Source organism: Anomaloglossus baeobatrachus, chromosome 4 (assembly GCF_048569485.1).
Source record: "Anomaloglossus baeobatrachus isolate aAnoBae1 chromosome 4, aAnoBae1.hap1, whole genome shotgun sequence".
In the NCBI taxonomy this organism is placed as follows: domain Eukaryota; kingdom Metazoa; phylum Chordata; class Amphibia; order Anura; family Aromobatidae; genus Anomaloglossus; species Anomaloglossus baeobatrachus.
The window spans coordinates 160,359,980-160,504,158 of NC_134356.1; the positions used below are offsets into that span (position 1 = coordinate 160,359,980).

Sequence of the window (144,179 nt, forward strand, 5' to 3'; positions counted from 1 at the left end):
TTCTTTTCTCCGCAGCATAAACTGACCGGTGGCGTGGCTTCCCGAGCCTCAGCATGTCAATTTATGCTGCGGAGACGAGAGTGTTCTCTGCAGGTAGCATAGAGCTCCACAGCAGCCTGAACCCAAATCGTGGGCATGTGCAGCTGCAGGAAGGCTGACACTGTGTACTAGACGCCGTGTCGCTGGATCATGGCCACATAGCCTTAGGCCCCTTTCACACGTCAGTGATTCTGGTACCTTTGTGCTTTTTTTTTTAAACGTACCAGAATCACTGACATACGCAGACCCATTATAATGAATGGGTCTGCTCACACGTCAGTGATTTTTCACTGCACGTGTCTCCGTGCGGCGTACCCGCGTGTGCGTGATTGCCGCACGGAGAGATGTCCATTTTTTTCTGGCATCACTGATGTTCCACGGACCAAGCAGTGGTGTGGTCCGTGAAACACGTGCCAGAAAAAAAAACGTGCTTTTAAAATAAAAATCATTTTAACTCACCCGGTGTCCAGCGATGTCCTCTGCAGCCCGTGCAGCTTGCTGCTTCTGAGCTGGCTCATTATTGTCGCGCATATTCATGATGCGCGACACAGCCGACCCGGAAGCAGCTGCTGCGGGGGGTCAGCGCCAGCCGGATGCTGCACCGCGGGAGCGATCAGCACCATGGAGAGCGGGAGCAGGCGAGTTGATTACTGAGTGCAATCATGGGCCACGGAGAACGGAGCCCGGATTGCACTTCGACAACCCACGTGTGCCGTGATTCACGGCACACGGAGGGACATGTGCGTGTTTTACACGCAAGTGAAAAACGTCAGTGTTTTTCACTGACGTGTGAAACGGGCCTAAAAGTGAGAATATTGTTGCTACAGCAACATTTTGGGGGAAGTAGCTGTGGATTCAAAATGCTTAATATACTCCTGAATAAAATCCTTGAGGGGTGCAGATTCCAAAATGGGGTCACTTGTTCGGGTTTTCTGACGTATAGGTACCCAAGGGGCCCTGCTAATGTGACATGGTGCGCGAAGTTTATTTCAACTTTTCCAAAATTCAAATGGTGCTCCTTCCATTCCAAGCCCTCCAATTTATCCAAAAAGAATGTGGAGAAGGAAATGACATCACAGGTTTTTTTTTTCCAAAGGTCTGTGTTCAACCAACTTCATTAACATTGACAAGTCTTAAAAAAACGCACCATGAAAAACGCATGAAAAACGCATGCGTTTGATGCGTTTTTCTCAAAAAGCATTGTTTACAATTTTCCCCTCTGCCAGAGGGTGCGTTTTTTTCCGCGCTGAAAAAAAAGCAACGTGTGCACATAGCCTAAAGGTAGAAAAACCACCTCCTGCAGCAAGGAAGGTAGCCCCGAAGACAACCTGAAGCCAAAACCTGAAGTGCGTGGTGGAGGCCCCGGGGGACTGCGAGAGTGGGATTTCACCCCACACGTATCACCACCGAATGTGGCTTTCTCAAGTGCTTCGGCTCTGAAAGCCGCACCGCAGGTAGGTTTTCGCTGTAGGCTGTATACGCACAGTGGGCATGGGGTTTCTAGAAAGCTCGTCCAATTTGCTTGTACTGTACATTGCAGCGTTTTGGATATAGCAAAAACACACCGCATACAAACCGCTGCAAACACTGATCGTGGCCACGCATCCTTAGGCCACATTATTTTAAGCGTACAAAACCATACATGAAGTATGGGATTTTAGTGGTCTAGTTGCCCTCATTTACATACATTTTTTTCTTCTAGCCTCAGTGCATCCTTGGCATGGTGAAGGGCTCTGTCATTGTGACACCCCTGGATTTAGGCTATGTGCGCACGTTGCGTACTAGCCCTGCAGAAATTTCTGCAGCGATCTGAAGAGCACACGTGCGCTTCAAATCGCTGCAGAAAATGTCAGTAGAGAAAAAAAAAGCCGATTCCATGCGCTCTGCCTGCAGCTCCTGCCATAGACAGAGCAGGAGCTGCCGGCAAAGCGCACGAAAGAAGTGACATGTCACTTCTTAGAACGCAGCGCTTCGGGCAGCAGCCGACGCGCTGCGCTCTAAGGCTACTTTCACACATCAGTTTTTTCCCCATCAGGTACAATCCGGAAAAAACGGGTAAAACGGATCCAGTACCGCATCAGTTTTATCCCCATAGATTTGCATTGTTACCGGATTGTACCTGACGGCTTTGCGTTCGCATCCAGAAAAAAACGGATGCGGCAAAATTTATCAAAGCGGCGGCCGGAGGCAACGTGTCTTGCAACTTTTTTTGTCCGGCAAAAAAACCCGCATCGCGCCGCATTTTCAATGCATGCCTATGGATGCCGGATGCGTCGCAGAAAAAAACGCATCCGGCCGCCGCATGCGGTTTCTTCCACTGCGCATGCTCAGTGGCGTGCCGCAACCGGAAAAACCCGGACCGGCCGCATGTAAAAACTTATGCAAAAGATGCGGTGTTTTCGCCGCATCCGTTGCATAGGTTTCACAGCCGGATTGAGCCGCACTGCCCAAACCGGATGTGTGAAAGTAGCCTAAGACGCCACGTGCGCACGGCCCCTGCACAATCTCCATAGACTGTACAGGGGACGCAGGACGCATGCAGTTACGCTGCGCTACAAAGCGCAGCATAACTGCATGTATTTACGCAACGTGCGCACATAGCCTTACTTACTGAGCACTGTCATAGCCTAACAGTGGCAGCTGCAGGCAGGAGCCAGCCATGAGGGACAATGATAATGCCAGCTTTCATACATTCTAGAACATGGAAAGATCAGGGATTGCCACGCCTGTGATCCTGGTGCCTGCTGATCCTGCAAGCGCCTGCTCTCAGGATATGGAATGTTGTGGAAAGTTGCAGACCATCATCATATACAATTGGGAAGTGCAGCACCATCATTCATTCTCATTTGTAGAGCGCCAACATACTGCATAGCACTTTACAATTCAGAGGGGACATACACAGACAATATCAGACACTAGAGTGACATAATAGCAGATCCCAAGAGTAAGGGCCCAGACATTAGACCGGAGGCAGCGCAGAAACTCCACAATTAACACTGTGCAAGGGCTGTTAGGATATGCGAAATGAGGAGCACGTGGTGCTGTGAGCTGCGGACCACAAAGGGTGCACCGAAGCCAATCTTTGTCTTCAGCTCTATATACAGATATACCTGTAGAAGTAGCTCAGTGGACTCCTGTGGCCACCACACTGCAGTCAGAACTGACTCGTCACCGGCCAGCAGGCGACTGCTCCACGAGCGTCTCGCCCCAGACAATAAGCGCTTCCCACAGCTCAGCCACTTAATCTCGCGATAAGCTGCATCACAACGCCCCGCCTTTAATCCTCTGCGATGAAAGAGCCAATAGCGTCGCTCGATAATACGTTAGCGGTCTCCCAGGGACCTATGGCGAGCGGCGGTGTTCAGCAGTCCCCGTTCCGGCTTTATAAAGGTAGCCACGAGTTGGCATTCTCACGAGAAACCATTTTGGAGGAGGCGAGTAGTCGTGGGGTTTCGGGAGTTGTCAGGAAACGAGGCGGCTCAGGCTTACATTGACATTGCCACACCTTCCGTGACTGTTTTACGGTACGTTTGCTCGGTGCTGCGCGCTCTGTGTAGAGTTACGCGAGCGCCCTCGGTTCCGGGCCGCATTCAGCTTTCTCTTTCTCCTCAGACGTGATCCCCTTGCTCGATTGCACCGAAATGTCAGAGGCCGAGCAGCAGTACATGGAGACTTCCGAAAACGGCCATGAAGCTGCAGAGGGTGACGCCGATACTAAACAGTCCGCGGCGGTAGGCCAAAACGGCTCGGAGGGTGAGCAGATCAATGCAAGCAAAGCCGAGGAGGACGCAGGGTGCGTACCTGATCTTTCTCCCAGTATAAATCAAGCCGCGTAAGTTGTGGAGCTTTCTCTCGTAACTGTATCTAACGGTGCATCCTTTGTTCCACTGCTTTTGTTGGCGCCATCTGCTGTAGGCGGAGGGGAGGGGCTTGCCGTGTGTCGGCTCTCAGCTGCAGCTTTCTGACCTGCTCTATATACTGCGGCCTTGTGGCCGGCTTCTGTCCTGCTCTATATACTGCGGCCTTGTGGCCGGCTTCTGTCCTGCTCTATATACTGCGGCCTTGTGGCCGGCTTCTGTCCTGCTCTATATACTGCGGCCTTGTGGCCGGCTTCTGTCCTGCTCTATATACTGCGGCCTTGTGGCCGGCTTCTGTCCTGCTCTATATACTGCGGCCTTGTGGCCGGCTTCTGTCCTTCTCTATATACTGCGGCCTTGTGGCCGGCTTCTGTCCTTCTCTATATACTGCGGCCTTGTGGCCGGCTTCTGTCCTGCTCTATATACTGCGGCCTTGTGGCCGGCTTCTGTCCTTCTCTATATACTGCGGCCTTGTGGCCGGCTTCTGTCCTTCTCTATATACTGCGGCCTTGTGGCCGGCTTCTGTCCTGCTCTATATTCTGCGGCCTTGTGGCCGGCTCCCCCTCTGCCCTGCTCTATATACTGCGGCCTTGTGGCCGGCTCCCCCTCTGCCCTGCTCTATATATTGCGGCCTTGTGGCCGGCTCCCCCTCTGCCCTGCTCTATATACCGCGGCCTTGTGGCCGGCTCCCCCCTCTGCCCTGCTCTATATACCGCGGCCTTGTGGCCGGCTCCCCCTCTGCCCTGCTCTATATACCGCGGCCTTGTGGCCGGCTCCCCCTCTGCCCTGCTCTATATACCGCGGCCTTGTGGCCGGCTCCCCCTCTGCCCTGCTCTATATACCGCGGCCTTGTGGCCGGCTCCCCCTCTGCTCTGCTCTATATACCGCGGCCTTGTGGCCGGCTCCCCCTCTGCTCTGCTCTATATACCGCGGCCTTGTGGCCGGCTCCCCCTCTGCTCTGCTCTAAATACCGCGGCCTTGTGGCCGGCTCCCCCTCTGCCCTGCTCTATATACCGCGGCCTTGTGGCCGGCTCCCCCTCTGCCCTGCTCTATATACCGCGGCCTTGTGGCCGGCTCCCCCTCTGCCCTGCTCTATATACCGCGGCCTTGTGGCCGGCTCCCCCTCTGCCCTGCTCTATATACCGCGGCCCTGTGGCCGGCTCCCCCTCTGCCCTGCTCTATATACCGCGGCCCTGTGGCCGGCTCCCCCTCTGCCCTGCTCTATATACCGCGGCCCTGTGGCCGGCTCCCCCTCTGCCCTGCTCTATATACCGCGGCCTTGTGGCCGGCTCCCCCTCTGCCCTGCTCTATATACCGCAGCCATTATACGTTCTAGAGCTACAGCGCTGGCATTGACCGGGCAACTACCATATGTGCGCCCTGCACTGCCTCCTGGAGCCTGTGTGTGCAGGCCAGTCTTTGTATTTGTATTGTGTGCCCTAATGCAAGATTCTTGCTCTGCAGCTACTTCATTGAAAAATAAGGCCTTCAGTCCTTGTATTGTGCAGATGACAACCAGCAATGTCAGTCATGGTGATCTATGGTTTTCTCCATGATTGTGCGATCGTTAGGCCTCATATTTGGTTTGATTGGCTTCTTTTTATTTGGCTCTTGAGGTACAGAAAAAGGTGTCTGGCACAAAACAGCCTCTACTTACCTGCTCAGTTCTCCCTGCATGCCGGATCTTTTGCGCATATGACTACATGAAGCCGATTGCTGTTCTTGGATTACCACCGATGTAAAAATGCCGCTGACTGGCTGCAGTGGTTAGATGGCTCATGTAATAAAATCTACAAAACCCATCAGCCTTCACCCTTTCATGACGGTGCGATTTCTCTCCCCCCCCCCCACTGCACTGTATGGTCGCTATTCTGGGCTATATTCCCCTAGATGGCTAGTCTACAGCAGCAGAAAAGCAGGCTTTCTATGCTGCTTGTATTGCATGTGCTGCAGTGTGCATTTGTACTTTATGCTTGTATGATATACATTGCACTGTACGGTCGCCATTCTTGGCTCTATAAGTCGGCAGCAGCATATAAGCAACACAGGCTTTCGATGCTGTTTTTACTGCATGTGATACTGTTACACGGCACTGAACCCCATTGTGTGCAATGCTCCCCTGTAGCACTTGGTCGGCCGGGGTCTCTACTTGACGTGGCCAAAGAACCACCTCTCAACCCTGTCCAAGGACAGGGACGGAGTTGCAATGGGATAGAGACTTGCAGTCCGGACAGGCCATGGGCAATCTGGATCATTGCTCCCTGGCCACCCTCATTTGGAATAAAATCGGTGCTCCGGGGGGGGTCCCAGGAAGACTCTCTGTATGATGAGGCAGACGTAGCTCATCAGGACTTTGATCCTGACACCGCTCTCACTCCGGATACACCGGATGGTGACGCCATAAGGAATGATCCTTTAGCGTCCATCAATGGAATGTTGGATCTTTTCTCCCTCAGCTCCCCCAGCGGAGGAGTCAGCTTCACAGCAGGAGAAGTCCCATTTCAGTAGCTCAAACGTATATTGAGTATTGTTCTGGCCACGCTGACTTCAGAGAAGCAGTCCAGGAACACCACGCTTCCCAGATAAGCGTTTTCTCCAAACGTATTAAGGATACACGTTATCACTTTCCCCCTGACGTGGTCAAGCGTTGGACCCAGGGTCCAAAGGTGGATTCTCCAATCTCCAGGCTTGCGGCTCGAGCCATAGTTGCAGTGGAGATGGGACTTCACTTACAGATGCCATTGACAGACAGATGGACTCTGGTTGAAATCTGTCTATGAGGCTATCGGCGTGTCGGTTGCTCCGGCATTCACAGCCGTATGGGCACCCTAAGCTTTTCAGCTGTTCTTGCGCAGCTGGTCTTGGGCACATGTACATCTGTGCCGCAGGGGCGTCCGTAACCTCGCAATGTCTGCATTGCGACTTACCCTATTAATGCTGTCCTGGAAGGACAGTCGAGGTTTCGGTCCTTCCCAGGCTCGGGCAGGTCCCAATTGTCCTCGTCCAAAAGGGCTGAAAAGCCTCAGAGGGGCTCAGCTTCCGGCCGGGCTCAATCACGCCCAAGGAAGGCAGCCGGAGGAACCGCTACCAAGGCGGTCTCCTCATGACTCTCAGCTCTCTCATCTCTCCGCATCCGCGGTTGATGGCACTCGCTCGCCTTTGGCGACATTTAGCTGCCACAGGTCACAGACCGGTGGGTGAGGGACAGTGTGCCCACGTGCACAGGACAGAGTTCTGTTCTCGTCCTCCGACTCGATTCTTCAGAACGTCCCCACCTCCCCACCGAGCAGATGCTCTTCTGCAGGCAGAAGGAGTGGTAATCCCGGTTCCTCTTCAGGAACAAGACACGGTTTTCCTCCAATCTGGTTGTGGTGCCAAACAAGGATGGCTCTTTCCGTTCCGTTCTGGACCTAAAACTGCTCAACAAGCACGTGGAGGCCAGGCGGTTCCGGATGATACCCTCCGCTCCGTCATTGCCTCAATGTCTCAAGGAAATTTCCTAGCATCAATAGACATCAAAGATGCTTATCTCCACGTGCCGATTGCTACAGAGCACCAATGTTTTTCTACGTTTCGTGATAGGAAACGACCATCTTCAGTTCGTAGCTCTGCCATTCGGGCTGGCGACAGCCCCACGGGTGTTCGCCAAGGTCATGACGGCAGTGGTAGCAGTCTTGCACTCACAGGGACACTCTGTGATCCCTTACTTGGACGATCTACTTGTCAAGGCACCCTCTCAAGAGGCATGCCAACTCAGCCTGAATGTTGCGCTGGAGACTCTCCAGACGTTCGGGTGGATCATCAACTTCTCAAAGTCAAACCTGTCACGACCCAATCACTAACGTATCTTGGCATGGAGTTTCATACCCTCTCAGCGGTAGTGAAGCTTCCGCTGGACAAGCAGCGGTCACTACAGACTGGGGTGCAGACTCTCCTTCAAGGTCAGTCGCACTCCTTAAGACGCCTCATGCACTTCCTCGGGAAGATGGTGGCGGCAATGGAGGCGGTTCCGTTTGCGCAGTTTCATCTGCGTCCACTTCAATGGGACATTCTCCGCCAATGGGACGGGAAGTCAACATCCCTGAACAGGAAAGTATCCCTTTCACAGACGGCAAGGACTCTCTGCAATGGTGGCTTCTTCCCACCTCATTATCACAGGGAAGATCCTTCCTACCACCGTCTTGGGCGGTGGTCACGACAGACGCGAGTCTTGTCAGGGTGGGGAGCGGTTTTTCTCCACCACAGGGCTCAGGGTACGTGGACTCAGCAGGAGTCCACCCTTCAGATCAATGTTCTGGTAATCAGAGCAGTGTATCTTGCCCTACTAGCCTTCCAGCAGTGGCTGGAAAGAAAGCAGATCCGAATTCAGTCGGACAACTCCACAGCGGTGGCATACATCAATCACCAAGGAGGGACACGCAGTCGGCAAGCCTTCCAGGAAGTCCGGCGGATTCTGATGTGGGTGGAAGCCACGGCCTCCACCATATCCGCAGTTCACATCCCCGGCGTAGAAAACTGGGAGGCAGACTTCCTCAGTCGCCAGGGCATGGACGCAGGGGAATGGTCCCTTCTCCCGGACGTGTTTCAGGAAATCTGTCGCCGCTGGGGAAGGCCGGACGTCGACCTAATGGCGTCCCGGCACAACAACAAGGTCCCAACCTTCATGGCACGGTCTCGCGATCAAAGAGCGCTGGCGGCAGACGCCCTAGTGCAAGATTGGTCGCAGTTCCGGCTCCCTTATGTGTTTCCACCTCTGGCACTCTTGCCCAGAGTGCTACGCAAGATCAGATCCGATTGCAGCCGCGTCATACTCGTCGTCCCAGACTGGCCGAGGAGGGCGTGGTATCCGGATCTGTGGCAGCTCACGGTCGGCCAACCGTGGGCACTACCAGACCGACCAGACTTACTGTCCCAAGGGCCGTTTTTCCATCGGAATTCTGCGGCCCTGAACCTGACACTGTGGCCATTGAGTCCTGGATCCTAGCGTCTTCAGGATTATTCCACGGGGTCGTTGCCACCATGAGACAGGCTAGGAAGCCCACGTCCGCTAAGAACCACAGAACGTGGAGGATATTCTTATCCTGGTGCTCTGCTCAGGGAGTGTCTCCCTGGCCATTTGCATTGCCTACCTTTCTTTCTTTCCTGCAATCTGGGTTAGAAAAAGGTTTGGCGCTCGGCTCCCTTAAAGGTCAGGTATCGGCGCTATCCGTCTTTTTTCAGAGGCGTTTAGCACGCCTTCCTATGGTGCGCACGTTCCTACAGGGGGTTTGCCATATCGTTCCCCCGTGCAAGCGGCCGTTAGATCCATGGGATCTGAACAGGGTACTAGTTGCCCTCCAGAAGCCGCCCTTCGAGCCTCTGAGGGAGGTTTCACTTTCTAGACTATCCCAGAACGTGGCTTTTCTGGTAGCGATCACATCTCTTCGGAGAGTGTCTGAGCTGGCAGCGCTGTCATCCAAGACTCCCTTCCTGGTCTTCCACCAGGACAAGGTAGTGCTGCGCCCCATTCAGGAGTTTCTCCCGAAGGTGGTATCCTCTTTTCATCTTAATCAGGATATCTCCTTGCCTTCGTTTTGTCCTCATGCAGTTCATCGGTATGAGAAGGATTTACATTTGTTAGATCTGGTGAGAGCACTCAGAATCTACATTTCCCGCACGGCGCCCTTGCGCCGTTCGGATGCACTCTTTGTCCTTGTCGCTGGTCAGCGCAAAGGGTCGCAGGCTTCTAAGGCCGCCCTGGCTCGATGGATCAAGGAACCAATTCTTGAAGCCTACCGTTCTGCTGGGCTTCCGGTTCCATCAGGGCTGAAGGCCCATTCAACCAGAGCCGTGGGTGCTTCCTGGGCATTACGACACCAGGCTACGGCTCAACAGGTGTGCCAGGCAGCTACCTGGTCGAGTCTGCACACTTTCACCAAACATTATCAGGTGCATACCTATGCTTCGGCGGACGCCAGCCTAGGTAGAAGAGTCCTGCAGGCGGCAGTTGCCTCCCCGTAGGGGAGGGCTGTCTTCGCAGCTCTAACATGAGGTATTTCTTTACCCACCCAGGGACAGCTTTGGGACGTCCCAATCGTCTGGGTCTCCCAATGGAGCGACGAAGAAGGGAATTTTGTTACTTACCGTAAATTCCTTTTCTTCTAGCTCCTATTGGGAGACCCAGCACCCGCCCTGTTGTCCTTCGGGATTTTTGGGTTGTTTCGGGTACACATGTTGTTCATGTTGAACGGTTTTTCAGTTCTCCGATGTTACTCGGAGTGAATTTGTTTAAACCAGTTATTGGCTTTCCTCCTTCTTGCTTTTGCACTAAAACTGGTGAGCCAGTGATCCCACTGGGGGTGTATAGCCAGAAGGGGAGGGGCCTTACACTTTTTAGTGTAATGCTTTGTGTGGCCTCCGGAGGCAGTAGCTATACACCCAATCGTCTGGGTCTCCCAATAGGAGCTAGAAGAAAAGGAATTTACGGTAAGTAACAAAATTCCCTTCTTTCCAACTCTTGGAAATTCAAATTCACACAGCGTTTTTTGTTGCATTTTTTGAGGATACGTTTTTCAGCTGCAAAAGCAGATCAGATTTTTAAAACACTGCATCGCCTGAAAGATTTTTGAGCCCAAAGATAATGTTTTCAATAGCAAAAGCAGATTAGAAAAATAACGACCAATGCTTCAAACATCAGTATAATTAAACTGATGAATGAGTAATGAACAACAGCTATAAGAAAATTTAGGATTCAGTATGTTTGAGATGGAAGGCCACAGTGCTGTTCATGTAACTGGGGAACAAACAGATATTACAACAGAACAGCAGACTGATACTTTAGAATTGGATGATCTTGTTGAAGCTGCTTCAAAATACTTTCATATTCATCACATGCGCTGTGTTGTGCACATGCTGTAGCTGGAAATAAGAGTCTGCAAGAGGGACATGCTGGAAATCTGTTTGGGAAAAGTGAGGAAATTGGGTATTGCCACCAGAACCCCTAAAATTGATTCCATCTTGAGGAGACATGCTGGGAAAGGGGCAATTGTCGATCAAGCCACTCGGTGGGGCATCACTTATTTAATGATTGAGCGATTGCTTGAACTAAAACAATTTCTTATAGATATGGCGAACCCTCGGGTAACCTTAAATGAAGGTCAATGGACACAGGTGGCTGAATTGAAGGAATTGCTAAATCACCCATTTACTGTTACTAAAAATGACAATCTGAGGATTTAACTCCTGGCATTTTCATAAGGGAGTGGAAGAACTTGCTATTTTGCCTGTCCCAAAGAGGAGATTTAATCGCAGATGGCATTTCTGCTTCAATGAAACGGAGAGAAACGCCGCTATTGGAAAATAAAATTCTTCTGGCAGCTGTTTATGTGGACCCAAGTCATCATGTACTGCTTGATGATCAACGGCTTACTAACGGAAAAGCTCTGACTGAGGTAGCAGTTGGGATGAGTGGCCTACAGGACTGCCAAGCACAAGAGTACTTGGGTCCTGACAGTGTTACTGCTGCCATAAACTCATCCTGATCAGATGAGTTTAACTTTGACAAGTATTTGGATGATATGGAGCAGGCAACAAAACATACTAAATAACATTTGTGCAGTCTGAATTTTTTTTTCTAAGAAATTGCCTCCATCAGATCCTCCTTCATAGGTGACCTCAAATCTGACCTAATTATTTTAAGGCTAGAGAACATTCTCTCTACACTAACTTGGGTTGGAGGCAAAGCCGTAACCACATTGGGCAACATCTAACAATTTCCGGGTATAAAAGAATTGCCTCTTGCAGTTAGTTTTGATGAACGGTCTAATTTTTCTTTGAGAGCAAGTGAAAAATTTTGCTGAAATATGGTCAATCTACTTGCTTTAGGAGACGGAGTGATATCTTTTTCCTTGCAGCAATGCTTTGCCTTCTCCATGTCATCCAAATACTTGTCAAAGTTACTCATCTGATGGGGATGAAGACAGCAGTAGCAGTGTCAGGATCCGGATGCAAGTCCCCTTGCGCCTGGCAGTCCTGTAGGCCACTCAACCTAACTGTTACCTTAGAGCTTCTTTTCCTTTAGTAAGCTGTTGATTGTCAAGCAGTATATGATGACTTGGCTCCACATAAACAGCTGCCAGAAGAATTTTATTTTCCAATAGCTGTCTCTCGCCGTTTCATTGAAGCAGGAAATGCCTGTCCCAAACCTCTTTGGGACAGGCAAAATAGCAAGTTCTTCCACTCCCTTATAAAAATGCCTGGAGTTAAATACTCAGCTTGTCATTTTTTTTTTTTTCTTTTTGTCGCGGTATATGGGCGATTAAGACATTCCTTCAATTCAGCCTTCTGTGTCCATTGACCTTCATTTAGGGTTACCTCAGGGTTCACCATATCTATAAGAAACTGTTTTAGTTCAAGCAATCGCTCAGTCATTAAATGAGTGCTGCCTTACCGAGTGGCTTGATCGACAATTGCCTCTTTCCCAGCACATTTCTTCAAGGTGGAATCAATTGTAAGGGTTCTGTTGGCAATAACGAATTTCCTCACTTTTCCAAACAAATTTCCAGCATGTCCCTCTTGCAGACTCTTATTTCCAGCTGCAGCGTGTGCACAACACAGCGCGTGTGATGAATATGAAAGTGTTTTGAAGCCGCTTCAACAAGATCATCCAATTCTAAAGTATCATTTTGCTGTTCTTCTGTTGTAATATCTGTTTGTTCCTCAGTTACATGAACAGCACTGTGGCCTTCCCATCTCACATGCTGAATCCTAAATTTTCTTCTAGCTGTTGTTCATTACTCTTTCATCAGTTTAGTTACTTATGTTTGAAGCATTGTCTGCTACAATAGCAAGAACCTATACATAGAGACCATAACGAATACCCACATAAGTAGTAACCATATATTATTTTATGATAAGTCCCATATCCAATGGGATACTATATAATATATTATATTATGTGGGTTATCTGAACCATCAGGGACAATCGCAGTATCAAGGGGAAAAAACAAGGAAAAGGCGATCAAACAGTCCATTAATTGTGCAAAATTTTATTGATCAAGTGAATGTAAAAACACCATAAAACATCATAAGCATCCGGACACATTACTGACCATAATAGATCAAACTTGTGGTATATATAAAGGGAGGAAGCCCTGCCATATACAGCGACCATATTGAAAAAATAACATATCTCAAATATTTGCCGTATGATATAATAGGTCAAGGGTGGAGACACAGATCACCACTCAAAATTATGTATATATGTAGTCAGCAGGATCTATGGAAATATTCAGAAATTTGGGTGATAAATTATCATTTATTACATCCGATATTTCCACAAACCCAAGCAATTGACCATTAGGATCAATGGTGATGATGAGGCTCCAAACCCATAACTGTCACAACCTGCCAGTATTAGTTAATGACAATAAAATCACCGCCGAGGAAGCCAAAACTGTCCAATCAAAGTTGGGCTGCAAGACCAGATAGGGTTATATATACATAGATTATATTATTTACCATTATTGTATGCAGTCACCATTAGATTGGACAACCAGCCAATAACGCAGCGGCATGATACTATCATTAAGCAGTCAAAAAGCAATCTACTATAATTCTTACAAAAGCAGGCCAGACAATATAAGGTTAATACAGAATTGATATGCATTAACTAGGGATGGTAGTTATCATTAGATCGACCAAACCACCAGCAATTGGTGTATTACTCACACTACAATTGTGACAATAAGGTGCCTAAATTCAGCTTAACACACGAGCATGGACCAGACTAGTGGGTCGCCGTGCGGAGGCAGGATACCAAGTTACCTGAATAAACTTTGCAGATATACAAGACTCAGAGTGTGTCCGGATGCACAGGACGCCCTACACGTGTTTCGGCCTTTATATATACCACAAGTTTGATCTATTATGGTCAGTAATGTGTCCGGATGCTTATGATGTTTTATGGTGTTTTTACATTCACTTGATCAATAAAATTTTGCACAATAGCAAGAACCTGTAATGTTTTCGGGTTTTTTTTTTTTTTTTTGTTCGTAATCTTCCACGAAGGCCTGGAGAAACTGGCTGGTGTGATGAGCTTTAGTATCTTTTACTGCCAGTGTGTTGGTAACAATTTCTTAGTCACAAACATCGAACATTGATGGCAAAATACTTCACTATGTGACGTGTGCGGGCATTCATTTTAAGAAACATGAAGCGTCTTGAGTCTTAAGATCATTATATATTTTTTTTTTTTCTAGGGCTTCGTATATCACTAATTTTTAATACTTTCTTTTTTTCCAGAGAAACAAAGTTTGCGGGCCGTTTCTCCATTAACAGCTGGTCGTGCAAATAATAATTGTACACCGTTCTTCACAAGCTTTATGAGCGGTCTTAAACAAATCTGCTGTCGTTACAGTAACTGTCACTTACAAAATATCTTAATTAGGATTGAGATGCTGTTTCCTCCACCTTTGTCTGGCAGGAAGTGCTGGGCACTGGTTTCTTGGTGTTGCTGTTATCTTTCTCAGTCACAGCTTTGAAAACTTCTGGGTGGAAGCGTAGTAAATGTCTTTTTAGATTGAAAGCTCTTGTAGGAGCATTTTTATCACTGCCTGAGTATGCACTGATTTTAGCATCACGGCATTTGTTTTCATCTGGGTCACTTGTCATACATTGACACATAAAATATTTTTATCTTGAGTCACTGAAATGCTCAAATACAGCTGACTTCATAGGGAGCTTTTAAGACCTTTTATAATCCTATAAATTCACTCTCAAAATTTTGTCCTGTACAAAAAAACGTACAGTTTTTTCCGCTTTATAAGATGCACCTGATTAGAAGACTCACCCCCACATTTGGTGAAGGAAAAGTTGTTTTTTTTTTTTTTTTCTAAAGTTAAATGGGGTCCGTGTTATAATGCCAGTGTCCGTCTAACAAGTCATATAGGGTATATGTCCCTCATAGCCTCCCCATCTTTCAGTTTCCAACATGGGGTCACATGTGGGGGAGCTCCACTGTTTGGGCACATCAGGGGGATCTCCAAACACAACATGGTGCGGCTAACGATTCCAGCTAATTTTCCATTTAAAAAGTGAAATGACGCTCCTCCTTTTTTGTTTTTATGCCTCAATGTATGAAGCACGTGAGGGTTCAAAGTGCTCATTACCCATCTAGATTTATGCCATGGGGGGTCTAGTTTCCAAAATGAAGTCACTTGTGGGGGAGCTCCATTGTTTAGGCAGGGGGTCTCCAAACGCAACATGGCGTACGCTAATAATTCCAACCAATTTTGCTGTGAAATGGCACTCCTCTTCTGAGCCCCATCGTGTGCTCAAACAATTACTTTCCACCACATATGAGGTATGTGTGTACTCAGGAGAAATTGCACAATACATTTTATGGTGCATTTTTTCCTGATACCCTTGTGGAAAAAAAGCTACCTGGTTGAAATAACAATTGCATGGTAAAAAAAGTGTTCAGTAAACATCTAGATAAATTCCATGAGGGGTCTAGTTTCCAAAATGGGGTCACTTGTGGGGGAGCTCCATTGTTTAGGCACCTCAGGGGGTCTCCAAACACAACATGGCATCCACTAACTATTCCAGACAATTTTGCGTTTGAAAAGTCAAATGTCGTTCCTTGCCCTGCTGTGGCCCAAACATTTGATTTCCACCACATATGAGGTATCTGTGTACTCAGGAGAAAATGCACAATACATTTTATGTTGCAATTTTTCCTGATACCCTTGTGGAAAAAAAGCTACCTGGTTGAAGTAACAATTTCGTGGTAGTTTTTTTACGATAATTTTTACGGCTCAGTTATTCACTTTTGTGAAGCCCCCAGAGGTTCAAAGTGCTCAATAAACATCTAGATAAATTCCATGAGGGGTCTAGTTTCCAAAATGGGGTCACTTGTGGAGGAGCTCCATTGTTTAGGCACCTCAGGGGGTCTCCAAACGCAACATCGCACCTGCTAATTTTTCCAGACAATTTTGCTTTCAAAAATTCAAATGATGCTCCTTCTCTTCCGAGCCTTGCCGTGCGCCCAAACAATTGATTTCCCCCACATATGAGATCTGTGTACTCAGGAGAAATGGCACAATTAATTTTATGGTGCATTTTTCCTGATACCCTTGTGAAAATGCAAAATTTTATGGCTATGTGCGCACTGGAAAATGGAATTTTCTCAAGAAAATTCCGCAGGTATTCAAAGATTACCGCACCCGCGGTAAAAAACCGCGGCAAACCGCACCCGAAAACCGCATGCGGTTTGCTGCGATTTTACCGCAGTATTGCTGCGGTTTTGCCGCGTGCGGGTTGAGATGTGCTTTATTGCATTCAATGCAATAAAGCACATTGGAAAAAAAAGTCATTTCATTCTGAGATAAAGAGATGGAGGGATAGATAGATGGATAGAGGACAGATCGCTGCATTTCCCACGGTCGGCAGTGAGTTCACATTACCGGCCGTGGGAAATGACCGGTAATTACCTCTGTCTGCTGCATTCATTCAGCGCTGTGTCTGTGACAGTCGCGGCTGGATGTAAGCAGCGCAGGACCTGTGGATTACGCCGGAGCTTTGTTTCGGGAGGGGTTAATAAAAGGGTTAACGAGGCTTGTTTGTTTTTATTTAAAATAAAGGATTTTTCTGTGTTTTATTCACTTTACTTACGGGTTGATCATGTCAGCTGTCACATAGACGCTGCCATGATCAAGCCTGGAGTTAATGGCGGTGATCCACCACCATTAACCCCTTGTATTACCCTGACTGCCACAGCATCACGGCAGCAGGAAGAGCCGGGGACACGCCGGTGCTGCCGCATGCGACAGTCCCGGGGCAGCTGCGGCTGATATTCTCGGCTGTGGGAGTGAGGCGGGGGACGTTAACCTTGCCCCTCTCCCTCCCCAGCCTGAGAATACCGGGCCGCCGCTGTGTGCTTACCTCGGCTGGACGGTAAATATACAGCGGAGCCCACGTTCTTTGTTTTCTATATTTCCGTTTGATTTCTACTGTGTGTGTGTGTCTGTGATGTGCGTGTGTTTACTCTCTGCTTTGCTTCCTCTTCCTGTAATGACATCACTTCCCTGCCAAACCGCAGGCAAGCGATGTACATTACCGGAGGTAAACTGCGAAATACCGCAGGGAATAACGCAGGAAAACGCAGTGAACCGCACAGAATTTGCTGTCTGCGTTATTCCCTGCGGGATTTCACGATTAACATTGGAGTCAATGTAGTGAAATCCCGCAGCGACGTGCGGAAAAGAATTGACATGCAATTGTTTTTGCTGCGGGAATCCCGCAGGTAAACATGCAGCTGTCAAATTCCGCCTAGTGCGCACAGGATTTTTTTTGCCCATAGGTTTTGCTGGTGATTCACTACAGAGATGTTATGAACATTTTCTGCAGCAAAACATACAGCAAAACCGCAAAAAATCTGCGGCAAAATCCGGTAAGTGCACACATAGCCTAAAGTATTAAAATTTTCTCTCCAGGAAAGGAGACAAACTCTAGCGCAGCGCCACCTATTGGAAGTAGCGATCCTAAAAGTTAAATATGGATTTTTAGCAATCCTTTCAATATAACTAAGGATATATATGCCAGATTCAGAATGGCTAAAGTAACATTTTTGTGTAAAAAAAAAAGTAAAATTTTCATTTTTTCCTTCCACATTGCTTTGGTTGCTGTAAAGCTCCTAAAGGGTTAATAAACTTCTTGGATGTAGTTTTGAGCAGTGTGAGGTGTGCAGATTTTAGAATGGGGTCACTTTTGGGTATTTTCTATCACCTAGGCCTCTCAAAGTCACTCCAAATGTGATGTGGTACCTAAAAATTTTTTTGTACATTTTGTTGGAAACATTGCTGATTAACTTCGAACCCTTCTATCTTCCCCACGGAAAAAAAAATTTGTTTCGAAAATTGCGCTGCTATAAAGTAGACAAGTGGGAAATGTAATATAGTAACTATTTTGTGTGACATATCTCACAGATTTATGGGCATCAGAGAGCAATAGAGAAGGGTGTTCAATTGCCGCGCCAACAGATCACTCATTCAGATGATGAAGACCAATGTCACTTTATTTTCATACAGGTCTACGCGTTTCTGGAGCACCTGCTCCCTTCCTCAGGACCATCAGGTTAAAAATAACATCAAATCTGTTCCACAGAGATCAGACACATCATAAGTAGTGAAAATGACATCATAGGGACCACCCCCTTCAGAAAAAAACGGCGGGAAAAGGCTGCCACGTTGTCAGCTATGACGTTTACATAGAAACAATAAAAAAAAAAAAAACATCAAACACATGAATGTCAAAAAACACCTCTGTAAATTGTGAATCACACCCATTACATGTTGCATGAAAAAACGGGATGTGTGTAAAAAATAAAATACATAATGATAATAATTAAACCGTGTATATGCATGACATGTCCATATAATATGAAAAAATGAACATGAAACAGTGTAGAACCCGGAGAAGTACAGGTGCATGAAACATCAAGTGCATACTGTGCTTAAGCAGAGATGGAAGAGCGTCAGCATCAGTCTCTGCCGCCACCAAAGGGGAATGAAAATCAAGTGAAAACCGATGTGGATTGAACCTCAGGTAAGAGCAAGTGTAGTTGAGTGTGCAAAACATGGGAACATAGGTTTTCTATGTTCCCATGTTTTGCACACTCAACTACACTTGCTCTTACCTGAGGTTCAATCCACATCGGTTTTCACTTGATTTTCATTCCCCTTTGGTGGCGGCAGAGACTGATGCTGACGCTCTTCCATCTCTGCTTAAGCACAGTATGCACTTGATGTTTCATGCACCTGTACTTCTCCGGGTTCTACACTGTTTCATGTTCATTTTTTCATATTATATGGACATGTCATGCATATACACGGTTTAATTATTATCATTATGTATTTTATTTTTTACACAAATCCCGTTTTTTCATGCAACATGTAATGGGTGTGATTCACAATTTACAGAGGTGTTTTTTGACATTCATGTGTTTGATGTTTTTTTTACTTCGGCGCTCCATTGGGAGACCCAGACGATTGGGTGTATAGCACTGCCTCCGGAGGCCACACAAAGCAATTACACTAAAAAGTGTAAGGCCCCTCCCCTTCTGGCTATACACCCCCAGTGGGATCACTGGCTCACCAGTTTTCTGCTTTGTGCGAAGGAGGTCAGACATCCACACATAGCTCCACTGTTTAGTCAGCAGCAGCTGCTGACTATATCGGATGGAAGAAAAGAGGGCCCATATAGGGCCCCCAGCATACTCCCTTCTCACCCACGGTGGTGCTTGTAAGGTTGAGGTACCTATTGCTGGTACAGAGGCTGGAGCCCACATGCTGTTTTCCTTCCACATCCCCTGGAGGGCTCTGTGGAAGTGGGATCTTGCCGGCCCCCAAGCCCTGAGGCCGGGCTCCATCCACAGACCCAGAGAACCTGATGGATTCGGAGCATGAGTACAGTCAGGGACATGGCCCTGCATCATTCAGGTACTCGGTGTCCCCGGCAGGCACGGACACTCTCAAGGCTTGCTGAGCGTTATGGTGCGCCGGGGACAGTAGCGCTGTGCGCTGGGGTTAGGTCACTGCAGCTTTGCTGAGTGACGTTACATGTTGGGAACTACTGCGCCGACCGCTCCTGGAGCGGCGGCGCAGCTGCGACTTGTAGTGCGCCGGGTACTTTGCGCCGACCGCGCTTTTACGGCGGCGGCGTTTCTAACTTTAGTACCCGGCTTCTGCGGCCTAGCGCCGCTTCGTTCCCGCCCCCACCCTGTCACTCAGGGTAGGGGAGAGACGCTGCTCAATTGGCAGCGCCGAGGGCTGGAGCTTTATTTACATGCTCCAGCCCTCTCACTAGGCACAGTGGGAAGCAGGCTTCCCGCTCTTCGTCTGTATACGCCCAGGGCCCGCCCCCCCTCTCCACAAGGACGCCGGCAGCCATTACACATGCAGTCTGGCTGGGGAAAGGCAGCAGGCTCTGGGAGACCCAGACTAAAGGGATTTCGGCGACCACACACCCGCTCTTAAGCGGGCGGTAAGCAGCATTTTAGTGCTGGCCCCACTAGTGCCTCAGTGTTATATTAGTGTACTTTTTTCTTGGTACTATATATATATATATATATATTTGCACTGTAAGGTCGCTTCTTGGCTGGACACCCTGTACTGCTCTGAGGAGACAGCAACATGTCATCCGCAAAACGCAAGGGTGCCAAGGCACGGGCTGTGTACACTGTTTGTACTGCATGTGGGGCTGATCTACCGGCAGGCTCCAATGACTCACATTGTGTGCAATGTTCAGTCCCAGTGGCACTTCGTCAGCCAGAGCCTATTGTGGTGGTAGCCCAGGCAGAGCCGCCTGTGAACCCTGCCCCGGTGACGGGGACAGACTTTGCAGTTTTTGCTGATAAAATGTCTGTGACTATGACACAAATCCTTGAGGCCTTGCAGTCCAGGCCAGTTACTCAGACCATGGACACTGCTGTGTCTATGCTCCCTGGTCCCCCTCAGTTGGAACTAATCCGTACTTCAAGGGGGTCTCAAGCATCACAGGCTGAAGTCTCTGACTCAGATGACAGTCCCAGTCCGCCTAAGCGAGCTCGCTGGGAAAGACCCTCGACGTCATCACACTGCTCAGGGTCTCAGCGACAAGAGTCTCTCTGTGATGAGACTGAGGACGGGGATCAGGATTCTGATCCTGAAGCCCCTCTCAATCTGGATGCCCCTGATGGTGACGCCATGGTTAATGACCTTATATCGGCAATTAATAGACTGTTGGATATTTCTCCCCCAGCTCATTCAGCAGAGGAGGCAGCTGCACAGCAGGAGAAGTTCCATTTCCTGTATCCCAAGCGTAAATTAAGTGCTTTTTTGGACCACTCTGACTTCAGAGAATCAATCCAGAAACACGACGCTCATCCAGACAAGCGTTTCTCTAAACGTTCTAAGGATACCCGTTATCCTTTTCCCCCTGAAGTGGCCAAACGCTGGACCCAGTGTCCAAAGGTGGATCCCCCAATTTCCAAGCTTGCGGCTAGATCCATAGTCGCAGTAGAGGATGGCGCTTCACTTAAAGATGCCAACGACAGACAGATGGACCTTTGGTTGAAATCTGTCTATGAAGCTATCGGCGCGTCGTTTGCTCCAGCATTCGCGGCCGTGTGGGCACTCCAAGCTATTTCAGCTGGTTTAGCACAGGTGGATGCTATCATGCATCCAGCAGTACCGCAGGCGGCGTCCCTAACTTCGCAAATGTCTGCGTTTGCGACCTATGCTATCAATGCGGTCCTAGAATCTACGAGCCGTACCTCTATGGCGTCCGCCAATTCGGTGGTTTTGCGCAGAGCCTTGTGGTTAAAGGACTGGAAAGCAGATGCTGGTTCCAAAAAATGCTTAACCAGCTTGCCATTATCTAGAGACAGACTGTTTGGTGAGCCATTGGCGGAAATCATAAAACAGTCCAAGGGTAAGGACTCTTCCTTACCACAGCCCAGAGCAAGTAAACCTCAACAGAAAAAGTGGCAGTCGAGGTTTCGGTCCTTTCGAGGCTCGGGCAAGGCCCAGTTCTCCTCGGCCAAAAGGACTCAGAAGGAACAAGGGAGCTCAGATTCCTGGCGGGCTCACTCACGCCCCAGGAAAGCAAATGGAGGAACCGCTTCCAAAGCGGCTACCTCATGACTTTCGGCCTCCTCCCTCCGCATCCTCGGTCGGTGGCAGGCTCTCCCGCTTTTGCGACATTTGGCTGTCACAGGTCAAAGACCGGTGGGTAACAGACATTTTGTCTCGCGGGTACAGAATCGAGTTCAGTTCTCGCCCTCCACTTCGGTTCTTCAGAACCTCCCCACACCCCGACCGAGCAGATGCCCTGCTGCAGGCGGTGGACTCTCTAAGAGCAGAAGGAGTCGTGATCCCTGTCCCCCCGCAGGAACGAGGGCGAGGATTTTACTCCAATCTCTTTGTGGTTCCAAAAAAGGACTGCTCCTTCCGTCCTGTTCTGGACCTAAAACTGCTCAACAAGCATGTGAACGCCAGGCGGTTTCGGATGGAGTCCCTCCGATCCGTCATTGCCTCAATGTCTCGAGGGGACTTCCTTGCCTCAATAGACATCAAAGATGCCTATCTTCACGTGCCAATTGCTACGGAGCACCAACGTTTTCTACGTTTTGTGATAGGAGACGACCATCTTCAGTTCGTAGCTCTGCCATTCGGTCTGGCGACAGCTCCACGAGTTTTCACCAAGGTCATGGCGGCAGTGGTGGCAGTCTTGCACTCTCAGGGACACTCGGTGATCCCTTACTTGGACGATCTACTTGTCAAAGCACCCTCTCAAGAGGCATGCCAACTCAGCCTGAATGTTGCGCTGGAGACTCTCCAGACGTTCGGGTGGATCATCAACTTCTCAAAGTCAAATCTGTCACCGACCCAATCACTAACGTATCTTGGCATGGAGTTTCATACTCTCTCAGCGATAGTGAAGCTTCCACTGGTCAAGCAGCGGTCACTACAGACTGGGGTGCAGGCTCTCCTTCAAAGTCAGTCGCACTCCTTAAGACGCCTCATGCACTTCCTAGGGAAGATGGTGGCGGCAATGGAAGCAGTTCCGTTTGCGCAGTTTCATCTGCGTCCACTTCAATGGGACATTCTCCGCCAATGGGACGGGAGGTCAACATCCCTAGACAGGAAAGTCTCCCTTTCTCAGCCAGCCAAGGACTCTCTGCAGTGGTGGCTTCTTCCCACTTCATTGTCTCAGGGAAGATCCTTCCTGCCCCCTTCCTGGGCAGTGGTCATGACAGACGCGAGTCTGTCAGGGTGGGGAGCAGTTTTTCTCCACCACAGGGCTCAGGGGACGTGGACTCGGCAAGAGTCCACCCTTCAGATCAATGTTCTAGAAATCAGAGCAGTGTATCTTGCCCTACTAGCCTTCCAGCAGTGGCTGGAAGGAAAGCAGATCCGAATTCAGTCGGACAACTCCACAGCGGTGGCATACATCAACCACCAAGGAGGGACACGCAGTCTGCAAGCCTTCCAGGAAGTCCGGCGGATTCTGACGTGGGTGGAGGACAGAGCATCCACCATATCCGCAGTTCACATCCCGGGCGTAGAAAACTGGGAAGCAGACTTCCTCAGTCGCCAGGGCATGGACGCAGGGGAATGGTCCCTTCACCCGCACGTGTTTCAGGAAATCTGTCGCCGTTGGGGGGTGCCGGACGTCGATCTAATGGCGTCTCGGCACAACAACAAAGTTCCAACCTTCATGGCACGGTCTCGCGATCAGAGCTCTGGCGGCAGACGCCTTAGTGCAAGATTGGTCGCAGTTCCGGCTCCCTTATGTGTTTCCACCTCTGGCACTCTTGCCCAGAGTGTTACGCAAGATCAGATCCGACTGCAGCCGCGTCATACTCGTCGCCCCAGACTGGCCAAGGAGGGCGTGGTATCCGGATCTGTGGCATCTCACGGTCGGCCAGCCGTGGGCACTACCAGACCGACCAGACTTACTGTCCCAAGGGCCGTTTTTCCATCGGAATTCTGCGGCCCTGAACCTGACTGTGTGGCCATTGAGTCCTGGATCCTAGCGTCTTCAGGATTATCCCAAGGGGTCGTTGCCACCATGAGACAGGCTAGGAAGCCCACGTCCGCTAAAATCTACCACAGAACGTGGAGGATATTCTTATCCTGGTGCTCTGCTCAGGGAGTGTCTCCCTGGCCATTTGCATTGCCTACCTTTCTTTCTTTCCTGCAATCTGGGTTAGAAAAAGGTTTGTCGCTCGGCTCCCTTAAAGGACAGGTCTCGGCGCTATCCATCTTTTTTCAGAAGCGTCTGGCACGACTTACTAAGGTGCGTACGTTCCTACAGGGGGTTTGCCATATCGTACCCCCGTACAAGCGGCCGTTAGATCCATGGGATCTGAACAGGGTACTAGTTGCCCTCCAGAAGCCGCCCTTCGAGCCTCTGAGGGAGGTTTCACTTTCTAGACTATCACAGAAAGTGGCTTTTCTGGTAGCGATCACATCTCTTCGGAGAGTGTCTGAGCTAGCAGCGCTGTCATCCAAGGCTCCTTTCCTGGTCTTCCACCAGGACAAGGTAGTGCTGCGCCCCATTCAGGAGTTTCTCCCGAAGGTGGTATCCTCTTTTCATCTTAATCAGGATATCTCTTTGCCTTCGTTTTGTCCTCATGCAGTTCATCGGTATGAGAAGAATTTACATTTGTTAGATCTGGTGAGAGCACTCAGAATCTACATTTCCCGCACGGCGCCCTTGCGCCGTTCGGATGCACTCTTTGTCCTTGTCGCTGGTAAGCGCAAAGGGTCGCAGGCTTCTAAGGCCACCCTGGCTCGATGGATCAAAGAACCAATTCTTGAAGCCTACCGTTCTGCTGGGCTTCCGGTTCCATCAGGGCTGAAGGCCCATTCTACCAGAGCCGTGGGTGCGTCCTGGGCATTGCGACACCAGGCTACGGCTCAACAGGTGTGCTAGGCAGCTACCTGGTCGAGTCTGCACACTTTCACCAAACATTATCAGGTGCATACCTATGCTTCGGCGGACGCCAGCCTAGGTAGAAGAGTCCTGCAGGCGGCAGTTGCCTCCCTATAGGGGAGGGCTGTCTTTGCAGCTCTAACATGAGGTATTTCTTTACCCACCCAGGGACAGCTTTTGGACGTCCCAATCGTCTGGGTCTCCCAATGGAGCGCCGAAGAAGAAGGGAATTTTGTTACTTACCGTAAATTCCTTTTCTTCTAGCTCCTATTGGGAGACCCAGCACCCGCCCTGTTGTCCTTCGGGATTTTTGGTTGTTTTTCGGGTACACATGTTGTTCATGTTGAACGGTTTTCAGTTCTCCGACGTTACTTCGGAGTGAATTTGTTAAAACCAGTTATTGGCTTTCCTCCTTCTTGCTTTTGCACTAAAACTGGTGAGCCAGTGATCCCACTGGGGGTGTATAGCCAGAAGGGGAGGGGCCTTACACTTTTTAGTGTAATTGCTTTGTGTGGCCTCCGGAGGCAGTGCTATACACCCAATCGTCTGGGTCTCCCAATAGGAGCTAGAAGAAAAGGAATTTACGGTAAGTAACAAAATTCCCTTCTTTTTTTTTATTGTTTCTATGTAAACGTCATAGCTGACAACGTGGCAGCCTTTTCCCGCCGTTTTTTTCTGAAGGGGGTGGTCCCTATGATGTCATTTTCACTACTTATGATGTGTCTGATCTCTGTGGAACAGATTTGATGTTATTTTTAACCTGATGGTCCTGAGGAAGGGAGCAGGTGCTCCAGAAACGCGTAGACCTGTATGAAAATAAAGTGACATTGGTCTTCATCATCTGAATGAGTGATCTGTTGGCGCGGCAATTGAACACCCTTCTCTATTGCTCTCTGATGTCTGCCACTGGGTGGCTGCAGCCGTGGATCTTGTTTTACATGCACTTATAGTAGTTGTGACTGTCACAACTACATCAGGTGAGTGAGTTTACTCCCCCTTCCCCACCCCACATATATCGGGGTAAGACCCTATTTGCGCTTTTTTGTCCACAGCCTCCTTCTATAGATTTATGGGCATAAAATTTCAAATTTTGATAATTGCGAAATTTTCTAAATTTTCAGAAATAAAGTAAAAAAAAAATAAAATATCGGCCTAAATTTACCACTGACATGAAGTACAATTATGTCACGGAAAAAACAATGTTAGAATCGCCAGGATCCGTTGAAGCGTTCCAGAGTTATAACCTGTCAAAGTGACACTGGTCAGAAATGTAAAAAATGGCCCGGTCTTTAAGGTGAAAACAGGCTGGGGGCTGAAGGGGTTAATCTGGATATGGACCCCCTTATATTGAATATAGCCCCCTTGTGCTGGCACACATCCCCCAGTGATGCCACATGTCCCCCATTGATGGCACACGTCCCCTGTGTTTATGGGCCCCATGCAACTGCCCATAGTAAAATAAAAAACTCTTTACTTGCCTTCTCCAGCGCTGTCCTCCCTCATGTCTCCCTCCGTGCTGCTGAGCTCCTGAACTTCCTGGTTCTATCTGCCGGTCATGTGATCGGCACAGCAGAGTTACATAATCTCTGCTTGCGTGATCACAGCGGCACCAGGGAGACACACTGGAGGAGGTAAGTAAAGTGTTTTTATTTTGCTATGGGCAGCAGCATGGGGGCCATATCTAACACGGGGGAGGTGGTGGGGGGGGCACATATACCATGCGCCGCTCCCCCAGCCCATCACTGCTGTGCAGTTTCAGCACCACGGTGATGGACAGCAGCAGTGCATATTATATGAGCGGGAGCAGGAGATCTCCCGCTGCCTCCTGCAGCCTTCACCAGCCTCCAGCAGCCTGCCTTAGCCTCCAGCACCGCTCCAGAGCTGCCCCCACCTCCCCTGGACCCTGCAGTATATAATCCGTATATTCGGATTATAAAACTCACCCGCTACTTTCCCCCAAAATTTGGGGTAATAAATGTGCGTCTTATAAAGCGAAAAATACGGTATATTATCATTCCAGCAAGAACAGGGAACAATGTGCAGGGGGGAAAATACTTATTTGATACACTGACAATTTTGCAAGTTTTCCCACCTACAAAGAATGGAGAAGTCTGTAATTGTACACTTCACCTGTGAGAGACAGAATCTAAAAAAATCCGGAAAATCACATTGCATGATTTTAAATAATTAGCGTTTTATTGCATGAAAAAATACGTATTTGATACAATAGAAAAACAGAACTTAACCCCTTCAGCCCCCAGCCTATTTTGACCTTACGGATCTCGCCATTTTGCGCAATTCTGACAAGTGTCCCTTTATGAGGTTATAATTCGAACGCTTCAATGGATCCCGGCAATTCTGAGATTGTTTTTTCGTGACATATTGTACTTCATGAAAGCGGTAAACTTAGACCAATTTTTTTTTATTGCATTTTATTTTTGAAAATTTCGGAAATTTGGCGAAAACTTTGCAATTTTCAAAATTTGAAAATTTTATGCCCATAAATCGGAGATCTAACAGAAAATAGTTACTAAATAACATTTTCCACATGTCTACTTTACACCAGCGCAATTTATGAAACCTTTTTTTTTTTTTTTTGAAGGGGTTAAAGTTCATCAGCAATTTCTAATTTTTCCAACAAAATTTACAAAAAAAAAAATTTTTAGGGACCACATTTGGAAAGACTTTGAGGGGCCTAGATGACAGAAAATACCCAAAAGTGACACCATTCTAAAAACTGCACCCCTCACACTACTCAAAACCATATCCAAGAAGTTTATATCCTTATCCTTTATCCTTTAGATGCTTCACAGGAACCAAAGCAATGTGGAAAAAAATTAAAATTTTACTTTTTTACACAAAAATGTTACTTTACCCTTGTGAAAATGCTAAATTTTATGGCTATCAGGAAATAATGCACTATAAAATTTATTGTGCAATTTCTCCTCTGAGTACACAGATACCTCATTTGTGGGGGAAATCAAATGTTTGGGCGCACAGCAGGACTTGGAAGCTAAGGAGCGCCATTAAAATTTTCAAACTCAAAATTGTCAGGAATCGTTAGCGGATGCCATGTTGAGTTTGGAGACCCCCCCTGATGTGCATAAACAATGGAGCTCCCCCACAAGTGACCCTATTTTGGAAACTAGACCCGTCATGAAATTTATCTGATGTTTAGTGAGCACTTTGAACCCCTGGGGGCTTCACAGAAGTTTAGAACGTTGAGCAGTGAAAATTAAAAAAAACAATTTTTTTTTTTTTTTTTTTTTTTTTTTTTTTACGAGGGTATCAGGAAAAATTGCACCATAAACTTTATTGTGCAATTTCTCCTGAGTACACAGATACCTCATGTGGGGGAAATCAAATATTTGGGCGCACAGCAGGGCTCGAAAGGCAAGAAGCGCCATTTGACTTTAAATGGTAAATTATCTCCAAAAGTCAAATGGCGCTCTGACCGGCTGAATTTTGAACAGTAACAAAATTCGGGTCATTGTAGGGAAAGTTGTCTGCATTGTCCCTAAAATGGAGAAATTTATGAATGGCCTCAAACCGTTTGTGGCTCATGACCATGCCAAATATTGGAATTTGATATAAAATATCAGTACTCCAGTATTGGCGAATTTCTGGTTTCTTCACAATGCCCATGTGAAGGTCCATTTCCCAATATTTCATCATTTCTACAGAGTCAATGGGACTCCAAATAGAATATGATGAATTGGGGTTTCTTTGTCGCTCCATTGGGAGACCCAGACAATTGGGTGTATAGCTTCTGCCTCCGGAGGCCACACAAAGTATTACACTTAAAAAAGTGTAACCCCTCCCCTCTGCCTATACACCCTCCCGTGGATCACGGGCTCCTCAGTTTTATGCTTTGTGTGGAAGGAGGCACACATCCACTCATGCATTCCCATTTTAGTCATATCGGTTGGAAGAAAAGAGGGCCCCCACGGGGCCCCCGGCATGCTCCCTTCTCACCCCACTACGTCGGCGGTGCTGTTAAGGTTGAGGTACCCATTGCGGGTACAAAGGCCGGAGCCTCATGCCGTTTTCCTTCACCATCCCTTAGCGGCTCTGGGAGAAGTGGGATCCTGACCGGTCATCCATTTACTGGGACCGGGCTCCCTCCGCAGCCCCTGTGGGAATCTGTCGGACAGGAGTCTATGCATCCTCAGGGACCGGGCCCTGCATCTATAAGGTACTCTGTGTCCCCATGGGGACGGTGCATGGAGCGCTTGTTTCCCGGACGCTGCAGCAGCTGCTGATTTGTGAAGACCGGGACTTCCGCGCCGACCAAGCCTGCTTGTCGGCCGCGGTCTTAAATTTAGTCCCCGACTTCATTGCGGCCTAGTAGCATAACTCCCGCCCCCAGGCCTGCCAGTCAGGGGTAAGGGCGGGACGGCCGACCTGACGTCGGTGGTGAGGGCTGGAGCATCCTGTATGTTTCCTCCCCCCTCACTGATCACTGTGGGGCCCCTGATTCCTGCACTTTCATAGCGCCGCCCACGGCTCCCTCCTCCCCTGAGCTCCAGCAGCCATTTTTACTGCACATTCTGCCGGTGGAGGATTTTTCAGACGTGTTTCGAGAGATCTGTCGCCGCTGGGGAACGCCGGACGTCGATCTCATGGCGTCACGGCACAACAACAAGGTCCCGGCCTTCATGGCACGGTCTCAAGATCACAGAGCTCTGGCGGCGAACGCGTTAGTTCAGGACTGGTCGCAGTTTCGACTTCCTTATGTATTTCCTCCTCTGGCGATGCTGCCCAGAGTGTTACGCAAGATCAGATCCGACTGTCGTCGCGCCATTCTCGTCGCTCCAGATTGGCCGAGGCGGTCGTGGTACCCGGATCTGTGGCATCTCACGGTGGGTCAGCCGTGGGCGCTTCCAGACCGCCCAGACTTGCTGTCACAAGGGCCGTTTTTCCATCTGAATTCTGCGGCCCTCAACCTGACTGTGTGGCCATTGAGTCCTGGCTCCTAGCGTCTTCAGGGTTATCTCAGGATGTCATTGCCACTATGAGACAGGCCAGGAAACCAACGTCCGCCAAGATCTATTACATGTCTTGGCGGATCTTCTTGTCCTGGTGCTCTGATAATGGTTTTACTCCCTGGCCTTTTTGCCTTACCCATTTTTCTTTCATTCCTTCAATCCGGAATGGACAAGGGTTTGTCACTGGGCTCTCTCAAGGGACAAGTATCGGCGCTCTCAGTATTTTTTCAAAAGCGCCTGGCAAGGCTTCCGCAGGTCGGCACGTTCCTGCAGGGAGTTTGCCACATAGTTCCACCCTACAAGCGTCCGCTGGAACCCTGGGACCTTAACAGGGTGCTAACTGCTCTTCAGAAACCACCTTTCGAGCCGCTGCGGGATGTCTCTTTATCACGTCTTTCGCAGAAGGTGGCATTTCTAGTGGCAGTTACCTCACTCCGAAGAGTGTCGGAGCTTGCAGCGCTGTCATGCAAAGCCCCCTTCCTGGTTTTTCACCAGGATAAGGTGGTTCTGCGTCCTGTACCGGAATTTCTCCCTAAGGTGGTATCTGCTTTTCATCTCAATCAGGATATCTCCTTACCTTAATTTTGCCCTCATCCAGTTCACCAATGTGAAAAGGATTTGCATTCATTAGATCTAGTGAGAGCACTCTGGCTCTACGTGTCTCGCACGGCGCCCCTGCGCCGTTCAGATGTGCTCTTTGTCCTTGTCGCTGGCCAGCGTAAGGGTTCGCAGGCTTCCAAGTCAACCTTGGCTCGGTGGATCAAGGAACCGATTCTCGAAGCCTACCGTTCTTCTGGGCTTCCGCTTCCTTCAGGGCTGAAAGCCCATTCTACCAGAGCCGTGGGTGCGTCCTGGGCATTGCGGCACCGGGCTACGGCTCAGCAGGTGTCAGGCAGCTACGTGGTCTAGTCTGCACACTTTCACGAAGCACTATCAAGTGCATACCTATGCTTCGGCAGACGCCAGTCTAGGTAGGCGAGTCCTTCAGGCGGCGGTGGCCCACCTGTAAGAGGGGGACGTTTCGGCTCTTTTTATTGAGGTATTCTTTTACCCACCCAATTGTCTGGGTCTCCCAATGGAGCGACAAAGAAGGGAATTTTGTTTACTTACCGTAAATTCCTTTTCTTCGTCGCTCCATTGGGAGACCCAGACGATTGGGTGTATAGCTACTGCCTCCGGAGGCCACACAAAGCAATTACACTAAAAAGTGTAAGGCCCCTCCCCTTCTGGCTATACACCCCCAGTGGGATCACTGGCTCACCAGTTTTCGGCTTTGTGCGAAGGAGGTCAGACATCCACGCATAGCTCCACTGTTTAGTCAGCAGTAGCTGCTGACTATATCGGATGGAAGAAAAGAGGGCCCATATGGGGCCCCCAGCATGCTCCCTTCTCACCCCACTGGTGGTTTGTAAGGTTGAGGTACCTATTGCTGGTACGGCGGCTGGAGCCCACATGCTGTTTTCCTTCCCCATCCCCCTGAGGGGCTCTGAGGAAGTGGGATCTTACCGGCCCCAAAGCCCTGAGGCCGGGCTCCATCCACAGACCCATTGAACCTGCTGGATGTGGAGCGGGAGTGCCGTTCAGGGACATGGCCCTGCACAATTCAGGTACTCTGTGTCCCCGTACACACAGGCACAGCACACTCCAGACTTGCTGGGTGTGCTAGTGCGCCGGGGACAGTAAAGGGTTACAGTCACTGCAGCCTAGCTGAGTGACTTTATTTATTGGGAACTACCGCGCCGGACGCTCCGGGAGCGGCGGCGCGGCTGCGACTTGTAGTGCGCCGGGGACTTAGCGCCGACCGCGCTTTTACGGCGGCGGCGCTTATAAATCCAGTCCCCGGCTTTTGCGGCCTAGCTCAGCTTCGTTCCCGCCCCCACCCTGTCAATCAGCAGCGCCGAGGGCTGGAGCCTTATTTACATGCTCCAGCCCTCTCACTAGACACTGTGGGACGCCGGTTTCCCGCTCTGACTTGGGGCACGCCCACGGCCCGCCCCTACTCACACGAGCTGGAGAAGGACGCCGGCAGCCATTCCTGCAGCCCGAGCTGAGAGAACGGACTCTGGGCAACCAACAGGACTAGGGCGACCACACACCCGCTTATAGGCGGGCGGTAAGCGGCACCTGGGGTGCTGACACTAAATACCGCAGTTTGTCTATTTGTATTTTAAGTACACTGCATAGGTCGCTATTTTGGGCTATATGCCCTCTTAGATGGCGACACATCAGCAGCAGGAAAGCATGGGTGCTAAGGCACAGGCTTTCTATGCTGCTTGTATGGCACGTACTGAAGTGTTCATGTGTATTTATGCTTGTATGCTATACACTGCACTGTACGGTCGCTAGTCTTGGCTATATTCGCCATAGAATGGCTAGACTACAGCAGCAGAAAAGCAAGGGTGCTGAGGCACAGGTTTTTTTCTATGCTGCTTGTATTGCAGGTGTTGCAGTGTTCATTTGTACTTATGCTTGTATGCTATACATTGCACTGTATGGTCGCTATTCTGGGCTATATTCCCCTAGATGGCTAGTCTACAGCAGCAGAAAAGCAGGCTTTCTATGCTGCTTGTATTGCATGTGCTGCAGTGTTCATTTGTACTTTATGCTTGTATGATATACATTGCACTGTACGGTCGCCATTCTTGGCTCTATAAGTCGGCAGCAGCATATAAGCAACACAGGCTTTCGATGCTGTTTTTGCTGCATGTGATACTGTTCCACGGCACTGCTCCCCATTGGGTGCAATGCTCCCCTGTAGCACTTGGTCAGCCGGGGTCTCTACTTGACGTGGCCAAAAGAACCACCTCTCAACCCTGTCCAAGGACAGGGACAGAGTTGCAATGGGATAGAGACTTGCAGTCCGGACAGGCCATGGGCAATCTGGATCATTGCTCCCTGGCCACCCTCACTTGGAATAAAATCGGTGCTCCGGGGGGGTCCCAGGAGGCTCTCTGTATGATGAGGCAGACGTAGCTCATCAGGACTTTGATCCTGACACCGCTCTCACTCCGGATACACCGGATGGTGACGCCATAAGGAATGATCCTATAGCGTCCATCAATGGAATGTTGGATCTTTTCTCCCTCAGCTCCCCCAGCGGAGGAGTCAGCTTCACAGCAGGAGAAGTCCCATTTCAGTAGCTCAAACGTATATTGAGTATTGTTCTGGCCACGCTGACTTCAGAGAAGCAGTCCAGGAACACCACGCTTCCCAGATAAGCGTTTTCTCCAAACGTATTAAGGATACATGTTATCACTTTCCCCCTGACGTGGTCAGGCGTTGGACCCAGGGTCCAAAGGTGGATTCTACAATCTCCAGGCTTGCGGCTAGAGCCATAGTTGCAGTGGAGATGGGACTTCACTTACAGATGCCATTGACAGACAGATGGACTCTGGTTGAAATCTGTCTATGAGGCTATCGGCGTGTCGGTTGCTCCGGCATTCACAGCCGTATGGGCACCCTAAGCTTTTCAGCTGTTCTTGCGCAGCTGGTCTTGAGCACAGGTACATCTGTGCCGCAGGGGCGTCCGTATCCTCGCAATGTCTGCATTGCGACTTACCCTATTAATGCTGTCCTGGAAGGACAGTCGAGGTTTCGGTCCTTCCCAGGCTCGGGCAGGTCCCAATTGTCCTCGTCCAAAAGGGCTGAAAAGCCTCAGAGGGGCTCAGCTGCCGGCCGGGCTCAATCACGCCCAAGGAAGGCAGCCGGAGGAACCGCTACCAAGGCGGTCTCCTCATGACTCTCAGCTCTCTCATCTTTCCGCATCCGCGGTTGATGGCAGACTCGCGCGCCTTTGGCGACATTTAGCTGCCACAGGTCACAGACCGGTGGGTGAGGGACAGTGTGCCCACGTGCACAGGACAGAGTTCTGTTCTCGTCCTCCGACTCGATTCTTCAGAACGTCCCCACCTCCCCACCGAGCAGATGCTCTTCTGCAGGCAGAAGGAGTGGTAATCCCGGTTCCTCTTCAGGAACAAGACACGGTTTTCCTCCAATCTGGTTGTGGTGCCAAACAAGGATGGCTCTTTCCGTTCCGTTCTGGACCTAAAACTGCTCAACAAGCACGTGGAGGCCAGGCGGTTCCGGATGATACCCTCCGCTCCGTCATTGCCTCAATGTCTCAAGGAAATTTCCTAGCATCAATAGACATCAAAGATGCTTATCTCCACGTGCCGATTGCTACAGAGCACCAATGTTTTTCTACATTTCGTGATAGGAAACGACCATCTTCAGTTCGTAGCTCTGCCATTCGGGCTGGCGACAGCCCCACGGGTGTTCGCCAAGGTCATGACGGCAGTGGTAGCAGTCTTGCACTCACAGGGACACTCTGTGATCCCTTACTTGGACGATCTACTTGTCAAGGCACCCTCTCAAGAGGCATGCCAACTCAGTCTGAATGTTGCGCTGGAGACTCTCCAGACGTTCGGGTGGATCATCAACTTCTCAAAGTCAAACCTGTCACGACCCAATCACTAACGTATCTTGGCATGGAGTTTCATACCCTCTCAGCGGTAGTGAAGCTTCCGCTGGACAAGCAGCGGTCACTACAGACTGGGGTGCAGACTCTCCTTCAAGGTCAGTCGCACTTCTTAAGACGCCTCATGCACTTCCTCGGGAAGATAGTGGCGGCAATGGAGGCGGTTCCGTTTGCGCAGTTTCATCTGCGTCCACTTCAATGGGACATTCTCCGCCAATGAGACGGGAAGTCAACATCCTTGTACAGGAAAGTATCCCTTTCACAGACGGCAAAGACTCTCTGCAGTGGTGGCTTCTTCCCACCTCATTATCACAGGGAAGATCCTTCCTACCACCGTCTTGGGCGGTGGTCGCGACAGACGCGAGTCTGTCAGGGTGGGGAGCGGTTTTTCTCCACCACAGGGCTCAGGGTCCGTGGACTCAGCAGGAGTCCACCCTTCAGATCAATGTTCTGGTAATCAGAGCAGTGTATCTTGCCCTACTAGCCTTCCAGCAGTGGCTGGAAAGAAAGCAGATCCGAATTCAATCGGACAATCCACAGCGGTGGCATACATCAATCACCAAGGGGGGACAAGCAGTCGGCAAGCCTTCCAGGAAGTCCGGCGGATTCTGATGTGGGTGGATGCCACGGCCTCCACCATATCCGCAGTTCACATCCCCGGCGTAGAAAACTGGGAGGCAGACTTCCTCAGTCGCCAGGGCATGGACGCAGGGGAATGGTCCCTTCACCCGGACGTGTTTCAGGAAATCTGTCGCCGCTGGGGAAGGCCGGACGTCGACCTAATGGCGTCCCGGCACAACAACAAGGTCCCAACCTTCATGGCACGGTCTCGCGATCAAAGAGCGCTGGCGGCAGACGCCCTAGTGCAAGATTGGTCGCAGTTCCGGCTCCCTTATGTGTTTCCACCTCTGGCACCCTTGCCCAGAGTGCTACGCAAGATCAGATCCGATTGCAGCCGCGTCATACTCGTCGCCCCAGACTGGCCGAGGAGGGAGTGGTATCCGGATCTGTGGCAGCTCACGGTCGGCCAACCGTGGGCACTACCAGACCGACCAGACTTACTGTCCCAAGGGCCGTTTTTCCATCGGAATTCTGCGGCCCTGAACCTGACACTGTGGCCATTGAGTCCTGGATCCTAGCGTCTTCAGGATTATTCCACGGGGTCGTTGCCACCATGAGACAGGCTAGGAAGCCCACGTCCGCTAAGAACCACAGAACGTGGAGGATATTCTTATCCTGGTGCTCTGCTCAGGGAGTGTCTCCCTGGCCATTTGCATTGCCTACCTTTCTTTCTTTCCTGCAATCTGGGTTAGAAAAAGGTTTGGCGCTCGGCTCCCTTAAAGGTCAGGTATCGGCGCTATCCGTCTTTTTTCAGAGGCGTTTAGCACGCCTTCCTATGGTGCGCACGTTCCTACAGGGGGTTTGCCATATCGTTCCCCCGTGCAAGCGGCCGTTAGATCCATGGGATCTGAACAGGGTACTAGTTGCCCTCCAGAAGCCGCCCTTCGAGCCTCTGAGGGAGGTTTCACTTTCTAGACTATCCCAGAACGTGGCTTTTCTGGTAGCGATCACATCTCTTCGGAGAGTGTCTGAGCTGGCAGCGCTGTCATCCAAGACTCCCTTCCTGGTCTTCCACCAGGACAAGGTAGTGCTGCGCCCCATTCAGGAGTTTCTCCCGAAGGTGGTATCCTCTTTTCATCTTAATCAGGATATCTCCTTGCCTTCGTTTTGTCCTCATGCAGTTCATCGGTATGAGAAGGATTTACATTTGTTAGATCTGGTGAGAGCACTCAGAATCTACATTTCCCGCACGGCGCCCTTGCGCCGTTCGGATGCACTCTTTGTCCTTGTCGCTGGTCAGCGCAAAGGGTCGCAGGCTTCTAAGGCCGCCCTGGCTCGATGGATCAAGGAACCAATTCTTGAAGCCTACCGTTCTGCTGGGCTTCCGGTTCCATCAGGGCTGAAGGCCCATTCAACCAGAGCCGTGGGTGCTTCCTGGGCATTACGACACCAGGCTACGGCTCAACAGGTGTGCCAGGCAGCTACCTGGTCGAGTCTGCACACTTTCACCAAACATTATCAGGTGCATACCTATGCTTCGGCGGACGCCAGCCTAGGTAGAAGAGTCCTGCAGGCGGCAGTTGCCTCCCCGTAGGGGAGGGCTGTCTTTGCAGCTCTAACATGAGGTATTTCTTTACCCACCCAGGGACAGCTTTGGGACGTCCCAATCGTCTGGGTCTCCCAATGGAGCGACGAAGAAGGGAATTTTGTTACTTACCGTAAATTCCTTTTCTTCTAGCTCCTATTGGGAGACCCAGCACCCGCCCTGTTGTCCTTCGGGATTTTTGGGTTGTTTCGGGTACACATGTTGTTCATGTTGAACGGTTTTTCAGTTCTCCGATGTTACTCGGAGTGAATTTGTTTAAACCAGTTATTGGCTTTCCTCCTTCTTGCTTTTGCACTAAAACTGGTGAGCCAGTGATCCCACTGGGGGTGTATAGCCAGAAGGGGAGGGGCCTTACACTTTTTAGTGTAATGCTTTGTGTGGCCTCCGGAGGCAGTAGCTATACACCCAATCGTCTGGGTCTCCCAATAGGAGCTAGAAGAAAAGGAATTTACGGTAAGTAACAAAATTCCCTTCTTCTTCTAGCTCCTATTGGGAGACCCAGCACCCGCCCCTGTTCCCTTCGGGCTGGTTGTTCTTTTGTGTACACATGTTGTTCATGTTGAATTGTTCTTTTGGTTCAAGGTTTTCAGTTCTCCGAACATCCTTCGGATTGAATTTACCCTAGACCAATTTATAAGTTTTCTCCTTCCTGCTTTTGCACCAAAACTGAGGAGCCCGTGATCCACGGGAGGGTGTATAGGCAGAGGGGAGGGGTTACACTTTTTTAAGTGTAATACTTTGTGTGGCCTCCGGAGGCAGAAGCTATACACCCAATTGTCTGGGTCTCCCAATAGGAGCTAGAAGAAAAGGAATTTACGGTAAGTAAACAAAATTCCCTTCTTTCAGCTAAAAATTGCTGGGCATACAGATTAGTTTGCTCCACCATAAGACTGACAATTGACTCAATTTCCCTTGCACTGACTCCACGACTCCGACTCCCACATATATTGCTTATAGTTAAGTGAAAAATGTATTGTAGTACAATGTGATCAGACATTTAATCATTTTTGATACAATAATCAAGATATTTAGAATATAAGATATATTTATTGGAATGCTACTTTAGAACACAACTGTAATTTGTAAACATGTAATACACTAATATACAGTAGATTACATATATATCGTGTGTACGTATGTGTATATACTGTATTTTTCGGACTTTAAGACACACCCTGGTTTTAGGCTATGTGCACACGTTGCGTTTTTTTTCAGCGCGGAAAAAAACGCACCCTCTGGCAGAGGGGAGAATTGTAAACAATGCGTTTTGGAAAAAACGCATCAAACGCGTGCGGTTTTCGTGCGGTTTTCTTCAGGAGCGTTTTTGACCACATGATCCAGTGACTGTGCCACAGTACATCCAGTACGCAGTGCCAGCCTTCCTGCAGAGATGTGAGTGTTGTCCACGGGAGAACGCAGCTGCCCATGCCCACGATTTGGGTTCAGGCTGCTGTGGACTTTAGCTCTATTCTACGTGCAGAGAACACTCTTGTCTCCGCAGCATAAATTTACATGCTGAGGCTCAGGAAGCCACGCCACAGGTCAGTTTATGCTGCGGAGAAAAGAAGCACAGTGGGCACGGGATTTCTAAAATTCCTTCCACTGCACTTCTACTGCACAACGCAGCGCTATGGACGCAGGGAAAACACTGCGCCCATAATGCTGCAAACCCTGATTGTGGGCACACAGTGTAAAATGTGTCAATGGATGTCAAATATATATATGTGTATGTGTATATGTGTGTGTATATATAATATATATAATTACGTCCCATCCCCCCCTGCATATTCTAAGCTGGCGCCCTTTAGTGCCTTTCATGTGGCACTAAAGGGTGCCTAGCCTTGTATTTAGCCCAAAAAAAAATAAAATAAATGACGTGGTGTCCCCCCTATTTTTGATAGCCAGTCAGGGTAAAGCAGACAGCTGTAGCCTGCAAACCACAGCTGACAGCTTCATCTTGTCTGGTGATCAATTTGGAGGGCTCCCCAAGCTGTGTTGCTGTGTTTTTTGTTTTTTTTTTTTTGTTTTTTTTTATATAATTAAAAAAAAAAAGTGGGGTCCCCCCCCAAATTAGATCACCAGCCAAGGTGAAGCTGACAGCTGGGGTCTGGTATTCTCAGGATGGGAAGAGCCATGGTTATTGGACTTCCCAGCCTAAAAATAGCAGGCCACAGCCGCCCCAGAAGTGGCGCATCCATTAGATGCGCCAATCCTGGCGCTTCGCCCCAACTCATCCCGCGCCCTGGTGCGGTGGCAAATGGGGTAATAAATGGTGTTGATACCAGATGTGTAATGTCACCTGGCATCAAGCCCAGCAATTAGTGATGTCACGGCGTCTATTTGATACCAGACATAGCTAATTGACAGTAATAGCAAAAGAAATTGACAACCAAAAACATTTATTTGAAAAAACACTCCCCAAAAACATATCCTCTTTCACCAATTTATTGAAAAGAAAAAAAATTGGGTCCGCAGTATCCATTTTTGACATCTCACGTCGCCTCTGGACCTTCTAGAATATGGGGGGCACGCTCAGGGAACATGTCCCCAATTTTCTAGTAGTGCAGACCCTCCATAGTGCAGACCCTCCATTTGAGTAGAGTGGGTGCAAAGAATCTGCACCCACTCTCCCCGGGTCACAACTGTAGTGTGCCGAGCAGCAGCAGCCAGCGCAGCTCACACTGAACACAGGAAGCTGTCAGCTGCTGGGCACATGTGACCGGCGCGCACTGAAGGAGGAGGGGGCCGCGGGGGATCAGCACGGTGACAGGTACAGGGGTTACCGGGGGACACCGGAGGTGACCTGGCAGGGCCTGGGGAGCAGTTTTCTGTCGCATGTGTTATTGCACATGCGACAGAAACAGAGGAGTAGGGTGGCTGGTGCGCTGCTGTGCGCGCGGCAATGTTGTATTTTCGGGAGGGGCGTCTGGGCGGGCACTTTGACGACACCGGGGGCTTTCCTGAACTTTGCCAGGAAGTGAGGTCAACAGGAAACCTCTTGACCTCACTTCCAGGTAAATGCCTGCGTTCTCTATGCCGACAAAGCCCACGGACCGCAACAAAAAATCAGCTCACTTCGGTGTAGCTGCGTTCTGACCCACATCATTGATTTCAATGGGGGAGAGAACGTAGCCACAACGCACAAAAGTGACATGCTGCTTTTCTTTCTGCACCGATTTTTGGCATCCAAAACGCTGTGTTTAGAAACGCAGCGTGTGCACTGATTTTTCGGCTTTCTCATACTTTGCTGGGAAAGCTGAACGCATGCAATTTGCCACTGAAACGCTGCTGTTCTAAACGCAGCTGTTATAAACGCAGCGTTTCCGCGGTAAAAAATGCAATGTGTGCACACAGCATACGAGGAGGAAAGTAGGAAAATGTGCAAAAAATGTGGTCATGACACACTGTTATGGAGCGAGGATCTGCTGCTGACACTGTTATGGGGGTAATGTCCCCAAATTCTCTACTAAGGTGCAGCATCCTGGTAATGATCCTCCTGCCTTGTATATACAGTATATGTCCCTCATCCTGCTATATAGTCATCCTGCCATATGGCCGCATCCTGCTATATACTGGCATATGCCCCCATCCTGCTATATGACCTCCTCCTGCGATATGCCCCCCCCATCCTCCTGCGATATGCCCCCCCCATCCTCCTGCGATATGCCCCCCCCATCCTCCTGCGATATGCCCCCCCATCATCCTGCGATATGCCCCCCCATCATCCTGCGATATGCCCCCCCCATCATCCTGCGATATGCCCCCCCCATCCTGCGATATGCCCCCCCCCCATCCTGCGATATGCCCCCCCCATCCTGCGATATGCCTTCCCCCCCCCCCCCCCACCCATCCTGCTGATATGCACCCCATCCTGCTCATAATATGCCCCCATCCTAGTGTATGGCCGCATCCTGTGGCACATAAAAAAAAAATTAAACGTTCATACACCTCACCTTACCTCACTCCCTGCAGCATCGCTCGTCCTCCCGTCTGTGTCAGCTGCAGCGCCGCTGAGTGGAGCCGTCCCCGTTACCCTGCTGCATCGCGATCATCTACTGTGTCTGCCGGCGGCTGGGTGGAGACTAGCGGCGCACACAGCGATGACGTCATCGCTGTGCGCACATGTCCACACGCAGCTGCCGGCACAGACACAGGAGATGATCGCGATGCAGCAGGGTAACGGGGACGGCTCCACTCAGCGGCACTGCAGCTGACAGTTATAGGTTTTTAATTTAAAAAGTGTATATAAAGTGATAAAAAAAATTGTTTAAAAGAACAGAGAGTCCTCAGTGGTTGATACCTTTTTAATGGCTAACTGAAAAGATGGTAATAATTGCAAGCTTTCGAGACTACTCAGGTCTCTTCATCAGGCATGGTATAACACAAAATCTGAAGTCACATATTTATACACAACAGGACTTAGAATAGTGCAGTAAAAAAAAAAAAAAATGTATTGTATCTTGTATCAAAATGGAGGATACCAGAATGTACCGCATCTTTATGGAAGTAAAGACACTTCTGAAGAAACGCGCACAACTGGACAGCGACATATTTTTCTTATATTCTTTTTTTTTTTTTTTTTTTTTTTTTTTTTTTTACTGCACTATTCTAATTCCTGTTGTGTATAAATGTGACTCTTCAGATTTTGTGTTATACCATGCCTGATGAAGAGACCTGAGTAGTCTCGAAAGCTTGCAATTATTACCATCTTTTCAGTTAGCCATTAAAAGGTATCAACCACGGAGGACTCTGTTCTTTTAAACAATTTTTTTTATCTCTACTGGCTAACACGGTACAAAGATATATTTTACTTGTATATAAAGTGAATAAGTGATAAAATTATTGTAATAGTGTCAATGTTTATAGATTTCTAAGTAATATAATAACACTTTCTCAGTTATTTGATGTCACCAACGTTCATGGAGAATGGAAAAACTCGGAGGATAAAGAGCTCTACCTGAGGCAAGTTGAGAGTGGAGGCAAGGTTGGTTATTCGACGCTCAAACAAGCTCCTTTGGAATCAATTTATCCAAGAAAACTAATCCGACTATCAATATTTCAAGCTTAAGCCAGCACTTCGCAATCGCAAACCACACATGATACTGTCTGAATCTTTACCCGAGATTTCAAAGCAAACCTCTTCTTTCGTGTCATATTCTCCTGAACGCACACCGAAATACAAAAGAGTAAGCACTACAACAGCAACTTTCCTGGTACTGAAAAACAACAACATTTCTACACATAAAGCAAATAAAGTGCTTGCAACCATTGCTGAACAAGGTCATGATGTACTGGTTCAAAGTCAGTCGGGTGTCTGGAGACGAATAATCTCAGGACAGAAAATGAAAACCAACATTTTTGAAAACCTTCAAAGCAAAGATCCCTATTGTCTCCTCTTCGATGGTAAAAGAATCCAAGGGGAAGAGTATCAAGTAGTTCTGCTGAAAAATACCACAACCGAAATCAAACTCTGTATTTTGAAATGTGAGAATAGTTCTGCCATGGCTATTCACAAGGAACTACATCAGCTAATTGATGAATACGACGCTTGGGAAAATATTCGCATGATGATCTGCGACACGGCAGCAGTAAATACTGGTCGTTTGAATGGGATTGTAACGCTGATACGGGATGATGTCTTGAGAAAGGGCTTTCAGAAGCCACAATACATTGGCTGTCAACACCATGTACTCGACCTCCTACTGAAGCACGTCATGAATTTTCTTATTCCAGAGTCAACGAAGAAACAGAACTCCATTATTTCTTCATTGACAAATTAACAGAAAACTATGCCTCACTTCAGATTGATTACCACCAAGTTGCAACAGATGATGTTAACACAGGCGAGAATCCTGGATGGCGAGATGATTTCAAGTTCTTATATGAACTATGTCAGGCATATCGTCATTACAAAACATCACGTTGGCCTCGAATCAGTTGGAAAAAACTCCCAAACCTGCACATGGCAAGATTGAACTCGCGAGCTGTATATGCTGTTATAGCATTTTTTTCTGATACCAGAGTGGCGCCGCGTCCTCGGTATAGCATGCGACTTCATCTGCTATGAATGGGCAAATACCTGGTTCCAGTCGCAACACTACAACGAAGCGTCCTTCAATGAACTGTCAACCTCACTCACCAAGACAAAGTGCAAGAAGGCAATTAAGTGTTTGAAGGTGCACTGGTTGGTCAAGGAGTCATTAATTGACATTCCCAGATCTAACCAAAATGCTGAATGTGCTGTAAAACTGATGGAGCAACTACAAGCGAAATTGAATTTTTGAATTTAAAATTCATAGGAAAAATAATTTCTTCGGCGCTCTATTGGGAGACCCAGACGATTGGGTGTATAGCACTGCCTCCGGAGGCCACACAAAGCAATTACACTAAAAAGTGTAAGGCCCCTCCCCTTCTGGCTATACACCCCCAGTGGGATCACTGGCTCACCAGTTTTCGGCTTTGTGCGAAGGAGGTCAGACATCCACGCATAGCTCCACTGTTTAGTCAGCAGTAGCTGCTGACTATATCGGATGGAAGAAAAGAGGGCCCATATGGGGCCCCCAGCATGCTCCCTTCTCACCCCACTGGTGGTTTGTAAGGTTGAGGTACCTATTGCTGGTACGGCGGCTGGAGCCCACATGCTGTTTTCCTTCCCCATCCCCCTGAGGGGCTCTGAAGAAGTGGGATCTTACCGGCCCCAAAGCCCTGAGGCCGGGCTCCATCCACAGACCCATTGAACCTGCTGGATGTGGAGCGGGAGTGCCGTTCAGGGACATGGCCCTGCACCATTCAGGTACTCTGTGTCCCCGTACACACAGGCACAGCACACTCCAGACTTGCTGGGTGTGCTAGTGCGCCGGGGACAGTAAAGGGTTACAGTCACTGCAGCCTAGCTGAGTGACTTTATTTATTGGGAACTACCGCGCCGGACGCTCCGGGAGCGGCGACGCGGCTGGGACTTGTAGTGCGCCGGGGACTTAGCGCCGACCGCGCTTTTACGGCGGCGGCGCTTATAAATCCGGTCCCCGGCTTTTGCGGCCTAGCTCAGCTTCGTTCCCGCCCCCACCCTGTCAATCAGCAGAGCCGAGGGCTGGAGCCTTATTTACATGCTCCAGCCCTCTCACTGGACACTGTGGGACGCCGGTTTCCCGCTCTGACTTGGGGCACGCCCACGGCCCGCCCCTACTCACACGAGCTGGAGAAGGACGCCGGCAGCCATTCCTGCAGCCCGAGCTGAGAGAACGGACTCTGGGCAACCAACAGGACTAGGGCGACCACACACCCGCTTATAGGCGGGCGGTAAGCGGCACCTGGGGTGCTGACACTAAATACCGCAGTTTGTCTATTTGTATTTTAAGTACACTGCATAGGTCGCTATTTTGGGCTATATGCCCTCTTAGATGGCGACACATCAGCAGCAGGAAAGCATGGGTGCTAAGGCACAGGCTTTCTATGCTGCTTGTATTGCACGTACTGAAGTGTTCATGTGTATTTATGCTTGTATGCTATACACTGCACTGTACGGTCGCTAGTCTTGGCTATATTCGCCATGGAATGGCTAGACTACAGCAGCAGAAAAGCAGGAGTGCTGAGGCACAGGTTTTTTTTCTATGCTGCTTGTATTGCAGGTGTTGCAGTGTTCATTTGTACTTATGCTTGTATGCTATACATTGCACTGTATGGTCGCTATTCTGGGCTATATTCCCCTAGATGGCTAGTCTACAGCAGCAGAAAAGCAGGCTTTCTATGCTGCTTGTATTGCATGTGCTGCAGTGTTCATTTGTACTTTATGCTTGTATGATATACATTGCACTGTACGGTCGCCATTCTTGGCTCTATAAGTCGGCAGCAGCATATAAGCAACACAGGCTTTCGATGCTGTTTTTGCTGCATGTGATACTGTTCCACGGCACTGCTCCCCATTGGGTGCAATGCTCCCCTGTAGCACTTGGTCAGCCGGGGTCTCTACTTGACGTGGCCAAAAGAACCACCTCTCAACCCTGTCCAAGGACAGGGACGGAGTTGCAATGTGATAGAGACTTGCAGTCCGGACAGGCCATGGGCAATCTGGATCATTGCTCCCTGGCCACCCTCACTTGGAATAAAATCGGTGCTCCGGGGGGGTCCCAGGAGGCTCTCTGTATGATGAGGCAGACGTAGCTCATCAGGACTTTGATCCTGACACCGCTCTCACTCCGGATACACCGGATGGTGACGCCATAAGGAATGATCCTTTAGCGTCCATCAATGGAATGTTGGATCTTTTCTCCCTCAGCTCCCCCAGCGGAGGAGTCAACTTCACAGCAGGAGAAGTCCCATTTCAGTAGCTCAAACGTATATTGAGTATTGTTCTGGCCACGCTGACTTCAGAGAAGCAGTCCAGGAACACCACGCTTCCCAGATAAGCGTTTTCTCCAAACGTATTGAGGATACACGTTATCACTTTCCCCCTGACGTGGTCAGGCGTTGGACCCAGGGTCCAAAGGTGGATTCTCCAATCTCCAGGCTTGCGGCTAGAGCCATAGTTGCAGTGGAGATGGGACTTCACTTACAGATACCAACAGACAGATGGACTCTGGTTGAAATCTGTCTATGAGGCTATCGGCGTGTCGGTTGCTCCGGCATTCACAGCCGTATGGGCACCCTAAGCTTTTCAGCTGTTCTTGCGCAGCTGGTCTTGAGCACAGGTACATCTGTGCCGCAGGGGCGTCCGTATCCTCGCAATGTCTGCATTGCGACTTACCCTATTAATGCTGTCCTGGAAGGACAGTCGAGGTTTCGGTCCTTCCCAGGCTCGGGCAGGTCCCAATTGTCCTCGTCCAAAAGGGCTGAAAAGCCTCAGAGGGGCTCAGCTGCCGGCCGGGCTCAATCACGCCCAAGGAAGGCAGCCGGAGGAACCGCTACCAAGGCGGTCTCCTCATGACTCTCAGCTCTCTCATCTTTCCGCATCCGCGGTTGATGGCAGACTCGCTCGCCTTTGGCGACATTTAGCTGCCACAGGTCACAGACCGGTGGGTGAGGGACAGTGTGCCCACGTGCACAGGACAGAGTTCTGTTCTCGTCCTCCGACTCGATTCTTCAGAACGTCCCCACCGAGCAGATGCTCTTCTGCAGGCAGAAGGAGTGGTAATCCCGGTTCCTCTTCAGGAACAAGACACGGTTTTCCTCCAATCTGGTTGTGGTGCCAAACAAGGATGGCTCTTTCCGTTCCGTTCTGGACCTAAAACTGCTCAACAAGCACGTGGAGGCCAGGCGGTTCCGGATGAAACCCTCCGCTCCGTCATTGCCTCAATGTCTCAAGGAAATTTCCTAGCATCAATAGACATCAAAGATGCTTATCTCCACGTGCCGATTGCTACAGAGCACCAATGTTTTTCTACATTTCGTGATACGAAACTACTATCTTCAGTTCGTAGCTCTGCCATTCGGGCTGGCGACAGCCCCACGGGTGTTCGCCAAGGTCATGACGGCAGTGGTAGCAGTCTTGCACTCACAGGGACACTCTGATCCCTTACTTGGACGATCTACTTGTCAAGGCACCCTCTCAGGAGGCATGCCAACTCAGCCTGAATGTTGCGCTGGAGACTCTCCAGACGTTCGGGTGGATCATCAACTTCTCAAAGTCAAACCTGTCACGACCCAATCACTAACGTATCTTGGCATGGAGTTTCATACCCTCTCAGCGGTAGTGAAGCTTGACAAGCTTGACAAGCTGGACAAGCAGCGGTCACTACAGACTGGGGTGCAGACTCTCCTTCAAGGTCAGTCGCACTTCTTAAGACGCCTCATGCACTTCCTCGGGAAGATAGTGGCGACAATGGAGGCGGTTCCGTTTGCGCAGTTTCATCTGCGTCCACTTCAATGGGACATTCTCCGCCAATGAGACGGGAAGTCGACATCCCTGGACAGGAAAGTCTCCCTTTCCCAGACGGCCAAGGACTCTCTGCAGTGGTGGCTCCTTTCCACCTCATTATCACAGGGAAGATCCTTCCTACCACCGTCCTGGGCGGTGGTCACGACAGACGCGAGTCTGTCGGGGGGGAGCAGTGTTTCTCCACCACAGGGCTCAGGGTACGTGGACTCAGCAGGAGTCCATCCTTCAGATCAATGTTCTGGAAATCAGAGCAGTGTTTCTTGCCCTACTAGCCTTCCAGCAGTGGCTGGAAGGGAAGCAGATCCGAATTCAATCGGACAACTCCACAGCGGTGGCATAAATCAATCACCAAGGGGGGACTCGCAGTCGGCAAGCCTTCCAGGAAGTCCGGCGCATTATGATGTGGGTGGAAGCCACGGCCTCCACCATATTCGCAGTTCACATCCCCGGCGTAGAAAACTGGGAAGCAGACTTCCTCAGTCGCCAGGGCATGGACACAGGGGAATGGTCCCTTCACCCGGACGTGTTTCAGGAAATCTGTCGCCGATGGGGAAGGCCGGACGTCGACCTAATGGCGTCCCGGCACAACAACAAGGTCCCATCCTTCATGGCACGGTCTCGCGATCAAAGAGCTCTAGCAGCAGACGCCCTAGTGCAAGATTGGTCGCAGTTCCGGCTCCCTTATGTGTTTCCACCTCTGACACTCTTGCCCAGAGTGCTACGCAAGATCAGATCCGACTGCAGCCGCGTCATACTCGTCGCCCCAGACTGGCCGAGGAGGGCGTGGTATCCGGATCTGTGGCATCTCACGGTCGGCCAACCGTGGGCACTACCAGACCGACCAGACTTACTGTCCCAAGGGCCGTTTTTCCATCGGAATTCTGCGGCCCTCAACCTGACTGCGTGGCCATTGAGTCCTGGATCCTAGCGTCTTCAGGCTTATCCCAAGGGGTCGTTGCCACCATGAGACAGGCTAGGAAGCCCACGTCTGCTAAGATCTACCACAGAACGTGGAGGATATTCTTATCCTGGTGCTCTGCTCAGCGAGTGTCTCCCTGGCCATTTGCATTACCTACCCTTCTTTCTTTCCTGCAATCTGGGTTAGAAAAAGGTTTGTCGCTCTGCTCCCTTAAAGGACAAGTCTCGGCGCTATCCGTCTTTTTTCAGAAGCGTCTAGCACGACTTTCTAAGGTGCGCACGTTCCTACAGGGGGTTTGCCATATCGTTCCCCCGTACAAGCGGCCGTTAGATCCATGGGATCTGAACAGGGTACTAGTTGCCCTCCAGAAGCCGCCCTTCGAGCCTCTGAGGGAGGTTTCACTTTCTAGACTATCACAGAAAGTGGCTTTTCTGGTAGCGATCACATCTCTTCGGAGAGTGTCTGAGCTAGCAGCGCTGTCTTCCAAGGCTCCCTTCTTGGTCTTCCACCAGGACAAGGTAGTGCTGCGCCCCATTCAGGAGTTTCTCCCGAAGGTGGTATCCTCTTTTCATCTTAATCAGGATATCTCTTTGCCTTCGTTTTGTCCTCATGCAGTTCATCGGTATGAGAAGGATTTACATTGTTAGATCTGGTGAGAGCACTCAGAATCTACATTTCCCGCACGGCGCCCCTGCGCCGTTCGGATGCACTCTTTGTCCTTGTCGCTGGTAAGCGCAAAGGGTCGCAGGCTTCTAAGGCCACCCTGGCTCGATGGATCAAAGAACCAATTCTTGAAGCCTACCGTTCTGCGGGGCTTCCGGTTCCATCAGGGCTGAAGGCCCATTCTACCAGAGCCGTGGGTGCGTCCTGGGCATTGCGACACCAGGCTACGGCTCAACAGGTGTGCCAGGCAGCTACCTGGTCGAGTCTGCACACTTTCACCAAACATTATCAGGTGCATACCTATGCTTCGGCGGACGCCAGCCTAGGTAGAAGAGTCCTGCAGGCGGCAGTTGCCTCCCCGTAGGGGAGGGCTGTCTTTGCAGCTCTAACATGAGGTATTTCTTTACCCACCCAGGGACAGCTTTTGGACGTCCCAATCGTCTGGGTCTCCCAATAGAGCGCCGAAGAAGAAGGGAATTTTGTTACTTACCGTAAATTCCTTTTCTTCTAGCTCCTATTGGGAGACCCAGCACCCGCCCTGTTGTCCTTCGGGATTTTTGGTTTGTTTGCGGGTACACATGTTGTTCATGTTGAACGGTTTTCAGTTCTCCGATGTTACTCGGAGTGAATTTGTTTAAACCAGTTATTGGCTTTCCTCCTTCTTGCTTTTGCACTAAAACTGGTGAGCCAGTGATCCCACTGGGGGTGTATAGCCAGAAGGGGAGGGGCCTTACACTTTTTAGTGTAATTGCTTTGTGTGGCCTCCGGAGGCAGTGCTATACACCCAATCGTCTGGGTCTCCCAATAAGAGCTAGAAGAAAAGGAATTTACGGTAAGTAACAAAATTCCCTTCTTTTTAAACACAACTTTTGTACATATTGTACTTATAATTAACTGTTTTATACCATATTTGTTAAAAAAACGAACAATAAAAGTTGCTTAGTTATTACTATTATTATTTCAATAATGCAAAATTGCATGTCGTTTTTTTGGGGGAAAAATACTTTTTACCTTATTTCATTTGAATGAAAGGGGGAACTTTTTAAAAAAAAAAAAAAAAAAATACTTTTTTTTGTCCGGCTGAATAGGTACAATTGTAACTATTCCGTTTTTAAAATTGCAATACATTTTTTTTTTTTTTTTTTCCAAAAGCCGTAGAGGGCTGAAATTTCGTGACATCTCTGCAGTTTTGGTCCAGAATATATTGGCCAAATTTCAATAAAATATCTCCACCCCCTTCTGAGATAAGAGGTCGCTGTTAACATTGTAAAATTATGCAGCATGACGAAGGTTAAATTACCCATAAGTTCCTCGATTGCACATGGTTTCATAAAAATTTGTCATATTATTTGTGTATGTGTATATATGTATATGTGTATATAAAATATGTATATGTATATGTGTGTGTATTTGTATTACATAATTACAATTTATTTTGTGTTCTGAAGTTGTATTCCAATAAATATATTTTATCTACATAGCTTGATTATCTAATATATAAAGCTGAGTGTCCGCTAAAGGAATCCGCACCGTCACATTTACAATCACAAAATTTTGCACATACACCCCATGTGACTCAGGGAACGTCATAGACTGTTTTAACGGGAAAATTTAACCCCGTGCTTTACAGTTACTATCCAATAAAACTGCCTCCATTAAAGTCAATGGAGCTGCGAGCTATTAGATTATTAATAGGAGCTGTAAGTGGTTGCTATAGGAACAAAATAAATTGTTAGTATAAGAAGCTTGTGTGAGGTAATATGTTGTCGGTGGGGAGACTGATGGAGACAAAGAGGTTGGCAGGCGGACGGGGAGAGAGACTGTTACTATCCCGGGCAACGCCTGGGTACTACAGCTAGTTGTATCATTAATGATTAAAGGAGTTGTCCGACATTAGCTTAACAAAAATTTTTGAGTTTCTGTGCTGTATTGTCATATAAATCACACCTACATTGTTATTTTTTGTTTTCTAACTTTTGTTCCTCTTGAATTATCCCTTTTATTCTCTGCAGCTCCTTGTTTACATTCAGATGCAGCAAACATGACCACTTCCTGTGCTGAACCTCAGTCAGAGCTGTCACCACCCACCCCAGTGTCCAGCCTCGCCCCCTGCCCGCCCCCTGCACACACATTCCCTGTCAGTATTCTTCCCCAGCACCTGACCTGGTATCACTACAGCATTGCAAATAACAGCCCCACATATGGTTCTGCACCGCACACGCGCACACTCATGGCTCTGCACACGCACACATATGGCTCTGCAACCCCCCCATCCCCATCGGGAACACATGTGGAATACATACACACCCGTCCTCTGTCCCCGCCGCTCCTGCACGTTTGCGCGCTGTCTGTGCTCTGGACATATCAGCACAGTAGTGACGTCACCGCTGTGCTGAAGAGAGCACAGACAGCGGGTGGCCCTGCCCATGTTGACATGAAATGACCGGAAGCAGCAAAATCGCGGCAGGAGCGGTCTCATGACCACTCTGAGCCGGGGGAGAGGGACTGACAGCAGGGCAGGTAAGTGGTCTCTATCTACTTACCTGCCCCAATGTAGCCCAATAGGCAAATAAAAAAAAAAAAAATGTCAAAGAAGCCGGATAACCCTTTAAATGTCTGATGTTCACATTGTACTACAATACATTTTCACTTAAATATAAGCAATATACTAAATGTTGTTTAGTATGTTTTTGTTGAAAACTGTATTTGCCACTTACATAGTGTATTACATAGTTTGATATATAACTAATATATAGATATAGTGTGTGTGTGTATGTATGTGTGTGTGTAATATTAAAATATATATCTATATCTATATATACACAGTTAGGTCCAGAAATATTTGGACAGTGACACAATTTTTCGCGAGTTGGGCTCTGCATGCCACCACATTGGATTTGAAATGAAACCTCTACAACAGAATTCAAGTGCAGATTGTAACGTTTAATTTGAAGGTTTGAACAAAAATATCTGATAGAAATTGTAGGAATTGTACACATTTCTTTACAAACACTCCACATTTTAGGAGGTCAAAAGTAATTGGACAAATAAACCAAACAAAATATTTTTATTTTCAATATTTTGTTGCGAATCCTTTGGAGGCAATCACTGCCTTAAGTCTGGAACCCATGGACATCACCAAACGCTGGGTTTCCTCCTTCTTAATGCTTTGCCAGGCCTTTACAGCCGCAGTCTTCAGGTCTTGCTTGTTTGTGGGTCTTTCTGTCTTAAGTCTGGATTTGAGCAAGTGAAATGCATGCTCAATTGGGTTAAGATCTGGTGATTGACTTGGCCATTGCAGAATGTTCCACTTTTTAGCACTCATGAACTCCTGGGTAGCTTTGGCTGTATGCTTGGGGTCATTGTCCATCTGTACTATGAAGCGCCATCCGATCAACTTTGCGGCATTTGGCTGAATCTGGGCTGAAAGTATATCCCGGTACACTTCAGAATTCATCCGGCTACTCTTGTCTGCTGTTATGTCATCAATAAACACAAGTGACCCAGTGCCATTGAAAGCCATGCATGCCCATGCCATCACGTTGCCTCCACCATGTTTTACAGAGTATGTGGTGTGCCTTGGATCATGTGCCGTTCCCTTTCTTCTCCAAACTTTTTTCTTCCCATCATTCTGGTACAGGTTGATCTTTGTCTCATCTGTCCATAGAATACTTTTCCAGAACTGAGCTGGCTTCATGAGGTGTTTTTCAGCAAATTTAACTCTGGCCTATCTATTTTTGGAATTGATGAATGGTTTGCATCTAGATGTGAACCCTACTTCACTGAGAGTGTTCTGGACTTCATTTGATGTTGTGAACGGGTTCTTCTTCACAAAAGAAAGTATGCGGCGATCATCCACCACTGTTGTCATCCGTGGACGCCCAGGCCTTTTTGAGTTCCCAAGCTCACCAGTCAATTCCTTTTTTCTCAGAATGTACCCGACTGTTGATTTTGCTACTCCAAGCATGTCTGCTATCTCTCTGATGGATTTTTTCTTTTTTTTCAGCCTCAGGATGTTCTGCTTCACCTCAATTGAGAGTTCCTTAGACCGCATGTTGTCTGGTCACAGCAACAGCTTCCAAATGCAAAACCACACACCTGTAATCAACCCCAGACCTTTTAACTACTTCATTGATTACAGGTTAACGAGGGAGACTCCTTCAGAGTTAATTGCAGCCCTTAGAGTCCCTTGTCCAATTACTTTTGGTCCCTTGAAAAAGAGGAGGCTATGCATTACATAGCTATGATTCCTAAACCCTTTCTCCGATTTGGATGTGAAAACTCTCATATTGCAGCTGGGAGTGTGCACTTTCAGCCCATATTATATATATATTTATATTTCTGAACATGTTTTTGTAAACAGCTAAAATAACAAAACTTGTCACTGTCCAAGTCATCATATACCGCTTGATGATCAACAGCTTACTAAAGGAAAAGCAGCTTTTAGTGAGGTAGCAGTTAGGATGAGCAGCTACAGGACTGCCAGGCGCAAGTGCACTTGGGTCCTGAGAGTGCTGCTGCTGCTGCCATATCTTCATCCTCATCAGATGAGTTGAACTTTGACAAGTATTTGGATGACATGGAGCAGGCAAAGCGTTGCCGCAAGGAAACAGATTTCACGGTCTCCTATAGCAGCAGATTGACCAGATTTCAGTAAAATTTTTCAATTGCTCTCAAAGAAATAGAATGTGGTTACGGCTTTGCCTCCAACCCAAGTTAGTGTAGAGAGGTTGTTCTCTAGCCTTAAAATAATTAGGTCAGATTTAAGGTAATCTATGAAGGAGGATCTGATGGAGGCAATTTATTTCTTAAAAAAAAAAAAAAAAATTCATAGACTGCACAAATGTTTAGTATGTTTTTGTTGAAAACTGTTTTTTGCCACTTACATAGTGTGATATATATATATATATATATATATATATATATATATATATATATATATTATATTATTATTGTGTAGGGTGCTGTACATGTTCTGGGTGTGGCGGGGGGGTGAGCGGTGTTTGTGTGATGCGTTGTTTGTGGAGCGCTGTGTGTTGCGTGGTTTGTGTGGGTGTGGGGTGTGTGTGTGTTTTGGGGGGAGGTATGTTTTGTGCAATGTGTTGTGCGGTATGTGCGTATATTTGTGTGTGCCGTTGTTTGTGTGTTGGGTGTTTGTGTGTGGGTGTTTGTGTGTGGGTGTCTGTGTAGGGCGGTGTTTGTGGTTCCCAGTGTGTGTGTTTTGGGGGGAGGTGTGCACCCCCCATCGTGCTGTGCACCCCCATCATGCTCCATCCCCCATGCTGCGCACTCCCCATCGTGCTCCATCCCCCCCCCCCCCATGCTGCGCACTCCCAATCGTTCTCCAGTCACACATCAGACAGTATACACGCACACATCTGATCGCATACACTCACACCCAACTTCTGCCTGTGCCCTCCGGTGTGCGGTTCCAGCAGCTGTGCTGCACGCAGTGCTCCTCTGCCTTCTGCCGACACGCACACACCCGATCGCATACACGCACACAAACATTGACGATATTGCACATACGCACTCACAACATCCGGCGATACCACATGCTTCTGGCCTTGTGATCCTCCGGCAGGTCCTGGAAGGTCACTGCACGCACAGGATCGCCGCCGAGAAGCAAGCGATATCGCTGGATGTTGAGTGTGTGGATGCGATCTGGTGTGTGTGTGTGTGTGTGTGTGTGTGTGTGTGTCTGTCTGTCCTTATGTGTGTGTTCCGCCGCTGCAGGACCCTGATGCGCTCACCTGGGAGCCGGTGTAGTACGCTGGTAACTATGCTACACAATATTACTCGATGTGTACCATGGTTACCAGCGTACCCCGCCCCCCGCTCGCACGGGAGCCGACACCAGCGTATGCCGACAACCCCAGCAATGCGAGGGTATGTGTCGGCTGGGTTGGCGGCGTACGCTGATGTGGGCTCCCGGGGGTACAGCACCCACCTGGCAGTCGGGGCTCTGTGTCTGTTCGGGGAATGCGTGAGGGGGGCGGGGCGTGGCCGAGTTGCCAATGCGTGCATGGGGCAGGGGCGAGAGGCCAATCCGTGTGGGGGGCGGAGCCTGGGCGAGCGGCCAATCCATGCGGGGGGGCGGAGGCGAGGTGAGCGGCCAATAAGACGCTTGTCGCGGTAAGGACAGAATTTTGCAGACAGACAGACGTAATTATATATATATAGATAGCTTTCTCTCTCCGTTTCATTGAAGCAGAAATGCCATCTGCGATTAAACCTCCTCTTTGGGACAGGCAAAAAAGCAAGTTCTTCCACTCCTCTTATGAATATGCCAGGAGTTAAATCCTCAGCTTGTAATTTTTTAGTAAATAGGTGATTTAAGCAATTCCTTCAATTCAGCCACCTGTGTCCATTGACCTTCATTTAATGTTACTTGAGGGTTTACCATATCTATAAGAAACTATTTTAGGTCAAGCAATCGCTCAGTCATTAAATAAGTGCTGCCTCACTCGACTGGCTTGATCAACAATTTCCCCTTTCCCAGCACGTCTCTTCAAGATGGAATCAATTTTAGGGGTTCTGGTGGCAATAACCACTTTTCCAATCAGATTTCCAGAATGTCCGCCCAGTTTCACACATCTGGCTTTTCGCCAGTTTGGCGGATGTGGCGCACGCCAGTACGATACAGCACAGTGGCAGCGCCACAACTTCCAGGTCACATGCTCAGGTCACATGAAAGCATGCGACCGTCGTTTGTCGCGCTGCCACTGTACTTTATAGACTGTACTGGAGTGCGCAGCATCCGCCAAACTGGTGAAAAGACGGTGTGAAACCGGGGTCCCTCTTGCAGATTCTCTTATTGCCAGCTACAGCGTGTGCACAACACAGCGCATGTGATGAATATGAAAGGCTTCAACAAGATCATCCAATTCTAAAGTATCATTTTGCTGTTCTTCTGTTGTAATATCTGTTTCTTCCTCAGTTACATGAACAGCACTGTGGCCTTCCATCTCACATACTGAATCCTAAATTTTCTTCTAGCTGTTGTTCATTACTCTCATCAGTTTAATTGTAGTTATGTTTGAAGCATTGTCCGCTACAATGGCAAGAACTCGTTGTGTTTTTTTTTGTTTTTTTTTTTGCGTTCCTAATCTTGCAGAACCTTTTCCACTAAGACCTGGAGAAACTGGCCGGTGTGATGAGCTTTAGTATCTTTTACTGCCAGTGTCTTACTAACAATTTCTTTCTTGTCACAAACATATCAAAAATTGATGGCAAAATAATTCAGTGAAATGCAGTGACTCTGGGCATCCCAGGAAAGGCAATATGTTTCAAGATAGGACATTCAGACCCAGCGTTTTGTGAGGATCCTCACAAAGAATGGGCATGTCAGTTTGTGTGGTGTTTTTCTAATCTGCTTTTGCTATTGAAAGGATTATTTATGAGCTCAAACCTTTCAGGTGATGCAGTTTTTTTTAAAAAGTTGATCTGCTTTTGCAACTAAAAAACATATCCTAAAAAACGCAGCAAAAACCCTGTGTGAATGCAGCCTTAGATCAGGAATAGAACACCTTTTATAGGACATTTGATAGGTTTCCCAAATTCCTATGAAAACATTTTCATCACACTCTGCATTGCACTACTGTCCCCAATTTTATATTGTAGGAGTCTGAGTCAGTGCATTTTATACAGACTCCAACTCCACCAAAATGAGCTCCGACTCCACAGCCCTGATTGAAACCCTAATCGCAGGCACGCAGCCTAAAAAGCTAGGATGGATGGATGGACGGATGGACAGATGTCAAACACAGTCATATGGAAAAGTTTGGGCACCCCTTTTAATGTTAACCTTTTTTCTTTATAACAATTTGGGTTTTTGCAACAGCTATTTCAGTTTCATATATCTAATAACTGATGGACTCAGTAACAGGGTGGATAAAAATCAATGTTTTTTTTTAAAAAAAATTAAAAAAACGGATTTTTTTTTATTTAAATCGGATTTTTTTCAATAAACTGCTTTTTGAGGAAAATATTTTACCATTCAAAGGTTCTTCCATCATGAGATAAAGCTGAGTTGTTTAACTCAGTAGAATAAAGGCTGTATGTGTAACATTCACAATGCCATGCTCTTCCAGAGGTTTCTGTAGGATTAGTGGGCAGTTTCTCTCCTATATTATCACAGACGCTCGCTTTACTTACGCAGTTCTCAAAACTGAATTTGACTCCGCAGAGGTCCCAGCTTCTTCTTCACGGCAAAAATATTACAACATGAACAGAGTTGAGAAAAAGACCTTAATCCTATTGTTCTACAAACCTATGAATACAGAATCAACCCCTTCAGTGCCAAGTCCAAGAAGTTAGACAATATGTTTCTGATTGTTTGGAGTGGAATAGATCTGCACAAGAAGAATGTGAATCTAAGTGTGAGGAGGAGGAAGGGCAAGCAGACAAGAAAATGAAAGTGAAACTTTGAGCACAATACTGCAGCATAGCCACAGACAGACAAGTCTGGATCTGTTTGGGTGTACGATCTGAGGTTTATTACATTCTTTCCTTATAATGGCAGAAGGCCGTAAAAGAGACCCAGTTTGGGAATATTTTAATGAAGCTCCTTCGCCTATCGGTAAGGCAGGCATGCGTGCAAAATGCAAACGATGCAACAAAGATGCAAGGCCTGGTGGCGCGAATGAGGCAACATCATGAGAAGTGCGGTGATGAAGATGACCAAAGAAACACTTCTGAACAGGCAGGATCTTCAAGTTGGTAAACATTTTTATTGAATCCTATTTCTAAAGACTAAACTGTCATGTGTGAGAAAAATTATATTTCTTATTACTGCATGTTACTGTCATTTGGTACAGTTATGAAGAAAAACAAATATTCCTTTTGGGGCAGGGGCAGTGATGTGTTGTGTACAATAAGCAGAAATTGTATAATAAACAATAAAATAACAGCATTGACTTTTTTTGTTACGGGGAATTCATGGATTCTGGAAACTATCCACCTCCAAGATCACAATCATCTTGTTCTACAGTTTCAGAGTTATCCATCCAGGATAGTGCTTCATTAGCAGCAGCATCATCATCAGACACCCACAGCCACATATCACCATCACCCAAAAGGAAGAAAAAACCTTTACCTCCTGGAACCACCATAGATAGGTTTGTGATAAGAACTAGCAGATTAGAAAAAGAGTTGATTGATGAAAAAATTGCCCAGTTTATTTATGCAACGAACTCTTCTTTCCGTCTGACTGAGAACCCACTTTTCATTAATATGGTTCAGTCACTGAGACCAGGATACAGTCCACCCAGCAGAGCTGATGTTGCAGGGAAACTGCTGGATCAAGTGTATGACAGAAATGGAGCAATGTGCAACAGCTCTGGAGGGTAAAATTGTTAACCTAAGTATTGATGGGTGGAGTAATGTCCACAATGATCCTATTGTATGTGATTGTATAACAGAAGAAGGTAAAGTCTTCCTTGCACAAACAACTGATACGTCAGGAAATGCACACAGCAGAATACTTACAAGAAGTGGCAGTAAAAGCTATAACGGCATGTGAAAAAAAATTCAAATGTCTAGTACGCAGTTTGGTCACTGACAATGCTGCAAACGTATCCAAGATGAGAAGAGATTTAGAAGAGCAGGGAGGGAATACAAAGCTGCTAATTACATATGGTTGCAGTGCTCATTTGATGCACCTCTTAGCCAAAGACTTAAGTGTTCCAGAAATAAAGGCTAATGTTGTTGAAATTGCTAAATACTTCCGTAATAATCATTTTGCTGCAGCAGCTCTGAAAAGGATGGGTGGAACCAAGCTAACGCTCCCACAAGATGTTAGATGGAACTTTGTGGTGGACTGTTTTGAGCAGTATATCAAAAACTGGCCTATTCTGATGACACTTTGTGAAGAAAATAGAGATAAAATAGATGGCACTGTCACGGCCAAAATCCTCAACATTGGGCTTAAGAGAAATGTTGAACATATGCTGAGCTTCCTGAAACCAATCTCTCAAGCTTTAAACAAAATACAGAAAAATAGCTGTTTTATTGCGGATGCTGTTGAAATTTGGAAGGAACTGAACACTTAAAAACAGAAGTACACATGGACAGAATTAAATTACAAGCAGTAAACAAACGAATGGGACAAGCACTGACTCCAGCTCATTTTTTGGCAAATATTGTCAATATCCAATATCAGGGTCAAAACCTAAGTGCTGAGGAAGAGGAGTTAGCTATGACATGGGTATCCAGCAATCATCCATCTTTAATGCCAACTATAATAAACTTCAGAGCTAAGGGGGAACCATTCAAGAAAGATATGTTTGCGGAAGATATTTTAAAGGAAGGTCACACCAGTAAACTGGTGGAAGTCACTTAAGCGCTTGGATTTAGAGACTGTTCAAGTAATGATGTCACTTAACAGCAGTAGCTTCTTCTGCAGGCGTTGAAAGAATATTCTCTTTCTTTGGACTCATTCATTCTAAATTGAGAAATCGGTTGGGACCCAATAAAGCAGGAAAGCTTGTTTTTCTTTTCCAGATTATGAATAGGAACAAAGAAGAAGATGATGATGAAGATGACGACAAGTGAGCTACAGAGGACAGCAGGGACAGTAGTATTTAAGTTTTTCATGTGTCGGCTGGGCTGACAGTCTAAGTTTCTTAAAATATACATATTTTGTTTACCCAAATTAGTTAACAAACATGGATGTTTGTTTAAGCAAATAACTTGTGCTGTAATGTTATTGTTTCAGTTGAATAAATCTATTTAAATTGTTAAGGTAAGGATTATTTTTCTCCTTCCTAAATACAACAGAACAGTGGTGTCCAAATATGAATGATTAACCCATTAAACTGGGGAGAAAAAAAGTAATATAAAAAGTGATTCTAAAAATCATCTACTTCCATGTTAAAGTAGCAAGAACTAGTTTAGGTAGAAACTTTGATTGAAATCACTGATTTAAATCAAGCCTTACTGACTAGTGATTTTAAATCGTGATTTAAATCAGATTTAAATCAAATCCACCCTGCTCAGTAATATTTCTGGATTGAAATGAGGTTTATTGTACTAACAGAAAATGCGCCATCCGCATTTAAACAAAATTTGACGTGCAAAAGTATGGGCACCTCAATATAAAAGTGACAATATTTTGTAGATCCTCCTTTTGCAAAAATAACAGCCTCAAGTCGCTTCCTGTAGCTTTTAATGAGTTCCTGGATGAAGGTATATTTGACCATTCCTGTTTACAAAACCATACCAGGTCAGTTAAGTTTGATGGTCGCCGAGCATGGACAGCATGCTTTAAATCATTCCACAGATCTTCAGTGCTATTCAGGTCTGAGGACTGAGATGGCCATTCCAGAACATTGTAATTGTTCCTCTGCATGAATGCCTGAGTAGATATGAAGCAGTGTTTTGGATCACTGTCTTGCTGAAATATCCATCCCCTGTGTAACTTCAACTTCGTCACTGATTCTTGCACATTGTGAAGAATCTTCTGATTCTGCTGTGTCCCTGCGTGCAGAGAGCCGGGTGACAGGCGCTCTGCGCATGTGACAAGCATTTTGCTGAAGACTAGGAGGGGCGCGGGGGACCGAAGCTGCAGCAGTTAACGAGGGAGACCGGGGTGACAGCCTGACAGTGGGTGACCTGGGAAGACCTTTCTGGTCCATCTGCCATGTCAGATGGCACAGAAATCAAAGAAGTAGGATGAATGCGGTGGGACAAGACTCGTTTGGCGGCCATTTTAGATTGTCAGAAGGGGGATCGGGGGGGAGGGGTGAGGAGATTTTGGCCACACAGGGACTGCGAGAGGACATTAATCTCCCATCTGATATCTTTGATCATGCCAGATGGAAGAAGAATCATTTTATTACCGGCGCGGCATTAACCTTCACGTCGTTGCCGTTACACGGCTTGTTACGGCGATCACGTGAATGGGGACCGGAAAAAACAACCCCGATCGTGATCTCCAGGGTCTCAGCTACCTCCGGTAGCTGAAATCTCAGAGATTTTCAAATTCTGGGGGGCGCTATACCCTTTTTTCCTGACCGCCGTTAAAATGCAGCGGATCAGAAGCAGGGTGGATTTGATTTAAATTTAACTGATTTAAATCACTAGTCAGTAAGGCTTGATTTAAATCAGTGATTTCAATCAAAGTTTCTACCTAAACTAGTTCTTGCTACTTTAACATGGAAGTAGATGATTTTTAGAATCACTTTTTATATTACTTTTTTTCTCCCCAGTTTAATGGGTTAATCATTCATATTTGGACACCACTGTTCTGTTGTATTTAGGAAGGAGAAAAATAATCCTTACCTTAACAATTTAAATAGATTTATTCAACTGAAACAATAACATTACAGCACAAGTTATTTGCTTAAACAAACATCCATGTTTGTTAACTAATTTGGGTAAACAAAATATGTATATTTTAAGAAACTTAGACTGTCAGCCCAGCCGACACATGAAAAACTTAAATACTACTGTCCCTGCTGTCCTCTGTAGCTCACTTGTCGTCATCTTCATCATCATCTTCTTCTTTGTTCCTATTCATAATCTGGAAAAGAAAAACAAGCTTTCCTGCTTTATTGGGTCCCAACCGATTTCTCAATTTAGAATGAATGAGTCCAAAGAAAGAGAATATTCTTTCAACGCCTGCAGAAGAAGCTACTGCTGTTAAGTGACATCATTACTTGAACAGTCTCTAAATCCAAGCGCTTAAGTGACTTCCACCAGTTTACTGGTGTGACCTTCCTTTAAAATATCTTCCGCAAACATATCTTTCTTGAATGGTTCCCCCTTAGCTCTGAAGTTTATTATAGTTGGCATTAAAGATGGATGATTGCTGGATACCCATGTCATAGCTAACTCCTCTTCCTCAGCACTTAGGTTTTGACCCTGATATTGGATATTGACAATATTTGCCAAAAAATGAGCTGGAGTCAGTGCTTGTTCCTTTCGTTTGTTTACTGCTTGTAATTTAATTCTGTCCATGTGTACTTCTGTTTTTAAGTGTTCAGTTCCTTCCAAATTTCAACAGCATCCGCAATAAAACAGCTATTTTTCTGTATTTTGTTTAAAGCTTGAGAGATTGGTTTCAGGAAGCTCAGCATATGTTCAACATTTCTCTTAAGCCCAATGTTGAGGATTTTGGCCGTGACAGTGCCATCTATTTTATCTCTATTTTCTTCACAAAGTGTCATCAGAATAGGCCAGTTTTTGATATACTGCTCAAAACAGTCCACCACAAAGTTCCATCTAACATCTTGTGGGAGCGTTAGCTTGGTTCCACCCATCCTTTTCAGAGCTGCTGCAGCAAAATGATTATTACGGAAGTATTTAGCAATTTCAACAACATTAGCCTTTATTTCTGGAACACTTAAGTCTTTGGCTAAGAGGTGCATCAAATGAGCACTGCAACCATATGTAATTAGCAGCTTTGTATTCCCTCCCTGCTCTTCTAAATCTCTTCTCATCTTGGATACGTTTGCAGCATTGTCAGTGACCAAACTGCGTACTAGACATTTGAATTTTTTTTCACATGCCGTTATAGCTTTTACTGCCACTTCTTGTAAGTATTCTGCTGTGTGCATTTCCTGACGTATCAGTTGTTTGTGCAAGGAAGACTTTACCTTCTTCTGTTATACAAGCACATACAATAGGATCATTGTGGACATTACTCCACCCATCAATACTTAGGTTAACAATTTTACCCTCCAGAGCTGTTGCACATTGCTCCATTTCTGTCATACACTTGATCCAGCAGTTTCCCTGCAACATCAGCTCTGCTGGGTGGACTGTATCCTGGTCTCAGTGACTGAACCATATTAATAAAAAGTGGGTTCTCAGTCAGACGGAAAGAAGAGTTCGTTGCATAAATAAACTGGGCAATTTTTTCATCAATCAACTCTTTTTCTAATCTGCTAGTTCTTATCACAAACCTATCTATGGTGGTTCCAGGAGGTAAAGGTTTTTGCTTCCTTTTGGGTGATGGTGATATGTGGCTGTGGGTGTCTGATGATGATGCTGCTGCTAATGAAGCACTATCCTGGATGGATAACTCTGAAACTGTAGAACAAGATGATTGTGATCTTGGAGGTGGATAGTTTCCAGAATCCATGAATTCCCCGTAACAAAAAAAGTCAATGCTGTTATTTTATTGTTTATTATACAATTTCTGCTTATTGTACACAACAAATCACTGCCCCTGCCCCAAAAGGAATATTTGTTTTTCTTCATAACTGTACCAAATGACAGTAACATGCAGTAATAAGAAATATAATTTTTCTCACACATGACAGTTTAGTCTTTAGAAATAGGATTCAATAAAAATGTTTACCAACTTGAAGATCCTGCCTGTTCAGAAGTGTTTCTTTGGTCATCTTCATCACCGCACTTCTCATGATGTTGCCTCATTCGCGCCACCAGGCCTTGCATCTTTGTTGCATCGTTTGCATTTTGCACGCATGCCTGCCTTACTGATAGGCGAAGGAGCTTCATTAAAATATTCCCAAACTGGGTCTCTTTTACGGCCTGCTGCCATTATAAGGAAAGAATGTAATAAACCTCAGATCGTACACCCAAACAGATCCAGACTTGTCTGTCTGTGGCTATGCTGCAGTATTGTGCTCAAAGTTTCACTTTCATTTTCTTGTCTGCTTGCCCTTCCTCCTCCTCACACTTAGATTCACATTCTTCTTGTGCAGATCTATTCCACTCCAAACAATCAAACATATTGTCTAACTTCTTGGACTTGGCACTGAAGGGGTTGATTCTGTATTCATAGGTTTGTAGAACAATAGGATTAAGGTCTTTTTCTCAACTCTGTTCATGTTGTAATATTTTTGCCGTGAAGAAGCTTGGGACCTCTGCGGAGTCAAATTCAGTTTTGAGAACTGCGTAAGTAAAGCGAGCGTCTGTGATAATATAGGAGAGAAACTGCCCACTAATCCTACAGAAACCTCTGGGAGAGCATGGCATTGTGAATGTTACACATACAGCCTTTATTCTACTGAGTTAAACAACTCAGCTTTATCTCATGATGGAAGAACCTTTTGGATGGTAAAATATTTTCCTCAAAAAGCAGTTTATTGAAAAAAATCCGATTTTAAATAAAAAAAATCCGTTTTTTTATTTTTTTAAAAAATACATTGATTTTTATCCACCCTGATCAGAAGTACCCTTAATTACCGCTGTTAAAATGCGTGTCGCGGTAATTAAGGGGTTAATCTTGTTGTTCTGTTCACTGTTGCAATTCTGAGATGAGTGCAGGCCTTCCTTCTTTGAGTGTTTACGTTTTACCCTTGCCTGTAGAGGAGGAGCTTCACTGGTACTCAAGTGCAGCACAGACTTCTCAGCAAAGACAAAGCCTAGATCCTCAGACTACATACAGCGTTTTTGCAGTGAAATGCAGTGACTCTGGGCATCCCAGCAAAGTCAATGGGTTTCAAGATAGGACATTGAGACACATTGTTTTGTGAGGATCCGGTTTTGGGCTCAAAAACAGATCCTCACAAAGAATTAGCATGTCAGTTTGTGTGGCATTTTCCTAATCTGCTTTTGCTATTAAAAACCTTATCTATGAGCTCAAAAACCTTTCAGGTGATGCAGCTTTTTAAAAAGCTGAGCTGCTTTTGCAGCTAAAAACGCTGTGTGTGAATGTAGCCTCAGATCAGGAATAGAACCATTTATAGGACATTTCATAACTTTCCCAAATTCCTATGAAAAAATATTCATCACACTCTGCATTGAACTACTGTGCCCAATTTATTATATATTTTAGGAGTCTGTCCATTTTATAACGACTGACTCCACCAAAATGAATAGACTCTACGACTCCAACTCCACAGCCCTGGTCTTACGAGTCTACAGAGCATGCTGGTAAAACTGAAGATTGACATGAAATGCTGCTATAAGACGAGGATTGAGGGCTTTTGGTATCCTCAGGAATTTGACAGATTCACTGACTTTAATGTCTGCTCTAAGTGAGCTCTACAGGGACACATGTAATGGGACAGCTGATCATACTTGTCAGATCGTACATGCATCTGTCACGGTTTTCTTTCATGGGGTCTTGTAATGAAGCATTTAAACTAAAAGATAAACGAGTGTTAAGGATTTGTACTGTCAAGAATTGTGGCAGCTTGTGTGCTAAGCAATCTAGCACACATGGCTTACTTTGTTTACAAAGGCAGACTGCACTCCAGTCGGTAAGTTTACAGAGCGGCTGTCATGTACCACCGGTTGGTCTTGACTACCTACCCCACTCCTTGGATAGGAAGTGCTAATCTAAGGTTTGACTGCAGAGACTTTAGGCTGTCTGTGCACGTGTGCATTTTTCCTGTGTTTTTGGCTGCGTTTAAAACTGCAGCGTCTCAATGACAAAATGCATGCATTGTGCTTCACTAGCAAAGTCTGAGAAGTCAGCAAATTCTATGCGCACTCTTTTGTTTTGGATGCCAAATATTTGACAATCTATGCGTTTAAAAAAGCAACATGTCAATTCTTTTGTATGTTTTTTGGCTGCATTTTTCAGCTATTAAAATGAGGTGTCCAAACGCAACCAAAATGCTTAGTCGCTTGCACTGCATTTTTGTTGCTGTCTGTGTGTCTGTGTCTCTCATACTGATAGATCACTGGCACGGTGCTGCACAGCTGTCACACTGCTCTGGTGTCTTCTCCTGCTTTTGAAAATGCTGGCCGCTCATTATTTCATCTCATGTGCACTGCTTCCCCCGCCCACCGTCGCCTATGATTGGTTGCAGTCAGACGAGCCCCCACGCTGAGTGACAGATGTCTCACTGCAACCAATCACAGCTGCCGCTGGGCGGGTCTATATATTCTGCAGTAAAATAATTTAAAAAAAACCTGGTTTCCCCCCCCCCCCCCCCATTTTGGAGCCCCCCAGCCTGAAAATATTAGCCAGCAGCTGCCCGGAAATTCCGCATCAATTAGATGCGACAGTCCTGGGACTCTACCCGGCTCATCCCGATTGCCCTGTTGCGGTGGCAATCTAGATAATAAGTTAATGGCAGCCCATAGCTGCCACTAAGTCCTAGCTTAGTGATGGCAGGCGTCTGAGATACAAACACCAAAAAAGCCTTTGTTTGAAATAAGACAAGAAAACACCCTAACACCCCTCCAGGTTTGAAGTAATCCACACTAGGTCCCATGAACTTTCAGCTCTGCTACATCGGAAGCTGACAGGAGTGGCAGTAGAGCACGACCACTCTGAGCTCCACGGAGCAACTGAAGTGAGTTGCGCGGTCAGCGGTGAAGTCACTTATGTTACCTGCGGCCACAGTTGGATCCTCCAACGGTCTCAGGTGGAGGACTTCAGCTGTGGCTGCGGGTAACCTGAGTGACCGCACCGCTGATTGCACGGCTCACTTCAGTCACTTAGGTTATTTGCCTTCACAGGTGAATCCTTCACTTGTGATCGCAAATCAGGCCACGACACAGCCGCGCGATGACAGTGAACTCTGGTGCAGCGCTGTCATAACTGCTGTGGACCCATGTGGTTCATCCGAGTTCACGACAGCACTCGGACAGAACCGCGGAATGACAATGAAGTCGGGTGAAGTTCATCATCAGAGTTCATTCTCATCGCGCAGCTCTGTCAGTGGGCATGTAGCAGAGTTGAATTGCCATGGGGACCCTCTTTAAAAAAAAAAATGCATGTAAAATGCCTTCAAAACGCATGCGTTTTTTTTGTTGTGTTTTTTTTTTTTTGTCAAATGCAGTGTTCACAGTTGTCAAAGTCTGCCAGAGGGTGCATTTTTTTTTTTTGACAATTACAGAACGCAGCGTGCGCATATAGCCTTAAATGGCGCTGAATGTCTTATTCTGCTACAATACAACCAGCTATCTTAGTGTTTCTTAAAGGGATCCTGTCTGTAATGCAATATTAGTCCTTCTAAATAGTTTTTCCCGAGGTGAATAATTATCGCCCATCAAAATGAAGGTTGGCAAGTGTCTGACTGGGGGTTGTACTACTTGTTTTTTTCACCAATCATTGGAATATGGTCCTTGAGCCCCCCATGAATAGTGAGGTGACTGAGCACACTGATACTCCCGCCAATGTTTTTGGGACGGAGTGCTTCTTTCAGTTATCTGGTACAAGGTAAATAGACTTTGACTGGATGGCAAGCATTACCCCATTAGCAATTTAATTCTTAGTGATCATGCACTTGTCAACAATCTATGGATGGATCACAAGCTGTGTGATTATAGCAAAAACCTTTTGGGTTGATGGTAAGAAATCCAGTTCTATTGTGTTTTCTTTACAAACGATGGGGGAAAAATTGTAATGATCTGTTTTGCGTAATGTGAATTTAACCCCTTCAGCCCCCAACCTGTTTTCACCTTAAAGACCCGGCCTTTTTTTTTCAATTTTTGACCAGTGTCACTTTGAGGTTATAACTCTGGAACGCTTCAACGGATCCTGGCGATTCTGACATTGTTTTTTCGTGACATATTGTACTTCATGTCAGTGGTAAATTTAGGCCGATATGTTTTGTTTTTATTTGTGAAAATTTCGGAAATTTGGCGAAAATTTCACAATTTTCAAAATGACATTTTATGCCCATAAATCTGAGAGATGTCACACAAAATAGTTACTAAATAACATTTCCCACATCTCTACTTTACACCAGCGCAATTTTTGAAACACATTTTTTTTTCCGTTAGGAAGTTAGAAGGGTTCAAATTTCATCAGCAACTTCTCATTTTTCGTACAAAATTGCCAAAAAAAGTTTGGGTACCACATCACATTTGGAGTGATTTGAGAAACCTAGGTGACAGAAAATACCCAAAAGTGACCCCTTTCTAAAATCTGCACCCCTCATTCTGCTGAAAACCACATCCAAGAAGTTTTTATTAACCCTTTAGGAGCTTCACAGCAACCAAAGCAAATATAGAAGGAAAAAATGAAAATTTAATTTTATTTTTTTTTTTTTACACAAAAATGGTACTTTTAGCCATAAAATTTAGCATTTTCACAAGGGTATCAGTGGAAAAAAACCCCCATAAAAATAATTGTGCAATTTCTCCTAAGTACACCGATATCTCATCTGTGGTGGAAATCAATTGTTTGGGCGCACGTCGGGGCTCGGAAGGGGAGCACAATTTCACAGCCAAATTGGTTGGAATTATTAGCAGACGCCATGTTGCGTTTGTAGACCCCCTGGGGTGCCTAATCAATGGAGCTCCCCCACATGTGACCCGATTTTGGAAACTAGACCCCCCCCCCCCCCATACAAAAAAAAATAGCTTGGCAAAATAAAAATTACAGTAGTCAGTAGTAAAAAAACAACAAAACAAAAAAAAAACAGCGCCTGCAACTGACACTAAGGCAAGTGCCATACGTGAGAGCGATGCACGAATCTCACATCTTGTCATCTGGCACAGCTGCACACTCCTGTCTGGAAGAGAGCGACCGTGCCGGATGATGCAATGTGAGACTTGTGCATCGCTCTCGTGTGGCACTGGGCTGATCCTTACAATATTCAGTAAAAATACTGTAGTTAACGATTACTATAGTATAATTTTACTGGCCCTAAACTAAGTTTATTTGTATTTCTTTCTTAGTTTACATTAAAAAAAAAAAATCAGGACGCACGGATGTACTGCAAAAAAGGGGGGCCTAGGTGGGATGGGAACAAAAGATGGATGGAGGATGGGAGAGGGCGCGGTGGATAGAGGAGCGGTGGAGGATGGGAGAGGGCGGGCAGCAGATCAGGGTGAGAGTTGGTGGTGGGGGCAACAGATCAGGGACGGTAAGATGGGAGAGAACGGGCAGCAGATCAGGGAGAGGGGCAGCGGCTGATGGGAGAGAGCGGGCAGCAGATTGGGGAGGGTGACAGATGGGAGAGAGCAGGCAGCAGCTCAGTGGGGGAGAGCGGTGACAGATGGAGGGGGCTGCAGCAGATAGAGGAGATTGGCGGCAGTGGCAGGGGATCGAGGGCAGGGAGGCCAATTGGGAGACAGGGGCTTACCAGGGCACTTGCAGGAATCTTTCTCCTCAGCTTCCACAGACGCCTGAGTGAAGCTGAGGGGAGCGGTCACCATCCACAGTGATTGGAGAGATCGGTCACAAGGCCGGTCTCTCCAATCAGAGCTGGAGGTGGGTGAAGCAGCAATCACACAGCTCCAGCCAATGATCAGTGCTATAGCTGCACAGATCATGGCTGGATTTCAATGTTTATAGCCATTTTCAATGGCTGAAACATTAGTGGCTGTGATTGGCTGAGTGGCTCTCGTCAGCCAATCACAGCCTCCGTAGGCCCGGGGAGAAGGCACCACCCCTCCTGAGGTCAGGCAGAGGTCCCCTCCTCCCCCAAATCTAAGGTTTGTGTGAACCAATCAGTCACCGGGGCTCCGGGTCCGCGATTTCGCCATGATGTACTGGGTATGTCATGGGTCATTAAGGGGTTAAAATATTTAAAATTAGAATCCTAATGCTTAATGCAGTCCATGATCACAGCTGTCCAGTTTTGAGATTCCACTGCAGTTTGTCTGAAATATTAGCAAATCATGAAACGCGCGCACACACACCATCTGATAAATCATGGGCTTCGTAAAGTAACTTATAAAGTTCCCAGTAGACAGTGTAAAGTTCTGTGATGTTGGTGACAGTCATGTGGTGCATCAGCCTTTTTGGTTCTGTTCCTATGACAGAGCTGTTAAAGGGAACCTGTCACCACTTTTTTTTGGCTATAAGCTGCGGCCACCACCACAGGGCTCTTATATACAGCATTCTAACATGCTGTATATTAGAGTTGAGGCCGCTGTGAGAAAATAAACACTTTATAATACTTAACGGTCGCTCTGTGGTGGAATTGGGTCATGGAGTCTCCGTTGTCTGATGCCGCCTCTTTCGGCCATCTTCGTCTTCCTTCTGAAGCCGTGGTGCATGACTCGTCCAACGTCATCCACACTCGCCGGCATTCAGGTCCTGAGCAGGCGCACTTTGATCTGCCCTGAGCAGGGCAGATCAAAGTATTGTAGTGCGCCTGCGCACGATCGGCGAGTGTGTATGATGTAGACGCATCATGCAAACAGGCTTCAGAAAGAGGACGAAGATGGCCGAATGGGGAGGCGCCGGCACCAGAGAACTGAGACTCCTCCGTGACCCAATTCCACCACAGCGCAACCGTTAGATAAGTATTATAAAGTGGGGTTTTTTGGGTTTTTTTTTTATGTTGTCACAGCGGCCTGGGCTCTTATATACAGCATGTTAGAATGCTGTATATAAGAGCCCTGTGGTGGTGGCCGCAGCATATAGCCAAAAAAAAGTGGTGACCGGTTCCCTTTAATAGCTTGGCACTTTTTAACAGCCATTTAGACTCTGTTCACACTAGAAAGGATTTTTGTCAAGAAATTTCTTGAGTCTGAAAGATTAGCGCACTTGCGTTCAAATAACGCATGTCATTTTTAATGCGTTTGGTCCCTGCGGTTTTTTAGCATTATCTATAACCAAAAACGCAGGTACCTGCAGAAAAGAAGTGACAGGCTCATTTCTTTTCTCAAATTCTGCAGAAATTTTCTTGAGGGAAAAAAATGGTGTGCACAGCTATATTTTTTTTGCCATAGGTTTTGTCAGGGAATGTCTGCAGAAAGGTTACAACCACTTTCTGAAGAAATTTCTGCAGCAAAAAAGCGGATAAAAACGCAGTGTGTGTGAACAAGGCCTTAAACATGCCAATAATGGGGGATACAAGTATTTATGGAAACATGGCCCATGCTGCTAAAGGTTTTCTCTAGTCCCTTCCACGACAGCATAGGAGGTTGTCTCTCCACGCCCTAATTGGGACAGGAAGTTCAAGAGGTTTAAAAGGACCCTCCCACCTCCCATAGCCAGTGTCTTTCCTGTCCCCATGGGGCATGGAGAGGTTTTGTTTTTTCTCCTATGCTGTGGTGGCCGGCGAACTGCAGTATATTTTTTTTTTTTTCCCCCCTATTACCTTCAGCCGGACGGCATCGGTCGGGCCTTCACCGCTCCTCCCTTGCTGTTCCCTCACGCTGTGGGGGACCGCTGCTCCAGCCTTCCGGATCCTCCTGAGGGGTGATGCAGGCTGTTGAGCTCCCCGGCCGGCGTCCTCCCTGAGCCGCCGGCCGCCTCCCGCATGCACGCTGCCGGAGCGATCCGGAAGTGCTCCCGGAGGCGGGACTTCTGGTCTTGCGGACTTCCGGTCGAGCGCTTCCGGTTTGCGGAGGCAGCGTGGAGGCACGCCGACTGCGACTCGACCTGCCCAGGACCGGATGCGGGAGGCGGGGAAACGTGCACCGTCACTGGGGAGGCAGGCCCTTGTCCGTAAGGGCTGCCACGAAGACATCAGATCATGGTAAGACCGTGCTCCCTGTCATGTCTTCCGCTGCAGCTGCCTCTGCAGAACCCAGTGTGCCCCCTGCTACTGTGAGTATGGAGGGGTCTGGTCCCTCGGACATAGGTCTCATCAGTGATTATGGCTCTCTGCTCTGTGTTTTCTAGGAGGACAAGGCCACCAAGAAAACTGACAGAAATGAGAAATCAGAGAAGCCTGAGAAGTCAGAAAAAACTGACAAGTCCGATAAGCCTGATAGACCTGACAGAGTGGACAAAATTAAAAAATGTCCCATCTGTATAAAGAAGCTCCCTGCAGTATGGGATAAAAAGCTTTGCCAGCAATGTACGGACCAGGTTATTAGGGCCGAACAACCATCTCTGATAGATGAGTTGCGGTCCATGATGAAACAGGAGATTAGGGCCTCACTGGCTTCTCTCCCTGTTCCTGGCCCTGTTCCTGGCCCTGTGCCTGGCCCTGTTCCTGGCCCTGCGCCTGGCCCTGCTCCTGGCCCTGCTACTGGACCCTCTCCTCCAAAAAAGAGGAGACTCCAGTCGACCCCTTCTGATCAGGAGGACGCTGATTCCACCTCTGAGGGTCCTGATGAAGGATTTCCATCTGGGGGGTCTGACCAGTCCTTTCTTTTTCACTCAGAAGAGTTGGGGGATCTTATTGAGGCAGTTCGGAGCACTATGGGTTTAGAGGAAGTGCAGTCTCTTCCTTCAATCCAGGACGAAATGTTTGCTGGCCTGAAGTCAGTCAAACAGTTGGGATTCCCAGTTCATGCCAATATATTGGATATTGTTTCTCAGGAATGGGAATGTCCTGAGAGGCGGGTACGGAGTGACCTTAGACGCCGGTTTCCTCTGGAACCTTCGGGACTACATTGGGAGATCCCAAGAGTAGACGTTCAGGTGGCTAGGGTAGCTAAGCAAACGGCTCTTCCCTTTGAGGATACTTCCCAACTGAAGGATCAAATGGATAGGAAGGTAGAGGGCCTGATGAAGCGGTCCTGGGAGGCATCGTCTTCCTCTATTCAAGCCAACATTGCCTCCACCTGCGTATCCAGGTCCCTAATTAGGTGGTTGGACCAGTTGGAGGCTCATGTTTCCCAAGGGACCCCTAGGGAGGAATTACTGGAATCCCTTCCCTTGCTTAGGAAGGCTACCTGTTTTCTGGCAGATACCTCGGTGGAATCTGTCCGCCTGGCAGCCAGGACCTCGGTGCTTTCTAACTCTGCCCGACGTGCCCTCTGGCTTAAGGCCTGGAGTGGAGACTCCACCTCTAAAATGAGGCTTTGTTCCCTTCCTTTTAAAGGGGATTTGGTGTTTGGACCTGCCCTGGATGATATCCTGGACAAGGCGACTGATCGTAAGGCCTTGCCCGATCCTAGACCTACCAGGAAGCGGTCCTTTCGTCCCTCGATGCCTCAGGCCTCCCAGCCCAGAGGGAAAGGGAAGGCAGGCAGGTGGAGCTATCCCAAAGGTAGAGGGAGAAACATCCTCATCCCTCCACATCAGCAACGTCCTCAGCAGGACAAACAGTGACTCGGCCCGGGTGGGGGGAAGACTCTCAGCGTTTCTTACCCAGTGGCAGTCCATAACCTCTTGCCAATGGGTTCTGAAGATCATCTCGGACGGTCTTCTCATAGAATTCCTTTCCCCCCCTCTTCCGGGTCTCCGAGTCACTGCGCTGGCATCGCCGGGTTCACAGACTCTGTTGTACACAAAGATTTTAGAGTTAGTGCACTCGGGGGTCGTTTCCCCAGTCCCGAGTCGGGAAGAAGGGATAGGACACTACTCCCGTCTCTTCCTGGTCAAGAAGCCATCCGGCGACGTCCGTATAATTATCAATTTAAAAAGTCTAAACCGTCAGGTCAGGTACCGGCGGTTCAAGATGGAGTCGGTGAGATCAGCTATTCCCCTGATAGGTCTACACCACCAGATGGCCTCTATCGATCTGAAAGATGCCTACTTCCATGTACCCGTCCATCCGGGACACAGACAATACCTCAGGTTTGCGGTGCTTCACGGGGAAGAAGTACTTCATTTCCAATTCAATGTACTTCCCTTCGGGATCTCCTCAGCTCCAAGGATCTTTTCCAAGATCATGGCAGAGGTGGTCGCCTTCATAAGATTGCAGGGTATCTGTCTAGTTCCGTATCTGGACGACTTTCTTCTCATGGCTCCGTCTGCTCCAACCCTCCGGAGCCATGTGGAGAGGTCTTTGGGAATCCTTCGGTCTCTGGGATGGATTCCCAATCTCAAAAAATCACAGTTAACCCCCTCCTCCACACGGCAGTTTCTCGGAGTGCTGCTGGACTCCGACAGACAGGCATCTTTTCTCCCAGAGGGCCACAGGATAGCTCTGTTATCCAAAATCTCGAAGCTCCGCAGGCAGGCTCGCCCAACGCTTCGAGCGGCTATGTCGGCCCTGGGTTCCATGACATCCTGCATCCCCTCGGTCAGGTGGGCTCAGGCCCATTCTCGGTGTCTCCAGGATCATATCCTGGCACATTGGGACAGACTCCCGTCATCCCTAAACAGAAGGTTTCGCCTCTCGGAGTCCGTCTCCTCATCCCTTTTCTGGTGGCTGAGTCCCGCCAACCTGCAGGTGGGGGTTGCCTGGACTCAGAAACCCCTGGTTACACTGACCACAGATGCCAGCCTACGAGGATGGGGGGCAATAGTGGCAAATTCCCCATTTCAAGGGGTCTGGAGTCCTTACGTCAGCTCCCAATCCTCCAACTACCGGGAGCTCAGGGCAGTCAGGGAAGCCCTCCTTGCGGCTCAGGACCTCGTCCGGGACTCTCATGTCCTGGTATATTCAGACAATGTCACAACAGTGGCACATCTTCGACATCAGGGCAGTACACGCTCAGGCGCCCTGAAGTCGGTATCCTCCCGAATCTTTCAATGGGCAGAACAATCTCTGCTCTCCCTTTCTGCGGTCCATCTGAAGGGCTCCCTCAATCTTCAGGCGGATTTCCTGAGTCGTTGGGATGTTCATCCGGGGGAATGGAGCCTGGATCAGGCGGTGTTCTGCTCTCTAGTGGCAAGGTGGGGTGCACCAGAGGTGGACCTCTTTGCCTCGGCAGGGAATCGCAAGGTCGCAACATATTTCTCCCTGAACCCAAGGGACGAGGCGTTAGGGGTAGACGCTTTCTGCCACAGTTGGTCCTTTCGCCTCGCTTACGCGTTCCCCCCTCTTCCTCTTCTCGCACGGGCCCTGAGGAAGATCAGAGACGAGGGGGTCCCAACTATACTGGTAGCCCCTCTGTGGCCCCGGAGGAGTTGGTACAGCCTGGTCCTGACTCTAGGAATCGACGGCCCAGTCCTCTTAGGTTCAGACCCCAGCCTACTGTCACAGGGTCCGATTTTCCATCCGGCTCCCCAGAAACTCAACTTGGCTGCCTGGCTTCTGAGGCCCGGGCACTGAAGGCCCAAGGGCTTTCTGACAAAGTTGTGGCTACGCTACAGAAGAACCGTAAACCTGTGACTAATAGTATATACAACAAAATCTGGAAGAGATTTTCCTCCTGGTGTGGTTCTCGGCCTCCTGACCCTCTTCGGCCTAATATTGCGCAGATTCTGGACTTTCTCCAGAGTGGTTTAGACTTAGGTCTTCGGCCTAGCACCCTGAAAGTTCAGGTGTCAGCACTCAGTGCAGTCTTTGACATGGCTCTGGCAGATCATCGTTGGATCCGTCGGTTCTTTGTGTCCGCTAGTAGACTCTGTCCACGTCAGAGGGTCCTGACGCCTCGCTGGGATCTCAATGTGGTCCTTACAGGACTATCTCAGTCTCCGTTTGAACCTCTGTGCTCTTGTAACATTCGTTCCCTTTCTCACAAGACTGCTTTTCTTGTGGCTATTACATCTGCTCGCAGAGTCGGCGAACTTCAGGCTTTGTCCGTTAGGGAACCTTACCTGACTATCAGAGATGACAGCATTGTGTTTCAGCTGGACCCTTCCTTCCTTCCCAAGGTGGTTTCGGATTTTCACCGTTCTCAGTCCATCGTCCTGCCTTCCTTCTGTCAGAATCCTCGGACTCCGGGTGAGGAAGTGTTTCATTCTTTGGATGTCCGTCGGATAGTGTTGCACTACCTGGAGGTTACTGCTTCTTGGCGCCTTGATTCTAACCTGTTCATCCAGCCCTTTGGCCGCAATAAGGGCAAGAAGGTGGCTAAGAGTACCGTCGCCAACTGGATTGTGCGGGCAATTAGAGATGCCTACCTCGCTCAGCATCTCTCTCCACCTACTGGATTCACGGCGCACTCCACCAGGGCTACCTCTGCCTCCTGGGCCGAACGGGCAGGGGCTTCCCCTGAGCAGATCTGCAAGGCAGCTACGTGGTCTTCGCTCCATACGTTCACGAAGCATTATCGGTTGGATCTGGATTCCAACAGGGATTTGGCCTTTGGCGGGAGGGTCCTGCAGGCTGTGGTCCCCCCCTAGGTATCAATTCTTTGGTATTCCTCCTATGCTGTCGTGGAAGGGACTAGAGAAATAAGAATTATTCTTACCGATAATTCGCTTTCTAGGACCTTCCACGACAGCAGGTAATTCCCTCCCCTATGTATTCATGTATTCCTGAATGTGTAGTACTTCTCATATGCTATGGATTCTTTGTAAGACACTGGCTATGGGAGGTGGGAGGGTCCTTTTAAACCTCTTGAACTTCCTGTCCCAATTAGGGCGTGGAGAGACAACCTCCTATGCTGTCGTGGAAGGTCCTAGAAAGCGAATTATCGGTAAGAATAATTCTTATTTTTTTTTTTTATTTTTTTTTTTTTTGCTGATTTGGCATGCTAGGATCTGCTCTCGTGGTGTCAGTTTTTTGTTCATACTAAAGGGGTTTGTCTGATTTACCAAAAATGATCTTTATAATTTTTTTTTTTTTCTTTTTTTAACCCCAGCCACTCAAGTAACTTAATTTAAAATAACCTTTTCCTTTCCCATGACAGCACTGTATGTGAGTGTATCTGCCCCCAGGAACTGGAAACCTTTCTGAAATAAAAGGGGCAGCACCTCTCCCAAGCCCCAGTGTGGTTTCCTGTTCCTAGAAGAGGATACCAATGTTTACCTGGGGAAATTTCTCCAGATTGGGTTTCGGCGGGCCAGGAGGTCTCCGGGACCCAGGTGTCACAAGGGCCGCGCTGGTTGCATGCTGCGGCCTCCTTCCCCCATGTCCGGTGTTGTTCAGTTGGGAGGTTCCCTGGGAAACCATTGGGCAGTGGTCTATGGGTTGCCTTAAAGGGCTGAGGTCCCAGCAGGGGCTCGCTCCTCTACATGGCCAGCTGGGGCGGAAACACCGCGGCCGCTTCCAGACCTATGCCGCATGTGCCGTCACGCTCTGGAAATTGCACACAGCTGTGTGTGCAGGCGCAAGCTCCATTACCAGTAAGTGGGGGGGCCAGTGAGGCTCATGGGAGTGGAAGTGACGGTGCATGCCGAGGGTGGCGTCACAGGCCATATCAGAGTTTGGAGGCTGTGCCCGTGCCCAAATAAGAGCCCCTAAAAAGCAATGATGCCAGTCCTCGGGTAGGAGGAAGGCTCAAACAATTTTGCCATCAGTGGCCTGGCCTCTGACTGGGTGTTAAAAACAGTCTCCCTCAGTGTCGGGCTCAATTCCTTTCCTCCCCCACAGCACATGCTGAGTTCTCAGGTGGACCTTAAGAACCAGGGGGTTCTGGAACAGGAAGTCCTCTTGCTGATAGACAAGAACTTATTGGTAAGGGGTCCAGTAGCCGAAGGTACCGGGTATTACAGCAACCTGTTAAATAAAAAAAAAAAAAAAACAGGACCCTTTTCAATCTGAAATCTCTGAATCACTACAGTAGAAAGATACAAGATGGAGACCCTAAAATCGATAGTACGCTTACTATTTCCCTTCTGCTACATGACAATAAGGCTATGTGCGCACGTTGCGTTCTGTACCTTGCAGAAATGAACGCATCCTCTGGCTGAATTTCATTGTCAAATTTGGTTTTGACCACAAACGCAGGAAATAAAAAATGTTTTTCTTACGTTTTTGACCGCATTTTCAGTGCTTAAAATGGGATGTGTTTTAAATACAAAGACACTACTAAATAAAGTTTGAACATTCAAACACTAAAAAAATTGAAAAAAAATGTAATGCTTTAAATCATACACTATAATAATTGAGATTTAATATTTATGTTAAAAATAAATTTAACTTGGTGTTTTTGTTTTTTTTGTTTTTTTTTTTTGTTTGGCTGGGTTTGAGGGCAAAAGGAAACCTCTTGACATCACTATGCCAAAAACGCATGTGTTTAGCATAAAAGTAAAACGCGTGGATTTTGATTTTGGATGCGTTTTCACAACTGTCATTGACTTCAATGTTAGCTAAAGGCTACCAAAACGCAAAAAAGAATTGACATGCTGCGTTTATAAACGTAGAGATTTTCACTCCAAAATGCTGCATTTAAAAAAGAATCGTGCGGACGAATTTTGCAAAATTCCCAGTCTTTGGAAATCAAAACGCAATCTTTTTGGCATTGAAATGCTGCAGTTCAAAACGCTGCGGAAACGCATGAAAAAAACGCAATGTGATTTGACTGACTCTATTACCACATCCCTATCCCCCAAAGGCCATCAAAAATACCTCAGGCTGGCGGTAATCAAGGGGGAGCTGACTCAGGAAAATCTGTAATTGGGCAAATTATTTTCCCTAGATCCCGGGGGAGGACCAGAGGGAGTAGACTCACTCCTACAGAGATAAGATTTCCGGCTGGCGTGTGCATTCCCACCTTTTCCACAAATCCCACTAGTCCTGAAGAAAATCAGGAAAGAGCAGGCCAGAGTCATGATAGCCCCCTTCTGGCCAAGAAGAGCTTAGTCAAAATTCTCAGCCACGTGAACTATCTGATCCCTGGATTCTACCAGACAGACCTGATCTACTTTCTTAGGGGCCGATCCTTCATCCTCAAGTGCAGGGGTTACACTTGAGAGCCTGGAACTTGAGAGGAACCTTCTAGCAGTGAGAGGATTTTTTACAGGCTTAATTTCCACCCTCCTTCATAGTTGAAAGCTGGGCACTTCCACAAAGTATGCAGCATTATGGGCAAAGTTCCTGGAGTTCTCAGGGCTCCAGATAACGAAGCAACAGGTGCTGTTAGCGGAAGTATTAGGCCCCTTTCTAGGCCCTTATGCAGAAATTCTGTCTACCAGCACATTAAAAGTACATGTAGCAGCCCTGAGTGCACTTTTTGATAGAAAAATTGCGGACCAGCCATGGGGTACGATACGTAGGTTCATTAGGGAATCATTTGCCTCTAGACCTCTAGCGGGGTCTAGGATAGCCCCCTGGGACCTCAAACTAGTATTAACTGACCTCACTAAATATCCCTTGGTCTCCACTTAGGCTACTTTCACACTTGCCTTGTGTGGTATCCGTCACAATCGGTTGTGTGACCGATGCAACGGATGCGTTGCAGATAGTGGCACAACTGATGTGACTGATGCTGCAAAACAACGATTCATTCTGTTTTGGTTTTTTTTTTTCTTTCACTCACTGTTTTACCGGCGGCCGGCTTTTGAGAGCGATCAGCTGATCAGCCGGCTTTTGAGAGCGGCCGATCAGCTGATTGTTCGGCCGCCGAGAGAGAAACCTAAGAGCTGAGCATGCTCAGTGAAAGTGTTCCGCTGCTCAAAAAAAGCTACATGCTGCGTTCTTGCCGCCCGACGGTCGTTCCACGACTGACCCGTTACTCGGCGGATGCAACGCAGACACATTAGTCTCAATCCATTGTCAATGCAAGTCTATGGGAAACAGCGCAAGTGTGACAGTAGCCTAAGGCGCTCACCCTGAAGGTGGCATGAACATCAACCTGACGCATCTGTGAACTTCAATCCATTTCCATTAACGCTACCTTCACTACAATTCAGGATGGAATAATAGTTAAGCCAGTCCTGGCCTTTCTTCCCAGGGTCAATTCAAAGTTCCATTGGGGGCCAGGAAATTGTTTTGCCCTCTTTCTGTGACAATCCCAAATCACAAGGAGAGCAGGTCTTTCATTCCCTGGATGTCAGAAAAAGCGTCCAGAGATATCTGGACATAACTCTGCCATGGTGAAAGTCATCTGCCGTTCCTTTTTGAATGACTTAAAAGAGGGAATGCGGCCACAAGATCAACTATTGCTAGTTGGGTGAGGGAGGCTATTAGTTTGGCATATTCAGCATCAGGTCAGGCCCCTCCTCAGGTGATTAGGGCCCTTTCTGTTAGGGCTATATACACTTATTGGGTGGAGAGGGCAAACGCCTCAGTGCAGATCTGTAAGGCGGGCTTCGCATCAGCGGTATTCTGCAATGCTGGATCCAGCACAAATGCATTTCACTTCAGTCAATTTCCTATGGACTTGCGGCAAGTTCCGGGCACATGCGGTTACGTGCATCATACACCGCATGTGACCGGAACTTGCCGCGAGTCCATAGGAAATGCATTGAAGTGATTAGCATTTGTGCTGGATCCGGCATTGCGGCGGAATACCGCTGATGTGAAGCCCGTGTAAGGCGGCAGTATGGTGTTTACCTTCTTTAAGCACTACCGTTTGTATTTGGATCTTTCGGATATATTCTTCGGGAGAAAGGTTCTTTCAGCGGTGGTCGCCCCCTAAATTTTTTCTTTTTTATTCTCTCTCATGTACAGTTATGTCATGGGAAGGGAAAAGATAATTACTTACCGGTAATTGGATTTTACAGAGCTTCGTAACCTGCCTGAAAGTGATAAACTAAGAATGAACATTTGCGCATGTTCATGCTTTTTGAGCACCATCTGTCCAAGGAGTGGTTAAAGGTACCGTCACACTAAGCAACATCGCTAGCAACATCGCTGCTGAGGCACAACTTGCTAGCGATGTTGCGGTGTGTGACATCCAGCAACAACCTGGCCCCTGCTGTGAGGTCGTTGGTTGTTGCTGAATGTCCTGGGCCATTTTTTAGTTGTTGCTCTCCCGCTGTGAAGCACAGATCGCTGTGTGTGACAGCGACAGAGCAACAACTAAATGTGCAGGCAGCAGGAGCTGGCTTCTGCGGACGCTGGTAACCACAGTAAACATCGAGTAACCAAGAAGCCCTTACCTTGGTTACCCGATATTTACATTCGTTACCAGCGTCCGCAGCTGTCAGTGCCGGCTCCTGCTCTCTGCACATGTAGCTGCAGTACACATCGGGTAATTAACCCCATGTGTACAGTAGCTAGGAGAGCAGGGAGCCAACGCTAAGCAGTGTGCGCGGCTCCCTGCTCTCTGCACATGTAGCTGCAGCACACATCGGGTAATTAACCTGATGTGTACTGTGGCTAGGAGAGCAGGGAGCCAGCGCTAAGAGGTGTGCGCTGGTAACAAAGGTAAATATCGGGTTGGTTACCCAATATTTACCTTAGTTATCAAGCGCAGCATGCTTCCACGTGTAGCGACGCTCCAGCGATCCCTGCCAGGTCAGGTTGCTGGTGGGATCGCTGGAGCGTCTCTTAAGGTGGCTTTACACACTGCAACATCGCAAACGACATCGCTGTAACGTCACCGGTTTTGTGACGTTATAGCGACCTCCCCAGCGACATTGCAGTGTGTGAAACACATCAGCGACCTGGCCCCTGCTGTGAAGTTGTGATCGCTACAAATTGTTCAGGACCATTCTTTGGTCCTTTGTTTCCCTCTGTGCAGCAAAGTTTTAGTGTGTAAAGGGGACTTTACATCGACTTAGTTAGCGACTTCCCTTTCAAAAAGCTGCTTTACAACGTCCCCAATGACTAGCTAGGTCGTTCTGCAGGTCCGGATCGCTGTTGCGTCGTTGGCCAGCTTTGTCTGTTTGACAGCTCACCAGAGACTTTGTAGCGATCCCGGCCAGGTTGGGATCGCTGGTGGGATCGCTAGAAAGTTTCAGTGTGTAAAGGGGCCTTAAGTGTGACATCTCACCAGCGATCTCCTAGCAACTTGGCAGCGATCCGTTGTTGGGATCGCTGGTAAGTTTAGTGTGACTGGGCCTTTAGGCTAGTTTTACACCCCATGAAAAGATACCACATTTACAGTTTGAGCCCTTAAACTCAGTGATTAGTGAATACCTATCCAATTTACATTGTCTCTCCAGTAAAGGAGACAAACTCTAGCACAGCGCCACCTATTGGAAGTAGCGATCCTAAAAGTCACAAGTGGATTTTCAACAATCCTTTGCAATATGACTCAGGATATATCCAATTTACAGCAGTGATTCTGCAGATATGGCAGTCTCTGGTACCCATTTTCCAAGGCTTTAGTGGGAAAGGCTCAGGTACATACTCAGATTATATGCAAGTGAACAATGGCTAGAAATCCAACACCTCAACAGTATGCTAATTTCATGTTACAGCTTCTTGTTAAGGCTTTGTTCACATTTGCGGTTTTTTTTTGCATCAGTCACAATTCGTCGCCTTGAGTAATTACGGTATCCTGCATAATTTGCAAGAATCCGTTTTTCCCCCCTAGACTTCTATTAAAGGGAAGGTGTCGCGGTTTTTTATTTTTGTATTAAAAAGTGATTATGAAATCCAAGTATTTTTAATACAAAATTAAAATCGCAGCTTATTTAGCTTTTATTCTAATTTTACTGGAGGCACTGGGGGCTGCCATGCTGGATTTGCTGTGTGTAACGACCGTTACTCACTGCTTTATGGCAGCCCCTGTCCATAGACTCATAGTCGGAATCCGACCCCTAGGTTTATTACAGGAGATCTCCCTGCTGTGAAATGGACGCGCCCCCTGGGCTGTCCACATCACAGCAGAGCAAGGAGATCATGCCATCTTTCTGCAGCTCACAGCGGTCATACTGTGTGCTGAACTTTTCCCCCTGTCACCCGTTCTGCCCATGGGGAGTAGTGTACTGGCGCCCCTCCCCTCGCCGCCGATGCTACCGTCTCTCAATACCCCCACGCTCTCCCAACATGGCCTGTCACCTGTCGGCCTGTGTGTGAGTAGTGTACGGCCCCCCTCCTTCCCCGGCCGCAGTAGTTGTGTGTGTGTGTGTGTGTGTGTGTGTGTGGAGCATTTTGCGTGTGTGCTGACAGAGCAGTGTGTGTGTTGCCACTGCATGTGAGTACCTGTGTGTGTACTGGTGATACTTTCTAATAAAAATAATAAAAATAATAATTTATTAATTTATATAGCGCTATTAATTCCATAGCACGTTACATACATTGGCAATACTGTCCCCATTGGGGCTCAAAATCTAAGGTGCCTAACTGTGTGTGTTTTTGGAGTGTGGGAGGAAATCTGAGTACCCGGAGGAAACCCACGCAAACACAGAGAGAACATACAAACTCCTTGCAGATGGTGTCCTTGCTGGGAATTGAACCCAGGACCCCAGTGCTGCAAGACTGCAGTGCTAACCACTGAGCCACTGTTTCTGCCCGTCTGCAGGGTTGTGTATCTAATCCTCTCCTGTGTGATACTCTCTGCTGAGCCGTGTATCTAATCCTATCCTGTGATACTGTCTGCTGAGCCGTGTATGTAATCCTCTCCTGTGATACTGTCTTCTGAGCTGTGTATCTAATCATGTCCGGTGTGATACTGTCTGCAGGGCTGTGTATCTAATCCTATCTTGTGTGATACTCCTGCTGTCCTTGGTGACACTTAAGACATTTCTGGTCACCAACAAAATGGCTCTGCATTGTGTCCCTACATGTCATTCTCTGTTATCTGTTGTAAACACTCAGATTAGGAGGGAGTTGTTCCTCACAGTGGAAACTGACAGTTTAAATCTCTGAGACAACTTTTTGTCTCCTTCCCCTGAACAACTATGTTGAATAATCTTTGTTTTCAGATCATTTGAGAGTTGTTTTGAGGAGCCCATGATGCCACTCTTCATAGGAGATTCAAATAGGAGAACAACTTGCAAGTGGCCACCTTAAATACCTTTTCTCATTATTGGATACACCTGCCTATGAAGTTCAAAGCTCAATGAGGTTACAAAACCAATTTAGTGCTTCAGTAAGTCAGTAAAAAGTAGTTAGGAGTGTTCAAATCAAGAAATTGATAAGGGTGCCCATACTTTTACACCTGTCAAATTTTGTTTAAATGCAGATTGCACATTTTCTGTTAGTACAATAAACCTCATTTCAATCCAGAAATATTTACGGAGTCCATCAGTTATTAGATATATGAAACTGAAATAGCTGTTGCAAAAACACAAATTGTTTTAAAGAAAAAAAGGTTAACATTAATAGGGGTGCCCAAACTTTTTCATATGACTGTACGACTTTTTGCATCAGAAATTCTGCCGTAAAACATGTAAGGCTATGTGCGCACGTTGCGTACAAGCCCTGCAGATATTTCTGCAGCGATCTGAAGAGCACATGTGCGCTTTAGATCGCTGCAGAAATGTCCGTAGTGAGCGCCGATTCCATGCGCTCTGCCTGCAGCTCCTCCCATAGACAGAGCAGGAGCTGCCGGCAAAGCGCAGGAAAGAAGTGACATGTCACTTCTTTTTGCGCAGCGCTTCGGCAGTAGCCGAAGCGCTGCGCTCTTAGACGCCACGTGCGCACGGCCCCTGCACAATCTCCATAGACTGTGCAGGGGCCGCAGGACGCATGCAGTTACGCTGCGCTACAAAGCGCAGCGTAACTGCATGTTTTTACGCAACGTGCGCACATAGCCTAAGGAAAAAAAATGTAATGTGCACACAGCATTTTGGATTTCTCTTGGACTTTGCTGGGGAATAACTTTGCTGTTCATAAGCTTATGAACAAAAACTGCACCAATTCTGCAGCAAAAAAGTGTGTGCACAGGGCCTGACCGCTTTATAACACTACATGGAACTGACTGCACCCAACTAGTAAACACCCAAACATTGAGGAAAATGAGCATAAACAAACACCCACCCCTGCTGGCTTTGGCAAGGAAGAGGTCTTTTCAGATGGGCTGATAATCAGTTAATTGATTCTACATGTTGTCCATCTAAACAGGTTGGAAGTCACCTGATGACCAAGCAAAGTGCTCATTCATTGTGATTATGTCAAAGCTGAATGATCAGCTCTCTAATATATGGGGTGTGGGAGTTTTTTGGGGTTTTTTTCTGTCTAATTTTATGTGGCGGTGGGGGTTCTTCTCTAGTTAAAAGCATTGCAAAATCCCTGCGCTTCTGATTTTGCTGTTTAACTCTCTCCTGTTGTGCACTGCATCTTCAAATTAGAGGTTTTCACATGTTGCGCTTCAAATGCGATGAATATGAGACTGCTTGTCGCTCAACTGTTTTCAGTGTTTTGGTTTGTTTTTTTTTTGGTTTTTTTTTTTTTCTGGGAGCATGCTGTGACTCCTCCCTACTAAAGACTGTCTGGAAAGGGTGGATGCACCCCTATTTGTACCATTAGCAGAAACTTCATATTATTCTTAAAAGCAACAAATGTGACTTCAGTGGAGTGATTTCAGCACCTTTAGGAGGGAAAAGTAGTAGACTTGGGAGTTCGTTGTTGTGTGTTTGTTTTTTTTTTTTTTTTCTTCTAAGGCATTTAACTTTTTAAATTTTTCATCCTTTGTATGTAACTGTACATCCTTAAGGGGTTCTAAATACTTTTAATACTATTTGTCATTTTCTGCTGCATAATTGTAGAATGGTTTCATTGTACATTTGGCAGTATACACTTGCAGGTTTAAAGGAAATGTCAGGTTCCCTATGCCCACCAATCCCCTGCATCATTCATATCTGTATGACTAAGTTCTGTGTCTAACAAGCACTGTTTAACTGAAATCAGTGTTTTAAAAAAGATTTATGAACTCTGCTGTTATGGTAAAGGGAACCTGTCGCCAGTTTTTTGCCCTATAAGCTGCGGCCACCCCCAGTGGGCTCTTATATACAGCATGTTAGAGCCTAGACCGCTGTGTAGAACATAAAAAAAAAAAAACAACCCACTAATACTTAAACCGGTGGATGTGGGTCAAATCTGCATCTTTGGCCTCCGGTGCCGGCGCTGCCTCTTTTGCAAATCTTTGTCGCCGCCTCTGTCGTCCTTCTGAAGCTGCGGTGCATGACGCGTTCGTGTCACACTCGCCGGAATTCAGGTCCTGCACTCGCCGGAATTCAGGTCCTGAGCATGCGCACTTTGATCTGCCCTGAGCAGGTGTGGTTAAAGCTTTGTAGTGCGCATGCGCAGGACCAGCGAATGTGTATGACGTAGATGCGTCATGCACACAGGCTTGAGAAGGAAGATTAAGATGGCCAAAAGAGGAGGTGCCGCCACGAGGGCGAAGACGCCCATTTGAGCCACATCCACCGCAGCAACCAATTTAGGGGAGTATTATAAAGTGTTTTTTTTTGTTTTTTTTATGTTCTACACAGCGGTCTGGGCTATTATAAACACAATGTTAGAATGCTGTATAGAAGTGCCCACTGGTGGTGGCCATAGCTTATAGGGCAAAAAACTGGTGACAGGTTCCCTTTAAGGTGTTGACTAGTCAGTGGGGTGTTATTTCCCCAAAGTAGTTGGATCTCTTTCAATGTTATCATGCCCCTTTGGACGTAACCTGATTTTCCATGAGCCAGCGTCCTCGCCAGCTCCTGGAAATCTTGCGCATGCGCGCTGCTTTATTCACTTACACTGAATCTCTGAAGCCAGGTGTATACGTCTTTGCTTCAGAGAGGCACACTGCACATGATCAGAAAAAACACCACTTCTGATCATGTGCCGCTTGACAAGCAGTGACTCGTACACTTGGGTTCAAATGTTCAGTGTGCGTGAGCAAAGCCGCACGCATGTGAGATTTCAGGGAGCTGGCGGTGACACTGGCTGTGGCAATCATGTTATCACACCCACATGGGAATAAGATGGGAAGAGTGCTGACTAGTCTGTGAAACGCCCCTGCAACTAGTCACAAGCCTACTTTGGCATATGAACAGTTGAGTTTATATATATATATATATATATATATATATATATATATATATATATATATATATATATATATATATATATATATATATATATATATATATATATATATATATATATATATATATATATATATATATATATATATATATATATATATATATAAATATATAAATATTCTCTATCTCTATTTATATTTATTTATATATATTACTTTATTAACAGGGCTGGTTAGGCAGGGAATTCTGCCATACAGATGATTGCTGGGTTGGAGGGCATAGGGGAACCTGACAGGTTACATTTAAGATGTTCTGAAATATTGTTGACCAACAGTGTTTTGTTAAACGCTGTTATTTTAAATCTTCCCTAAACTGATGCACTTTAATCTAGGAAAATGTTTGTTGGAGGTCTCAGCTGGGACACAAGCAAGAAAGACCTGAAAGATTATTTTTCTAAGTTTGGGGAGGTGTCGGATTGTACCATCAAGATGGACTCTAACACGGGACGGTCTAGAGGATTTGGCTTTATTCTATTTAAGGATGCATCAAGTGTTGACAAGGTTTGTTTTGCTTCTAGGTGATATGCATGCTTCTGACTGCGAATGAGTAATGATGAAAGAACACTGCCAATGTTTTGTTGAATTTCCCTGATGCCCTGTCTTAAATATTCTCTGGCATGTATACATGTTGGGGGAACATTCAGCAGTTACTGGTTTGTAATTTCTTCATTTAAAATGATAGGAGCAATCTAGTGAGAATTACAAATTACTATTTTATATGAACTGAAAACTTTTTTAAAACCCTAAATTGTTCCCTTCCCTTTATAAAAACTCCAGGTTTTGGAGCAAAAGGAACACAGATTAGATGGACGGGTGATTGATCCTAAAAAGGCAATGGCAATGAAAAAAGATCCAATAAAGAAAATATTTGTTGGTGGATTGAATCCAGAAGCTGGAGAAGACAAGATAAGAGAATACTTTGTAACCTTTGGAGAGGTAAGGTTCAAATAAGTTAACTCCTCATCTAAGCAGAGTCTTGAAGGGAATCTGCCACCAGGGTTTTACTACTTCATCTGAGAGCAGCATGTTCTAGGCAAAGATTCTGAAACTAAGGCTGGACTCACACGAGCGTATGGTATCCGATGCGAGAGCATCAGATGCGATATGCTAATGTACCCCGGCTCAGGCTCTGCTGCGAGCGTGAGCCGAGTGTCATGCGACTGTAACCCGATCTTGAGATCGGGTCACAGCTGTGAAGCGGAGTGTGGGCGCAGCGGAGGAGAGGGAGGGGTTAATTCTCCCATCTCCTCCACTGTCGGCCTGTGTGTATATCGCACTGCACTGGGATAACATCAGAGTGCAGTCCGATGTATCTCTTGCATCCATTCACTTGAATGGGTGCGAGGAATACAGCTCTTGCAGACAATCGCAGCATGCTGCCGCTTTTCTTGCATCCAGAATCTGGATGCGATAAAAGCTGCCCAACTGCTCTCCATCATTGCCTAACATTGGTCAGAGTGCAATGCGAGATTTTCTCACATTGCACTCGTCAGATTTTCACGCTCGTGTGAGCGTACCCCAAGAATGTTTTTCTTAGATCACTGTATGCAGCTGTTCTGAGTTTCTCAGAATGGAGTGCAGCAGAGCTGGGAGCTGTCCCAGCCCATACCAAGCTCTGACTGGTGTCAAATCAGCAAGGGGCATATCTGACTGGTCTGCACATGCAGAAGAGTCACATCAATGTTAATCACAGAGCAATAAACCCTTTGAGTAAACAATAGGGTTTGTTTTTTTTTGGTTTTTTTTTAAAAACTTGCAGCATGCTGGCCTCTGCTTACACTGCAAAATCCTGGTGACAGGCCCTTTTTAAGGGTTCTTAACATTGCATTATTTTTTACAATTACAGTAAATGTACATTTGTTGTTAATCACTTTTTATAGCAAAAGGATGTTTATTCCCGTTCAGGGAAGGAGTCCTTGTGTGTAGATGGGGCTCAGTAGTGGAGCTCCTTACCCATATGGCAAATATTGGCTCTATAATAGCCAGCATCTAACAGCTATTGTTAACTATTTTATAATGCAGTATGAGGTATGTGGATGCAGCACTCTCCCAGGAGTGAATTCAGAACGAACAATGTAGTTTTCCAATAGATTATTAAAAATACAAACTTTTTAGAACACACTTCTGTACTAAGCGTTTTGGTTTTTTTTTTTAATATGCTGTAGTGCACACAGTTTACATATTAACTATTTCAATACTGCTGTCAATCTGACAATTGGTTGTCCACTACTTGGATAACCCCTTTTAAGGCTGGAAACGGACCTATGCTTGTAAAATCGGTCCGAGTTCCCTGAAAGAAAGCTCGCCCGATTTTAGTTCACGTTAGGTCAGTGTGCAATGAAAGTGCAATGCTTTTTTTTTTTTTTTAATTAATGACTTGCATAGCGTGTAATGCGTGTGTTCCTTTTTTTTTTTTTCAGCAGCTGTCATCTGCCGTTGAGCTCTGCTACATGGCCGCTGACAGCAGACACAGCCAGAGCGATGTAGCAGAGCTGAATAGCCGCTGACAGCAGACAGACAGAGCCGCACGATCAGAATGAAGTCGGATGAACGTCACCTGACTTCATTGTCATCCCGCAACTCTGTCTGTGTGGCATGGCCTGATTTTCGGTCAGCGGTGAAGATCACACCGGTGACCGCAAATCCCCTGAGTGACCGCAGTAAGCTGCGCGCGATCAGCGGTGCCGTCACTGAGGTTACCCGTGGCCACAGCTGAAGTCGTCCCGCTGAGAGCAGTGGCCGCGGGTAACCTGTGTGACGTCATCGCTGATGGCGCGACTCACTTCAGTCGCTGCGGGGAGCTCACAGAGCGGTCGTGATCTGACCGCTCTATCAGCTTCTGATGTAGCAGAGCTGACCGCGTCGAGGGACCTCTGTGGATTATGTCTGACATGGAAGGGTATTTGGGGACTTGAATAAAGTGGTGAAAGAGGTTGTTGTGGTGTTTTTGTTACACCAAAAAATTCTTTATTTGAAATATGTCTTCATTTACTTTATCTTACAGGTTAATCATGGAAGGTATCTCGGGGAGACGCCTGCCATGATTAATCTAGGACTTAGTGGCAGCTATGGGCTGCTGCCATTAACTCCTTATTACCTCGATTGCCAACGCACCAGGGCAATTCGGGATAGCCGGGTACAGTCCCAGGACTGTTGCATCTCATGGATACGGCTATTCCGGGCGGCTGCTGGCTGATATTGTTAGGGTGGGGGCCTCCCCATAACGTGGGGCTCCCCATCCTGAGAATACCAGCCTGCAGCTGTGTGGCTTTACCCTGGCTGGTATTAAAATTAAGGGGACCACACGCCGTTTTTTTTTTATTTATTTATTATTTTTTTTTTTACTGCATGATAGACCTGCCCACTGGCAGCTGTGATTAATTGCAGTGAGACAGCTGTCACTTATCGTGGGGGCGTGTCTGACTGCAACCAATCATAGGCGCCGGTAGGCGGGGAAAGCAGGGAATAAGAGATTGAATAATGAGTGGCCGGCTTTTTCTAAAGAGAAGCCGCCGGAGCAGTGTGACCGCTGTGCAGCGCCGCGCTGGTGATCTGGGATCAGGGAGTATGGGAGAGGGGGGGAAAGGAATAGAACGACATGGACAGAGAGAATAGAGAGGGAGAGACCGACTGACATTAATCGCATGTTTCTCAAAACACTGGAAATGAGTGAGGTCTCACAATGTCGGTCAATCTCTATAATTGACCGACATTGTGAGACCTCACTCATTTCCAGTGTTTTGAGAAATATGTGATGGTGTGAGTGCCAGTCCGTGTGACATGTATTTTTTTTTTCAAGCACCCATAGCTGCATTGGAGAGACTCGTGCGAGAAACTCTCCAAAAAGCAGCATGCTGCGATATATATTTTTTTTTTTTTTTTCTTCACCCAGTCCGATTTGGATTGAGAAACAAATCGCAGATGAGAGCTGAATCATTGAATAATATATATGTCCGAGTGCAATGCGAGAATTTCTTGCATTGCACTACTAACCATAGGTCTCCCCAACCTGAAAATACCAGCTCCCAGCTGTTCGGCTTTATCATGACTGGGTATCAAAATTGGGTGGGGGACCGCACACCGTGGTTTTTTTTAGTTTTGTTTAAATTTACAAAAAAAAAAAAAATTGCAGTTCCTCATTTTTAATACACAGCCAAGATAGACGTGCACAGCGTCTGTGATTGCAGTCACACCCCCCCCCACCCTAAGTGGCAGCTTACTGCTTCCAATCAGACACCGGTGGGTGGGGAAAGTCATGCATATGCAATGAAAGTAATGAGCAGCCCCGGAAGTGAATGAGTGACCAGGTAGAGGTTACAGCCGCGCCGTTGCCTCTAAGTACAGCCCGCTTGGTCCTATCCCCCTATCCTAAAACAAAAAAAAGTTGGGTCTGCTGGTCCCAGTTATCTGAGTCTGACAATCGCTAGTTTAGAACAATAAAACTTAAAAGATCAATGCAAATTAAAATTGATATCCCATGGAGGTCTGGATTTGGAATGATGCTCAAAATCAAAGTGGTAAATCAAATTTCAGCGAAAATGCCTCGAGACAAGAAATTGAGGCCCAGTAGTGTTTGTCCCCTCCCACGTGCCTGTACTGCCTCCCTACGATTCCTGGGCATGCTCCTGATGATGCAGCGGATGTTTTCCAGAGGGATCTGGACAGTCTGGTGCAACATGGTGTTGGTGGATGGAAAAAGATGTGCTTGAATGGATTCAGGTCTGGGGAGCAGACAGGCCAAACCATAGCATCATTGCCTTAATCATCCAGGAACTGCTGACACACTTAAACCACATGAGGCTTAACGTTGTCATGCATCAGAAGGAACCCAGGGCCCACTGCACCTGCATATGGTCTCACAATAGGTCTGAGTACCTCTGGCTAGCACATGGAGGACTGTGCAACCCTTTAAGGAAATGTTTCAATACACCACTGACCCACTGCTAAACTGGTCATGCTGGAGGATGTTGCAGGCAGCAGAACATTCTCCACGGCTTCTCCAGACTCCTTTCTGTCACATGTGCTAAGTGTGAACCTGCTGTCATTCGTGAAGAACACAAGGCACTAATGTCTAATCTGCCAGTTTTGGCATTTGCCAATCGCCCTGCATGGTGTTGGGCTGTAAGCACAGCACCCACTTGTGGAGGGCAGGCCCTCATTCCACCCTCATGGAGTCTGACAGTTTGAGCAGACACATGGATATTAGTGGCCTGCTGGAAGTCATTTTGCAGGGCTCTGGCACTGCTGCTTATTCCTTCTTGTACAAAGGAGGCGCAAGCGGTCCTGTTGCTGGGTTGTTTCCCTGCTACAGCCCCATCCACGTCTCCTGGTATCTGCTCCATGCTCTGTACGCTGTGCTGACACACAGCTAACTAACCACCTTGCCACAGCTCGCATTAATGTGCCATCCTAGATCAGCTGCACTACCTGAACAACTTCTGTGGGTTTATAGACACCACCTCATGTTACCTCTAGGGGTGAGAGCAATGACAAAATGCAAAAGTGACCAAAATAACTGTTAAATTATGAGAACAGAGAAATGGTTTGTGGTCACCACATGCAGAGCCACTCTTTTTTTTTTTTTTTTTTTTTTTTTTTTTATATAGAGGTTTTTATAATTTCAAACCTGTTACATCAGCATGAGAAACTTATTCCGAATCAGTGCTGCTTCATAACTAGATAGGTTTATTTTCACAGAAGCGTGAATTAAATGAGGTGCAGCACTTATGTCATATATTATAGTAGCGGGAGTGGTCCATGCTTGTAAAATAACCATTTAGAAAGAGGACAAAGCATAGAAGCACACCACTAACAATCATAACTATAACATTTTAAGTGATCCAAAACACGCATGAGTTAAACACACAATCACTTAATGCCAAATATGGTAAATATGAGCCAACCACAATAGATTAGCAATAATAATGAGCCAATAACACGTAACACAATCAGTAATGCCATGCAATAAGGGATACCATATTTTGACCTCCATTATTGTAAAAAAAAATTGAATCAATGTTGACACTGTCCGAAGAATATATACAGTGGAGGTGGGGGGGTATTTAGTCAGCCACCAATTGTGCAAGTTCTCCCCCCTTGAGTTTTTTTTTTTTTGCTCACCTTTCTTATCATTTTGATCCCATGGGGTGAGAGATTGCATGGAGCCCCAGATCGAGGGAGATTATCAGTGGTCTTGTATGTCTTTCATTGTCTTATTACTCCCACAGTTGACTTTCACACAAAGCTGCTTGCCTATTGCAGATTGTCTTCCCAGCCTGGTACGGGGCTACAATTTTTTTGTTTCTGGTGTCCTTTGACAGCTCTTTGGGCTTCACCATAGTGGAGTTTGGAGTGTGACTGACTGAGGTTGTGGACTGGTGTGTTTTTTACACTGACAAAAAGTTCAAACAGGTGCCATTACTAAACTGTAATGAGTGGAGGACATAGAAGCCTCTTAAAGAAGTTACAGGTCTGTGAGAGCCAGAAATCTTGCATGTATAATTTTCAAACAATCTTGCCAAATCAGTGAGGTGATTTTCTGTATTTGTTTTCTCATTTGGTCTCTCATAGTTGTGGTCACCTATGATGTCAATTACAGGCCTCTCATCTTTTTAAGTCTGAGAACTTGCACAATTGGTGGCTGACTACTTTACTAAAACGGTATACTCCACAAATAGTACTATAATACACTGGCTAGATAAACAAACAAACCCTCCAAAAGCATGACTAAATGAGCAGACCGTGAAATGAATTCAAACCTGCTGGTTGTGCCATGTGAAGGAGGGAAAATAAATCTCGTTTGAATAGAGGGGTGAAGTGCTGTAAAATTGGGAAGAAAAAAAAAGCAATTTTGACATTGATCTTTAGAGTTTTTTTATGACGTGCTCTGTTAAGGATGGCCTGACAAATGATTCTCATCAGTACAATTACAGCGAATAGTTTTTAATGGTGGAAAAAAGTGTTACGTGAAGTAAAATTTAAATAAAAATAAAAACTTTAAAGTTCAAATCCCCCCCAGTCGCCCCATTGGGAAATGAAAAGGTTAAAGAAAATGTACACATTTGATATCGCTGCATTCAGAAATGCCCGATCTATCAAAATATAAAATCAATTAATCTGATCGGTAAACTGCGTAGCGGCAAAAAAAATTTCGAACACCAAAATTGTTTTTGGTCACTGCATAGTTTGCGCAAGATGCGATAACAGGCCATCAAAACGTAGCATCTGATTAAAAATGGTACCGTTAAGTCCGCTTGAGACGCAAAATATCAGTCACTGAAAAATGAACGCTACGGATCATGGAAAATGGTGCAAAAAGTGCACTTTTTTGGACAAACTTTTTTGTGAATTTTTGTTTTAACCACTTAGATAAAAATAAACCTATACATGTGTCTACAAACTCTTACCGACCTAAGGCATTACACTGACACATCAGTTTTATCATATAGTGAACATGGTGAATAACATCCCAAAAACAATCGAGCAGCCGCTTTTTTTTTTTTTTTTTTGTGCTGTTTTACGGTAGACTCTTGATTGAAACCATTGTTTTTACCATAAAGTACAACTCGTCTGTCAAAAAATAAGCCCTTTTATATAGCAAGATTGATGGAAAAATAAAAGTTACGGGTCTCTGAGAAAAGGGAGGAAAGAAACAGAAAATCGCCCGGGGGTGAAGGGGTTCTGCTTGCTGTCTGTAAAATATGCTGTTCACAGATAACAGGAAAACCCAAGTGGCAGATTCCTTAAGCACAGACTTCTTCCCACAATTGTATTGTGAACAACCAGCAAGGAAGGAGGGAGTTGGGGCTAGGCAAAACACTACCAAGGCATTGAACCTCACATGGCCAGAATTAAGTCTCAGCCTCTCTGCTCTACTGTTGCAAAAACTGCCTTCGATAGAGTAACTTAGTCTTTCATGAACAAAACACTGGCTTGGGTATAAAATCTAATATGCCATGTTGAATTTTTGCCTTCTACACAAAGCAGACAGCTAGTGTGATGGCGTCCTATGACAGGAATGTCCTGCTTAATGTACCCGCTATTGCCTTTTTGATTTTTATACTTAACTCCTGAAGAAAGGCTACATTTAATGAGTGATCATTCCAGGCTCAGGTACTCTTACCGAGTTGTTCAGACACTTGGATGGGCTTGACTCATGTACTGAGTATAATGGAAGTCAATGGGAAATTCTAGCATTTTCCGGAAGATCTGCAGAAAATAAAGCTTGTTTCTCATTGACATCCATTATACTCTACATGAGTAGAGCACATCTGAGCATCCCAACTGCTAATTAGGAGTACCGTGCATGGTAGTGCTCCCTCATCACTACTCAAAAGGGTTTAGTTGAACACTAACATCAGGGGCCCTTGTATTCTTGATTCTCCTCACAAGCTATCTACGCAGATTACCTGCATTTTATTAATCCCCAACACGGCCATCTCTGCAAAATCTGGTAGCAGAATTCTGCTTGTACAATGACCTATCAAACTCTAAAATCAACTTCTCTAAATCAGAAGCCCTGAATATAAACGTCCTTCTTTCCACCTTGACTTTAAGTGGGCTAACTCAACTTTTAAAATATTTGGCAAACCTATTATAAAAGAGATGTAAACTTGACATACCTGCTGAACTTCCCTAAATTACTACAATATGTGCAGAACTGCTCAAGATGGACAAACGCTTTTGTGGTTTGGTAGAAGTGTGATCTTTAAAATGATCTCTTCCTATTTGCCATTTTGGAGCTTGACATGTCTTGCCTTCAAAGGATTCTCATCCCTCCTCGGACCCTGGAGAGTGGGTCAGTTGTCTCATTTCTTTCAATCACTTACGCCTAGACCCATTCACAATATGGACATGACTACTTTTGAGACTGCATGCTCGTGTGGGACCTCAATTATCTTCTCATACTTGCTGATTGATCCTCCTTACCAACCTGCCACTAAATTTCAATCACAATGGGAGACCAACTTCAGTTTTTATCAAAACGCCAATGGATGTAAATTTTGACATTAACCTGTAAAGCATTTATTTGCTGTAGTTTTGATCAGGCCAGTTATAAACTGCTATCCTGGTGGTATAGTCTCAACTCTCCTACATGCCCTCATGTGAATCCCATGTGTTGGAGATGTGGGGATGAGAAAGGTGACCGTCTTGCAGGCTCCTCACTGCTTTTTGGGGAAAAATTTCAGCTAATGATACATGGGATTGCAGATATAGCGTCTGACCTGAATCCTGCCCTTGTCCCTCTCAATTACTGCAGCAACCCTAAAAAATATATAGGCATTCTTTACTGAGGCACTTAATTGCGACAGCTTGTGCATGTATCCCCCTGCTCGTCGGGAGGGGGGGGGGTTTCTCTGATCTCCCATCTCCCGCTCATTCTCTAAAATAAATTACTGAATGGATGTTTATGCATAAAGGCTGCCCTGAAGGCATCAGAATCACGGTAAGAACCTCTGCTGTGCGCACTGTAATGTCTTCCCCTGTGTCTGAAGAGCCCAGTGTTCCCCCTGCCACAGTAAGTAGGAAAGGGGTGGTCCCTTATGCCTGTTTTCAGGCTGATATTGATGGCTCCTTCTGGTCTGTGTTTTCCAGGAGGTCAAGTCTGCTAGGAAATATAACAAGTGCCTTATGTCTGAGTTACTACTTCTGCAATTTAATAAAGATAACTTGCATATATTATTATACAGGGGAGTCTTTATGGGCATGCAAGTCATAGAAAGCTGAATAGGATGATACCTTGAAGTCTTATTTCAGAGCAATTCACATTTCTCTTGTATGTAAATGACCTGTTTCAGGCTATGGGCCGGACACTGTTCTCCAGGAGAATCTGCCTCCAGAGCTATTTAATAAAGGAGGCATACAAAATGTGATAGCTTCTCTCCTGATCTCACTGCAGATCTGTGCATGATTATAACTACAGGTTCTACAGTGCCTCAGCTGCAATCTCACAGGCAGTGTGGCAATACAGCAGAGCTGTCAAAACTGCAGTGAGCAACTTCTAAGAACAAAGTTCAGTTTTACTGTACTGTTACATCTCTCTCTCGTAACACCTATCTATAAAAATAAAAAACATTGACATCAGATCACAGAAGTAAAGTTAGTTATTTTTAATTTAGCTTATGACCTGTGTGTTCATATAGACTGGGCTTAGGAGGGTTGATTCTAGTGAAATTCCTTTATCAAAAATAATTTTCTCCTTACTAAACTTTACATATTTTAGATTGAAGCAGTTGAACTGCCAATGGACCCAAAAACCAACAAAAGACGAGGCTTTGTGTTCATTACATTCAAAGAAGAAGAACCTGTAAAAAAGATCTTGGAAAAGAAGTTCCATAACGTCAGTGGTAGCAAGGTAATTTTAATCGCTAGGCAAAGGCACTAGACTAATCAATGTATAGAGAATAGATTTGGGGTTGTTGGGTATGTTAACCTTTCAGTGAAATCCTTCCTTATTCATTGATCTAACTATTGTTTCTTATATTGTGGCTTTATTTCTTTAGTGTGAGATTAAGATAGCCCAACCTAAAGAAGTATATCAGCAACAGTATGGTGGAAGAGGAGGCTTTGGTGGTAGAGGTGGACGGGGTGGAAAGGGTAAGTGAATCAAGTGATGTAACTAGCTTCGAGGACCTGCTGAGTTGTTGGTTTGTTTTTGTTTTTTTTCAGGTTATCCCATTATTTACAGAAAAATTAGACCTGTATGCATCTGGTTTTAGACGTTTGTGTGCATAATACAGTATAGGTTTGAGACTAATGTACCTCAAAATTCAGTAATTTTCATATGGAGCCTTGCACATCATGACCTGTTTATTCAAATGCCATGTTCAAGTGAATGGTTTGCAGATGTTGGGGCTCCTTATTCTTCTGGAATTGCTGCACGTCCACTGCAGTCATATAATTGAGGCCTATACCTCTGTGTTATACTGACCTACTTATGCATTCTGTTCCTTCCAACTTATTCCCTTTTTTTTTTTTTTTTTTTTTTTTGTTAAATATTATATACAACCCCCTGGCAAAAATTATGGAATCACCTGGCTCTGAGGATGTTCATTCAGTTGTTTTTACTTTTTGTTTAAAAATAAAAAGGAGATCACGGACATGCCATCTGAAATGACTTTAGTTTTGTGTCAACTTTCTGGCTTTAAGAAACACTAAAAAAAAATCATGAAAACCATGTGCAAGTCAGTAACTGTTACTTTTGAAGACCAAACGTCGAAAAAATTATGAAATCGCTCAATATGAGGAAAAAATTATGGAATCGCCCTGTAAATTTTCATTCCCAAAACAAACACCTGCATTAAATAAGATCTGCATGTTAATCTGCATCTCTAAAAAGAAGTGATCACACCTTGGAGAGCTGTTGCACCAAGTGGACTGACATGAATTATGGCTCCAACACAAGAGATATCAATTGAAACACAGGAGAGGATTATCAAACTCTTAAGAGGGTAAATCATCACGCAATGTTGCAAAAGAAGTTGGTTGTTCAGTCAGCTGTGTCTAAAATCTGGACCAAATACAAACATGGGAAGGTTGTTAAAGGCAAACATACTGGTAGACCAAGGAAGGCATCAGTGTCAAGACAGGAAACTTAAAGCAATATGTCTCTAAAACAGGAAATGCACAACAAAACAAATGGGAGGAAACTGGAGTCAATGTCTGTGACTGAACTGAAAGAATCCGCCTAAAGGAAATGGGATTTACATTCAGAAAAGCTAAACAATAAAAAGATGACTACCTGAAGAGAACATGTAAATTTCCAGTCATTGATATGGGGCTGCATGTCAGGTAAAGGCACTGCAAATCAAAAAAGATCCGTGGAACCTCTGTTAGGAGTCTCGACACAGAAAATAGCCAGATCCCTCCGGGAAGGATCTAGCCAAGGAGTGGCTCTTTTTAAGGAGTCCACCATAACCACCATGTTAAGTGGCCGTTTTAGTCAATAAAAAACTCTTTGACTAGGTCTTTCCCGGAGGGATATCTGGCTATTTTCTGTGTCGAGACTCCTAACAGAGGCTCCACGGACCTTTTTTGATTTGCATACTTCCCAGGGGGCAATGCACCTAGGATTTCACGGTGTTGAGCGCCTTTGCTGGCTGCCGGCAGGGTTTTCTCTGGCTGGTCTCCCCGTGATCAGTGATTGTTTTGTCTTGCAGGTAAAGGCACTGGGGAGATGGCTGTCATTAACTCTTCAATAAATGCCAAAGTTTACTTTTGGACACTTTTTTTCTTATCCCATCAATTGAAAGGATATTTGGGGATGATGAAAGCATTTATCAAGATGCATCCTGCCATAGAGCAAAAACTGTGGAAACCTTCCTTGAAAGAAGACAAATAGTCCAGATCTCAATCCAATTGAAAATCTTTGGTTGAAGAAAATGGTCCATGACAAGGCTCCAACCTGTAAAGCTGATCTGGCAACAGTAATCAAGAGAAAGTTGGAGCCAGATTGATGAGTATTGTTCGAAGATGTGGAGATCCGGAATAAGGGCAATTCAGGCAGGGGTCGTGAGCAGCAGCATTAGTAGTACAATACCACACTGCTAATCACCATTGCAGACTGTGTTGTTGTTTTTTTGTGCGTTTTGTTTTTTTTTTTGTTACATTTGTCCATTCCATACACCGCCACCATCTCATGTTTGTTTCAGATATTGGTACATGCTGACAAATGTCTTCTTAGGTCAAGGACAGAGTTGGAATCAAGGCTACAACAATTACTGGAACCAAGGTTATGGCAATCAAGGATACGGCTATGGGCAACAGGGATATGGTGGCTATGGAAGCTATGACTACTCTGGATATGGGTATTATGGATATGGACCAGGTTATGATTACAGTAAGTGTCACTAGTTGCACAATCCAGAAAACTATTATAAATTCTTCATTGCTACACACCAAAGCGATGTAGAATCTATTTTCCAAAGCCTTTGTTTTCTTTCCCTCCCCACGTTAGGTCAGGGCAGTGCAAATTATGGGAAAACTCCTAGACGTGGTGGCCATCAAAATAACTACAAGCCATACTGAACATTACTTCAGGTATGCATTGCTTAGGAATTCCAATGTGACTTGCATGTATACTCTGCAAATTTGGCTGTGTTAAATTGTATGAATAAGTAATAACTTATTATTCTGTCATTAGGTAAATACAGCTGATTTGGGGGTCTGCTTAAAACTGCAGCTCTGCTTCTAGGGACTGCCTCTTGGAGTTGAGTAAGGACTCTTGCTCCTTTTGTACAGATGGCCTCATCCTAGGGAACCAGTGTCAACTTCCACCTTTTTATTTTGTATTGTTTGTGTCATACATTTCCAGATTTGGAAGTGTTAATTTTACTGTACTTTTTGGTACCTTTTGGATTCTAATGTGTATTGTAAGGTATTTTACATGTGCAAATTCACCATTACATTTTTGAAGCTGTCAAAGCTTTTGAAATAAAAACAACTTTGACTAAACTGTTTCAATCTGTGGGTTTAAATGGTGAGCGCAAGTTGAAAGGATTGTCTGGGCATATTCTTCTCCATTGCTTGTGTCTTTTAGTAGATATGTTAACACACTTGAAGCTGTACATGTGCTGATGAAACTAAAATCCTGGAAAGTCCCACTGATTAAAAGAACCAGTGCATGATTTTTGCTGGCTTCTACATGGCTGCTTAATTCCTAATGTATAACTTGTAACAGCACAGTGATAGGTGAACACTGACTATAAAAGTCCAGATCCCCGCGATCTCAAAAGAACCTCCAGCTTCGGGCACTGAGTTCAGGGAACTTTGGCTAATGATCTGGGTTTACCCACCTGAGTGATTTAAAACCATTAAATATCAAAGAGAATAAAAATAAAGCAAGCGCTTCATACTTGTCAGTCTCCGTGTGGCTGTTTCCAGGGCCGCTCACTCAAACACCCAGGTCCAACGTAATCAACACGTGGGTATAGAATGACCACCTGCTATGAGCTTCAGGCAGAGACTGAGCCACAGCAGTAAGCGGTGACTTCACTCAGTTTTTGTGGTCACAGCGGGAGGTTCCCACAGTCCATCTGTGATCACAGGTAACCTGACCCCAGGTGACCTGATTGAACTAGGGGACCTCACCTGAGGTCAGGTTACCTGCAATCATAGGTGGAGGAACATGGGAACCTCCAGCTGTGACCACAAATTACATGAATGACTTCATTGCTGTGGCTCAGTCTCTGCCTGAAGCTCAAAGGTCATAGTCTATGCCCGTGCGCTGTCATTTCAAATATAGCAGACCTGGAATTTTTTTTTTTTTTTTTTTGTGGATTGAGTCTCTGAACTGGGTGTTTGGGGTTATTAAAGGGGTGAATGTGTGTGTGTGTGTGTTTGTTTTTATTTAAAGGAACCTGTCACCACTTTTTTAGGCTATAAGCTGCGGCCGCCACCACTGGGCTCTTCTATACAGCATGTTAGAATGCTGTATATAAGAGCCCAGGCCGCTGTGAGAACATAAACACTTTATAATACTTACCTAATGGTCACGCTGCGGAGGAGTTGGGTCACGGAGGCACCTCCGTTGTCCGGTGCCGGCGCCGCCTCTTTCGGCCATCTTCGTCCTCCTTCTGAAGCCGCGATGCATGACTCGTCCGTCATCCACACTCCCGGCATTCAGGTCCTGAGCAGGTGCACTTTCAAAGTATTGTAGTGCGCCTGCGCAGGACCGGCGAGTGTGTATGATGTAGACGGGTCATGCACACAGGCTTCAGAAAGAGGATGAAGATGGCCGAAAGAGGCGGCACCGGAGAAGGGAGATGCCTCCGTGACCCAATTCCACCGCAGCGCCACCTCCTAGGTAAGTATTATAAAGTGTTTATGTTCTCACAGCGGCCTGGGCTCCTATATACAGCATGTTAGAATGCTATATAGAAGAGCCCTGTGGTGGCTGCAGCTTATAGCCAAAAAAAGTGATGACCGGTTCCCTTTAAAATAAAAAGATTTTTTTGTGTGTGTGTGTGTTTTTGTTTTTTTTTTTCCCAGATTAGTAACGGGGGTCTCATTTATGCGTCCCACTGTTAACCCCTTATTACCCCGATTCCACTGCGCCCGGGCCATCGGGATGAGCGGGTTAAAGTGCTGGATGTGACAATCCTGGGCAGCTGCAGGCTATTTTTAAGCATGAGGAGGGCAATAATAATAGGTCTCCCCAACCTGAGAGTACCAGCTCCCAGCGGTGTGGCTTTATCATGGCTGGGTATCAAAATTAGGATGGGGGCGCATGCCAGTGTTTTAATTTTAAAAAAAAAAACAACAAACTTTTTTTAAATAACCTCTGTCTGCGGTCCCTCTTATTTTGATACACCGGCAAGATTAGTGCATAGCTGGTGGCTGCAGCCTGTAGCGGTTTGCTTTGTGTTAGGTATTATATGCAGACAGACACACACACACACACACACGCACGCACACACACCTGATTGTAACACACCTGATTGTAACCAGACGCTGGGGCTGCTGGTGTGCAAGGGGAAGCAGTGCATATGTATGATGTATTAATGTGCAGCCCCAGAAGTGGTGTTAGAGCCACACATGAGACTTGGTAAGTATAACGCACTTGCTCCAATTCTCCTATCTCTACCACCACCATTTTAAAGTGCTGGATTCTCATAGACTTTTATAAAAACCGGGATCTCCCTCAATTTTTTTTTTTTTTTTTTTTTTTAACCCGGTTGGACCTGCCGATCTTTGAGTCTGCCAATCACCATTCATAATGCAAGAACACAATTTTTCAATAGGCAAGGTTTTAGCACTGATATTTCTTCAGCGCTCTATTGGGAGACCCAGACAATTGGTGTATAGCTACTGCCTCCGGAGGTCACACAAAGTATTACACTAAAAAGTGTAAGGCCCCTCCCCTTCTGGCTATACACCCCCCGTGGGATCACGGGCTTACTCAGTTTTAGCTTTGTGTGCGAAGGAGGTCATACATCCACGCATAGCTCCACATTGTATAGTCAGCAGTAGCTGCTGACTATCTCGGATGGAAGAAAAGAGGACACATATAGTGTCCCCAGCATGCTCCCTTCTCACCAGATGGTGTTGCAAGGTTGAGGTACCTATTGCTGGTACAGAGGCCGGAGCCCCACATGCTGTTTTCCTTCCACATCCCCTTGGAGGGCCCTGTGGAAGTGGGATCTGTCGGCCTCCAAGCCCTGAGGCCGGGCTCCATCCACAGACCCAGAAGAACCTGATGGATGTGGAGCACGAGTACTATCAGGGACAAGGCCCTGCATCGGTCAGGTACTCGGTGTCTCCGGCAAGCACAGCACGCTCCGGGCTTGCTGGGCGTTATAGTGCGCCGGGGACATTAGTGATGGGCTTATGTTGCTGCAGCCATGGCTGAGCGACGGGTCATGTTTAGGAACTTGCGCCGACCGCTCATACGGCGGCGGCGCTGATGTGACTTGTAGTGCGCCGGGGACTTGGCGCCGACCGCGCTTTTACGGCGGGGGCGCCTGTAACTTTAGTCCCCGGCTTCTGAGGCCTGGCACCGCTTCGTTCCCGCCCCCAGCCCTGCCAGTCAGAGGAGGGGCGGGACGCTGTACAGATCTCAGCGCAGGGAGCTGGAGTCTGCTTTGCATTCTCCAGCCCCCTCTCACTGAACACAGTGAGATGCCGGGTTCCCGCTCTTGGCTGGGGCTCGCCCACGGCCCGCCCCTCTGCACAGGACGTGGAAGAGAAGCCGGCAGCCATTATGGTTTCCACTCTGGGAGAACGGAACCAGGCACAGGTTTTTGAGCGACCTCATACTCGCGCTGGGCGGGCGATAGGCAGTACTGGTCCCACTAATACTGAAGTGGGCTTTTGAACTGTGTGCGGATATGCGATGCAGCACTGTACTGTCGCTATTCTGGGCATACTCTCCTAGATGGCTAGACAAGTGTTCAATGATTAGTCTGCAGTGTTTGTTGGCAGATTTGGCAACAGCAAAGTGCCAAGGCACAAGCTTTCATTGCCACTTCGTTTGCAGGTGCTGCAATTGGGTTTATTGTCATGCTATACATGCACTATATGTCGTTTTTCTTGGCTAATGCACCTAGTTAAACAGACAATAGCAGCAGTAAGGCAAGGCTGCCAAGGCACAGGCTCTCAATGCTGCTTGATTTGCTTGTACTGCAGTGTTTTTCTGTCATGCTTGTCTGCTATACATTTCCTGTATGTCGCTATCCTTGCCTCATGCTCCTAGTTAACTAGACAACAGCAGCAGTAGAGCAGTGGTGCCAAGGCACCAGCTTGCAAGGCTGCTGCATTTGCATGTGCTGGCAGTGTTTACTGTCATGTTTGTATGCGATACATTCACTGTATGTCGCTATCCTTGTCTCATACTCCTAGATATATAGACAATAGCAGCAGAAGGCCTAATGTGCTAAGCCACAAGTTTCAATGCTGCGTGTACTACATGTGCTGAAGTGTTTACTTGTACTTCAGGCTTGTATGCTATACATTCACTGTATGTCGCTATCCTTGTCTCATACTCCTAGATATATAGACAATAGCAGCAGAAGAGCTAATGTGCCAAGCCACAAGTTTTCAATGCTGCGGGTACCACAGGTGCTGAAGTGTTTACTTGTACTTCGTGCTTGAATGCTATACATTCACTGTATGTCGCTATCCTTGTCTCAAGCTCCTGGATAAATAGACAACAGCAGCAGAAGAGCTAATGTGCCAAGCCACAAGTTTTCAATGCTGCGTGTACTACATGAGCTGAAGTGTTTATTTGTACTTCATGCTTGTATGATTATTTACTGTACGGTCGCTATCCTAGGCTATGCACTTAGATAGCTAGACAACAACAGCAGAAAAAGAAAAGGCCAATGAGGACTTTATATGTTGCTTGTACTGCATGTAATACGAGTCTAGGACCCCAGTGCGGGCAATTGCTTGACCGGGGTTTTCGGCTATATGTGGTTAAAAGAACCACCTGTGCTTCCTGTCCAGAGACAGGGACGAAATTGCAGTTTCTTTCCGCTGTTATATTGGCTGTGACTATGGCTGACATCTTACAGTCTGGCAGCCCACGCAGACCTTGGGCAATATAGTTGCAATGCCCCTGGCCACCATGATTTGAGGAGCAGCTCAAGGCTCCAGGGTGGTTTTCACGCGTCCCAGGGGGCAGGCTCCGACACGGACGTCAGTTCAAGAGGGCCTAAGCAGGCTCGCTGGGAATAGCCCTCGACTCCATCAGTGAAAGAGTCAGCTTCACAGCAGGGGAGATCTCTTTTCTAATATCGCAAGCAATTGCGTACTCGTCTGGCCCTCTGATCCTAGAGATGCAGTCCAGAAACGCAACGCTTTTCACGATAAGCGTTCTCCGACCGTATTAATGAGACACTCTCCTCCCTGATTGGACAAGCGCTAGCCCAGGTCCAAATGTGGATCTCCCGATCTCCAGGCTTGCAGCTGGATCTATAGTTGTAGTGGTGGATGGGGCTTCACGTCAAAATGCCATTGACAGATAGATAGGTTCTGGCCGCAATCTGTCTATGAAGCTATCGGCAGGTCGGTTGCTCCGGCAGTCGCAGCCGTGAAGGCACTCCAAGCTATTTCAGATAGTGTTGCGCAGAGGGACGCTGTCACCGGTACATCTCGGTCTCAGCAGCGTCTGTAATCTCGCAATCGCCGCATGGCGAACCATGCTGTTAAGGCTGTCCGAGACTCTACGAGCCGGACGGCGGTGGCATCGGCCATCTCCGTATTTTTTACGCAGAGCCTAGTGGTTAACAGATTGGATCAGATGCTTCTTCCAACAAAGTGCTTAACCAGGTTGCCTTTATCTAGTGATAGTCTGTTGGTAAGGGTTGAATGAATTCATTCAACTGTCCAAAACGACTCAAAAGGCCCAGAAGGGCATAGATTCCTAGCAGGCTCAAGTACGCCCGGGGAAGGCAGCCGGAGGAATCGCTACCAAAGCGTTTTTTTCTCATAATTTTCAGCCTTCTCACTCCGCAACCGCGGGGAGCAGACTCCCCCGCTTTAGCGACATTTACCTACCACAGGTCAAAGGCCGGTGAGAGAGAGTCAGGTTGTCTCAAACTACCTCTCCGACCGAGCCGAGGCTCTTCTGCAGGCAGGACGAGTGGTAATCCCTGTTCCTCTTCAGGAACCAGTTACGCCTTTTGCTTCGACCTGGTCGTGGTGCCAAGATAGGACGGCTCCTTCCGTCCCGTTCTGGAATTTAAACTGCTTAACAAGCACGTGACAACCAGGCGGTTCCGGAGGGAATCACTCCGCTCCGTCATTGCCTCACTGTCTCAAAGAGTTTTTCCTAACATCCATAGACATTAGGATGCTTATCTCCACGTGCCGATTGCTCCAAGGCACCGGCGTTGGCTACGGGCATAGTTCGTTTTGTAGCCCTACCCTTCGGCTGGCGACAGCCCCACGGGTTTTTCACCAAGTTCATGGCAGCAGTGGGAGCAGTCCCGCGCTCTTACGGTCACTCTGTGATCCCTTTCTTGGACAATCTACTTGTCAAGGCACTCTCTTTTAGAAGCATGCCAACACAACCTGAACATGGCGCTGGACCCTTCCCAGAGTTTCGGGGAGGTCTTTGACTTCTTCTAAGTTGAACCCAATCGCTGGCATATCTTGGCATAGAGTTTTCACACTCTCTCAGTGATAGTGAATTCCGCTGGACAAACAGCGTTCACTACAGACGAGGGTGCAGTCTCTCCTTCAAGGAGGCGCCTCATCCAGAGGCGAGCCTTTTCACGCAGTTTCATCTGCGTCCGCATCATTAGAAGATTCTTCGCTAAGGGGAAGGAAGTCGATGTTCCTACACAGTAACGTCCCCCTTTCACAGACGGTCAAAGACCGTCTTCAGAGGAGTCCACTCTTCAACTCAGTGGTCTAGAGCTCTGGGCAGTGTATCTTGCACTGCAAGCTTTCCTGCAGTGGCTGGAATGCAATCAGAACCGAATTCAGTCGGACTATCCACAGCGGTGGCGTACACATTCCGGACGTACAACACTAGGAAGCAAGTCTTCCTCAGTCGCGAGGACGTGGACGCAGGGGAATGGGACCTGCTCCCGTTTGGCTTCAAGAAATCGGTAGCCGCGGGATGAGGACGGACGTCGACATCATGGCGTCTCGGCAACTACAAGGTCTCGATTTTCATGGCGGGAGCTCTGGCGACAGGCGCCTTGGCTCAAGATTGGTCGCAGTTCCAGCTTCCGATTGCTGCCGCACTATTCTCGTCGCCCCAGACTGGCCGAGGAGGTTGTGGTACCGAGATCTGTGGCATCTCACCGTCAGTCGACTGTGAGCATTACGTCAGAGTCACAATGAGACGGGCTCGCCAGCCGCGGTTTGCCAAGATATTCCACAACTCGTGGAAGATATTCTTATCTTGGTGTTTTGCTCAGGGAGTGTATCCCTGGCCATCGGCTTTGCCTACTTTGCCTGCCCTCCTGCACTCTGGTCGGGAAAACGGTTGGTCGCTCGGCTCCCTTTAAGGGCAAGTCTCGGCACTATCCGTGTTGTTTCAGAAGCGTCTAGCACGTCTTCCTAAGGTGCGCACGTTGCTACAGGGAGTGTCATATTGTGCCCCCGTACGAGCGGCCGTTAGATCCATGGGATCTGAACGAGGTACTCGTTGCTCTCCAGAAGCCGCCTTTCGAGCCTCTGATGGGAGTTTCCCCTTTCTCGCCTGTCACAGAAAGTGGCTTTTCTAGGGCGATCACGTTTCTTCGGCGAGTGTATGAGCTGGCAGCTCTGTCATATCAGGCTCCCTTCCTGGTGTTTCACCAGGACTAGGTAGTGTTGCGCTCCATTCAGGAGTTTCTCCCTAAGGTAGTATCCGCGTTTCAGCTTAATCAGGATATATCATTACCTTCATTTTGTCCTCATCCGACTCACCGGTTTGAAACGGGTTTACATTTGTTAGATCTGGTCAGAGGACTCAGGATCTACTTTTCCCGCACGGCGCCTATGCGCCGATCTGATGCACTGTTTGTCCTTGTCGCTGGTACGCGCAAGGGATTGCAGGCTTCTAAAGCCAACATGGCTCGATGGCTCAAAGAACCAATTCTTGAAGCCTACCGTTCTGCTGAGCTTCCGGTTCCATCAGGGCTGAAGGCCCATTCAACCAGAGCCGTGGGTGTGTCCTGGGCATTACGCCACCAGGCTACGGCTCAACAGGTGTGCCAGGCAGCTACCTGGTCGAGTCTGCACATTTTCACCAAACATTATCAGGTGCATACCTATGCTTCGGCGGATGCCGGCCTAGGTAGAAGAGTACTGCAGGCGGCAGGGGCCTCCCCGTAGGGGAGCGCTGTCTTGCAGCCCTATCAAGAGGTATTTATTTACCCACCCAGGGACAGCTTTTGAACGTCCCAATTGTCTGGGTCTCCCAATAGAGCGCTGAAGAAGAAGGGAATTTTGTACTTACCGTAAATTCCTTTTCTTCTAGCTCTTATTGGGAGACCCAGCACCCGCCCTGTTGTCCTTCGGGATTCTTGGTTTGTTGCGGGTACACATGTTATTCATGTTGAACGGTTTGCAGTTCTCCGATGTTATTCGGAGTGAATTTGTTTAAACCAGTTATTGGCTTTCCTCCTTCTTGCTTTGGCACTAAAACTGAGTAAGCCCGTGATCCCACGGGGGGTGTATAGCCAGAAGGGGAGGGGCCTTACACTTTTTAGTGTAATACTTTGTGTGACCTCCGGAGGCAGTAGCTATACACCAATTGTCTGGGTCTCCCAATAAGAGCTAGAAGAAAAGGAATTTACGGTAAGTACAAAATTCCCTTCATTTCATGCTTTCAGACTACCTATAGTCTTAACACATTCATGACCAGCCGTTTTTTCGCTTTCCGGTTTTTTTTTTCGCCATTCTTGTTCCGATAATGTTTTTTTTTTTTTTTTTTTTTTTTTTCAGTCCATTTGGTCATGTGAGGGCTCATTTTTTTTGCAGAATGAGCTGAACTTTTTAACTGAAACCATAAGTTTTATCATTGTACTGGAAAAAGGCAAAAATTCCAAATGCGGAAAAATTGCAAAAAAAGTGCGCTAGCACAATTGTTTAAGATTTTATTCACTATATGGTAAAACTGATGTATGGGTATGATGCCTCAGGTCTGTGCGAGTTTAAGAGACACCAAATGTATAGGTTTACTTTTATCTAAGGGTCTAAGGGGTTAAAAAAAAAAATCAGAAGTTTGTCCGACGAAAGTAGCACACGTTTTACGCCATATTCCGTGACCCTTAGCGTTCTCATTTTTCGGGATCTGGGGCTGTGTGACTGCTTAGTTTTTGCATCTCAGGCTGCCGTTTTTAACTGTACTCTTTTTGCGCAGATACTACGTTTTGATCGCCTGTTATTGCATTTAGTGCAAAATTTGTGTCAAGCAAAAAATGTAATTTTGGTGTTTGGTAAATGGCATAGCGGCAAAAAAAAAAAAAAAATCCAATCAGATTAATTGATTTTATATTTTGATCGGGCAATACCATATGTGTGTATTCTTTTTATTTTTTTTAACCTTTTAACCCCTTCACTAAAACACCCTAATGACCGGGCCATTTTTTGCAATTCTGACCAGTGCTGACCAGTGTCACTTTGACAGGTTATAACTCTGGAACGCTTCAACGGATCCTGGCGATTCTGAGATTGTTTTTTCGTGACATATTGTACATCATGTCAGTGGTAAATTTAGGCCGATATTTTTTGCGTTTATTTGTGAAAATTTAGGAAATTGTGCGAAAATTTTGAAAATTTCGCAATTTTCAAACTTTGAAAATTTATGTCCATAAATCTGAGAGATATGTCACACAAAAAAGTTACGAAATAACATTTCCCACTTGTCTACTTTACATCAGCGCAATTTTCGAAAGAAATTTTTTTTTTTTCGTTAGGAAGTTAGAAGGGGTCAAAGTTCATCAGCAATTTCTAATTTTTCCAACAAAATGTACAAAATTTTTTTAGGGACCACATCACATTTGAAGTGACTTTGAGAGGCCGAGGTGACAGAAAATACCCAAAAGTGACCCCATTCTAAACTGCACCCCTCACACTGCTCAAAACCACATCCAAGAAGTTTAACCCTTTAAGTGCTTCACAGGAACCAAAGCAATGTGGAAGGAAAAAATGAAAATTTAACTTTTTAACACAAAAATGTTACTTTAGCCATAAAATTTTCATTTTTACAAGGGAGAAAAGAGTGTACCCTACAATTTATTGTGCATTTTCTCCTGAGTACGCTGATACCCCATATGGGGTAAAAATCAATTGTTTGGGTGCACGGCAGAGGTCGAAAGGCAAGGAGCGCCATTTGAATTTTTGAACGCAAAATTAGCTGCACTCATTAGCGGACGCCATGTCGGGTTTGAAGACCCCCTGAGGTGCCTAAACAATGGAGCTCCCCCACAAGTGACCCCATTTTGGAAACTAGAGCCCTCAAATAATTTTTCTAGATGTTTGAGCACTTTGAACACCTGGGGGCTTCACAGAAGTTTATAACGTTGAGCCGTGAAAAGAAAAAAAAAAAATGTTACCACAAAACTGTTGCTTCAACTAGGTAGCTTTTTTTTCACAAGGGTATCGGGAAAAAATGCAACATAACATGTATTGTCCATTTTCTCCTGAGTACGCAGATACCTCATATGTGGTGGAAATGTTTGGGCACACGGCAGAGCTCGAAAGGGAAGGAGCGCCATTTGAATTTTTGAACGCAAAATTAGCTGCACTCATTAGCGGACGCCATGTCAGGTTTGAAGACCCCCTGAGGTGCCTAAACAATGGAGCTCCCCCACAAGTGACCCCATTTTGAAAACTAGAGCCCTCAAATAAATTTTCTAGATGTTTGGTGAGCACTTTGAACACCTGGGGGCTTCACAAAAGTTTATAAAGTTGAGCTGTGAAAATATTTTTTTTGTTTGTTTTTTTTTTACCACAAAACTGTTGCTTCAACTAAGTAGCTTTTTTTTCTACAAGGGTATCAGGAAAAAATACACCATGAAGTTTATAGTGCATTTTTTCCTGAGTACGACGATACCTCATATGTGGTGGAAAGTAATTGTTTGGGCACATGGCGGGGCTCAGAAGAGAAGGAGCACCATTTGACAGCAAAATTTGTTTGAATCATTAGCGGATACCATGTCACGTTTGGAGACCCCCTGAGGTGCCTAAACAGTGGAGCTCCCCCACAAGTGACCCCATTTTGGAAACTAGACCCCTCAAGGAGTTTATCTAGATGTTTGGTGAGCCCCAAGGGGCTCCACAGAAGTCGATAATGTTGAGCCATGAATACAATTTTCTTTTGTTTTACCACAGAACTGTTACTTGAACCAGGTAGCTTTTTTTTCACAAGGGTATCAGGAAAAAATGCACCATAAAACGTATTGTGCAATTTCTCCTGAGTACTCAGATACCTCACATGTGGTGGAAAGTAATTGTTGGGCGCATGGCGTGGCTCAGAAGAGAAGGGCACCATTTGACAGCAAAATTGGTTGGAATCATTAGCGGACGCCATGTCACGTTTTTAGACCCCCCCCTATGGTGCCTAAACAGTGGAGCTCCCCCACAAATTACCCCATTTTGGAACTAGACCCCTCAAGGAATTTATCTAGATGTTTAGTGAGCCCCTTGTACCCCCAGGGGCTGCACTGAAAGTTGAGAACGTTGAACCGTGAAATTATTTTTTTTTTTTTTTTAAATTTTTGCAGCAACAAGGTAGCTTTTTTTTTTTATGCACCATAAAACGTATTGTGCAATTTTTCCCGAGTACGCAGATACCTCATATGTGGTGGAAAGTAATTGTTTGGGCGCATGGCGGGGCTCAGAAGACAAGGAACGCCATTTGACTTTTCATACGCACAGACGCAGTGCACTGATCGGCCGCTGCAGGACGCACGGTCGGATGAGATACAAAAAGCGCTGGGGATACGGAAAAAAAGTCACGCCAAAAATTGAGCAGGGATGCTGATCCGCGCTCAGCGGGACGCACTGACAGATGCGATACTTTTTTTTTCCGTATCCCCGACGCTTTTTGTATCGCATCAGTCCGTGCGTCCCGCCGAGCGCTGATCAGGGATGCACATAACGGATCAGCATCCCTGCTCAATTTTTGGCGTGACTTTTTTTTTCCGTATCCCCGATGCATTTTGTCACGCCAAAAATTGAGCAGGGATGCTGATCCGTTATGTGCATCCCTGATCAGCGCTCGGCGGGACGCACGGACTGATGAGATACAAAAAGCGACGGGGATACAGAAAAAAAAAAAAGTCCCGCCGAGAACTGACCACGGATGCAGATACGTTATCTGCATCCCTGATCCGCGCTCGGCGGGACGCACGAGGTGTAAAAATGGACAGGGGATAGAGGGGAAAAAAAAAAGTTATACTCACAGTACCCAGGAGGAGGAACAGCTTTACAGCAGCAGCAGGCAGGAAGTTGGACAGCTCAGCAGAAGACCCAGGAAGAAGGACCCAGCGATGGAGGCAGATGTGATAGGCCGGTGAAGACAGGTAAGAGGACGTCGGGGGGACAGCAGAGGGGGTGGGGGGGAGAGCAGAGGGGGAGGGGGATACTGGAGGAGCTGCAGAATAGAGATCACGGGGGAGGCCGGCAGATCGGGATGTCGGGGGGGGGGGGGGCAGATCGGGATGTCGGGGGGGCAGATCGCAGGGGGGCAGGGGCCATTACGGGAGCGCGCAGGAGCAATCGCAAGAGCGCACAGGGGCTGCAAGGAGAGCAGTGGAGGGAGATACCGGAGGAACTGCAGAATAGAGATGTCGGGGGGGCAGATCGGGATGTCGGGGGGGGGGGGGGGGGGGCAGATCGCAGGGGGGCACGAGCAGGGGCCATTACGGAAGCGCGCAGGAGCAATCGCAAGAGCGCGCAGGGGCTGCAAGGTGAGCACAATACTCACCGCTCCTGCTCAGTGACGTGCCCGCAGCGGCAGCAGCAGCGGTGGCGTGGTACCACTAGTACCAGCCAGTGCTGCACGCTGCAGACATGTTGGGGGAGGGTCCCCAGACCAGCACAGGCCTGGGGAGGGCGGCCACCGGCAGATCAGACCTCCCCACTGCACACTGATTGGAGCGATTGCGCGTCATAGCACGATCGCTCCAATCAGTGCTGCAGGGGCTGGGGGCGGCATGTTTGAGATCCACCTATGATCTGCTGTACCTGCTACAGCACATCATAGCCGGATCTCATAATATCGCACTAATTCCGGCATTATTTTTACCGAAATCAGTGCGAAAGATGTGGTTGGCGGTTCAGATTTGAACAGCCAATCACATCGATCGTCGATGGGGGGGTGGCGATGCCACCCCCCCTGGGGTGAAGCAAAGGTCCCCTGCTGTAAGAAACAGCAGGGGACATCATTTGAAAGCCGTTGCTATGGCCACGGCAATCAAATGAACTTTAGGCCGTAAAATTACGTCCCTGTTCGTTAAGTCACGTTAAAATAGGATGTAATTTTACTGCCCGCGGTCGTGAAGGGGTTAATTTTCAATGGGGCAAAAAGAGGGTGATTTGAACTTTTTATGTTTTTATTTAATTTTTTTAAAACTTATTTTATTTTAATAGTCCCCCAAGGGGGGCTATATGGATCAGCAATCAAATCGCTCTGCCATATATGCTGATCACAGCTTTACAGCTGTAAACAGCAGATATGCTCATTTGATGTTTCACTCGGCTCCGGGCCAGGTGAAACCGAAAGTAAATAATGTGAGTTACAGGAGTCATCACATGACCCTGTACTACCATGACAACCACCAGAAGTCACGTGATCACGACATGTGACTTCCGGTTTTGGCATGTAAGTGAACGATTACTGCGATCACTATAATAATGGCGCTATCACTTTTTGACCATCATTTAAGGGGTTCAATGGTACAGGTGGATGGCTATTCCGCTCGTACCTAGCAGGCACAGATGTCAGCTGTATAAATCAGTTGAGATGTGTGCCGATTGCTGACGGCGGCAGCAGCGGGAGATTAACCCTATGACCGCCAGGACGTAATTTTTACGGCCTGCGGTCGTTAAGGGGTTAAACAGCTGGCCGGTCTAGCCCCTACTCTGCAGTGATGCACTGAAATGACAATGCTCAGGGATGCAGCTACACAATTCTTAGGCGGGCTTTGCACACTACAACATCGCAGGTGCGATGTCGGTGGGGTCAAATTGAAAGTGACACACATCCAGTATCGCATGCGACATCGTAGTGTGTAAAGCCTAGATGATACGATTAACGAGCGCAAAAGCGTCGTTATCGTATCATAGGTGCAGCGTCGGCGTAGTCCATAATTACGCTGACGCGACGGTCCGATGTTGTTCCTCGCTCCTGCGGCAGCACACATCGCTGTGTGTGAAACCGCAGGAGCGAGTAACATCTACTGGTGTCACCGCGGCTTCCATAGGATATGCGGAAGGAAGGAGGTGGGCGGGATGTTTACATCCCGCTCATGTCCGCCCCTCCGCTCCTATTGGCCGGCTGCCGTGTGACGTTGCTATGACGCCGCACGACCCGCCCCCTTAGGAAGGAGGCGGGTCACCGGCCAGAGCGATGGTCACAGGGCAGGTGAGTGCATGTGAAGCTGGCGTAGCGAAAATTCACAAGATATTGCAGCTGCGACGGCGGGGACTATTGCGTGCGACATCGCAGCATCGGCTTGCGATGTCGCAACGTGCAAAGCCTGCCTTACTGCATAAATGAGGATCTGGTTACTAAAAAGCAGAAGTCCTCAAACAGAAGGCACAAATGGTTTTGTGTGTGTGTGTGTTTGTTTTTTTTATTTTTTTTTAAAGTACTCTACAGAATTGAACACTGTACCCTCACTGTACACCTGACTGCTGTATATGGAATAAAAAGCTACTGGATTACAGGTGACTGGGGTAAATTGCCTAGTTTTGAAATGGTCAATTACTACATGGTTTTGCAGGAAACCAGTATAAATAGTGTTGCTGCCTATAGAATATCAGATTGTTTAGAAGTGAGACCTGTCACACCACTGAGCTCTTCAGCCCCAGTACAATCAGATGAAATCTGCATGGTGTTAGTGGTGGCTGCTGTGGAGCACTGCAGCTCTTCTACAAATCAACTGTAAAATCCTTGCTGCTAACCATTCCTCCCTCTATGGTTGCCACTGGAGCTGAAGCCATGTTCTTGTTGGGAATGCAGTCTTATCCTTGAGGTCATTGTGAATTACACAGGTTATTTTAAAAGAAAATCTGCACTCATGACTCTCCATGACATTTTGACCTAAGTTTATATCATGCTCTGGAATTGCTTCCACAAAATTATGTAAACATTCGTCATGATCATGTGCACAGCAGTGGTACCCACATTATTGCCGCTGGTAGCTCGGCTTTGGTTCTAGCTGAGCTCAGTGTGCCCATGCAGTGACTGGCCATTTAACCCTGTAAATGCTGCCATTGGTATTAAACACCATTTAGAAGGCTGGAAGAGAGGGGATTACCTCACCCACTCAATTGGCACCCCTGCAATGTCATACCGAGGGTACACTCACACGAGCGTGAAAATCGGAGAAAATCTCGCATTGCACTCGGACCTATGTTAGTCAATGAGGGAGAGCAGTTAGTCAGCTTTCCTCGCATCCAGATTCTGGAAGCGAGGAAAGTGTCAGGATGCTGCGATTTTTCTGCTAGAGCCGTATCCCTCGCACACATTCAAGTGAATGGGTGCGAGAGATACATCGGTCTGTACTTGGATGTTATCCCAGTGTAGTGCATGGAGGAGATGGGGGGGGGGGGAGGAGGAGAGATTAACTCCTCCCTCTCCTCCGCAGCGCTCGCCCTCAGCTTCACAGCTGTGACCTGATTGCAGGATCGGGTCACAGTCGCATGACCTTGGCCTGAGCTGGGAGTCATTAGCATATTGCATCATGTGCCATACGCTCGTCTGAGTCCAGCCTGATGGTCATGACATCTGGTTCTACCAACTACAGTAGCCTTAGACTGTCAGCAGCATGATCTAAAAGACGTCTGTCAGTGTAACTTATTACACTGATCACTGGCATTATCCATTGCAGTGCACAGGTATTGCAATGGATTAGATCAGTCAGACAGTCTCTACAGTTTTGTTTTTTTTGTTTTTTTGTTCGTTCAAACTAAATACCAGTAAATATATATGTAAATATATAATTATATATCACAAAAATACACACTTGATTTTATCACATCTAAAATGACCCGATCTATAAATCTCACATTATTTAACCCCTTCACTGAACACCCTCAAATTGTATAACCAGTTTTTTTGACACTTCATTTTTCTACCGCTAAATGTGATCAATAAAAATCGCATTTCACTCAGACCAATGTTACTCTATGGGACTGTTCTGCGATATTTGATATGTAGTTTTTATTTTCTCTTCGCCCTAATTGGACCGAGAAAACAATTGTCGCATGCTGCGGATGTCAGCACGAGACTTCACTCGCACCCATACTATCTATTGGTGTGAGTGAAACATCAGACTGCACTCGGATGATATCAAAGTGCAGTGCCATATATGAATCAGCTGACAATGGAGATAAATTAATCCGTCCCTCTGCATCTGTAATCCAAAGACAAGATTGGATCGCAGTATGACACTCTGCTCACTCTTGCAGAAGTGCAGGAGCTGAGCGTTATTAGCATATTGCATCGGATGCTGTACGCTCGTGTGGCCCTAGCCTAACAAGTGTGTACAGCATAAAAAAATTAAAATTTCTGAATTGCTTTTTTTTTTTTGTTCATTTTGCCTCCTAAAAATTGGAATGTAAAGCTATCAAAGGCCTCGCCCGAAGATGTAACCAATCGAAATGTCAACTCGTCTGGCACAAATTAACTGTCATATGACTATTGGCAAAAATATAGAAAAGTAAAGGGTTTTGTAGTGTGATAGCAAAAATTAAACATGTATAATCTGGTATTGCTGTAATTGCTTCACCCCAAGAATAAAGCTGTTTAATTGCTTATACCTCATGGTGAACTGTTTAAAAAAATAATGTATTTATATTTATGCCTCCTAACATACCTGAACAAATAGAGGGTGAAATGCTGGAACAAACTGAACAGGCAGCTAATAATAATAACTGGGTTCTTATTATGGGGGATTTCAACTATCCAGACTTACAGTGGGACATTACAGCTTTTAGCACAACCAGAAGATATAAATTCTTATCTACTATTCAAGACAATTTCCTCTCTGATGGTAGATGAACCAATGAGGGGAGATAATTTGCTAGATCTGGTCCTGTCAAATAGACCGGACACAATTTCAGAACTACAGGTTCGGGAGCACTTGGGCACCAGCGATCATATGGTAAGATTCAAAGTAATATTCAATAGAACATTTCAAAGGGGAAATGCTAAAACCTGGAATTTTAGGAAAGCGGATTTCAACAAATTAAGGGAAGAGCTTAAATGTGTAGATTAGGACAAAGTCATGGTAATTGGGGATACTGAACATAAATGGGGTAAGTTTAAGGCTATACTGCTAGTCCTGTAAAAAAACCTATACCCTCTGGTAATAAAATGTCCAGGAATAAAAAGAAACCACTATGGATAAATAAGACTGTACAACTTATAATAAAACAAAAACAAAGGGCGTTTAAAATCTTAAGGCTATGTGCGCACTGGGAAATGGAATTTTCTTGAGAAAATTCCGCATGCTCTCAAAGATTACCGCACCCGCGGTAAAAAACTGCGGGGAAACTGCACCCGAAAACCGCATGCGGTTTGCTGCGGTTTTACCGCGGTATTATTCGCGGTATTGCCGCGGTTTTGCTGCGTGCGGGTTGGGATGTGCTTTATTGCATTCAATGCAACAAAGCACATTGAAAAAAAAAAAAAATAAAGTCATTTAATTCTGAGATAGTAGATAGACAGAAGAATAGATAGAGGGATAGATAGACAGACAGAGGGATAGATAGATAGATGATAGATCGCTGCATTTACCACGGTCGGCAGTGAGTTCACATTACCGGCCGTGGGAAATGACCGGTAATTACCTCTGCTGTCTGCTGCTTTCATTCAGCGCTGTGTCTGACAGTCGCTGCTGGATGTAAGCAGCGCAGGACCTGTGGATTATGCCGGAGCTGTGTGGATTACGCCGGAGCTTTGGTGCGGGAGGGGTTAATAAAATGGTGAACGAGGCGTGTTTGTTTTATTTAAAATAAAGGATTTTTCGGTGTCTGTGTTTTTTTCACTTTACTTACGGGTTGATCATGTCAGCTGTCACAGACGCTGCCATGATCAAGCCTGGAGTTAATGGCGGTGATCCGCCACCATTAACCCCTTGTATTACCTTGCTGCCACTGCTACACGGCGGCAAGAAGAGCCGAGGACACGCCGGTGCTGCCGCATAATGTATGCGACAGTGACGGGGCAGCTGCGGCTGATATTCTCGGCTGCCGGAGGGGGAGTGAGGCGGGGGACATTACCCCTGCCCCTCTCCCTCCCCAGCCTGAGAATATCGGGCCGCCGCTGTGTGCTTACCTCGGCTGGAAGGTAAATATGCAGCGGAGCCCACGTTCTTTGTTTTCTATATTTCCGTTTTCTTTCTATGTGTCTGTGATCTATGTCTGTGTGTGTGAGATGTGTTTGTGTTTACTCTGCTTTGCTTCCTCTTCCTGTAATGACATCACTTCCCTGCAAAACCGCAGACAAGCGATGTACATTACCGGAGGTAAACCGCGAAATACCGCAGGGAATAACGCAGGAAAACGCAGTGAACCGCACAGAATTTGCTGCCTGCGTTATTCCCTGCGGGATTTCATGATTAACATTGGAGTCAATGGCGTGAAATCCCGCAGCGATGTGCGAAAAAGTGACATGCACTTGTTTTTGCTGCGGGATTCCCGCAGCAAAACATGCAGCTGTCAAATTCCGCCCAGTGCGCACAGGATTTTTTTTCTCCATAGGATTTGCTGGTGAATCACTGCAGAGATGTTATGAACATTTTCTGCAGCGAAACATGCAGCAAATCCGTGGCAAAATCCGGTAAGTGCGCACAGGGCCTAAAGGCTGAGAATACAGAAATAGTACTTCAGAAGTATAAAGATATCAATAGGAAATGCAAAAAAGAAATCAAACAAGCAAAACTAGTTACTGAAACAAAAATCGCCAATGACCTTAAAATAAATCCCAAAATCTTTTATAAATACATTAATGCCAAAAGGAAAACAAAGGATAGTATTGGCCCCTTAAAATATAAGTTATAGAGGACAAACGTAAGACTGAGATATTAAATAGATTAAATAGGCATTTCCAGGACCACATGACAGCACCACAGGAGGTTGCTTCCTCCGCCCTCTACAGGGACAGGAACACAAGAGGTTAAAAACCCCTTCCCAACCTCTCCCAAGTTTTTCCGGTCCCTGTACAGGACGGACTTAGGAACTTACCGGGATGTACGGGGGGGGGACTCCGCTCTCTCTCCTTCCAGCCTGTCAAGACGCCCCAGCCCGACACCTCTCAGCGCGAGGTCCCTCAGCCGCGCCGGTCGGGCAGGAGCTCCGGGCGCCTGCAGTTTCCCTCTGAGGGAGGGCTCTCGGCCTCCTGCCACAGCCACGCGATGCTTCCAGGAGGCGCGGTGTGGAGCGAACGCGCAGACGCCACACTTCCGGTTTCTGGGTTAATGCGGCCTGGGAGCTCTGGCGCGAATTTCGAATTCGGGAGGCAGGACTGTGACCTGGCACCCTTCACTCGGGTAATAAAAACCTGGAAGGGTAGGGGGGATACATTGTTTTTCGTGGGACTCCTCGCACCGGCGCTGTCTATTATGGATGAGAGTGAGCGTTCAGACACAAAAACCCTTAAGGATGCCCAGGTCTTTGTAAGTGTCAGCCCATCAGGGTTTCATTGCCCTGTAGTCAAGAGACTTGTCTGAGCCTTGTCCTTTTTTTGCAGGGTGGAGGTTCTTCTGTGGGTTCTGGCACCATCCCCAAAAAGAAATGTACCATTAAAGTTGGACGCTGTGCAGTGTGTGATGCAAAGCTCCCAGATGCCTATGTTAAGAAGCTCTGCGAGACCTGCATTACCAAGCTAATCTCTGAGTAACAAACTACCCTCCTGTCGGGCATGAGGTCCATGATACGGGAGGAGGTTCAGGGTTTCATAACCAGCCAAGTTTCCCAGTCAGAACCCCCGGCGCCCCCTACAAAGCGTCCATGCCATCTGTTCGATTCCTCGGAGGAAGAAGAGATGTCCAGGAACTCCAACTCTCCAGGGGAAGATGAGGTCCTGGGTTCATTGCCAGAGGAGGAGAGGTGTTACTACTTTTCCGCAGACAACACGGATGATCTGCTCCGTCCAATACGGAAAACTATGATGGTGGAGGATACGGAAAAACCGCGAACCATACAGGATGAGATGTTTGGGGGACTCCGGTCTCAGCGCCATAGGGTCTTTCCTGTCAATCAGCACGTGCGTGCGATGATCCTGGACGAGTGGGAGGAGGCGGAGAAGAGATTTGATGATTCCAAGAGACTTCAAAGCCAGGCTGCCATTTGAACCCGACGACATCAAAGAATGGGAAGACGTTCCTAAGATTGATGTCCCAGTGGCGAAAGTCGCTTGAAAGACATCAATCCCGTTTGAGGACTCCTCGGGTCTCTGAGACCCCATGGATAGAAAGGCTGATGGCCTTCTTAAAAAGGCTTAGGAGGCTTCAGCAGCCACCATTAAGGCCTACATTGCCGCCACCTCCGTGGCACAGTCTGTCTCGTTGGTTGTCGGACCTGAAATCTCAAGTTAGGGAAAACATCCCTAGAGACACCATCTTGGACTCCCTTCCCATGCTGAAGCTGGCGACCGGATTCATGGCAGATGCTTCCGCTGAGTCTGTGCGGTTTTCTGCCAGGAGTGAGGCCCTTACTAATTCTGCCCACAGGGCCATATGGTTGAAGACCTGGTCGGGTGACGGAGCATCTAAAAATAAGCTGTGCTCCATCCCCTTTTCAGGTGCCCGGGTGTTCGGTCCTGCTCTAGACGAAATTCTAGAAAAGGCTTCCGATAAAAAGGGCAGTTTCCCAGAGGTTAGGCCCCCACGTCCTCTTCCCTCCCGGAGGTTTTGTCCCGCTAGGCAGGACTATAAAGGCAGGGGTAAGGCGGGCAGATTGGGATTCCATAAGGGTGGACCAGATAGGCAACCCCACTTCGAACCCAGAAGGAAGCAGGATACATCCTGGCGCCATTATCTGGGTGAGACTCAGCAATTTTTTGGGAAACTGGCAACAGATAACCTCCAACCCGTGGGTCCTTCGAGTGGTGGGGGAAGGTCTGTAGATAGAATTTTCAGGGACCCCCCCAAACGGGTTCATCCTGACGAAATCACAGTCACGGTCCCTTACCAACCGCCTATGGTCGGATGTAGATTCCTTACTGCACACCGGGGCAATCCTCCCGGTTCCAGTCTCGGAATGGTTCCTAGGCCACTATTCTTCCCTGTTCTCTGTTGCCAAGCCCTCCGGAGAATTCCGGACGATAATGAATTTAAAGCCCCTCAATCTGTGGGTTCGGTACAAGAGATTCCGGATGGAGTCGATTTAAAATATACCATTCCTCTCCTTAACACGCATTGTCATGGCCACGGTAGATCTGAAAAACGCATACTACCACATAGCCATTCACACACACTACCAGAAATACCTGAGATTTGCTTTAGAGAGGGACGGAATATTGTATCATTTCCAGTTCCGGTGCCTTCCATTCGGCCTCTCTTCTGCTCCCAGGGTGTTCACGAAGATAATGACGGAAGTTGTGGCACACCTGAGGAGATCCAACGTTTTCATTGTCCCTTACTTGGACGACCTTCTGCTTTTGGCGGATTTCCCGGAGGAGCTCTCCCGGAAAATCGCTACCACCTTGACTTTGCTGACATCCCTCAGCTGGCTCGACAACGACCAGAAGTCCAATCTCACGGTGGAGACAAGAAAATTGTTTCCGGGCATTCTTCTGGACTCCGATGCGCGCACATCATTTTTGCCGTCTCAAAGTGGAAGACATCATGTCGAAAATCCGAGCCTTCAGCCGAAAGAAGCGGTGCTCCATCAGAGAGGCCATGAGCGTCCTAGGCATGATGACTTCCTGCATCCAATGTGTTCGCTGGAGTCAATTCCACTCCAGACCACTCCAAAAAAACTGGTCCTGTCATACACTGTGGGATCCCGCTGGGCCTTCCATTGCAAGATTTCCCTGACTCCTCAGGTCATTCAAAGTCTAAAACTGTGGATGTGCAGGGAAAATCTTCGATTGGGCGTTCTGTGGGACTGTTCGCCGTCCGTCACGCTCACGACCGCTGCAAGTCAGACGGGCTGGGGCGCCCATGTGAACTCCCTTTTACTTTCAGGGCAGATGGCCCCCAGAAGTGTCGAACCAGTCGTCCAATTTCAGGGAGCTAAACGAGGTTTGGCAGGCTCTAAAGACGGCTCCTCCTGTATTCCGGGGTCAACATGTTCGGGTCCTATCGGACAATGTTACGACCGTGGCCTTCCTTCGCCATCAAGGGGGCTCTCACCACCCACCCTTGCAGGCTCTGGCATCGAAAATCTTTCTGTGGGCAGAAACCTCGGTTCTCTCCCTATCAGCAGTTCATCTCAAGGGCTCAGAAAACCATCTCGCAGACTTCCTCAGCAGGCGCGCGATCGCCCCCTCTGAATGGGAACTAAAGGACAGTGTCTTTTCAGGATCTAGTCAGACGATGGGGCAGACCTCAGGTAGATTTGTTCGCGTCCAGAACAAATGCAGAGCTGGAGGTTTTCTTCTCTCTGAATCCTCGGGATGCTCTTGCTGCGATCGATGCCATGGCCCAACCATGGTCCGTGGGTCTGGTGTACGCCTTTCCGCCCCTGTCGTTACTCGCCAGAGTACTCCAGAAGATTCAACAAGATGGAGCCAATGTGATTCTCATAGCCCCATTTTGGCCCAAGAGGAGCTGGTTCTCTTTACTCAGAAACCTGGCGGTTGCAGATCTGGTCCTGCTTCCCCTGACGGCCGATCTCCTCAGCCAGGGACCAGTTCTTCACCAAGACCTGGATCTTGAAGGGAGGTTCCTGAAAAGGAAAGGCTTGTCGCTTGATGTCATCTCTACACTTCAGGCAAGTCAAAAAAAGATTATCCGGACTATATTCTTAAAAATCTGTAAGAAATTCTGCTCATATTTGGGTGAAGAACTTTCTTCCGAAGATCTTGGATTTCATGCAACTAGGATTCTGCGAGTTTCTAACGCCTAGCACTTTAAAGGTCCAGATCTCGGCACTCGGCGTCTTCTTAGACGTGCTACTGGCTTCCAATCCCTGGGTTGCCCGATTCGTGAAGGGCATACAGCGGCTTCGGCCTACCATTCGACCTACAGTACCTCCATGGGATCTGACATTGGTACTCAATGGCCTTTGTGATTCTCCATTTAAGCCCTTGTCTGCCATTTCAATGGAACATTTGTCCTTCAAGGCAGTGTTTTTAGTGGCCATCACCACAGCTAAGCGGATCGGTGAATTACAGGCTTCATCAGGGAGCCATATCTTCAGGTTTTCGATGACAGGATTGTTCTGAAACTTGATCCAACATTTCGTCCCAAGGTGGTGTCCTCTGCTAACCTGGAACAAGTAGTTTTACCATCCTTTTGCCAAAACTACACGAACCAGAAGGAACAGCGGCTGCATTCCTTGGATGTAAAATGAACAGTGCTGAGCTATTTGGAGGCAACCCTGAACTGGAGATTGGATTCAATCTTATTCCTTCAGTTCAGGGGTAGAAATCGAGACAAATCGGCATCTAAGGCTGTACTGTCTCGGTGTGTTAGGTCCACAATATCCTCAACCTATCGATTGGCAGGTAGGACCCCGCCAGATCACCTTAGAGCCCACTCGACTAGGTTGCTATCTACCACATGGGCAGAAATGGCGAGGGCCTCTCTAGACCAGATTTGCAAACAGCCACTTGGTCAGGTCCAAACACTTTTTGTAGACACTACAAGTTAGATAGATATATACTGTCCTCCCACCAAACCTCGTTCGGTAGGAAGGTGCTCCAGGCAGTGGTTCTCCCCCTGAGGATAGGTTAATTTGGTACTCTCCTGTGGTGCTGTCATGTTGCCCTGGAAAAATCGGGATTACTACCTACCGGTAATGATGTTTCCAGGATCCATCATGACAGCACCCTTATTTCCCTCCCTTTTGTTTTTCTACTTCGTGTGCATTGCCATTGTATGTAGTTCTCAATCGTAAATAAACTTGGTGTTATACCCATCCTGGTGTGGTACTTGAAAAGCCACTGGAGAGGCTGGGAAGGGGAGGGGTTTTTAACCTCTTATGTTCCTGTCCCTGTAGAGGGCGGAGGAAGCAACCTCCTGTGGTGCGGTCTTGATGGATCCTGGAAACATCATTACCGGAAGGTAGTAATTCCTATTTTCTCATCTTTGTTCACCAAGGAACTGACTGTACCAGGGATCATTCAACAAGTGAAAAATCAAAGTTCACCACCCAATATAATTAATTTAACACAAGAAGAAGTACGCCTACGTCTGAGTAAATTAAACATTGACAAATCCCCAGGACCAGATGGCATTCATCCACGAATATTGATGGAATTGAGCTCCGTAATCGACAGACCGCTGTATCTCATCTTTTTAGACTCGCTTGTAACAGGGTTGGTGCCTCTGGATTTGAGGATTGCTGATGTGGTACCGATATTTAAGAAAGGTAAGAGGGTAGATCCAGGCAACTACCATCCAGTAAGCCTGACATCAGTAGTATGCAAAGTTTTTGAGGGCGTTTTAACGGATGACATGCAAAAATATATTGCAGAAAAAAAATTAACTGACAGACAGCATGGATTCATGAAAGATAAGTCGTGTCTAACCAACCTGTTGGGGTTCTATGAGTGGGTAAGTGCAAACCTGGATATTTGTAATGCAGCTGATGTGATTTATTTGGACTTTGCAAAGGCATTTGATACTGTACCACATAATAGCCTTATACTAAACTCCAGAAGCAAGGACTAGGGGAAACTATATGCAAAAGGAATTTGCTAAAAGATAGGATACAAAGAGTAGTTATAAATGGTACATTCTCTAAATGGGCTATAGTCCGCAGTGGGGTGCCGCAGGGATCTGTGCTAGGACCGATTCTTTTTAATCTCTTTACTATCAATCCCATCCACAAGGTCATTAATAAAGTGTCAGTCTTTGCTGATGACACCAAACTATGTAAGATATTAAAAACTGACCTTGATAGTACAATATTACAAAAAGATCTGGATAAGATGTCAGAATGGGCAGATACTTGGCAAATGAGATTTAATGTTAATAAATGTAAAGTAATGCACCTAGGATGGAGTAATCCTATAACTGCGTATACATTAAATGGAAGTAAACTCGGGACTACAGAACAGGAGAAGGACCTGGGTATTCTCATTACAAATCAGCTGAGCAGCAGCACTCAATGTCAAGCAGCAGCTGCAAAAGCAAACAAGATTCTAGGGTGTATAAAAAGAGATTAGATCCCGTAATCCCAACGTATTATTACCCCTCTATAAATCACTTGTAGGCCACATCTGGAATATGGGATCCAGTTTTGGGCTCCACATTTTAAAAAGGACATTCAGAAGTTAGTCAGTTCAAAGGCGGGCAACTAGACTATTACAAGGAATGGAAGGCCTCCCATATGATGATGACCGGTTGAAAAAGTTAGATATGTTTAGCTTAGAAAAAAGACGTCTCAGAGGAGATCTCATTTATATGTATAAATACATGTGTGGTCAGTATAAAGGACTGGCACATGACTTATTTCTTCCAAAGACCATACTAAGGACCAGGGGGCACTCACTGCGAGTGGAAGAAAAGAGATTCAGACCGCTAAATAGGAAAGGGTTCTTTACAGTTAGAGCAGTCAGACTGTAGAATGCCCTCCCACAAGAGGTAGTAATGGCAGATACTATAAGGCCCTGTGCGCACTGGAAAATGGAATTTTCTCAAGAAAATTCCGCAGGTATTCAAAGATTACCGCACCCGCGCTAAAAAACCGCGGCAAACCGCACCCGAAAACCGCATGCGGTTTGCTGCGGTTTTACCGCAGTATTGTATCGATGCAATAAAGCACATTGAAAAAAAAAAAAAGTCATTTCATTCTGAGATAGTAGATAGATAGACAGAAGAATAGATAGATAGACAGAGGACAGATCGCTGCATTTCCCACGGTCGGCAGTGAGTTCACATTACCGGCTGTGGGAAATGACTGGTAATTACCTCTGCTGTCTCGCTGCGAGGCTGCATTCAGCGCTGTGTGTCAGTTGCGCCTGGATGTAAGCAGCGCAGGACGCCGGAGCTGTGGATTACGCCGGAGCTTTGTTTCGGGAGGGGTTAATAAAATGGTTAACGAGGCTTGTTTGTGTTTTATTTAAAACAAAGGATTTTTCTGTGTGTTTTATCCACTTTACTTACGGGTTGATCATGTCAGCTGTCTCATAGACGCTGCCATGATCAAGCCTGGAGTTAATGGCGGCGATCCGCCACCATTAACTCCTTGTATTACCCTTACTGCCACTGCTACACGGCGGCAGGAAGAGCCGAGAACACTCCGGTACTGCCGCATAATGCATGCAACAGTCCCGGGGCAGCTGTGGCTGATATTCTCGGCTGCGGGAGGTGGGAGTGAAGCGGGGGACATTAACCCTGCCCCTCTCCCTCCCCAGCCTGAGAATTCCGGGCCGCCGCTGGGTGCTTACCTCGTCTGGACGGTAAATATACAGCGGAGCCCATTTGCTTTGTTTTCTATATTTCCGTTTGCTTTCTATGTGTGTACTTAGTGTCTGTGTCTGTGTTCTATGTCTGTGTGTCTGTGATCTGTGTGTTTGTTTACTCTCTGCTTTGCTTCCTCTTCCTGTAATGACATCACTTTCCTGCAAAACCGCAGGCAAGCGATGTACATTACTGGAGGTAAACCGCGAAATAACGCAGGGAATAACACAGGAAAACGCAGTGAACCACACAGAATTTGCTGCCTGCGTTATTCCCTGCGGGATTTCACGGTTACATTGCAGTCAATGGAGTGAAATCCCGCAGCGACGTGCGGAAAGAATTGACATGCAATTGTTTTTGCTGCGGGAATCCCGCAGCAAAACATGCAGCTGTCAAATTCCGCCTAGTGCGCACAGGATTTTTTTTTCCCCATAGGTTTTGCTGGTGATTCACTGCAGAGATGTTATGAACATTTTCTGCAGCGAAACATGCAGCAAAACCGCAAAAAATCCGCGGCAAAATCCGGTAAGTGCGCACAGGGCCTAACCGCTTTTAAAAAAGGGCTGGATGATTTCCTCAGTACACAAAACATTGTTGGTTATAGATGACTTAGTGACCAAATGTAGAACTGGTGGAGGAGGGTTCAACTGGATGGACTTGGGTCTTTTTTCAACCTAAGTAACTATGTAACTATATATATAATATATTATAATATAATATATAAATATAATTTATAAATTATGTTTGTTTGCTGTTTTGTCCATTCTGCTTCCCAAAGATCACAATAAGACTTTGCTCAAATTTATCTTGTGCTCTATGCTGAGTATTTCCTATGCTGAGTATTGGGGTTTCCATTTAAATATCTGAAATGCATGATAAAGAAATACCTGACAGATTCCCCATTATGAGTCATATGGAGACACTGTGGGCACAGTATGTCCTATGATTCCAAGGTGTCTTTTTAAGGGCGCATAAAAGCGCAGTCAGCCAGTTTTGTGCACCTCTGAAAATAACATCACTGCTGAACAGAGGATAGGCTGAGGTGCAGAGTTAACTGCTGCCTCATTGTGGTGAATTAATCTCTCAAAGGTTTCATCTGAATCACATCATTTGGAGATTTAGATGAATACCCCCAATGCCAGTGCTCAGCGTAGGGCACAGGATTAATGTAGTCCAAAATGTTCCCAATAAAAGCTCCTAATTCCATCCACAAAAAAGTCCCCACTCATGTTCATCATTTATCAATGAAAATAGAGGGGGCTTCCATGCTACTTGTAGTGCAAAGGCCCTGGAAAAGTGCTATGGCACCTTGCCCCCTTGAGATCCAGCTAATTTTGCACTCCTAAATCCAAATGCCCCTCTCCCTTCTGATCCCTGCAGTGTGCATGTACCACATTCCTCATTCACATGTTTGGGATTTCTATAGTGGGGAGAGCTCACTTAATGTAAAAGGTGCATGTCTCCAGTGGCATGAGGTGGTCATTGCAATTTTCACTTGGCAAATTCCACTGCTTGTTTGTGGAAAACACCTATGGAGCAAAATTATCATTACACCTGTAGATAAATTCCCAAGAGGTGTAATTTCCAAAATATGGTCACTTGAGGGGGATTCAGCTTCTCTGTATTGTTATGGTAAGTACTCTGTTTAGCAGCTGCCTGCTCCTGATATACTTTGTTTGGAACAAGTGCATGCTTGAAAGAATAACATCAGACACATACACAGTTGGATGTGAATCTTTCCTTGATCAGAGGTTGACCCAAGAGACTGATTTATTTTTTCCAAGAACAAGGACTTGTATAAACTAGGAAAAAGGGCATAGTCAGCTCTACAGTGGGCATGCCTGGACGTGTCCATTGGTCAGTGGTTTGGGCCATGGGTTGAACAATGGGCGGATCCATGACACTGGTAGGTGGGTCTGTCATCGGGGCAGAACTATGGTGACGGTGAGTGGGTCTATGATTTCATTGGAGTGAGTCCATGGTGATGATGGACGGGACTATCAGGGCGGATCCATGCTAATGCTGATGGTGAGGACCTATGACCTCATCGGGGGCCATTTTGCCTTGTATGTGTCTGAAAACTGACTTGTGTATGGAGAATTGATTTCATTGGACACTTCCCACAATCCCCTATGTCAAAAGGTTAATTAAGTATTTGATCCAATGGCCCTTAACAGACGCCCCCCCTCCCTTAAAAAAAATACTTTATTAACCTTCTGACCCTATCGTGGTCCTCTAACACATCAGCATAAGTGCGTATCTTCCACTTTTTTTTTTTTTTTTAAGTTGTTCGTTAGATTAGCAATGCTAAGTCTTTGCCCTCTTCAGTGACCAATTCTGGGTATATAGGAGCGCTCTACCTGCGTCCTCGGGACTTTTCTACCTGCTTCACCTCAGTTCCCTACTTGAATACACATACCGTATTTTTCGTTTTATAAGATGCACCCCAAATTTAGAGATAAAAGGTAAAATGGGGTCTGTCTTATACTCCGGTGTCTTACCAGAGGGGGGGTCACAGGAGGCTGTGCTCGCAGCGGCGGGTCAGTGGTGGAGTAGGCCGGAGCAGCGAGTGTTCGTCTGTCCGCAGTCCCGACTTCAAATGATGGCGCCTGGAGCGGTGCAAGCGCTGACTGAGCTCTCATCCAAGAGTTACATCTGCACACACGCTGACTTCCGGTGTCCTCATTTGAAGCTGGGACCGCGGACAGACTGGGACACATGCACAACCACTGCAGCCCGCACCGAGAGGCAGGCGGCACCAGGCACCCAGCCGCCCGCACACAGACAGCCCGCCCTCGGTATATTCGGATTTTAGGACGCACCCCTCATTTTCCTCCCACGTTTTTTTGGGAGGAAAAGTGCATCTTATCCGAAAATATGGTAATAGTATCACAACACTAATGGATCTCTTCTTGTCATGGTTCTGTATTCCATGACCAGGAGATCTTTGATAGGATTTTGCCTTAAAGATAGATTTGATTAACTTCAGTAACACAGAGTAACACTTTTACAGCTTCATATACCAACAAATAGGACAAAACCAGTTACATATAGGTGTGTTATCCTTAACTCACTTAAACCCTTAAACTAATTGATTGGTTCAGGTCAGATAATGTTTTCCCACCATGAGTCCTTATTTGTATAATGGTCCTGTACCCTTTGTTCACTTATCATGGTTTGTTCCTGTGTATCATCCCCAATCTAGAAATTCTCCATAAGGTCCTTTGTGAAATAATTCAGCACTCTGTGCATTGTGACCCTCATTCTGCCAGTATGATGACTCTTTACAGCGGCTGTGGTCTCCAGATGGGTTTTTCCTCAAGCTTCAGGGACGTTGCTGTGACCTTCCTCAGTCAGCTGGCTCCCTGCGTCTCACACTCCGTTCCTTGCTGAATTCCTCGTTCCTGTAGGGAATTAAGAACACGAGTGAGAAATGTCACAGACGAGACAGGTGCCACTAAGGTATGGTACTTGTCTGTATTGGTAAAATACTCTCAATTCTAGGCCCGTTCACTACTTCTTTGTCAGCTGCATCTGTGCGAGCATTTCCTCTGGCTCCATCAGATACTGGCTCAGTTAAGGTACAGTCACACTAAACAACTTACCAGCGATCCCAACAATGATACAACCTGATAGGGATCGCTGGTAAGTTGCTAGGAGGTTGCTGGTGAGAGGTCACACAGTCAGACGCTCCAGCAAACTGACCTGGCAGGGATCGCTGGAGCATTGCTACACGGGTTGCTGGTGAGCTGCCACCAGTGACCAGCCCCCATCCAGCAGCGACGCACTGAAGCGATGCTGCGCTTGGTAACTAAGGTAAATATCGGGTAACCAACCCGATATTTACCTTGGTTACCAGCGCACGCAGCTACACGTGCAGGGAGCAGCGCACACCGCTTAGCGCTGGCTCCCTGCTCTCCTAATTACAGCACACATCGGGTTAATTACCCGATGTGTGCTGCAGCTACATGTGCACAGAGCAGGAGCCGGCACACTGCTTAGCGCTGGCTCCCTGCTCTCCTAGCTACAGCACACATCGGGTTAATTACCCGATGTGTAGTGCAGCTAAATGTGCACAGAGCAGGGAGCAGCGCACACCGCTTAGCGCTGGCACCCTGCTCTCCTAGTTACAGCACACATCGGGTTAATTACCCGATGTGTGCTGCAGCTACATGTGCAGGGAGCAGCGCACACTGCTTAGCGCTGGCTCCCTGCTCTCCTAGCTACAGTACACATCGGGTTAATTACCTGATGTGTACTCTGGTACACGTGCAAGGAGCAGGAGCCGGCACTGACAGTGAGAGCGGCGGAGGCTGGTAACGAAGGTAAATATCGGGTAACCAAGGACAGGGCTTCTTGGTTACCCGATGTTTACCGTGGTTACCAGTGTATGCAGAAGCCGGCTCCTGCTGCCTGCAAATTTAGTTGTTGCTGTCTCGCTGTCACACACAGCGATCTGTGCTTCACAGCGGGAGAGCAACAACTAAAAAATGGCCCAGGACATTCAGCAACAACCAACGACCTCACAGCAGGGGCCAGGTTGTTGCTGGATGTCACACACAGCAACATCACTAGCAACATCGCTGCTACGTCACAAAAGTTGTTCGTTAGCAGCGATGTTGCTAGCGATGTTGCTTAGTGTGACGGGGCATTTAGGGGTACTTCACACACAGCGAGATCGCTACTGAGATCGCTGCTGAGTCACGTTTTTTGTGACCTCATTAGCGATCTCGCTGTGTGTGACACTGAGCAGCGATCTGGCCCCTGCTGTGAGATCGCTGCTCGTTACACACAGTGCTGGTTCGTTTTTTTATTGTTGCTCTCCCGCTGATAAGCACACATCGCTGTGTGTGACAGCGAGAGAGCAACAATCCTGAATGTGCAGGGAGCAGGAGGCGGCGTCTGCCAGCCTGCGGTAAGCTGTAACCAAGGTGGTTACCCGATATTCACCTTCGTTACCAGCCTCCGCAGCTCTCACGCTGCCAGTGCCGGCTTCTGCTCCCTGCACACGCTAAGTTAAGCGGTGTGCGCTGGTAAGTAAGGTCAACATCGGGTAACCATACCCGATGTTTACCTTAGTTGCCAGTGTCCGCAGCTTCTAGACGCCGGCTCCGTGCAAGTGCAGCGTCGCTTGCACGTCGCTGCTGGCTGGGGGCTGGTCACTGGTCGCTGATGAGATCTGCCTGTTTGACAGCTCACCAGCGACCATGTAGCGATCCTGACCTGGTCGGATCGCTGCTGCGTCACTAAAGTGTGAAGGTACCCTTAGTCAGCTCAGATGTGAGCTTTATCTCTACTGTACCAGGCTAATTTGATAATAGGAGAGCCTTCACCTCACACACTCTATGGTCTTTATAGGCTTATGATGTCACATTAAAGGGGTTATCCGGCTTCTTTTGACTTTTTTTCATTATTACCCTATTGGGCTACATTGGGGCAGGTAAGTAGATAGAGACCACTTACCTGCCCCGCTGTCAGCCCCTCTCCCCCGGCTCAGAGCGGTCATGTGACCCCTCCTGCCGCGATTTTGCTGCTTCCGGCCTTTGCACGTCTACATGGGCAGGGCCATGTTGACATGCAAATGTGGAGCAGCATGTCACCTCCCTGCTGGGCTGTACAGTGTTTGGAGTAAACGCCCCCGTTCCCTGCCCCCTCCCACACATTCCCCCGCACCCCGTACTCTGCCCACAACCTCCCACACACTAGTAGTCTCCCTCCTCCGCCTCCTGTGCCCAGCTACGTGCGCCCTGAATTGCAGCTGAGTCAGTGTCCAGTTCAATAAGGCAAGGAACACTTGTTGTCCGATACACTGCCAGCGCTGTGTCCCCAGCGCTTTATTATGTTTACTGCCTGACGCCCTGGGAACTGTTCCCCCCCCCCCCCCATTTCACCCTCCCCGCCCCCCCACCTGTCAGTGTTTGCCCCCCTCTGCAGTATAAGCTGCCTCTCATTCTCAGCCTGCAGTGCGTGCATCCGCGGGGATGACGAGCGCTGCTTCACTGCCCGTGCAGTCTGTGTCCCGCTCCCTGCCAGCCCCGCAGCTGCCCGCACTGCAATGTCAGTGTCTGCCCGCAGTATCTGCAGCTTCTCACGCCGCGGGGCTGGCAGGGAGCGGGACACTGACGCTCTCCCGCTGTGACGCACAGATCGCTGTGTGACAGCGAGAGAGCGACGAAATGAAGCCAGCAGGAGCCGGCATCAGGCAGCTGCGGAAAGCTGTAACCAAGGTAAACATCGGGTAACCAAGGTGGTTACCCGATATTTACCTTAGTTACCAGCCTCCGCCGCTCTCGCTGCCAGCGCCGGCTCCTGCTGTCTGCACATGTAGCTGCAGTACACATCGGGTTAATTAACCCGATGTGTACTGTAGCTAGGAGAGCAGGGAGCCAGCGCCCAGTGTGCGCGGCTCCCTGCTCTCTGCACATGTAGCTGCAGGTTAGATTAGATGACATAATTACCTGCAGTAACGATCTCCTGCCTCCTGACGTCACCGCGGTCACTGCCTTCTCTGCCCGTCTCGCGGGCGGCCCGAGACTGTCACTAGCAGTGACGTCACGGGCTCTCGCGATACTGCGTAGAACGCGGCGGGCATAGAAGTCAGTGACAGCGCTGACGTCAGGAGAGCAGGAGATCGTTACTGCAGGTAATGAACTCATCTAACCTCCTGACGGCAGCGCTCGGCATCCCCTGCAGTGACCTGGGCTGACCTATTGATGTTAGCTCAGGTCACTGCACGGCTCTCCCAGCCAATGGGGAACATTTTGTTCTTCATTGACTGGGAGTCTCATTGACTATGGTATGGATCGCCGTGCGACACCCTTATTGGATTACGCCGGACCCGGATTTGATTGTTCTTGTCAATAAATTGTTGAAAGAGGGAATGTGGGGAGTGTTTTTTCAAATAAAAATTTTTTGGTTGTCTATTTTTTATTTCTTACTGACTGGGTTGGTGATGTCGGGTATCTGATAGACGCCTGACCTCACCAACCCCAGGGCTTGATGCCAGGTGACATTACACATCTGGCATCAACCCCATATATTACCCCGTTTGCCAACGCACCAGGGCGCGGGATGAGCTGGGGCAAAGCGCCAGGATTGGCATGTCCAATGGATGCGCCACTTCTGGGGCAGCTGTAGCCTGCTATTTTTAGGCTGGGGAGTGTCCAATAACGGTGGACCTCCCTAGTCTGAGAATAACAGACCACAGCTGTCCGCTTTACCTTGGCTGGTGATCCAATTTGGAGGGGACCCCACGTTTTTTGTTTTTAATTATTTATTTAATTTTAAATAACACCGTGGGGTGCCCTCTGTTTTGGATTACCAGCCAAGGTGAAGCTGCCAGCTGTGGTCTGCAGGCTGCAGCCGTCTGCTTTACCCTAGCTGGCTACAAAAGATAAGGGGGACCTCACGTCGTTTTTTTTTTTTTTATTAATTATTTATTGGCTAAATACAAGGCTAAGCACCCCTTAGTGCCACATGAAAGGCACTAAAGGTGGCTTTACACACTGCAACATCGCAAACGACATCGCTGTAACGTCACCGGTTTTGTGACGTTACAGCGACCTCCCCAGCGACATTGCAGTGTGTGAAACACATCAGCGACCTGGCCTCTGCTGTGAAGTTGTGATCGCTAGAAATCGTTCAGGACCATTCTTTGTTCCTTTTGTTTCCCGCTGTGCAGCAAAGTCTCAGTGTGTAAAGGGGACTTTACAGCGACCACGCGGCTCTGTCTGTGTAGCGTCATGATTAGCGGTCACCTGTGAAGGATTCACCGGTGACCGCTAATCCCCCGAGTGACTGAAGTTTCCCCCCCTCTCTCATACTCAACGATCCCCGGCTCTGCACGGCATTCACACTGCTCCAGCGGCTTTTCCTTTTTTGAAAAAGCCGGCCGCTCATTAAACAATTTCGTATTCCCAGCTTTTCCCCGCCCCCAGGCGCCTATGATTGGTTGCACTGAGACACGCCCCCACGCTGAGTGACAGGTGTCTCACTGCACCCAATCACAGCAGCCGGTGGGCGTGTCTATACTGTGCAGTAAAATAAATAAATAAATAATTAAAAAATCCGGCGTGAGGTCCCCCCTATTTTAATACCAGCCAGATAAAGCCATAAGGCTGAAGGCTGGTATTCTCAGGATGGGTAGCCCCACGTTATGGGGAGCCCCCCAGCCTAACAATATCAGCCAGCGCCGCTCAGAATTGCCGCATACATTAGATGCGACAGTTCTGGGACTGTACCCGGCTCTTCCCGATTTGCCCTGTTGCGTTGGCAAATCGGGGTAATAAGGACTTATTGGCAGCCCATAGCTGCCAATAAGTCCTAGATTAATCATGTCAGGCGTCTGACCGAGATACCTTCCATGATTAATCTGTAAATTACAGTTAAAAAACACACACACCCGAAAAATCCTTTATTAGAAATAAAAAACACTAACAAATTCCCTCATTACCAATTTATTACCCACAACAAAGCCCTCCTTGTCCGGCGTAATCCACGTTCCTCCAGCGTCGCATCCAGCTCTGCTGCATGCAGGTGACAGGAGCTGCATAATACACCGCCGCTCCGGTCACCTCCACGCAGCTAATGAAGACAGCCGCGCCATCGGCTGAGCTGTCACTGAGGTTACCTGGATCCAGCGGTGGATGCAGCGGTGGCCGCGGGTAACCTCAGTGACAGTTCAGCTGATCGCGTTACTCACCTCATTTGCTCACATAAACAGGGTGAAAGATGGAGCAGGGAGCTTATGATTCCTTCTTGTTTTCAACTGTATGTGCATCCACAATGTTGATGCCATTGAAAGAGTGATGCTGTGAGGGACGGGTGGCTATTACCAGTGCGGAAATGAAAGCCACCTCACAGACCTGCATCATGCTAGTAGTGACATATACATCACAGCATGCCTGACAGCATGACCAAATAACCATGTAGCCCAAGGAAAAAATAGTGGTCGAGATTTTTCACAAAAATCTGCAGTAACTATATTTTATTGTAGATGATGATGATTATTATTATTATCGCACTATATCTTGCTTGCTGCTACACAGTGTAGATATGTGAATCCTCACATCACATGCAGCAGACACAGTTGTCGACAGTCAGAATGAATGGTCATGTGACCACTCGTATGCAAGCTGCACACTCCACATTCTGAGCCCAATGTGTCAATTCATATAGTGACACATAGAGGGATAAGCCTGGAGAATCTATGTGTGTGTGTATATATATATATATATATATATATATATATATATATATATATAATGTATATGTATACACATAACTATATGACACAAACCACACACACACACATGTACCATACATACATGGCGTATATATCTACTATAGACTCACATTGGGTGCTATATATAGTCTGCCTTACACAGTATTCATTTATCTATAAGGGGTGAGGAACATGTAACAACTCTTTCTGTTACCATTGTTGATGGGATGTGATTGCTGTGTCACAGATGAGAGAAGCTGGATCTCTGCTCTGTCACATGCTGAGAGGTCAGGTGCTGGGCAGAATACTGACAGCCATTGAATGTGCAGAGGGAGGGCAGGGGGCGTTCCTGTACACTGAGGCCGGGCAGGGGGCGTTCCTGTACACTGAGGTCGGGCAGGGGGCGTTCCTGTACACTGAGGCCGGGCAGGGGGCGTTCCTGTACACTGAGGCCGGGCAGGGGGCGTTCCTGTACACTGAGGCTGGGCGGTGACAGCTCTGAGTGGGGTTTGGCAACCAAGAATACAGGAAATTGTCATGTTTGTTGGAGCTAAATGTAAACAAGAGCTGCAGGGAATAAAGTGTGAATTCAAGAGAAACAAAAGTTAGAAAACAGAAAATAACAATGTAGGGGTGATTTATATGACAATACAGCACAGATTAGCTTACAATTTTTTTTGGAGTGTATGTCGGATAACTCTTTTAAAAAAGATCTGCCTTTATCCACATTTGACTATCTTACCCCTGTCCTCTCTTCGAACCACAGTGATCACAAATCATCTTTCTCCTAATCCGATGGGAGAGGAGCGAGTGATTTGACTTTTATTACCTCGTGTTGAGTAACCTCAGCATGTCCAATGTAGAATCAACTAGCATCATGGTATTTAGATCCATCTACGGAAAAACTCAATCTGCATAAGCAATGGACTCATCTGAGACATGTTCAAAACGTAACATTTCTTATTACATCAGAGCAATCATGAGATATATGTATGTCTGCTGTATCCTCCTTACAGATAAAAATATAAAGAAAACTTAAAAGAAAAACTCAATCTTTTGAACAAATTAAAGATTTAAAAATAGGTGTGACTTTCCACATAATCTTCCCCCCCCCCTTTTTGAATCCATTATTCAAAGCATAACTGGATTCAAAAAGTGTGTGGCACTGGAGTTCTACATTTGGGACATAAGAAAGTCACATTGTCTAGATTGTACCTAATTGGGAACACCATAAATATTGTGTTGTGTAACCTTATAATGGAAAATCATTTCAATGGCTTTTTTTTAATCTTTCTTTCTACAAAAAGAAAAATGATTCAAGACATTAAATACCATAAAAACAATGCAATAAATCATCCACATACCTTGAACTAAATTATAATTAATAATAAACTAGATTATTGATATAGATTATTATAACACAACACAACCTCTGGACATAGACACATCCACACTTGCAAAATTGAGGACATCATTAGCGAATTGTCGGCATCTCTGTGATAATGTATACTATAACTTCTTTATGTTCATGAAGTGAGAAAGCAAGAACTAGAACAATGAAATAAAAATGAATTTTCCAAGCACATCACCATAAAATGCTGATTTGTCATAGAAAACTATCTGAATAAACAGACTCCTATACACAGTTGACCGTTAGGTGAGTCCTCCTTCAGTAAAAATCCTGCTCTATAGGTTTTTTGAAGGTTGCTCCTCCCCCTCAGCCAGGGCACACAAGTCTCCTCTTGCAGGACACAAGTTAAGTTAAAATCCATCTCTTCCATTAGTTACTTTAAAACATGTAATTCTTCATGGAAATATATACTTTTATTTTTATTATCACAGCTTCCTAAGGTACATTTATTTAAGGTTTTTCTTTTATTGCTCTCTTTAATCTATCATTTTCAATATTGCAATTGACTTTAATATTTTGATCCCTGAGACTCACATAAAATACTCATTCCATACAATCTCCCACCAATAAGACATTCCTTTCCTCTTCTTTTTTTTTTTTTTTTTTTATAAAATATATCACTGTCCCGAGTCATCTACTTCACCTCAATCCAACCTGCACACTAGATCTCTATGAACAAGGGAAACTTTCTATCTTAAGTGCCTTCTACAGCCATCTTCAGCACAGCTACTCAATCATTCAATATTTAATCTTTTAGTACTTTAAACTTTTATTAATTCTTCATGTGTTATTCAGTGAGGCAGTTTTGTCATCTTCACTGAGGGCTATAGAAAGATGCCCCCCACAGCATATGCTTTGTTAGGACTGTAGAAGTATGTGGGAAGAAAGGAAACTGAACTTACACCTGCTCAAACTCTTTCTCCCCTATTGTCTGTAGTCTGTAACACACACACACTCTCACACTCTCTCTTAGTCTACTTATAGATAAAAACACTTCTTTTTCTGTCTGAATATGTAGTAGTCCACCCAGTTTGTTGTTCAAACATTCACACAACCTATGATATTCTGGTTACCTCACACATCCCCCACTCACTTCCTGTCTTTGTCTTAACCATGCCACCTGTGGAGACACGGGGCTCAGTGGGTGCTCTCGTCTACTAAAACCCGCCGCCTTTAGAAAGACAGCGTGGCTCAGGGCTCATCCCAACTGAACGCCGGCCTCCTTAACCGTGGGCGTAACACTACTCAGACAACACAGGGTGAGGGAACCACAATAAGTAGACTTTATTGGATCCCCAAACAATTAACGGCACATAACCAGCAAAACACAAAAGTAACAGGCAACAGAGTCTCACCCTTCCGCTGGCTCACCAGGGCTTTAGAATGTCCTTGCCTCAGAGGTTCCAGGGCCGCTTACTCCAATCCAGCAGCACCCCGCTTTTGGCGGGCACCCACCGAGAAAGGAATAATGCCAGATTTAGAAAGCTGTCTGAGGTCTGCAAAGTCTGTAACAGGTGACTGAACTGTCCCAACCTGCGTGTCCTCCTTAGGTAGTCCTGGTTTGATGTTCCAATCCTGGCAGCCAGAGTTGAAATCCCTAGGCTGTGGATATGGTCTCCAACCGGAACCAGAGTCCCTAGATTGAAGCCATAAGATATCCTGATCCTCTAGTCAGCTCCGAAGAGCTTAGACTGTATCCATCAGCATCCAACAACAACCTGGTGGCTTAAAGAAGTCCTCTCTTATAGCCACAGCCCTCCCTCTGGGCACACTGTGTCCTCTTCGATTGGTTGGACAAGATTGCTTCTCCCATTGAATGAATCTCAAGCTGCATGAACAATGTTCATCCAAATGATGTCCACAGAAAGACTGAGGGTATACATGTAGACTGGGAGTCACCGACTAGACAATGGCTACTAAGGTAATCACATTAGCAATACACAACTACAATGCAATGGTTACTGGAAAAGTCTGGAGACCAATACGTCTGGCTTTCAGTGGCCAACACAATTACATTGCGTCAACAAGAGTCTTGTAAAAACAATGAGGGACTTCTCCCCCGTCTATAAACAATCTATCATGCTGTCTGGCTGAATTTTAAGAAACTTTAATCCATGAGAGTCCATGTCGTCACATTCCTCCCCCTTCTTAATATTAGCCAGACATGGTAGGCTTCCGATCATTCTTCTCTTAACGGCATTGTCCCTTTTAATGGTGAGGTCAGCAACAGAGGCTTGCATCTATACACCTCCCCCTGATTACCTTCCCCAAGTTGAGCAGCCATATTGTGGACAAGCACTAAGGTGGGGTCCATGAGTTGGGCCTGCACAAATCTCCCACTATCAATCCTCCCCCAGTCAATAGCCACAGTGTGGTTAGGCTTACTCACGGTTCTTGGCTCAGAAATGGATGCTGCAGACTGGGAATGTGAATTATCCTTGGAAAAGATGTTAGAAAGATTAACATCATGGTCCTGCTTGGCTTGGAAGTGGGTGATGGCTGCTTCAAACTGACTGGATAGTCCTTGTCCTAGGTCATTCTCCAAAATGACTGGTGTGAGCAGGTAATTCACAAGCCCCACTTTCATTTCCCTTTGAGTGGTATCCCAAACAACAGGCTTGGTGGGGCCATCTATGAACCCCACTTCAACTTCCTGGCTAGACCCCGAAACAACAGGTGTGGGGAGGCTGTCCATAAACTCCATATGGACCTCTTCCTGGTCAGACCTCAAAGTAACTGGTGGGACGGTGTCCATAAGCTCCACATCAGCCTTGCTCTGATTAGTCTCCACAATGACAGGTGTGGGGAGGCTGTTCACAAGTCTCACATCAACCTCTCCCTGGTCCTTTCCCGAAATAACTGGTGTGGGGACGGTGTCCATAAGCTCCACATCAGCCTTGCTCTGGTCAGTCTCCACAATGACCGGTATGGGGAGGCTGTTCACAATCTCCACCTCGACCTCTCCCTGGTCGGTCCTTAGGTCCAACTGCACACATGCCAGAGGGACTTCTGAGCGCTGACCCTCAGCCAGGGAGATGGATAATTGGGAATATGGTAAAGGGTCTTCTGGGGAAACAATAACTGGGCTTACCAGAGTGATGGAAGATACAATGTCTCGAAGTCCCTGAGCCTGTATATCACCGACCTTGACCATCTGGATGTGGGGATGGAGGTTGGCTGGTGTACGGTGTCTGGCCTGCCGTAGGGTGTGGACTGGATAAACCACTTCCTCAGCTATTGGTGTTTCTTGGGAGTAGCATTCCTGAGGTCTTGGTTCATCTCTGCATATGTTGACTGGTTGGAGTGGCAGACGGGCTCCAAGCATGCGGCCTCGGTTTTGGAGACAATCTTTATCTATATGTCCATTGTGCCCACATGTATAACAGCGCCATAGATTGGGAGAGTCACAGGCCCTGTTTGTAGTCCTTTGTTTTGGCGCAGCTTCTGCTGGGTAGCGGGACCATCCTTCTCGACCGGCTGGTGTTAGCAGTACTGCAGCTGGAATCCCATAAACATATTCCATAACATAAGCCCTCTCTTCTCTTGAGGATCTAGGCCCCAATGCATCCAACAACGCTGTGGCTTGGGCCATTTTGGACAAAGTTGATTCCCGATTGTCACTAGATCCATGATGTGGCACATAGTTTAAATCCTCTGGGTCAATATCGGCGGGATCCTCATCGTCCTCTGCATCATTCTGGGCATCCCAACGGACTAATTTCTGGATCAAGGCTGACCGAGTCTCAGCGTTCCAGTAGATAATCTTTCGCCTCTGGAACAGATCCTGTAGCATCCATTTACTGCAGCGGTCGTAACTTCTCTCTTGTCCTTGTCCCATGGCTGAGCTGGTGGGGTTGGACATGGCAGCGTCCGAAACCTGAATGCCTCCCCTATGGCCTGCTGGGTATGCTTATGTGCCTCCCTGGTTGTTGAGCCCTGAACGGTGTCCACGAACACCAGTCCCCTGCAGCTCCCCTGGGTAAACCAGGCTGAGTAGAATCCCACTGCTGCCACCAATTGTGGAGACACGGGGCTCAGTGGGTGCTCTCGTCCACTAAAACCCGCCGCCTTTAGAAAGACAGCGTGGCTCAGGGCTCATCCCAACTGAACGCCGGCCTCCTTAACCGTGGGCGTAACACTACTCAGACAACACAGGGTGAGGGAACCACAATAATTAGACTTTATTGGATCCCCAAACAATTAACGGCACATAACACATAACCAGCAAAACACAAAAGTAACAGGCAACAGAGTCTCACCCTTCCGCTGGCTCACCAGGGCTTTAGAATGTCCTTGCCTCAGAGGTTCCAGGGCCGCTTACTCCAATCCAGCAGCACCCCGCTTTTGGCGGGCACCCACCAAGAAAGGAATAATGCCAGATTTAGAAAGCTGTCTGAGGTCTGCAAAGTCTGTAACAGGTGACTGAACTGTCCCAACCTGAGTGTCCTCCTTAGGTAGTCCTGGTTTGATGTTCCAATCCTGGCAGCCGGAGTTGAAATCCCTAGGCTGTGGATATGGTCTCCAACCGGAACCGGAGTCCCTAGATTGAAGCCATAAGATATCCTGATCCTCTAGTCAGCTCCGAAGAGCTTAGACTGGATCCATCAGCATCCAACAACAACCTGGTGGCTTAAAGAAGTCCTCTCTTATAGCCACAGCCCTCCCTCTGGGCACACTGCGTCCTCATCGATTGGTTGGACAAGATTGCTTCTCACATTGGATGAATCTCAAGCTGCATGGACAATGTTCATCCAAATGATGTCCACAGAAAGACTGAGGGTATACATGTAGACTGGGAGTCACCGACTAGACAATGGCTACTAAGGTAATCACATTAGCAATACACAACTACAATACAATCGTTACTGGAAAAGTCTGGAGACCAATACGTCTGGCTTTCAGTGGCCAACACAATTACATTGAGTCAACAAGAGTCTTGTAAAAACAATGAGGGACTTCTCCCCCGTCTATAAACAATCTATCATGCTGTCTGGCTGAATTTTAAGAAACTTTAACCCATGAGAGTCCATGTCGTCACACCACCATTTTAAAATTTTAAAGAAAAAACAACCCCATGTGCTTCTTCCAGCATTTTGGATCTGAACACCTTACATTCTCAGTCAGCATTTTAAAAATAAAAACATACCATGTGCTTTTAGCCACCATCTTAAATTTCTAAGCACCATTTAACTTTCTCTGGCAATCAATTTCTTCACATTATCTGACAAACAAAAAGACGGGGGAGATAACTTTACTCTGTGTTCAAGTTGTAAGTCTTGTTAAAGGCCACGTCACACTAAGCAACATCGCTAGCAACATCGCTGCTAACGAACAACTTTTGTGACGTAACAGCGATGTTGCTAGTGATGTCGCTGTGTGTGACATCCAGCAACCACCTGGCCCCTGCTGTGAGGTCGTTGGTTGCTGAATGTCCTGGGCCATTTTTTAGTTGTTGCTCTCCCGCTGTGAAGCACACATCGCTGTGTGTGACAGCGACAGAGCAACAACTAAATGTGCAGGCAGCAGGAGCCGGCTTCTGCGGAGGCTGGTACTCACCGTAAACATCGGGTAACCTTGGTTACCCGATATTTACCTTCGTTACCAGCGCCCCCGCTCTCAGCTGTCAGTGCCGCCTCCTGCTCTGTGCACATGTAGCCACAGTACACATCGGGTTAATTACCCAATGTGTAGTCTGGCTGTGTGCAGGGAGCAGGAGCTGAGAGCGGGGACGCTGGTAACGAAGGTAAATATCGGGTAACCAAGGTAAGGGCTTCTTGGTTACCCGATGTTTACGGTGGTTACCAGCCTCCGCAGAAGCCGGCTCCTGCTGCCTGCACACATAGCAGAGTACACATCGGGTAATTAACCCGATGTGTACTGTGGCTAGGAGTGCAGGGAGCCAGCGCTAAGCGGTGTGCGCTGGTAACCAAGGTAAATATCGGGTTTGTCTAGTTCCTACCCAGTACGTAATTCATAAAGACACCAATGGTGTCACCCCTGGCTACAAGATGCTCGTACCTACCTATTCACATACAGCGATTTTCTAGACCCCAAGACACCTTGTACCAATTATATCACCCAAGTTTGCGCTAAGCCTCAATGGAATCTGTACCAGCCACTTCACGTCCAGTGCTAGGCCCCAAGACTACTATGTACCAGCCACACCATGCAACTTGAACGCTATGCCCCCATGGTATCCGTACTAGCCGTTCCACGCTACACTGCGCTAGGCCCCAAGATTACCATGTACCAGCAGTCCCACATACAGTGGAACCTCGGTTTACGAGTAACTTGGTGTGCTAGTATTTCGCTATACAAGCAAAGCTTGCTGTAAATTTGTAACTCAGTTTACGAGCAATGCTTTGCTGTATGAGCAAATACTCACCGCACACACTTCCGGTTCCGTACTATCACCGCACTCCGACCCGCACAAGCACACATTATGCTCACCTCACCTACCGTTCCCTCGCTGGCCTCCTGTTTCTTGTAGACCGCAGGTACAGGATGTGTATCGGTTAACCATCGCGACGATGGAGGAACTTCCGCTGTGAGCCACTTCTCAAAGGCAGCGGAAGCTCCGGCATCGGTCGCAATTGTTACCCGATACACATCCTGTATCGGCGGACTACAAGAACCAGGAGGCTGGCAAGGGAACGGAAGGTAAGGTGAGCATAATATGTGTGTGTTTGGAATGGCACAATAGGGAACCAGGATGGGACATTGAACAAGTTGTGGAACGTATTGTCTGAGCTTGCATTATTTCCTGTGGGAAATTTTGCTTTGCTAGACGAATAACTTGGTTTGCAAGCACACTCCCAGAATGGATTGCTCTCTCAAACCAAGGTTCCACTATATATCCTGACAGAACCACAAACTGTACCACAGGCAACAACCGTAAACTGTACAACAGACAATATCCTTTACATGTTTTCCAGACACCACTCACAAACCCACTTGCTCCCTTAACTACCAGTCAATCTCCGCTCGAGACAAACACACAACAGGTAGCAGGCAACTGAGCATGTGACGGTTCTTCCGCAATCAATATGGCCAACAGCCTTGAGGCCCGTCTGCCGTCTACAGATACTGTGAAAACCTGACACGGTCAGGCAATCAGCGCAGCACACCCCGAGAGACACAGGAAAAGACAACAGATTATGAAAATCAACAGACTTACCATGCTCTTGGTTAGGAGGCGATCAAACTCCTGTCTCTAGGTGTGTCACTCGTCCTGCCGTTCCATTTGCCGTATTGTTAGGGTGAATACTCTGTAATGTTTACCAGTTGCCTGCCCCTGATATAATTGTTTGGATCAAGTGCATGCTTGAAAGAATAACATCAGACATACACAGCCGGATGTGAATCTTTCCTCGATCTGAGGTTGGCCCAAGAGACTGATTTATTCCAAGAACATGGACTTATATACTAGAAAAAGGGGCATGGTCGGCTCTACAGTGGGCATGCCCGGATTTGTCCATTGGTCAGTGGCTTGGTCCATGGGTTGACCAGTTTATGGATCCATGACGCTCGTGGGTGGGTCTATGATATCATCGGGGCAGATCCATGGTGACATTGGTGGGTGGGTCTATGATGTGATTGGGGCGGGTCCATGGTGACGATAATGGTTGGGTCTATGATGTCATCGGGGGCCATCTTGTCTTGTGTGTGTCTGAGAACTGAATTATGTATGGAGAATTGATTTCATTGAACACTCTTTTCACAATCCCCTATGTCAAAAGGTTAATTACGTATTTGATCCAATGGCCCTCCTCAGCAGTATACAGTTAGGTCCAGAAATATTTGGACAGTGACACAATTTTCGCGAGTTGGGCTCTGCATGCCACCACATTGGATTTGAAATGAAATCTCTACAACAGAATTCAAGTGCAGATTGTAACGTTTAATTTGAAGGTTTGAACAAAAATATCTGATAGAAATTGTAGGAATTGTACACATTTCTTTACAAACACTCCACATTTTAGGAGGTCAAAAGTAATTGGACAAATAAACCAAACCCAAACAAAATATTTTTATTTTCAATATTTTGTTGCGAATACTTTGGAGGCAATCACTGCCTTAAGTCTGGAACCCATGGACATCACCAAACGCTGGGTTTCCTCCTTCTTAATGCTTTGCCAGGCCTTTACAGCCGCAGCCTTCAGGTCTTGCTTGTTTGTGGGTCTTTCCGTCTTAAGTCTGGATTTGAGCAAGTGAAATGCATGCTCAATTGGGTTAAGATCTGGTGATTGACTTGGCCATTGCAGAATGTTCCACTTTTTTGCACTCAGGAACTCCTGGGTAGCTTTGGCTGTATGCTTGGGGTCATTGTCCATCTGTACTATGAAGCGCCGTCCGATCAACTTTGCGGCATTTGGCTGAATCTGGGCTGAAAGTATATCCCGGTAAACTTCAGAATTCATCCGTCTACTCTTGTCTGCTGTTATGTCATCAATAAACACAAGTGACCCAGTGCCATTGAAAGCCATGCATGCCCATGCCATCACGTTGCCTCCAAGATGTTTTACAGAGGATGTGGTGTGCCTTGGATCATGTGCCGTTCCCTTTCTTCTCCAAACTTTTTTCTTCCCATCATTCTGGTACAGGTTGATCTTTGTCTCATCTGTCCATAGAATACTTTTCCAGAACTGAGCTGGCTTCATGAGGTGTTTTTCAGCAAATTTAACTCTGGCCTGTCTATTTTTGGAATTGATGAATGGTTTGCATCTAGATGTGAACCCTTTGTATTTACTTTCATGGAGTCTTCTCTTTACTGTTGACTTAGAGACAGATACACCTACTTCACTGAGAGTGTTCTGGACTTCAGTTAATGTTGTGAACGGGTTCTTCTTCACCAAAGAAAGTATGCGGCGATCATCCACCACTGTTGTCATCCGTGGACGCCCAGGCCTTTTTGAGTTCCCAAGCTCACCAGTCAATTCCTTTTTTCTCAGACTGTACCCGACTGTTGAGTTTGCTACTCCAAGCATGTCTGCTATCTCTCTGATGGATTTTTTCTTTTTTTTTCAGCCTCAGGATGTTCTGCTTCACATCAATTGAGAGTTCCTTAGACCGCATGTTGTCTGGTCACAGCAACAGCTTCCAAATGCAAAACCACACACCTGTAATCAACCCCAGACCTTTTAACTACTTCATTGATTACAGGTTAACGAGGGAGACGCCTTCAGAGTTAATTG

The 144,179-nt window shown here is 46.9% G+C and overlaps 1 protein-coding gene across 3 annotated transcripts; it reads left to right on the forward strand.

The window, feature by feature from the left end:
- Nucleotides 1-3,427: 3,427 nt before the first annotated feature.
- On the forward strand, nucleotides 3,428-97,992 carry HNRNPAB (heterogeneous nuclear ribonucleoprotein A/B). Of its 3 annotated transcripts, none has more exons than XM_075344566.1 (9): nucleotides 3,430-3,563; nucleotides 3,652-3,871; nucleotides 84,995-85,163; nucleotides 85,440-85,598; nucleotides 94,885-95,016; nucleotides 95,165-95,258; nucleotides 97,345-97,500; nucleotides 97,618-97,700; nucleotides 97,804-97,992. In XM_075344566.1, the coding sequence occupies exons 2-8, from the start codon at nucleotides 3,681-3,683 to the stop codon at nucleotides 97,686-97,688; spliced, it is 972 nt and encodes a 323-aa protein (XP_075200681.1). In that variant the 5' UTR covers nucleotides 3,430-3,563; nucleotides 3,652-3,680; the 3' UTR covers nucleotides 97,689-97,700; nucleotides 97,804-97,992. The 3 variants fall into 3 exon arrangements, with proteins under 3 accessions (XP_075200682.1, XP_075200681.1, XP_075200683.1); XM_075344568.1 differs by having other exon boundaries at nucleotides 3,652-3,832; XM_075344567.1 differs by lacking the exon at nucleotides 97,804-97,992 and having other exon boundaries at nucleotides 3,428-3,563; nucleotides 97,618-97,703.
- The last annotated feature ends 46,187 nt before the right edge of the window (nucleotides 97,993-144,179 follow it).

What these genes read in the sequence shown, in the direction of transcription:
- HNRNPAB (XM_075344567.1), top strand. Translation starts at nt 3,681, where the DNA reads ATGTCAGAGGCCGAGCAGCAGTACATGGAGACTTCCGAAAACGGCCAT. An exon ending in ATAACGTCAGTGGTAGCAAG is followed by an intron (nt 95,017 to 95,164) that starts GTAATTTTAATC and finishes TTATTTCTTTAG; the next exon opens with TGTGAGATTAAGATAGCCCA. An exon ending in TGGACCAGGTTATGATTACA is followed by an intron (nt 97,501 to 97,617) that starts GTAAGTGTCACT and finishes TCCCCACGTTAG; the next exon opens with GTCAGGGCAGTGCAAATTAT.